Here is a 122,947-nt window from a genome sequence, read left to right as displayed (position 1 = left end):
TGAATTGTTCAACGCTATACTGTCATTGTAAACGACTGTACAACGATGAAATGAAAATGATTAAAACCTGTGGCGCGAGTTTCAAGTCTTGTGTTCTTGCTGCTACAAATATAATTTCATATCATCCATATATTTTATATATTCAGTTGATAAATAAACATTTTACGATGCATACATGTATGTATGATATGCTCAGTAATAAATCAATATATGTAATACTTCTTTCGTCAGGGTTCACACCGATTTCCAGTTGCCTAACTTCCCACTCATTCTTACTCAACGTTTAAATTCACTCTATTGCATTCTCCCATGATTGTAAGCGCAAAAAATATTCACAAAAGTTACATTGGAAATAAAGATTCATTTGATATTCTGTGTTAATTTACCTTTGCCATTTCCATAATACTAGAACAGTGTCAGAATTGACTTATTTGACTTCTAGATCTTTTGCTAAAATCGAAACTACTCCACAACGTATATCTGACTTTATTTTACTCTAACTAACTGAACTTGCGCATGAGCAAATGGTGTAATATCACTTATCGCCTCAGGGCGCAAGCTGCGCAACTGGTCAAGCGACGCAATTTTATTGGTAAACACATATAGGATGATCCACGACCTGACAAATGACCCCAATTTGCAAACTTGGGAACGCCCCACAGAACGATCCACTTGAAACAAGAGGGAGACAGGTTGTCTGATAAATATCGAGAAGTTCATTTTCCCGTGCGTTTCACGCATGAATTGTTACAGCACAGTGGATTTGGGAACAGGTACAATCATAAGGTATTGAATCAACACAATATACTGAGCAAATATGTTTAGGACCACCGATCCATTTCACGAAGCAAATGACATTTTCGTGGGTTTTTTTTTTTAACAAAATTGTTGAATATCTAAAATGCTTGTCAATGTCCCAATCATCTATTTGTCTTCGTCTTAACTAAAGGTTAGCGTGGAATATCAGTATCTTATGCCTGAAATTGCAGTCTTATCATTCGAAGGAATATGCGGTGTTGCTTTAATGAGTAAAGTTGACCTTTCGTCTGCTAAATATTAAATAGATAATAACTACATATAGTTAATTGTGTTTCATTTAACTTTTTAATATGTTAAAAGTTTTCTGTTACTGAATGGTGATGGCTAAATCAGAGTAGCAAGGGGGAAATATTTTTATCCCATGATTTTGTTGCTATTTCTCTGTACGGGCTGATTTTCGTCCATAATTCCGCTGGTGATCGACCGGGAATACATGTCTTGGAAATTTATATAACCGGTTCTAGAGAAATGGTTAGTATTCAAACAATATTTCCAAATTTCTGTCATATTTTTATTATGGTCACCAACATTGTGTACAGAAAAGTGAAAATACCTTTTGACATTGATAAGTCAGTGAGAAATATCTTTGTACACAAATTTGTCGGTTTGGGGTTTACTCAGTACCAGACTCAGTAGATTTATCAGTGACTAAAAAAAATATGAAATACAGACAACTCACCAAGGATTACTCATGTCCTAAGTCAATCACTAGTCTGTCACTTTCCCTTTCTACTGCGATTTCGCGTTGCCAGTAACCATCTTCAATTGTTTTAACATGTTTACAACATTCCGACCATTCTTTTTCACCGATTGCAGACATCCTTTCATTTATGGCAACTCTTAAGGAACTTTTTGTGAACTGCAAGTTTTGTGAAGCGACATAATTTTTCACATTTGCCCAAATTAACTCAATCGGGTTTAGTTCTGCGTGGTATGGAGGGAGACGTAGTACATCATGACCATGTTGCTTCAATATCGTGTCTACTCTGTAGACAGGGCCCGATTTGTTGGATTTTGCAAGAAACAATAGTTCGGCTTTAAGCATTTTCTCATCAAATGAGATATTGTGCCTTTGTAGCCACGCTTTTATGTCATCTTTTCTGTTGGCGGTTGTCGGACATTTGCCCACTTGCTTGCAATGATATGGTGCATTATCCATAACGATGACAGAGTGCAGTGAAAGGTTTGGGATCAACTTTTCCTGGAGCCATTTGGAAAAATTATCAAAGTTCATCTCATCATGATAGTCTGATGATTTGAGTTTGGAATCAAAAACAGGCAAAGCATTTGGAACAAACCGTTCGTTTTAACCCTCTGCATGAACCACAATAAGCCGAGGTCCGGTGCCTGACGGAGGTTGAACCCCATTTATTACTTCACCCTCAAGTTGCCAACACTTTGGGACAATGTGGTGTACATGCAACCATGTTTCATCGATAAAGATGAGTGTTCGATTTTCTTCTCTGTATTTCTTTATTGCACGCAAGTATTGCAAACGCTTGGAAACAATGTCTTTACGTTCCATTAAAAGTTTACGGTTTGACTGCGTTTTTCGCCACCTAAACCATGTCTTTGAAATTTTTTCGAAAACTTTCCTTAGAACCCTTGTAGTTCAACTGGCACTTTGCCATATCATACACCGTATCCAGAGTGGGTAGTTGATTTTTTACGCCATATAAACTTTGTACAAATTGACGGACTGCACACCGGTCGAAATCATCAAGTTTGTAACTGCAAGTTTTGGGTTTGCGCAACTTGGTGGAACTGTTAAATGTAGGTCCATTCGCACTCCTACCACCTTCTGCCCTAATGCGCTTTAAAGCTGCCGTTGAGAGTCCAGTAGCAAGGCTACTTTGTAAAAGAGAATCTGCTTTGGTTGCACAATTTTTGTCCATATACATGATAACATGTATTGCACGTGCATAATCGTCAAGCTACCTTGACAAATGCGTTTAGTGCGCATGATCTTCTAATATGTGTCTAGCAGTAATAATCTTAATGGTGCGTGCGTGCGTGCGTGCGTGCGTGCGTGTTCTGAAGAGTCCGGCAAATGATGTTCTCGGACACCATTGTTTCATAGCACAAACACAATCGGTCCGCACTAACTTTTGATGCTGCACGAGATTCTGTGTAATGTTCGATGTATAGTTGACTGGGATTAGATATTGAGTTGTGAGCGATGGGTACAGGTAAATAGGTAGCTCTCTCGAACTAGAATAGCATAGACAAAATAGACAAAAAGAAAGTAATCGCTTTATTGAAGACATTGACCATTTGTTGTAATAACTTGTGAAACTAAAATATGATAGGAAGATATGTAATGCATATACAGTATAAATAGGGGTGTATTTTAACGTTACGACGTAACAGACCTGATACATAACCTGAGCACATCTGTATTATCACCTGGTAGAGAGCATGCAGCCGATAGTCTGGCTCAAAGGCGGACCGATGAATTGCAATCTAACTCGAAAACCAAGGAGCATAAAATGGTCAATGAAACGCTGATTATAATCCAAACATCATACCAACACTGTAAGATTTGTGCAGAATTTTTGTCCCTGAAAATGAAACAAAAAGTTGTTTAACTAAGCATCATTAAAATCTTGACGCAATTCACTTAGGGCAAAAGGATGGAGACAGGACAGCACACAATCAGTAGCACTGACGGCACTTGTGCACATGCTTCTCGAAAGCCTGCCTGTCCCTTTCTCTGCACTCCTTCGTCGTTACAAACAGTGAATTGTGTCAATATTTTAATAATAGATTGTTTTGGCCATTGGGCGTGATATTGCTGCAATTTGGCTATAAGCTGTGTAAAACCATTCTTACTCACTCACTCCCCAATTGTATTTGGGTTTGTTTTGGTATAATTAGGGAATTTGGGAGCATTCCAGGAGAACTGTTATTTTGGAAATCAGATGCATTGAATTTTCTCGTGCTGCAGGGTGCAGGCTTCTGCTACGGAAATAAGATGTATTGAATGTTATCGTGGTGCAGGAGTCCAGTCTTGGGTTTTGCACAAAATATATCTGCAAGAGGACTTACGATATTCAACGGGTACCCAAGCACAATACGACCAATATTAACAAACCAGCACGAGTAGATATTATCTCTGGCATTAAGCGACCTAGCCCACGAAGAAAATGGGACGATCCAGCGTTCGTGTAAGAGGAGAAGTACAAAATACTCATTAGCTTTGATATTCTGAATTTTCTATATGGTATTGAGTGTAGAAGCGTGTAGTGTATCTCATCCGAGACAGACTATCTAGTCATGGGACACTCCCACTGATTCACGCTGAACTGAGTTCCCCTTGGTGCCTGGAACAACTCACCTGTATATGAACCTAATTAAAGTGTGCTTCTCACTATATATTTGGTCATCTCTTGTTTTCCGGAAGTAACCGCATTTGAGGTTTCTGTTTTGGAGGGACAGGTTTTACCTTTCGCCAGAGAGACCTCTTCCCAGGTTTCACTTTTCGTTAGTAAGAACGCTTCCCAGTTTTTACTTTTCAGAACTTTAAATGAACATCAACATTCAAATGATACATGAGCGTTTGAAATCATTTGACAATTTTCGTTCAAGATTAAACTCTCAATCTCCCAGGCGGGATTGGAACCGCACAGCTCAAGTCAGGTCAGAAGTCACACGCTCTACCGCACGGCCACTGGGCTGTAGAAGAGGCTGAGGTTAAATTATCTACTTATAGTTACTTTCATTAAATTGATTTTACGCACGCTTCAAACATTGTTATGTAGCTTCGTTAAATGGTCATCTACATTCTAATTACCCATCACCGACGGTATATATGTTAGGGAAAACACTTCTCCGAGGTTTTAATAGACAATGTAAAACCATCGGGGTCGGGGACTCCCCCTCCATTTTTACATTGTCTAACAAAACCTCGGAGGCGTGTTTTCTCCAATACATAACATACAGTCAACTCTCATTTATCCGACACTCATAATCCGACAATAACATTAATCCGAACAAAAATTAGGGAACCATCTAAAACAGTGACAATTAGTCTCGTTAATTCGACATTCTCGCACTCCGACTCCGACATACCAGTTAGGCAAGTGATTATTGTAAATAATTGAAAAAAAAATCGGTAACGCGGCAATCAGTACAGCCTGTTGGATAATCTGACCGTAATCAATCACGTGGGTGGTATTAACGTGTGCCTTACTGGCTGCTTGACACCGACGTCGGTGAACATCACACTGGATAAATAGAAATACGAAACAATTAATTGAGACGATTTAATCTAGAAATAACGTGAGGAAGGCTTGACTGAAGATGAGATCATCGAGATTGTCCGATCTATTGCAGATTAAGAAATACGCACTGAAGGAGACCGGACAACTTAGCTAGTTATTCCTGAGCTATTTCAGGCCCAAACATCGTTGAACAGAGTGCAGACATTTTTGACTGAGTCAAAAAAGAAACTTCAGACATGTAATTTTTGAAAATATTAAATAAATTTCCCCTGATGATACATCTCTGTATCCGAAATGGGATCCCTATCTTTCGACTCTAGAAAGACGTTAACAAAACCCACTCAAACCTATCATCCATTCGTTAGTGCCAAATCAGGTCTTGCACGTGCAGTCGATCGCGTCATCTTCGAATCGAAGTTTTCTTCATTTTCTTCACTTTTAAACCACAGTTCTAACTATATTTTAACTACCACGATTGTTAAATGTGCAACGTGAACGTGCCGTTCGCATGTTGCAAGCGGGAAGATCAGTTGTTGACGTCGCAAGAGCAATATGGGATGCAGCTGTCGTACTGTGTATGACTTGCGAGGTAGTCTTCAACAAACTGACACCACTTTTGATCGCTCAAGGTCGGGTCGTCCACGTGTGACGTCACGAGAATCGTCCCACGTCACCTGTTTGACAGATTTGTGTCGGCTACACGAACCAGGGCCTAGATGTTTAGAGGTCGGCTCTCCTCGCAGACCATTCGAAATCGGTTGCGGGCTGCCAGCCTCCATTCTCGACGTCCACATCGTGGGCCAGTATTGACGCCGTTTCCTCAACGTCTGCTGTGGGCCCAACGTCGATCACCTCCGATGGACCCAGAGAGACTGGAATCGAATCGTCTTTAGCAATGAATCCAGGCTTACCCTCAGATTCGAGGACGGCAGGCACAGAGTCTGGAGACGACGTCGTGAACGGTATGCCAAATGTTGTGTACAGGAAGTCGACAGATTCGGGGGCGGAAGTTGCATGTTGTGGGGTGCTTTCAGTGGGAACAACCATGGCGACTCGAATTTTTATTCTTGTGACTTGACATTCTGTATGCCCATGTTTTGGAACGGCGGTGTAGCCTAATGAAACTGATTGTGGTACTGTCAGTGCATCGAGTACATCACACAGATCTCAGCAATGAAATGATAACAATTTAACCATCTTACCATCTCCTGTTCTTTTATGTGCCCTGAAGAAATAATGTTAAGTTTCTTTTTTTGACTCAGTATATGTTTAATGTTATGACTCTAACTTCATTGCACACTCTTCACGTTCAGTAGTTCATTTCGGTATATTTTGACAGTAATCGCAATGAAGATAGAAATCGGCATTCAGTCAATCATTATGTTTGAATTCACGTGGTTGTCGTATTGTGCACGCAAACGCATCCCAACATGTATCCCAACTTTCATTTTATTAGGGATGGGTATTGCCGACAATTTTAACATTGCGATATATTGCGATGCGTAAGTATCTATCGCGGTATGTAGTGCAATAGTTTCTAATAAGCTTCTTTACAACAACAACAACAAAACTACGTATTCTGAATGTACATTTTGATTCAAACAGAAAAACTGCATCTACGAGGATACGCAGATTTCATTAGTTACTTGGTGGTCCGACTCGGTGTGGCTTTTTTTGGCCGTCCCGTGTATATCCAACTGAAACACGACAAAGGGTTCGGAAACAGTCTTACATATATTCGATATTTGCAAATGTCACTGGTGGTTTTGGCGTTATATTGAAGTTAACCTATGGCTGTATAGATGATGATGATGATGATGATGATGATGATGATGATTATGATGATGATTGTACTGGAGAAGCGTGTACAATGTGGATGATTAACATTCATGTACAAAGTAAGTGATTATCACTATCCGTCGCATGCCATATACAAGCCAGAGACTCTCTCCCTCCCACCCCCACCCAGCCCTCATTCCCCAATAAATAGCAAGCAGAAGACCTGCTGACCCCTCTTTGCACATGGCATTGTGTAGAAAAGTGATGACCCCTTGCCTCCCGAGGACGATCTGGGTGATACATGTATATTATGAACGGCACTATGTATTATGATCTAATCTTACGATCTTATCTTTCTCTGTTTCTTTCAATATTTTACTTCACAGTGGGTGCTGGGAGAAAATCAGTTCTGATAAAAGCAGTTTATCACTGGAGGTTCCAAACCATCGATGCCACTTTTTTTTGTTGCTTCCACGTTGTTTTGTGGATTTATTGTTTTTGCCTAGTTCATATTCTATTGATTCTGGCAGCTAATACGTATAGGCTGTAATAGTTGTCTCCTCGATAACAAATATATGAGTTGTCTCCCTTTGAACGGAGTTCTTGGGATTTGTAATAAGTCGTGATTAGTCATTGAATGTCACAATATTGGGATTAGTCGTCTCCATTCGCGGTCTCTTTATGTCAGTGTGCCATGACAAATTGTCGCTTGCTCGGAGGAAAATCTTTCTCAACTTTGCCAACAACGTATCAGCAGGTTTACTGATATTATGTAGTGTTGAATGCCGTGGCCGATCTTAGTGTGTACGAGTTGTCTCCCTTTGACCGTGGCTTTTTCTGTCTTGCGATAATTGTACATGGCTCTGCGACATGTTGCCATGTAGTGTTTCATTAAATCGCCTATACTACAGGATACAGACCGAGGCACTGAAGGAAATTATTTTCTTAAATGACGTTTTACCATCCAGCTTTGTTGTGTGCTTGAAATGTTTTTGTGCATGTATTGTACTGGCCATGAATTAGTGCATTCTTTAACGAAAAGACTATTTTGTTACGTAAAAATCTTTGGGCTTAAACTATTATTTACAGATGTACTTCAAAGTGTACTCCATCTTAAATATGTCAAACGTTTGCTTGTCGTTTAAAACCAGCAATTTTCCATCTACATGTATATATGACAACTGTATGTAAATAATCTTTTCTGGACCACTCAGGCAATCCACCGCTCAGTGAGTGAGTGAGTTTAGTTTTACGCTGCACTCAGCAATATTCCAACTGTATTTCGGCGGACTGTAAATAATCGAGTCTGGACCAGACAATCCAGTGATCAACAATATGAGCATCTATCTGTGCAGTTGGGAACTGATGACATGTGTCAACCAAGTCAGCGAGTGTGTGACCTGTTCGTCACCTCTTACGACAAGCATAGTCGCCTTTTATGGCAAGCATGGGTTGCTGAAGGTGTATTCTACCCCGGGACCTCCAGTGCTTAACAGCATGAACATCAATACATGATGACATGCCAACAAAGTCAGTGAGTCTGACCATCCAGTGCTGGTCACCTCATACAACAAGCATGGGTTACTGAAGATCAATTTTAACCCGAATCTTCATGGGTGTAGTCTATCTGAGGACCAGTTTCACTGTCTGTTTGTGTACAGAAACAAAAGCACAGTAATGGATAAATATTTCTTTTATTGAAAATATCTTTGATTTGATTACCATTCATTCATCACATTGTATGAATTATCAACATGAATATATATTATGTCATGACTTCCACACAAAATTATTTTATATCAAACATGAGATATTTTTAGAACCGGAAGAAAATCTCCCAAAATGACATCAATATGGACTGAAGGCCAACATTATCCTTCATGAATCGATGGCATTCCTTGAACTGACTAAGTGATGGTTTAAACCTCTTTTACTGTCCAAAGACTCATTCTCCCTGTTGTTCCTTTTGTTTCATGGAGTCAGTGGCTATGGCTCTATTCCCAATATCATAGCAACACCTAGCAGGGGGACTACAAGATGAGGCTTCACGCACTGTACCCATGTACAACATCAAAGGGGCGGGTTTAGCATAGAAATCAAGAATTCACTTTGAAAACACTTTTGATATTACCTACCACTTTATAAAGAAACAAAAGAATACATTGGTACATTTCACAAATATTTTCATACTTTCCTTCTCAAAAAACCTGAATGAGAAGCTGCATTTTTCACATGAAAATATCTGTAAAAACAATTTCAACTATCTTTAGATATATCCATGAGAGCAGATCCATAAATGAAAGTTTGGACCCTTTTGGTGACTACATGAGCGGAATTCTAAGATACCTGTAAAACTAAAGATAAACAAAAATGTCACATATGTACTTGAGGATAATAATCTGCACTTTTTACCAGCAGGCTAAGTCCTTTAGCAAATCATTTACATCAACTCTGTAATAAAACCTTTCAAGATTGTACTGGAAGCAAAATTTTAAGATGACTTCTATTCCAAAGTTTTATGGTACAGATGATACTGGTACTTACACAGCTTTTCATCAATTTTACAGTGTGGCACACAATAAATGGGTTCAAACTCGGGTCATTACTGTGACCAACAGTGCTATAACCACTAGACTACCCAAAAGCCCCTTACACATGAACTCACAAGGCCGTAAAACTAAAAAAAGGCTGTACATTTCACAGAAATGTCTTAAAACCTAACTGATGCAAAACATGAAAACTTTACCTTATGGACAAAAATATTTTGTTTCATAAAATCAGTATCTGTTAACTCAATGGGTCATTTCAAAGTAAAATTAACGACTAACAGAAACTGTTACATCAAATGTTGAACATGAAAGACTATATTATGAACACAAGTTTATGCAAACATATTCATGACTTCATAGTGACTTGCATTAATGTTTGTGCCTGATTCTGAAATAGACAGGTAGGAGTGTCACTACTGCTTCATGCTGCACTGGAATTTTCATACATTCTCCACACAGTGAGAATCACACATACCCCTTATCCACTAGTCTACCCCACCACCCTCCAAACATAAACCTAACATAATTCTGCAGGAAAAATGCTGTATCTGAATGAGTCTAAATTTCCTCTTTTGATCAAACCTACTTCTTTTTATTATTCAGTTTGTAAGTCTCTATTTATTTGTAGTATGTATACATGTACATAAACACAACCAAATCTGAATAATGCACTTAATTTTGTAACTGATTCCAAATAGTGAGACTTGATACAGACTATAGCATTTTAGGCATATAGAATTAATTAATGATGGCTGGAAGCACTATTCACACTCTTCAGCAGCCTGCACATTAAATCAAATGTGAACCAGACAATCCAGTGATTGCTATCATGAGCATTTACACAGTTCAGTTTGGGCTATAACAGACTGTCATGTAATTACATTTTGGAATGGGTGAAAATGGTTTTATACACCTTTTTACAATATTTTAAGCAATCTTACGGCAGGGACACAAGAAATGGACTTCTCACATCGTACTCCTGGTTTGTGACAAGCAGACATTTTAACCTCTTGGCTACCCAAAACCTGTTTTAAACACTTTCTCCAGAAGGGATACAAGAAAAATGGTACCCATATGATGGACTAAATCAGACTACTAACTTGAACCTTAACGTTTTCAGTTAATGCTTTTCCAGATAATAATAAAGTTTCCATCTCTTAGAACTAGGCAATATTATGGCCTGCACAATATATCAAGGCTGTATGTATGGTAAACACATTGATACATCTACACTACAAATGTTAATGTTTTGAAGAAAGTTAGCCCATGTATCCCTTCCCAAGCTTCATAGAAAGTCACCAAGATCAATGAGTTCACATGTATACATGGAGTTTTATAACTGTCATTGTATTTTCATGGTTCATTACAAATGAAAGTAAGACAAACCACACCAAGATTTATGTTGAAGCAAATGAATGATTATATTGAGGATTATTATGACAGGTTTACCTTGACTAAGCTCACATATTCTCTGGTTACAGGTAATTTATTATATGTCTTATTATGTTTATTATATGTTTTGGTCTCAATTCAATCAAGTGTCATTTTGAAAGTACTCATTCAAATCCTCCTCACCTGTTACTACGGAATGTCTAGAGTTCTCTCCCTTATATAGTTGGAGTTACCTCTCATGGCAAGTTTCATCCCAGCAAGCAGGTGGCCTCACCTTCCATTACTGCTGCTACCAGTGTGAATGGCCACTGTAAGAACCCTGAAAAATTTCCTTCAGTCCCAAATATATTTTATGGATGTCTTTGGAAACAGTCTAAGTAAACTTAGTCTCAGTGTATTTCGTTACACTCCACCACTGAGTCTAACAAAACCTAGTAGAAGGTTGAGTCAGGTAACCTTTGAGCGACCAATGACTGTCCAAAGAAACACGAGATAGTTAAATAGATTTAACCAACCAGACAACGGAGCAGTATTACTTAGGGATTGGAGGGACTTTCAAAATATTCAGGTCACTGAAACAGATCTCTCCACAAACAAAAATCCGCATATAACACAGTTATTTGACCTGCAGTATATACGCTTTGGCGTTTCTGTTGACATGGTTACCATTAGCTAATATTTCCGCAAGATAACATCCTTGAATATTGCCAAAAACACTATTTTAAGCAACTGTTTACTCACCGTTGTCATAGTTATATGTACGCTGTGTGCAATACCCGAAAACAAGCGTACGCTTAATAGCATTCAGAATCGTTTGGGTACAAACCTTTTCGAGATAAAAAGCTCAAAAGGTATGTGCGAATATGCACTTTCGCAATTTGGTAAGTTGTGCTCTGATTGGTCAATCTCAAAGGTTACCTGACGTGACCTCCCATAAGTTTTTTTTAGACTCAGTAGTGGAGTGTAATGAAAAGTACTGAGGATAAGTTTACTTGGACTGTCTTTGGAAATGACATCACAGAACAGGGAAACATTACAGGTCTTCTTTTCTCTTCCCCTGAGGTATGTTTACAAATATATTTGTTTAGGTGGATTGATTTAAGATTGAAACTAACAGAATTATTTCAGATAGTCTGATTGAAAAAAATAATTGATATTTCAATAAAAATATAAATTCAAGTGGACAAAAAATACAATTCAGCTGCTTGGATCATATTCTGGCATTGATATCGGCATATTCATCTGAAAACTACAGTCAGTAACTTGTGAATGAAACTCCACATATGGTTGCTGGCCACATCACAGTGTGAGGAGTCCTCAGTAACCATAGTTTATGAATATTCAGTACAGCTAAACTGTATCATATTTCATTACGTAAGTACCAACTATTTCATTTTCATTGTTTCATCAAGGGGTGGTGATAAGAGAGGGATCTGATTTGAGATCAGCATATTTCCTTTTGAATGTCATGCTTTATAATTTCTCAAACTAAAATAGTTGCTTGATTAATATTTATAAATAAAGGAAACTGCATCCTTTGGAATCTTGCCTATAAAACTTGAACAGTTGTTCCCTTTCAACAGATTCATACAATGCTAATACAACCTTGCATTAATACGTATATATATATACATGTATATACAAACTTGCAATATACACTTTTAAGTATACAAAAGCAGTTGGTGAATGTGTGCTATTTGAGATACTACATAAATATCATTATTGGTCTTTGTTATAAACAAAACAGGTTAATGCTAGGGCATAAACTGTATGAGTTGTATGCGTTTGTGAGTGAGTTTAGTTTTATGCCACTTTTAGCAATATTCCTGCAATATCACAGCAGGGGACACAAGAAATGGGTTTCACATATTGTACCCATCTTTGGAATCGAAAATGGGTCATGGGCGTGACAAGCAAATGGATTAACCACAGGCTACCCCACCACCTCTGACATGTATTAACATACAATAGATACAGAGTGACGCAGGTCTCACACCCTTACCACTTGGGTGAAACTGCGGGGTGGTCTTAACCAAGAAAAGTAATACAGTCAAGTCTCGTTAATCTAACATCACCTGTTGCAAAGCGAACTGTCGGATTAACATGCATGTCTGATTATCGAATGAGACTAAATTACCTTATTCAATTTGTTACCAACAAAAGTGTCGGATAAAGCCGACGGTTGCATAGGTGTACGTTGGATTAATGACGCTTGACTGTACTCTCAAACTGGTATTTATACCTATGGTCACACAGATGTAACTTTCTGTAGTGTGAGCTTTTTGCAATATTCCCGTAACATCACGGTGAGGGACACCAGAAATGGGCTTTGTACCCATGTGGGGAATTGAACCCAGGTCTTCAGCGCAACAAACAGACGCTTTAACCACTAGGCTACATACAAAACTGCCCAGAAGTTTCTGTAAGTTAATCCCAAAGACAGAATGATACATGTGACCATTTTCTAAATGGCATATTGTATTAACATACAGATGAATTTTAGTAATTTCAAGGGATGTAAGGGTCAATTGTGTAAACGTGTCAATATATGGGTTATGTCATATTCTTTTGTTGTAGTTTGGAAGAAACCCATGAAAGACAAGTCACATGTTCGTTGGTGTTTTACAAAACGCCGCCACAATTGAGTTTACAGATTATTCATTCATTAACATATATATTGCAAATATTAAAATATATGACATCATTACTTTGAAGACTTTCGTGAAGCACCTCATGTTAACAGAACATCTGAATGTTAATGTCCAATAAAGTAGTGTGTGTGTGTGTGTGTGTGTGTGTGTGTGTGTGAAAGTTTCACTATTTTGTTGTTTTTTTTAAAAAAGACAAAACCCTGACGCTCTAATATCAAAGTCAAATTTGATTATGCAAATACAATGTTTGCAAATGCTCCAGTTCTAACATTGCTTGAATATGGTTTCATATCCTCTTTCTCACACACTAGTACTAGAGTACCATTTAAGAAAATAATAGTGTTCTAGCTAAGACAATTATTAAAATTAAATCTCTATAAAATATATGAAACTGAAGCTAACAACACACCAACTAGGTGTACTCTTCCGAAAAGGTCTGAACATCACCACAACATAATGTTGCCCAAACAGAAAGTTTGCTGGGAGGCACTAGGAATGTCATGACACTTTGATACATCAATGCATCAGTACCTTTCCCAAGATGGTACAATTATCGATACATTCACAACTGTATCAATATTTAGTTTTGAAAGTATTGGTTAAAATATGTTTATGTATAATTTACATTCTGCAATTGTATTGTGGTTTTTTGATGTTATGAGGGTTATAAATGATTTTTCATACACAATGATGGGAAATAAGAACTTTTCAATCTCAGAGAATCAGAAATGTTGATCTTTCCATGGACAATTATAAAATATGAAATATTAATGTTCAAAATATAACTAGATTTACGCAATAATGTCGCTAAAGGAGGTATGATGATATGTATCAAATCATGACAAGGGTATCCTGATACGTATTGATTAACAAAAACTTATGTATCGTGACATCCCTAGAAGATCCACACTTAATATACCTATTTACATCAGTACAACTTATCCAACTCTTGCAGCTTTCTTGTATTCAGTTTTGATACAAGCTTTAGATTTCAACACAAAGATGCATATGGTTGGGGCTTTTCTGACAAAATATACAAAATTTAAAGTTTCAGAATACTCTACATGGTATTTTAAGTTTTAATGACAATGTTCATTAATGTCCACAACAACTGCTCTCTTCCAACCAAAGAAAAAATATCCAGCTCCTGCTCCCAGAACGACAGCAAGTCCCAGCCAAACATTGTACGTCATGAAGACCAGCATGAGACAGTAGCTTACAAACACTTGCACCATATGGAGAATCGTCTGGAGGAAGTGACTACCACTCAGCATCTTCCCACTGAAATAAAGAGGAGATATTACTCATTCTTATAGGCGTAGGGTCTTTAATGTTTGTTTGTTTTGTTTCTTTGTTGCCTAAGAGATCCTCTGAGCCAAATTCCTTCCCCATGATGTAAGTCTGGACCAAACAATCCAGTGTTTGATACTGTGTCATCCACACAGTCAGTGAGTTTGACCAACCAATTCATTTGGTTGCACCTCCACCAGGAGAGGTTGCTCAGAATCTGATGACATGTGACCCACAGTCAGTGAGCTTGACCAACCAATTCATTTGGTTGCATTTCGACCACCAGAGTTTGCTGGGGATAGCTCCCAAACATCAACTATTTCACCTGATGGGAAAGAATGTGTGGGAAAGAATAAGGAAACTTACATCCATAAATTATCTTGGCCATCACCATTGCTATTTACTGTTATCACATTACCTTTGCATAGTTACAGATACCACTGTCACCATGACTGTTACCATGGCAACAAGAATGGAAACAGGATATTACTGCTCCCATACATCAGAATTTACTGTTGGTACTTCATGTTTATATCAATACACACAAGACTGTTATTGTTGTTACTTACTGGACCGTTTCCTTTGCTTCCATGACCATGTTTTCTTTTGATGATCCCGCTGGGAGAGTTGTGTTGTAGTACTTGGTCCCGACATGGTTCTTCTGGATAAGGTACTCTCGCAGACACTTCAGCCCCTCGTACAGCATTGCCAGGAAAAATATCACAACACAGGCGCCACCCATCTCTGAAAGAAAGGAATGGTGAGAGTAAATACAATGTATATCAGCAGTGTATGAAATAGCGCTTACCCGACGGCCCACTGCTTGCTAGTTTCATGGCGGGATTACAACTTTGTTTTATGGCTGTCCCTGTGTGCCAATACATTTTCCAAGGGTATATATTTGACCATGTCATTGACTATGGGAAAATTTCTAAAATAATTTACAATAGTGGTAGATAGATGATATCTGTATAGTTCATCATTAATCAAACCATAACTTCCACAGATCTGCCTATTCATTTTGTCTAACACTAAATCAGATTGGTCAAGAGAATGCTTTCAGCAAATCAACAATGTCGTTCTTTCCATTTTTTTACAGTGACACTAGATGAATTAACAGTGACCATCAAGTTATGCTTTTATTAAATTTGCATTTTCACATGTTCAAGTTTACCTCACTACAAGTAATGCATTAATTACATTATATTAACACCTAATCTCAGTTTCCTATTTTTGATTCAGGGCTTAACAGAGCTGGCAACATATTTCAGCTATCAGCCCCGTGGGGTTACTGTTTTTCTGATATCAATGTTGTCCGTTAACAGTGTATACCAACTCCCATAAGTGGACACCCTGTGCCATGTTAAAGCCTTTTGTATTGCTATGCCATGGTGCCACAGTCAGACGAGGCGAACAGAAAGACACAACCGAAGGTCAATATTTTGCTGTGATGAATGTGGATGGGGACCCTAAAGTTTACTTCCCATCAACCTGATGTGATTGTGGATCGGACCAATCTTCTATCCTGGTTGTAAAATATTCTAATTTCAGAAATGTTATTTGAAGCATTTATTATATACATTCATTGATTTTATTGAAAACCCAATGAAATCAGCTGATAACATGCATTGGTTGCTGGAGGAGAAACAACTTGTTCTTATTCAACCTGACAAAGTGTGGCAAGGTGGGGCCAGGTGTAACCCACCCGACAGGTAGAATGATACCTTTAGTTGGTTGGTTGGTCTGTGGTTTAACGTCGGACTCAGCAATATTCCAGCTATATGGCAGTGTAACGTAAATAATTGCAAATGGACCAGACAATCAAGTCATTAGCAACATAAGCTTTGATCTACGTAGGTGTGATACAAAGACCTGCCAACGAACTCTGCAAGTCTGACCACACAATCCCACTAATCACCTCTTAGAGTAAGGATGAGTTACTGATGACCAATTCTAATTCCTGACAAGTGTCAAGGGACATAACTCTGCACAGCACACTGTGGTGATTCATGCAACTCGGCCATTTCCTTTTCTTTCCCTGTTTGCTAAAACCTCTTGGTTATACTTACGTGCAGCATTGCTTATAACAATCTTCTCAAACAAGACATATTCACATGTTCCTGTGTGGAAATACATCTGAAACAAAGGGAAAGAAAAATATATACATTTGTTTTACCAGGCTTTTCACAAAGTCCACCTAGACATTTTGTACCAGCTGTATGTCTTACAAGATGGGTACAAAGTGTCTGACTGGGAATATTGTTTATACTCGAGCATTGTCAAAAGCTTTTCAGACATACACATTAACAATCTGACAATGAATTCTCTGAAGCTCACAGTAGCCTTTTTTAGAATACTTCAGTCTGAAGGACACCAAGGACCCATGTTTGCTTCCCCATGTGGGTAAAATTCTGCATCCCATTTCTGGTGTCCCCTATCATGATACTGCTCAAACACAAAAGACCAAGGTTTGTTTCCCACATAAGTACATTCTGCAAAGTTAATTTCTAGGCCACTCCCATATTGCTTGAACATGTGGCTTAAAAGTGGTTTAATAGAAGCTTATAAGTGACTTAATGATATGGTCATTTATAATCATGGTAATGCACTGAATTCCGCACCATGGAGGGGCATGCTCAAAGCATCGACTGTGAAGCACTAGAAAGTTAACAGTCACATGACTTATCCCACCAGGTACCCATTTTCTGCTGGGTGAACAGAGGCAAGTTTGAACAAACTCACTTGCCTGAGATGAGACCATATGTATGAGATGTGCTTCATTGTTGGGTAGGATTGAAGACCTAGAAACTCTCAGTATTCAAGCTGCCAAACATTGTCACCCATCCAAGAACTCTCTATGCCCACTGTTGCTTTACTTCAACTGACTTGTGATCTAACGCTACGCACTCGACCACATGCCATCACGAGGTTACCAAAACCGGATCCACTATACTGTATTCCTGATAAAACAATTATGTATCTGGAATTACAGCAATGGCATTGCAGCAACCGGCGTTGAACAGCTGACAATTAAGTTGCTGTCCTCAGATCAAGTGTAGACCAACAAAACAAATATTTAAACGGCTTAAACGTTATGCTCTTATAGAAAACTTTAAAAAAGGTTGATACAGTTACATTTATATTTTTGGTCGCATTACAGTATATGGAACCACAGGTAAAACACTGCAGTTATACCAGTATACCGTTTCTGTGCGATTACAGAATATCTTCACCGCTTACTTATGCAGCTATTTTACTGCCATGTTTCATTTTTTCCACCAAATTTTTTTTCCTCTGATAATCAAGGTTTAGGGTTGGGGTTGGGGGTTGGGGTTGGGGGTTGGGGTTAGGATTAGGTTAGGGTGGTGAATGTATCCTATAGTGGCTCCGCTGCTTCTCCTCTAATACTTACCTCAAGGTGAACCATGGTCAGGCTGCAGTGTATATTACCTCAAGCGCATGGTTAGCCTGTAGTATCCTGCACCTCATCCTGAATACCTGCTTCACAAGCAAACCAGGCACTGTCTAACTTTAATGACAAGCACCTGACTCAGTTCTGTTGGCCATGGCCATCAACCAAGCTATTTTCGGATTTGTGTTGACAGCACAATGTGTGCAAACAACATAAAACATTTTAAACTCACTGAACAAGTGAAACAAAACTGAGGTTTTAAAGTTTTGCTCCAGAAAAGAGCACCACCAATTTCAGTCGAAGTCAAACTTCACAGTTGCCATGGAAACAAAAAAAATGTTTTATTCAGAAATCCAAAACTACCAATCGGCACCATCAGATGAGTCCATGTGCCAAGTTCAGTGAAGGAATATTTAGTGTTGGGATTTGGTTGAAACCTCACAATTGATGACTGCTTCATTACCAACGAACAATCATCAAACAAATTGGTTAGCATTACTTTTCAGACTTTCCTGTTGAGGTTGTGACTGCAGATAATTATGTATAACATGAAGTAGTGAATAATATATCATGAACAAATACTTCTTGGAGTCTTCCAGAAATATTCAGTCATGACTTTTCCGTTAATGCAATGATTTTTCTAAATAAACACATTTTCAGGTTTGGTTGGCAAACACTGAACGGTTTTACAGCTCTGCTCCAAACATAACACTACCACCAACTTCAGTCAAAATCAAACTTCTTGAAAATGCAAAAGAAATATTTTATACATAAATCCAAAACTACCAAAAGGTGCCAGTACACCACCAGATCTATCTATATGCAAAGTTTGGTGATGAAATAAGACAATGGTTTTGAAATTCTGCTCCAGAAATGATGAATGTTGCAAGCACACACTAAGATCTCATATTTATACCACAAAAACATGTAGTGGGGGATAACAACTAAAAATGAATTCTGCATATTTTCTGTACATATGCTGAGTATGTCTATGCTGAAAAAGTTTATGAATTCACTTCCTCCGGCAAAAAGCATTCCCTGTCAAACTTCTTGACCACTCTGGGTTCTTTTAAGCATCCCTCACAACTGTACAAAGGCCAAGGCTTTACATGACCACAATTATCTCACCACACTGATCTGGTGTAATTTTACAGAAAGAGTAAAGTAACTGGGGTAAATAATTGCCTTGAGACTATAATCAGTTTCCATTGATATTTTACCCTGTACCCTAGTACTAGGAGCTTGATTTCTGAAAATATGTGTAGCCCTTTGATGGTCAGAAGCACCCTTTTGTCAATTTTTAAAGCACTAATGACAGTAGCAGTAGCTAGTACAGTAGCAACAAATTCATATTTTTCATAATTTGGTTAGTTTGTTGTTAAACACTGCATTCAGAAATATTCCAGCTATATGGTGGCAGTCTGTAAATAATTGAGTCTGGACCAGACATTCCAGTGATCAACAGCAGGAGCATCAATCTTCACAATTGGGATATGATAACGTGTCAAACAAGTCAGTGAGTTGGAATATTACTGAATGAAGGTTAACCAACAAATAAGCTGACCTTGTTAGATGTTGTTTGCAAGCTGCATGAGTCCCACACCTGTGGAAGGTTACAGGTTGTTTGCAATAGTGGGGAGCGTCAAGATGTTGCTGTTGAAGATTTCAGTGTTTCAGTGTGCCATCATAGAGTGAGTGAGTGAGTTTAGTTTAGCAGTATTCCAGCAATATCTTGGAAGGGGACAGCAGAAAGGGGCTTCACACATTGTACCCTTGTGGGGAATCGAACCCAGGCCCTGCTGAAACAGCTGAAAGCGTGTCGTGAAACAGTTGTGTTGATGATGCTGATGGTGTCAGTCACAAGACTGACGTCATAACAGACTGACGTCATAACAGACTGACGTCATAACAGACTGACGTCATAAAGTTGGAATCTGGCTAAATACTACAGTCTGTTTGAGTCAGAAATGGATCGATGAATTGCAAATTTTATCATTGTTTTAAATTGCCACATAAACATGAATAGTACAAGTTTATCATTTATTACTATGTTCTTATTTTTTCCAGACTCCACCAAAATGGTGAAGTCATCATTGAAAACACAAAAGTTGTTATCTGTCACAGCTGGGTGAAACCACAGAAACGGAACAGCCACTATCTTGTCATGCACGGGATACACATGCCTGATGAAAATGAAGTTGAAAGCTGATGTGAAACAGTTGATGATTAAAGTGTACAATCTTTTCCGTGCTGAAGCCGAAAGGAGCAAACTATTTTATGCCATTAATAAATTACATAAACAGGCATCAGAAGCTTTAGGAATACCAGCAATGACATTCACACATGTTCTGGAACACAGACATTGTGAGGGTGATGCGAAGCAGGTAGGGGTCATGTCAAAATCACACAAATTAATACATTTGGACAACTTTCAATAGAACCTTGTAAGGCAGTCTACCAACAAGCTCTATTCTGAAAACAAGTACATGTCACTGAAAATTTCTAAAAAGCATTTGAATCAAGAACACAACCCCTGAGTATCAAAGTACACACTCTGGCGACTCTTACACTCTTTCGGGTATCGTTATAAGAAATTTTCGGGGGAGAATAGGTCAGTACCCTGTGCACGCCCTGATATTGTTCGCTTGTGAAATAATTTTCTCAGGGTAATACAGAAGAAGCGCAAGGAAGGGTTCGAGCTTGTGTACTTGGATGAGACCTGGGTCAATGCCTTGCACACTGCCAGCAGTCAGTGGGTACCCGATGGGGGTGATAAGGGGTCACGTAGAAAGCTGCCTCTAGGGAAAGGAGAGAGACTAATCATTCTCCATGCTGGTTTCTCCCAGTCTGCAACTTGGTATTCAGGGCAATGTCCACAGATAACATAGACTACCGTTCCGAGATGAATGGTGCGGTTTCCTCAATTGGGTTAAAAACAAGTAGTTACCAGCTCTACCAGAGCAGTTTTTCATCGTAATGGACAATGCCCCGTACCACAGCATGTAGGACCCCGACAGTAAAGCCCTGACATCGGACAGTTGAAAAGGTGATATGATATAATGGATCAACAAATTTCAGATCACACAGCCTTCAAAGACAACAAAGCCTCAGCTATTTGAGATCATAAAAACCCACAAAGGTGAACCTTTCTACAAATATGACTGTTACATAGAAAGTAAGGGTCACAATATTCTGTGACTTCCATCCTATCACTGTGACCTTAACCCTGTTGAAATGATATGGGGTATTGTCAAAGGAGATGTTGCCACATCAAACGCAACTTTTAGATTTAGAGGTTTTGGTTAAGGAATCCCTTAACAAAATTACGACTGGAACTTAGCAAAACTGTGCCAACAAGGTAGCTAACGTCAATGAACAAGGTTACTGATCTCGGGATGGCTTACAACAGGCAACTGTGGCACCACTTGTCATCCCTTTAAGTCATGACTATGACACTACGACAGATGAGGAACCGACAGGTCTCCTGGAATAGATTTTGAGATGTCCCCTGGCATGACTGGCTGTTACGTTTCTGCGGTTTCACCCCGCTGCAACAGATAACAACTTTTGTGTTTTCAACGATGAAAGTTTCTTAAACAACTTTTTGGGTGGAGTCCAGATAATGTTCGAATATAAGAAAGCTGTTGGGTATTAGTAATGACGATAAACATGTGTACTATTTATAATTTATGTGGCAGTTTTGTACAATGATAAATTTTGTAATTCATCAGTCCGTTTCTAACTCAAACGGACTTTAAATGTCTGTGATGTCCATCATGACTTACCATCATCCCTGGCATGGAGCAGCCGGTGTCGTTCATGTCCATCATGACTTACCATCATCCCTGGCATGGAGCAGCCGGTGTCGTTCATGTCCATCATGACTTACCATCATCCCTGGCATGGAGCAGCCGGTGTCGTTCATGTCCATCATGACTTACCATCATCCCTGGCATGGAGCAGCCGGTGTCGTTCATGTCCATCATGACTTACCATCATCCCTGGCATGGAGCAGCCGGTGTCGTTCATGTCCATCATGACTTACCATCATCCCTGGCATGGAGCAGCCGGTGTCGTTCATGTCCATCATGACTTACCATCATCCCTGGCATGGAGCAGCCGGTGTCGTTCATGTCCATCATGACTTACCATCATCCCTGGCATGGAGCAGCCGGTGTCGTTCATGTCCATCATGACTTACCATCATCCCTGGCATGGAGCAGCCGGTGTCGTTCATGTCCATCATGACTTACCATCATCCCTGGCATGGAGCAGCCGGTGTCGTTCATGTCCATCATGACTTACCATCATCCCTGGCATGGAGCAGCCGGTGTCGTTCATGTTCATCATGTCGCCCATCATACCTGGTTTCATGGTGGTCATCATATGGTGGTGGTGGTTGTGATTCTGGGAAACAGGAACAGAAAACATCACTAATCAAGTTTCCATGGTTACTAAGGCGCAACTTCCATTGACAAATGCACAGAGCAAAATACTGTAGTACCAGAATCATTTTGTCTTAGAATTATCTGCCCCTGTTACCTCTTTAGGAAACATGGTGGTTATTGGAATTTGAGATTGAAATTGTGAACAACTACGCTAGAAAATCCATTGTGTGGAGACAATTTATGTTTTTGAAGCTCAAAGAAACTGGGAATGTGGATAATAAACACTTTCTTGTAGAAATAACTTCAAATCTGACAATTCAAGGAGAAATATGTATAGTATTTTGAAACAGACTATTGCAAGCACGTACACACATATATTTGACCACTTTCTAAACAGCTTGGCCATGGGAGCTGTGACAATTTACCATGTTTACACTCGACTACCAGTTGTCAGACTTCCATTTTCTGGAAACAGTAGATGCTGAGTGGGATGGATTGTTTTGTGCTGGCTACTGGATGCCAGACTCTTGAGAGTGTGGGTCCGAATACCTGATGGGACTCAATCCCTTCAAGTCCTAGAATCTGCACTCGGAGGAAATGTAATTCCCTACATAACATACGTTACATCTGACCATTTTCTCAGTATGAACCATATGTTCCTCACAAGATGCGTAGTGCAGGCAGCACAGGACACAGCTAACACATGCGGAGCAGTGCCATGCACTGAGTGTACAAGGCAAGGTATTGGTTGCTACTTGCAACCCTGTTAATTTCAACAGTAAATACCAAATGTTACAATTACATCAAAACTCTGTCTTCGGTCGGTTATTTAGTTGGATCAAAACTTCCTCGGTTTTGGCCTATCAGCTTCCCCAATTTCAGTTTCAATCCTTGACATATAACCTTATCAGTGTTAATGAAGGAAAAACACCTTCGGAAATATTAGCCAGGAAAGGCAGGTCGGTCCACAACCAACAAACTACTTTCTTCTTTGAGACTCAGAGACTGACCTCCACCTGGCCACACAGGTATCTGATAACACCTGATCCTCTACAACAGCTTCTTTTCAAGTCGTATCGCAAGTATTCTCCTGACACAGTTTCTCAATAACCCTAAAGAATTTCAAGCATGAGGGTTTCAAAGGTTTATGAAGTGTTGAAGCATTGCTGCAATTTGTTGTTAGAGATCATATGGATACATTCAACAATCTGGGCTCAGATTTCACATAAAAACATATAACCAAATATATTCATGATGATAGATCTATACGAACAAAATAAGTTAGGGATCATGAATGCTATGGGACACTTTTGATAATATGTGCTCGGATTTCACAACAAAAAATATCACCATATATATTTATGATGTTACATCTATACTGAACTAAATAAGTTGGGGATCATGAATCTTATACAAATATGATCACGTATATTCATGGTCATACGAGGAGGATATCTATGGGAATGAAACATAAATTTCTTTCTTTATAAACACATTTAAACGCATCAAAATCAATATGGGGCAACACCAGACATGGCTTCACACATTTTACCCATGAGGGGAATAGAACCCAGGTCTTCAGCATGACAAGTGAACACTTCAATGACAAGGCTACCCACAGTCCCATGTGAGCAATTAAACGCTACTTAACACGCTGTGAGGATGCAGGAGATTCATCACATATACAAGTTACAAACTCTGTTGTTGCTCAGCTGGGAGCTTAAACTACACATGTCAGGCCCCTGGTGTCTGTGGTGTCATGCAGTTAGAAGTCAAATTCCAGCTGTGTCACGTCATCAGTTGTGAATGAGCTTAGTTTTTCATCGCTTTTAGCAATATTCCAGAAATATTACAAAAAGGGACAACAGAAACCAGGTCTCTGTACCCATGTGGGGAATCAAATCCAGACCTTATGAGCAGTTACCCCACCACCTCCCAGATGTATGAACATACAACAGATGCAGAGTGCTGCAGGTCTCAGGTCTTTACCAATTGGAAGAAACCAGTGGGTGGTATTAATGGGCTTCACACTTTGTGTTCATGTGGGGACTTGAACCCAGGTCTTCGGCATGATGAGTGAATGCTTTAGCAACTGGGCTACTATACTGCCAATCTTATCAAATAACAGCTATTTAGTTGCTGAAAATGTTATCAGTAAAAATATCACAAAAATTTGCATACACTTTTTAAATTTAGGCATCAAGAATGTTTAGCATAGTTGAAATGAATATTATCATTTATCCCGCAACCCCTCAAACTTGTCAGCCCTGACCAAAACTTAACTGCCCGCACATAAATTAGGTTTGACAAGCGACATGCTTGTCATCTGATTAACATTCATCATTTATTTTTGTGAGATTTATAAAGATTTATTATCCTGAAATATGATGAATATCTTCATTTACATGTCTAACTTTCACCCGACCATCAGGCAGGTGAAACTGATAATCTGGCAGTCAATGTTAAGAACAACCTGTTGCCCAGGTCGGGCAGGCAGCTATTATGAACACTGTTAATTCATTAAAGGTGAATACTAACGTAAAACTATTTTTTGATATATGGAAAAAACGCATCCTAAGATCACTCTACGTATCAAAATTTCTCAAAAAGTTTGTAAAATCGCAATAAAAACATGAAAAACAAACTCGGATTTCTGCTTATTACGGAAACATATTTGACAGGTTACATAACTCTGTCGCCAGAGCCCTACAGTGACGTCATAGAAGGAACGATTTCCAATTAAATGTATAGAAAATGAGTAGGAAGCTCGTCATTTTGCTGATTTCTCGATGTCATCAAAGACATGCTGAATTGTTGTGTTGCCGTCAATTGTTCTTGGGGTCGGGTGATGGTGTCACTGTGCAAAGATTTCCACCAGACTCTGTAGTTTGTGCAAAAATTGGTTGTTAGTGTGTGCGAAGATAGCTTTGTGGAAGCCTGTGGTATATACTAAATCGGATGATTCGCCCCTACCACGCTTCCAGAATAGAAAATAGAGTTCAAGTTTCATTGAGTTTATAAAATCAAGACTGCTTACTACACATTGCTGACCAAAAGGATTTTGCATGGATATAACGCTTTCTTCCTCGGAAACGAGGTTGTGGTCGAAGTGACAATATTATCTTAAGTAATATTATATTGACCCCACCTCGCTTATTGACCGATTCCAAGAGAGAAATTGTTATGTTATAAGCAATGTCATGTAAATTCCTAATGTCCATCAATAAAATACATATTTTACTATCAGTAGAAAGTAATTTTGATTTTATAAGTCGGTGAAAACAAACTTAAAGAGCATTCATCCTTGGATAGGGCGCCGCCATTTTTTAAAATTTTGAAGTCACGGGCTAAAGTCCGTTAGAATTATTTAGATTATGATTTGTTCTCATCAAGTTAGAAAATCAAAACTACTTTTAACTGGTAGGTAGATATGCATTTGAATCATGGCCAAGAGGATTTTGCATGACACAACTTTTAACATAAGGACTTCTTCCAAGGAAGCAAGGTAGGGGTCGAAGTGACGTTTATATTGCAAGCAATGTTATATTGACCTCCACCTCACTTCCAAGAGTGAAATTGTTATGTTATAAGCAATGTCATGCAAAATCCTATTGTTCATCAATAAAATACATATTTTACTACCAGTAGAAATAATTGTCCTTTTGTAAGTCGGTGAAAACAAACTTAAATAGCATTCATCCCAAGATAGGGCGCCGCCATTTTTGAAAATTGTGAAGTCAAATCCATTTGAATTAACGAGATTATCTATGGTTTGTTCTCATCAAGTTAGAAAATCAAAACTACATAAATATGTATTTGAATCATTACCAAAAGGATTTTGCATGACACAACCTGTAACATAACCTAAGCGAGGTCAGGGTTGAAGTGAAAATTAACTGCGTGATAAATTTCTTCACTTGCTAAATTTACTTGGTTTGTAACGTTCACTCACCAGTATGTAGCCACCTGTCAATATACGTCTTTATACTTGGTCTCATAATCCTAATTACTTTATAACCATACTTGAATGCATTTTGAAACTTAATAAAAAGAAGCGATCTGCGAATGTATAACAGGAATGTAATATGTAGACATTTCATAGTTTTCCTATATGAATCATAATTCGCACGCACTTAACGACAAAAACAATGATTCTGTTGAAAGCTACGACAACTTATTAAACACAAAAAATCAAATATTAAAATTAAAGTTATAGGAGCAATGTCTGGCTATTACCTTCTTCCAGGAATGTATCCATAAATATTCACAAAAACAAGTGATATATAATTCATCTGCAGATTTCCCAAGTGATGTGTCTTTTAACAGTCTAATATACGAAAATGTGATGCATCGTTTCAGGTTTTTCACATTGCTGTATAGTTTCATTGGTTACCGAAGATAGTACACCTGGCAACTAATTGCATAATGTGCGTCATTCTTATTAAAAAGTTATTTAGTTAGCCAATAATGAGCAATCAATCAATGTATTGGCGGTTAATCCTTTGAAAGAAGGGTGTTGTTTTACATAGACACGACAGAGTGTATTCAGTATAGATTAGTAAATGTACATACATAAACACTACCTTTTGACAAAAGCCCCATTTAAATCCCCATAAAACTAACTAATCAATCAGCGTGTTATTGGTTAATCCTTTGATCGATCCAGACAAAAGAAATGCCAAATAGGGGCCTTTGTTGGGTTATCTAAGTGGCGTTACCACTAATTATACCTGTTATAAATTCATTAACTGAACATCAAATGAATGATGACAAATAACGTGTAGGTTTATACCACCTAACACAGATTACAACCTAGCGACACCAAGTGATTTTGACAGAATCGTCTATGAAAACAAGGGTTGTAACTCGAAAACTAGGCAAAGCAGGAGACAAAACTAAATGATAGTAGATTGTGAGAACATATAGCTTTCATTTTTCTCAACAGCTTTCGCGATTTCAGGTTTGTACAAACCTGTAAACGAAATAGTCTAACCCCTGAAATGTAGATGAATATTGCACAGACCCTCATTTCTGTACCCACTATTACATCACGGAGACGCTCTACTCTGATTGGTTGAAATTTCGTTTGCGGCTGAGAATTGTGCACTGTTGGCAAAAAGGTTGATTTAAGGTAATTAAAGATCAAAATAAGCAGTTTTAATGACGGGGTTTCATTTATAACATTGTCAGCAAGTGATTTTGCATTTGTATATATTGCATTTTGCATTTGGAATATATATCACAGATTCTTTGTGCAAAAGTGCTGTTAAACATCTGTATTTTTCCTGCACATTGCTCTATCCAAACATTATGAAAGACCTGTTGTGAAAAATAAGTGACGGACATCATGTTCATCAAGTTTTGTATAGGAATAGATAACACTGGTGAGGAAGGCGGTGTGATTCCATTCTTAATACTTTTAACCAAAACTTTATAACATGCCGCTGAGTAGAAATGTGCACGTATCTACCACACCCACCCAATATGGCAAATTGATGCACACTTGCAAACATTGCGAAATGATTTTAAGTTTGTAGTTTGTACCTTCTCTATACACCCATAATACCTAGCATCCCCTTTATTCATGAAGTACTAATTGCTGTCTAGCTTTTTACGCTGTTGGCATGTTTTCACATCTTACAATTCATGCAATAGGTACCATTTTATTCTTACGTTCAGCCTAATTCGTTTTGTTGTACCAAATCGTCTTGTAAAATACACGGCTTATGAGGTGTTTGTTTATGATAACATTCAAAGCAATGAGAGCGTTTTATGTTTGATGGGTAAAGTTGATTGATTCTCATTCTGATAAAAAGAGAAAATTGTTTATTACACTGTGTCAGACTCTGATAAAGAGTACGGCTTCTTTAGGCATAGGAGACACAATAACACAAGGATAAAAACCAGGATGACGTTAAAATGGCACACCAGTAGTCAACACACATAGTATAACAACCATTAGACAGTGGCTCAAACAACCATCAAGCACATGCAGTTACACATCTTAACATAATATATTGCATAACACTCCTCCATTCCTCCAACAGTGAAACTGCTTAAACAAATAAAATACATAAATACTCAACGCATGCACGCACGCAAGCACATTGACCCCATCCACACTCTGACCCTTGCCCGTCAATCTCACCCCATACAAAAACTGTGTTAACAGGTGAATTAAATACATGATGGTATTACAGTTCACACACACGTTTTCATTGTACTTTGATCTAGTCTTCGGTGTGACTGTGGTGAGTGCATTCCGATGTCAACTGGTCTTGAAAGTAAACGCTCCTGACTCGGAATGAACTTGCCTAAATCTGTCTTTATATTTCGAAAATGGGTGAAATGGTGGCTCTTTTCATTGTTCGATGATACCATGCAACCCCAGGTAACTGAATAAGTCATAGTACCACTTGCAAAAACGTCAGAAACAGCGGAATATGCATAACGGCCGAAGCTGAAATAACAGAAACTGTTTTCGCAATTTAGACGTAAATATACATAATTTGCATATGAAACTTTGGGTATATGTTTCTGATGGCTTTATCTTTCACACATGAAATTAATGAAATTCTCTCGTGTTCTCCTGTAACTTTCATCGTCAATTATGTCCTTTGCCTCAAGAAGCATGAATATGCCTGGCCTTGAAATATGTTACTGTAGCCAGATTGTATGATATAGTATGACACACTGCAGGCTGAACAAAGGATCTTGTTATGCTCACTGACTCAATCCACCACAACAAAACTTTTCGTTTCTTAACATGCTGAAAGCCAATGGCATTCTTACATATAGCAACAACTAATCAAAGCAACAGGTTGAACAGGTCTGAAAGAAATGCACTTGACATACTGTGCAATTTTGTTGCAAAATGTAATTACAAATGACATACCACAGCAATAACAGTCTGCTTCTGTCTCTTTGTATCCATTTGGCAAAATCAGGTGAACCAACAGATGGTAACAAACCTGAAGGTCTACCTTCACCATGTTCACATAGCATTCACAGCTTTTACAAGCTGTCATTACAGCATAGTTTTAATGATGTAGTACCATGATCCAGGTCTGTATAAAATGTAAAATTTTAGATAAAAATCTCTAGATTGGTGATATGAAAATTGTATTTCCTGTCCATTTGGAATTGTTATATGTGCAAGGATGAATTATAACCATGTATTTGATGAGGGGAAATAGTTCCATTGTACTCATCTTTTTGCTGAATCAGCTGTTGATTCATTCAGGTGAACAGAATTCAGGCAGAATCTTGATAGAACAGACAATATAATCATTATGACAAACCGAGTGTGTATTAATACTATTATAATGTCTACCTCTATACAAAGTCTCTCTCTCTCTCTCTCTCTCTCTCTCTGTCTCTCTCTCTGTAGATGTAAACTTTCATCACTTGATGAAGCACATAAACATCTAGTCCTGTAAAACGTTACTGGAATCACATCTTTTGATTTACATTGGAAATAAGTGTGAACTGCCAGAAGATATGAATGTCTTAGGCCAGACCAATTTTATTTATCCTCAGAAAATCTTTACTTTCAGCCCTTTATGAAGTTTACATGGAGCACAAAATAATGATTTTTTTGGTAAGTTTACTTTTTTAATTATAAAAATATTGGAATTTAATTTTCTAGTGGGATCGAATAAATTTCAAGTATTTTCTTTATTCTTGAAAAGATTATGGTGTGGGAATCCATGAAAGAAGAAATAAGATGGGTCTAATCTTAGTTTGATTATTTTCATTTTTATTCTCCCAATTATGTGACTGATCATCATGATGATTTCATACCATACGCTGCCAGTCTCTGTAGGACATGTGACTGACAAAGTGTTTTCTACATAGTTTAGTTAATATGTCTTCAATCATTCTAGTTCAATGAATATGATATCAGGTTTGTGAGTTATGCTGCCGACCACAATTGTGACATGAGTTGATATAAATGTTATCGAGAGGTCAATGTATTCAGACATAAATGAAGAACCCTTGTGCTAAAAGCCATGAAAAGCCTGATATTAACATTTTGACCAGTATAAATCAAGTATTCTTCTGCATCTCCAGTGTTATGGTAGAATGGTAATGTAATTAAAAACAATATTCACTGAAACAAGAAAAACACTATTCAAATAATTTGAAGCATGAAATTTGAAGAGCTCTGTGAAAGATAAAGAATCCTTTATTCAGATAAGTAACGATTCTTCAGACATGTTTACATGTGTAAGAAGAAGTATCATAATCACGTAGACCATTGTTCATGATTTTGATAACAAGATTGTCTGACTGGTCTATACTCATTTATTTACAGACTGCTGCCATAAGCTGCAACATGACCAAGTGTGGCATAAAATGTGTTACATAATGTGACACTGGATGACACCGTTGCATTTCTGAACCTGAGTCACCAGACTGTCTCACAACACATAAGCATGTGGAGATCATATTTCAGACATACCACTGTGCAGCTGAAGCTGCGATATTACACTCGGATGATCACATGGACTTGCAGAGTGTGATAAAAGAGGCTCCTGGTGAAGGGTGTTACTGCCGAAAGTCGCTACATTTGGTGCCTTCTTGAATTAAGTTAGTCTCAGTACTTTTTTAACTGGTCATTTCTGAACGGGCTTTCTGCATCATATTTAGTCACTAAGGCCACATTTTTTATTACTTGGTCAACAGATTCGCTGACTGTAAGTTTGCTAAAGTGACAAAGAAATGTAATTTCAATTTTGTCATTTTTAAAATGCCACCGAAATATAAAATCCAAATAAATATTTAAAAAACCTGTTCTACTGAAATTGACAATTACGAATTTAGCATAGGTGCAAAACAAAATTTCAAATATTGAAACTAATAAAATCGCTAAATCAACTTTAAATAGTGAAAATGCTGGGTTTTTTTTATAACTATGTATCATAGTAGGAAAAGAGAACATCTGAATGGCTAGGGCATATTCTGTTTAGTTTTAAAACAATCTATTTGTGATAAAAGCCAAATAGGGGAAAAATCTGTCAAAATCGCATACTCAAAAAGAATTTTACCCCCTACCAAAAGAAATATTGCTCTAAAAACTCTTTAAATCAAGTAAAAAAAACTGTTGCCTAATATCATTTAACACCCAAATGATTTTTTTTCCAAATGTACATTGCCATATTGGGATAGCTGATTCTGCATTTGTATCACACTCTTTACTCACTACTCACTGTAATGCAAGGTCTGCAAACACCAGACACTGACAGCTCACTTTTGTTGTTTTACTATAACTGACTGCTGAAACATTTTAGCTTGATTATGATGAACAGAAAAATTTTAACTTCTGCTAAGCACATCTTTATTAGAACCACCATATCAATCTCAAGTTTTTATGAATAACATCTGTCTCATCTTCCAGTGGAAAGGTTCACTGACTTGGTAAACAAATTGTGTAGACAGATGCTCATGCTGTTGATCACTGGATAGTCTGGTCTTTACTTGATTATTAACATTCATCATATAGCTTGAATATGTCTGAGTGTGGCATTCAGCAACAAACAATCAAACCATTTACAATAGCTATACATATATTTTCACTAGACAGTACACCCATCAGGACCCTCATTAAATTTATGACATCAACATGATACCTGTATCATTTAAAAAGTACAAATCCCATTTTCAGAGTAGGTGTAACTGAGATACACAGCAAGTTACAACATGACATCAAGCAGAGAAAACATAGGGAGATGCCAGGAAAGTCACGTTCAAGATTATTGTATCTACATGGTCAGATGTGCAGCATACTGGGCCTTGTTTCATCACTGAATGACAAGCCCAGCTTTATACAATCACCATGTTTTAGTGTTTCTAATGAGAGGCAGTCATAGTTTAAACAAATGACATCCTTGGACAAACAAAAATTATGTACCTCCAGAATAGGGTCATGACATTCAGACAAACAAGATATATTTTCTCAACCCATTTTCAGAATTTTTTTCAGTGTGTGCTAATGACTTAGCTCCATTGCTGTGTTAGTTACATTACCACCTGGCCTGGGACTCATCAAGTGCAGAGGTAACAAAAATAAAATTCTGACCAACACTACTTGACTGAGGAGATTTACCACATGATTTGTCAAACTGTCAGGAAATTTTTATTCCTAATTATTATTCCCATATGGGACAGGAACCTGGTTACACTCTGAAGCCTAATGAAGCGTGCTCGCATCAATCCCTAAGTCTCCTCAAACCACTAAATATAGCTTTATTTTATCTCATTTATGACAATCATCATTTACGCGTTGTTTCCCCTCTGTTCAAAGAAATCATGTCCTAATTCTGCAATACTGAGTACTTAGGAGTACAGAATCTCATGGCGCCGGGAGTCAAAAATATTTTCTTTCTTTTCTTGTGTGTGTTGGGAATTCAGGGTGGGCTTCAAACATTGTACCCATGTGGGGAATCAAACCCGGGTTTTCAGAATTACAAGTGAACCACTTGGCTACACCACTGATCGTGTTGAAGAGTACACAAACACAAACATTTAGTAACAGGTGATAAAAAAAAACCTTTTGTGACATGAATTCCTTCAAATCCCTGAAATATTGTTCAAGGCTGATGAATACATGTCTTTCAGCTTTGAAATTAAATAAATAGCCAGTGGCACTTGTAACAAACTACCTGTGAATAATTTGTTAAATATAGCAGGTAGTATTTGTTATCATGCATTGACAATGAACAGTCATTGGGTGAATGGACATGACATAATGAGTTGTCAGGCAAGGACAGTGAAAGAAGACAAGCTGTGGACAGTTGTACTAGTTACCTTAAACACAACCACACATTGCTATCAAAACATGGAGCAGCAGACAAGAGATAACATGTCTAAACCAATTAACATGTATATATATGTATATAGGAACAGATCTTGGAGGATTTAAGTGGACCTGCTTCTAGCAAATTTCAAGATGAACTTCAAGAATACTTTTTCATGGCTAGACAACTTCCTTACTGCAATAGTTTTGGTGTAGATTCTAACACTGTTTCATTGTAAGATACTGAAGTCATGTCCCAGATAACTCTTTTGATAACGCTGTTAGCATCTGCATCAAATATCATCTTTATTGCAATAAAGAAGTTGTCTATCCATTAAATATTGTTGCACTTCATCATACCAGCAACTGAACGCAACTCAAGAACTGATTTAACCTCTTGAAAAAAGTACTAGAATCTCTACTTTACTGAGAATGCGTAGACTCAATACAGCATGTTTCTCTCCCATTCTGTTTCCTTTGTTGTATATTGTCACCTTGTGTGAACAGTGTCATCAGCCGAGTTGATACATGTCTGACAAACATGTCTAGCTTACTACATGACTCGTGATGACATTGTGAAGTCCACACATATGCCAGTTAGTCTATACTGCCATAAAAACACCTTGCCTAAACACACCTTGTAAACTGCATCTAGAAGCGGCATACATGTTTAGCTTGAAGACAAAATTGTGTCCTACCAAACATGTTCAATAAACAACAATGCAAATATGAGATGCACACCTTTCGCGTCCTAATAAACACATGCAGAAGCTTCATCACTTCTGTTGAGCTGAGTGTTTGTGGAGAAGTGGCTAGACTTACTGGTAATCCCCTATATCACTATTACGAGAGAGAAATTCCACAAAAATGTTTTAAGTTCAAATGCCTCTAAACAATAAAAAAACCCTATACAATACAAAAACAAACTATGATATGCCCACCTTTGGAGTCTCTAGGAAAGACATAATAAGGTAAATGCATGAGGTTTGTGCAGTGGTTTTTGAAAAGTAGATAAAGTACTGTGACCCCTGTTGTACAGGAAGAACACATGAATAGAACTAAATTCAACTAAGTTCAAATATCTGTAAAAGTGACAAAATTAAGAAATAGAATGAACAAGACATAAGATGCACACCTCTAGAGTCCCAGTGAAATACACATAGAAGCTCAATCAATTCTGATGAGCAGCCTTTGTGAAGAAGTGGACAGACTTCATCCCCTCAGTATATTCAGAGAGAATTTGTACAAAACTTACTTAAGTTCAAACGGCATTAAAAATTGGAAAAACAAATAAAATACAAAATCTAATTATGAGATGCATGCCTTTAGAGTCCCTTCAAACCACATGTGTAATCTAAATGAACTGCATTTAGTGGATAACATACACCCCCAGCTGGGTGGAGCAAACAGGCTGAATAGGACAAAATTCAATTAAGTTCAAACATCTGTAAAAGTGACAAAATTAAGAAATTGCATAAAAAGTTATGAAATGCACACCTTTATAGAGTCCCTATGAGACTATGAGAAACATGTAGGTTACTCAGTTCGTTCAATTCTGTTGAGCAGTTTTTGTAGAAAAGTGGACAGAATTCATACCCTATTATCAAAGAGAAGTTCAGCAAAATGTACCAAAGTTCAAATGTCTCTAAATTTACAAAGAAAAAACAAAAAAAACCAATAAAATACAAAAAACAAACATAAGATGCACACCATTAGAGTCTCAAGAAAGCCCATGTATAAGTTCATTGATTTCCATAAAGTAGTGTTTGAGGAGTCGTGGATAACGCACACCCCCTCCATCACTTATTACACTATCATCATCAAGATCATACACATCACACAATATTACAATGCAATCTGTTTGTGAATGCACTGCCTAATGTTAAGAAACTCTGTATTATTGTGAGAGTTATGTGATGAGCATCAAGATTACGGACGTAATAGACACAATAAACTGGGTGAAAATGCTCACTGATTATCAAAATTATGATCAGAGTCTTGTGTGACCAGCGGACTAAATGTTTGTGAAAATAATTAGAAGGGAGCAGTTAATAATAATATTTGAAATGTAAATGAAACATATAACAATACATTTTATAACAAAAATGATTTATCCCATTTTTCCAATTCATGAATATTTCCTCTTCTCGATTAACTGAAAGGTGAAATTATGAAATTTGGAAAGAAGGAACCTAATACTAACAAAAGTGAAACTATTCACTATCAGCTTCCCATATATTGTCAAGATTGCAGCATATACGCATTAATAATTTCAGTTATGGCTGTGTCAAGTCATCAGTTGTGTAAATAATGAATCAAAATCAATTTCTTTATTTCAAATTGTAGCAGTCTGAAAGAAAAAGAGAACCCTTGATGTAAGCCTACCCAACCTCTCTACATGGAAAAAATTTAAGTAAGTGAGTTGGGTTTTACGTGGGTTTCAACTTAGCAATATTCCGGTTATATCACAGTGAAAGAAAACCAGAAATGGGCTTTACTGATGTACCCATTTGGAGAATATAACCCAGGCCTCCAGCTTGATGGAGATTTCCTTTTGAACAATTTAACTGCCCTAATGACCTTAAAGAAAGAATACATGGAATATACTAGAGTCGGAACACAACAAGTGTATTTAAATTGCAACAAAAGTGACATCGCTACACCCACAGCAATTATTATAATAACAGCTGTAAGGAAATATCAACACAGAGTTCTAATGTAGTTTGTCTCAGTCCGTGAACCTAAGCATTTTGCCATCTGCCTAAATGAACCCTTTCTGCAATGCTAAAGCCCTAAATGATGCAAGTCTAGATTTCCTTCTGTTCTGAATCTCAAACTCAGGCTCGATTCCAATTAAAAGGGAATTGTTTGTTTCTATCAAGTTATAAATAATATGAGATTAAGCACTTGTCTACAAAAGTGTAGATACAAAGCCACATTTTCCAGGTCGGGTAGCATGTTGGTCACCATGAAAAAAAACCCCGATGATCATTTTGCACATTTTACCTCTTCAACAATGCATGAATGTTTACACTCATGTTACAATCATACACCTGATGAACTTTCTTGCTTTAGATGAGAAGAGGTGGAGTCCAAACACTGAAAGCATATTACAGAATGGATGCAAACAGCTGGATCACGATTTAGGGTATAACTCTCAATGGTATCCTACCATGTCCTTCAGTAACACTTAGCTTCATTTGGGAGTCCTTCTCAATCTTTAATTGTTTACTGCTATGACAAGTACCCCCTGCTTTTCATGAATAATTCAAACACAGGGCACATGTGCCAAGACTCATTCATGCCATACATCAGGCATTTCTGCCGCCCCCTTAGTTACCTTTTATACATTGAGCTTGAGGCTATTCAGTGACTAAAATTTCAGTTTGAAGTACATAATAGCATTAGTCAACAGACCAGAAGGAACTTAGGCTAGACATTCAGGGTGGTCAGGTCAGGTATTCAGTGCAGTTTGAGAACAGATGGACTGCAGACCAATGTCAAGATCGAATTAGTCAAAATGGTGATGAGGGGAGATAACCCTAAATTTTACTTTTCACAGGCATGGATATCAAGAAAACAATAGAAACATGCTTTCCCAAAGAACACACCTCCAGGAATTACGGGTCTTTGTAAAAGAATGTAACACATTTCAACAAACAGTCACTAGGTTTGCTCTTTTCCTATTTTGATTTCATGTGTGGTGTCCGGTGTATATGGGGTATGATGGTTTGATGGGTTGGGGTGAGCTGGTGCATCAATTTTGTACATAAAAATATTATAATTAATTCATGCTTAAAAAAATGCGGAAAAGGCGGCTGCAATTGATTCTATACACGAGTTGCAGGGGGGTCACTTACTTTTCACATAAAATTTTGGGGTGGGTGGTCATTCATGATGTACATGCTTCTTGGTAAACATCATCATTATTTCCCCAGGCCACAAATTATAAATGGTCCCTTAAAATATCTTTCTAGGCAAGGCAAGGCAAGGATGCAAACTTGACTTACTCCAGTGTCACAGTGTCAATACAGACATAGACAAGGCGATGAGCTGAACACAATAACAGGTCAGTATGTCGTGGACTACATTAAACTAGGCTACATACATGTGTTGTCACGATCACCTATCACGTTTCAACATTTCACTGAAAAAAAGGACTGACAACACCACAGAAGAGAGTAATTTATTTTGTTGTTCATATAATGTGTATGGGGTTGGATATGAGAAGATAACAAACTGAATAATTCTTTTGTCATTTTGCTTGACATTTTGGATGCACTGAAATTAAAGGATATTACATCAATATGTTTGTCTCCTCCCTTTATAGTGAGTGAGTGAGTGAGTGAGTGAGTGAGTGAGTGAGTGAGTGACTGAGTGACTGAGTGTCAGTGAGTTGACAATGGATTAAAGCTGCTTTGAAAAGCATTCCATTCATCGTAATCTATGAACAAAAATGAACATCTGATTTAATTTATTATGATCATAGCTAGTTATGTGCATTTCAAGTAATATATACACTCAGCACACCACACCAGACAATCCAGTGATCAACATCATTAGCATGATCTGCATTATTGGGAACCTATGACATGTGTCAACCAAGTCTGGGAGCCTGATCAGTGATGAACAAATCCATATAACAAATGGCCTGAGGTTCAAAGATACAGTTTATGGTACTTTAGCATGTACGTTAGGGACCGTTCTTAATTTATGGCTAGGGTATAATGATGCCTTTTTTTTTTTTTTATATGGAGCAGCATGTACCATATGAATGTCACCCCCCAAAAAATATTAAGTACAAAGTATTAGGGACCCCCCTGCATATCCAGTACAAAATCAATGACCACCCTATTCTAGTAATAACACAGCAAAGGAAACCAGAAATGTATCTCCCAATGTCTACCTGAGTGAGTGAGTGAGTGAGTGAGTGAGTGAGTGAGTGAGTGAGTGAGCGATGTTACAAGCAAACGCTTTAACTACAAGGTTACCCCATTATGAACACAGGAACAGATCTTGGTGGATTTAAGTTGGACTCAAGATGTCTACTTTTAGTTTGGAAGACCAGCAATCTTTTTATGGGGACAATTTCTTTATTGCAATAACGCCTTAACCACTAGGCTACCCAATTACCACTCATATCTATGTGGGCAATACTGCCTTTATACGCACTGATTTCATTAATGAAATGTTCATGATGGAAACAATATATATATTGACAAAAGCAGTATCAGCTCCTCTTGCATGGATGAAGTCATTGTTGAACCTGTCAGATGCGGAAGAGAGAAAAGTAAAACAATTTTTACGAGAACCAAACTGTAAGCATTAAACCATTTCACATATAAATGCAAACGCTGCCATTCACTGACACAGCAAGGCAGGTAGTAAGCAGCGTAAGTGATTAACATAACAATGGTGAAGCGTCCTTGAAATTCCCAAATATCTCATTATCAAGATGAAAATCAGCTGCATTGGATATACAAAACCACATTAACCTTGGGGTCAGAGGATTATAAATGAAGAAAGTATAGCCTTGAAATTCTATGTTCTTACTGTCGACTGGTAAATCCCCAAAAGAATCTACAGCCCTCTATAATAGGAAATGTCACAATTTTTTACTCATGTCAAAACTAAAATACCCTGAAATTTGAATAAACAATGTCTTTAGATGGCAGTCATATGGTACATTTTATATGTGGGATTGCATTCTCTCAGTGAAGTACTGATGTTAAAATTTGAAATTTGTAAATCCAAGTAGGCGATAATCTAAGTTTGAACTTGTCCACAATCCCTTTCACTTCTTTTCAATAAATGTCAAATCATAAAACAATCATTTAGCTGTGCCATGCAGCTCTCTAGCAATGAAAAATCATACAGCAGCTTGAGAGATCCAGGCCCTAGAGAAACAATTATGCTAAACTGAATGGTCAAGCTCAGCAACAAATGGACAAAGTGATGTCCTTAACCTCCTCGATGGCCAAAACAAAGATGACAAAATGCTGGCCTGGCAACAGATGTCCAGCTGCTAAGGCCCTGTCTACATGGTTAACTTTCTCAAAGTGCCCTTGACTTTGGGATCAAGTTTACATTCTCTGTGCAAGGAAAGGTCATGCCAGTCACCCACTATCCTAATTACAAGACAAGATGATGATGACTTTTTATAATTGCAACATTTAAGAATCATATTAACCTCTCATGCAAATTGATAATAATTAAGTTAATAAAACACAACAATGTCAAGGTGAGTTAGCAAAACTATGCCACAACAAACAAGAGTCATCAGAAGATGACACATCAACTCGGCCCCCACATATTTGAAAAGACAAATCATCCGACAGTTACTTACTGTGTTTTTAGACCAAGTCTGAATTGTTTCCATGGAATTCATGAAAAATATAAATGCCATATATCTGTAATCAGAAAAAAATCACCATTTCAAGATCTGTCTCTTATATCTGCCAAGATCTTTTGAAAGATCACAGTGAAATGGTTTTTGAGTTGTGCTCTGGAAAGGAAGTCAGCAACGTGTTCATGGAACCGAGAAAATAATAAATCACAAAAACCTGTAAGTAGCTAAAAAGGCACCACTTTAGGTTCCGATTGATATATCTACCAAGTTTTGCAGAAAAATATTGAACGTTTTTTTAGTTCTGCTCCGGAAACGAAGCACATCCTTCAATTTTGAGACTAAGTTCGAACCGTTTCCATGGAAACTGAAAAAATAATAAATCACAAAAACCTGTAAATACCAAAAGGCACCACTTTGGGGTCTGCCACACATATCTACCAAGTTACTCTGACAGATATTAAGAAGTTTTTGAGTTCTGCTCTGGAAACCAAACACACCTCTCACTTTTGAGACAAAGTCTGAATCACTTCCATGGAAACCGAGAAACTAAGAAAACACAAAAACCTGTAACTAGCAAAAGGCGCCATTGAAGCTTCTGATTGGTATATCTACCAAGTTTTGCAGAAAAATATTGAACGGTTTTTGAGTTATGCTCCGGAAGCGAAGCACATCCCAAAAAACAAAAAAAAAATAAAAATGCTAAAACTCTTTAAATAGCAAAAGGCACAACTATAGGTTGAGATCATTATATCTATCAAGTTTGGTCTAAAAATATTGAACAGTTTCTGAGTTATGCTCCAGACACAAAATGATTACGGACGGACGGATGGACAGACGAAGCATTGACTATATCCCCCCATATTACATGCCGGGGGGATAAAAAATCTACCATTATCATTTCTGGTTATTCAAATTTACCTATGTCAAGAATTATGGTACTATACTGAAGGTAACAAATAAGGGAACACCACTTCAAAAACATGTTCCTTGTTATTTATTCCCAGATTGTCACCTCACTCCTATACAAAGGTTGCGAAGATTCCTGGAAAAGAATAACTGAACATTGGTACATTCATGTTTCCCTCAGTACAGAATTCCCCAAATTCAATCAGTACAGAATTCCCCAAATTCAAAGGTACCTTAGTCATCATTGGTTATTCAGATTTACCAGTGTCAAGGTGTGAGATAACATACCTACAGAAACAAATAATGCATTACAACTCTTCATCACTGTTCATAAATATTTATTTGAAGATTGTCACACACAGTGAAAAACAAAATTTGTGAAGAAACCTAGAAAAGAATAAATGGACAATCATCCTCTCTTATTCTTTCCTCATGTACTGACTGCCAAAGCCCCACAGGTGCCCCGAACACAGAATGAACAGAAAAAAATGCACGTTTCGAAAAAATGAAATCTCATAAACTCTCTTTAAAGCTTGACAAAAAAAAAAACAGAGTTGCATTTCATTTGCTGTTCAGTATATTTAGTTATTCAAATTAACCAATATCGCATCTAGTTATTCAACATAAAAGCCATTCTTGCCAATATGTTTCCATCAATCAATGCAACCAATATCCCCTATCTCTATGTTGCTGATGAACAGCAGTATGAAAGGAACAGGTGCCCGTGACAATAGTCCACACCTGGCAGGTACAAACTTCGTGTGTATCAGTATTCACAGTGGCATAACAGGTGCTTGTATCAATATGCTACAATTGAATTAATCAAGCTGATATTGACTCTCTCATGCTTGATTAAAGGTTATCAATTGATAGAGAAGACTTTACATAACATTGCTGTTTGGTCATACATAGTTATTAGAGATTTATGTATTCACATTAAACATGTATATTTTGAATGATCAATAAAAAGTAAGTGTGTTAAGGAAGATGCTTTTCAGCAATATTTCAGCAATATTACAGTGAGGGCACCAGAAAATGGTGTAAAGATTGAACAAAAATGCAGAATTAAACACGGGTTTGGGGGTGACAAATGACACTCTAACCACTAAGCTACCCTACACCATGCAAAGTAGAGATGAAGGGACAACAGCAGCAACGGAACATTAAAATCCATTGGCGACAGTCCTCAATAACAAAAGAATCAGACAGTTCAAATTTTAAAACTGTACTAATGGAATTAATTAAAACTGTGACAAACTGTTCAACATCTTTGTTGTTTTATTCAAGCAGGTATTATTATACACTTTGAGGTGAAGTTAAATAAGGATCCAAAACTAGTCAGTAAAAACCATTACTTAAGGGATGCAAACACACTTGTGGTGCTGACAACCTAGAATTGTAGTCTGTGATTAGAAACCACAACCAACATTTTGTTTGTTGTTTAATAACATATTCAGCAACATTCCAGCTATAGTACATTGGTCTGTAAATAACCAAGTCTAGACCAGACAATCCAATGATCAAAAGCATGAGCATTGATCTACGCAACACTGGGATGTCACAAAGTCACTAACTAGTCTGATGCCCAACCACATAAGTCTCTCCTTTAGACAAGCATGGGTTGCGCATTGCTCAAAAGACCAATTGAGACCCCGATCCTTGCAGGTTCCACAAGCACTGGATCCTGGTACAAGCATATGCTACATCAATACATGACCTCATGACATGACGTTCAAAAAGTCAGCGAGTCATCCTAACCTTAACAACTGTAACCCCAAACTAGTGGCCAATATAAACAACCTATGTTGCATCCTGGAATTATGAATACGGGAGTGAGTTTAGTTTTACAGAACAATTAGCAATATTCCAGCTATATAGCAGTGGTCTGTAAATACTTAAATCTGGATCAGACAATCTAGGGATCAACAACATGAACATCAACTAACTCAACTGGTATGTGATTATATACGTGTGGCAACCCAGTAAGCGAGTCTCAGATAACCCACTTACGACAAGCATGGGTGACTGTAAAGATCTTCATAGATATCTTTGGGTTATGACTCCTCCCAATTCTCTCACCAGTACAATTATTATCTAGCAATACACTCCGAGCCTATTCATCAAAAACTATCCAACTGTCAGATGACTTGACGAAAAATCACACGTGACAGTAAAGTAGGTCAGTAAACACAGCTGACTGGCCCCCTGTGTCTGCGCAACAGGATCTGGTTGGAGAAGGGTAACAAACTGCTTCTCAATCATCCCAGGGGCTGTCATGCTCTAAAGTTTAATAAGATAGATCTGAAGTGTTGAATCACAATGACAAAAGAATCGTCCTTCATCAATCAGGACTGTCAATGTCATATAACTTTCAACTTCTCACCCATTCAAGTCTAAATACCACCAACCAATGTCAGTCGTCATTATAATCATGATTTTGTTTCTTGGTTTCCAACCTAATGTGTTAAATCTACTTTGAGTAGAACTTTTAGGTTTTGAATAATTTTTCATTGCTTAGTACAGAATTTTATTTATCTGTCTTGGTTTCAGAGAAAAAGTATTTGAGTGATCCAACATTGATCAAACATCTATCAGTCATGTTTTTGATAAGTTCCCAGGCAAATGAAATTCTTTGACTGGCAGTCTGAAAGCTGATGAGTAATAACAAAGGTATGACAATTTATGGATGAGATTAATAAATAAGTTGTCATCCATAAAGTACAATACATTTCTTAACTACAAGGCAATCAAAATTTCTACAATGTTTTTAATACGAATATGGAATGTAAAGATTAAAAATTATAATGACTGCCATGTGTGTTTCATAAAGATTACACTGAAATTGGTCCTGAAGTTGATTAGAGTTGCTAAATGAAGGAGGGCTGTTAACACTATTTCAACATACTGAAGGTAACTGTACAAACCTTTGTGGTGTCTTTTAAAAGAGAGATCAGCTGCAATGAATTTGCATATGCATGTAGACAGACTGTCAAGCTCTAGAAATATGCACACCTGATTTCCCCATGATTAACAACACATGTGAACACCAATACAACAATACAAATTATACATGTTCACTGCCCAACTCATCTCCACTCAAAACATGGTAGATGTCAATACTTGATCAGGGCCACTGGCCCGGGGACATGATTACAACAGGTTTCTTTTAAACCGCAAATACTCCCAACAAGTGTGAAACTGCATATCATTTGTTTGTTTGTTGTTTAAAAGCTCGCTCACTATTGTCTTTCTTTGTTTGTTTATCACCATGATCAGTAATATTTTAGTTATAATGGAGTCTGGTCTGGGCAGTCTAGTGATCAACAGCACGAGCATCCATCTATACAACTGGGAGCTGATGATGGGTCAAATCAATCAGCGAGTCTGACCCCATTTAAAGTTGCCTCTTATGACAAGCCGACGACCAATTCTAACCCAAATTCAAAATAACTGATAACTTGCAAGTAATTTATTGTAAACATAATAAATACTAAGTATTATTAGTATTTTTATACAGTAATAACTGTCGTCTGTCGTCATACAAACATACTATCATCCAAAGTACACACGAGTTGAGGGCAGTCTTTCTGAATTACACCTGCTTGTAGTAAATACATCATAATACAATGTCGGGTGCTGTCATTCATTTAATTCAAGGATGGATCAAAGGATTGTTCTTGCAGACATCAAGCAGTAATCTTTACTCATAACTGTCCTGGAGACAGCTGACAGCAGCACTTAAACAATAGATTCTATTCCAGTGCAATACTTCAGTTATGTGCAATGTGTCAGCTTGGCGTAAAGGACGAAGAATGGGAGGGTCAGTGGATAGGTGGGTTTAGTTTTATGTTGCTTTTAGCAATATTCCAGCAATATCACAGCAGAAAACAGCAGAAATGAGCTTCATAGTTTGTACCACCTGGGGAATCAAACCCAGGTCTTTGGCATAATGAGTGAACACTCTAATGCTAAGGCTACCCCACTGCCCTTAATTTTATGATGAATAGAATCAAATAGAACTGTCAGAAGATGTAAACATCATAAAAACTTTTGTCTGTTCAAACAGGACAAGCTACAAACTCTGAGGAACAATGATATAAGATTTATTATCCCCCAAACCCCAAAACCCCAAAACACTAAAGCTGCCAATTCGTTGAACTTAACAATAACATGTTCACAATACACAGCAAACTTACATGTTTGAAGGAGAATAAACTCTGAGCTACAAACTCTGAGGAGCAATAATTTAGTATTATCCTGGATAAGTCAAGAATCAAACCTAAAAAAGCGAGGTTCCACTACAAGAAACCTGAACCAGATATACTGGCACAGAAATGCCCAAACATCTCATAACATAGAGTCGCACGAAGCTATGAATTACTTGGATTTAGGTGTCCATCCCTCACTACACCTATCCCCTTAACTTAACACACTAACATTAATCAACATAAACTACATGTTACATCCTGTGTGAAAGAGCATGACGACTACATCCTGGTGCTGTTGCTGCTCTGTCAGTCAAGTGTATGTACAAGAAAACACAAGCGACCAGTCACCATGTACACACTGATAATGAAGACCATGACAACAGCTGTTTAAAGGCCCAAACAGATGATTTACTACATCAGCAGGACTTTATGTGAAACAGAAATGCTGATCCAGGACCGACAAATAAATTGAATGGAGATAGAAAATATTATGTATGTCATGATGGTTGCATAATATTATAGTCATTGTGAACACTCCAAGAGGACATGTGAGGTTCCTGTGATAAATAACATTACTACACCTTACAGTCTTGTATACCACGCTAAACCACTACTTTACAAGTCACTTATATTTCTGAATAAGTCTTCTTGACACTCAGTTTTGTAGGACAAGGCAAAAACTTGGTGATGATAATGATGATGATGACTGTACTCATCACAACATGAAAAATATGCATCTCATGATGACGGAAGCAACAGCAGTGTTCATGTTAACGCAGAAACCTGCATTCTTCAAGCAAAACAAACACAAACAATATTTTGCGTGCATGTTCTGAACGTATAGATTCTGATCTGCTTAATTCTAAAAAGTACCTTAAAACAGCAACATATGAAAAAAACAATAACTTTTGAATTGATTTAGGATTGTACTGAAAATTTCATGCCCAAAAAATTTGAACTACAATTTATTATTTTATCTCTGCACACATTTGTAAACACTGAACAGACTACATGTATGATCGTGTACACATAGTAATTGTTGTGTACACATGAGGACTACTACAGGAAACTCAGTATGTGATACTCACAAACATCTGATAAATGAGCACCTTTTCACTGTTGAAACTAAAACAACAAAAGATCTTATCACAGCCTGTCCTGACAATAACAACCCAGAGGCTCCTTTCACCATACTATCAGTTGCATCACCTGATCACCCGTTTCCATGGTAATGGCAATAACCTATTGTTACACCAAATAACAACAAATACAATATTTCCAGTATACCAGTTCTCTAGAATTCTATCAGAAAAATAAACAACAACAAGCATTATGATGTACAAGGGGATAAAATCAGTTTCATAGTTTGGTTTTCAACCAATTTTAACATGAATGCCAGGAGTATGTATGTATGTGTGTGTGTGTGTGTATATATATATATATATATATATATATATACTGCATGAATATTCTCATTTTGACGGCCAAATTTTAGTTAAGTGATACAGAATAAAGTAAATGAAAAAATCACAACAGCTTGATTCTTGTAATTGAAATGGCAACACCACTGGCACCAGCTTCCTGTATATAATGTGTAACACAGTCATTGTGATTACAGCAAAGTGCTACAAAATGGTGGATGAAGTTTAATAGTAGTCAAAGGTGCATGGATGAAGTCCAACGTTTATGAAACCATTTCAATTCAGGTTTAAAACAGAGTACACACACAACATACATAGAGTTTCAAAATTTAGTTTCAGAACCCAAGATGACTAAACTGTGATAAAGGTGAAGTAAAAATCTAATGATGAATTCATGGATTGTCATCTTTAATAAGCCATAAATCTCAAACAGTCCACGGTGCTTCAAATTTGCTAAAGTCTTTTGACGGCATTGATGCACATAACAGATAAAAATTTATTGATGGCAAATTCTTTCTTTTACCTGACGAAAAAACTTATTTATTCCTTATAATAAATATGTTTACATATTTACATTTTGCTAAGGATTATTGCTGCGGGCGAAGTTTCAGAACAAAAGATGTATGTTTCTTGTGATTCCAAGCATCTTGGGTCTGAAGTAATTAAAATACATGGTCCCATTCTTGTAGATTTCAAGAAAGTGTAGCATTAGAAATACTAATTTCATTGCTAAACATTTCTCAGTTTGAAAACTGAAATGTTTTAATATTGGTCTCTGGATGCACAGAAAAATATGTTGATTGCAACAAGCAGTCTCTGTCACAGACAAAACTCAGTGTCCGTTTATTGAAACATACATGTTTGCCTGCCTGTCTGCTAATCAAAATATGCAATACACAACTTCAATCACGGACCACAACCAATTTAAACTTAACATATATGAGGCTATACACCATAAACAAAATACACTGACTTATGGCTCATGCACCCAGCTTCTGTCTCTGTCACATTATGTTACTACACAGACAGGTAGGTATGATACTTGTATGCATGACATGTTATTATGTCTATGGGTTACAAACAACCTGCATTCGTTTTTCCCAGATGACTGGATCAGACAGAAACTACTGCAAACTCAGATGTCAGTTTCAAGTTCTGCTTTGTACTTGGACGAATGACAGTTGTCACCCACGCAGTAGTTGACCATTGTAGTATTTGTTGATTTGATGCAATGCAATTGCAGACAGCATGTATTTACAAAACCCAACATCTCCACATACATTCTTAATTGATTACTTTTCCTATTGTATATGATGAAACGTTTTGGTATGGATGCTTATACCATGTATACCGCGGTCACTCTTGCTTGACAAAAGCATTTGAATCCATACCTAAATGTTGCATCATATACACATAAAAGAAGTTGATATCCATAAAAAAAATTTACTTTCTTAATTTCTCACCATAATTCTAAGATGTCAATTAAACAAATGGTCTCTATGTACACACATTAAGCTGGCTATGGTGGCAATGATTTGGTTGAATTTACTTATAAAAATCAGACAGCTGCGTTTCAATTTTGGAAAGCCAATATTTTGATTTGATATTTGAACACCTATTTAAATTATTTCAATACAGTAACACCATAATTTTGACTCCCAAGTTGAGAGTTTCATGTGCTGAAATAAGGCAAAACGTGATTGGTTAATTATCCAATAAGGACTGTTGTGTTAGAAGACATGTGACCAGCAGGTTGATGAAGGATTTCAGATTAAGAAGCCAACACTGAGAGTTGAATGAAACCTGATGTTTTTACTTGTATGAAAAATCAAAACGAAAATCATCAAATCAAGGGCCCTGTATCAAAAACCGAATCAAATCAAGGTCTGGATTGATGATGACTACTGCTGGCATTCTATAAGTTGGCAAGACCATAATGAACCATATGAATTGATGGATGAAGACGCTGTCATTCAAAAGTTGTATGTTTCATTATTGCGTATTTGAAAGTACCGGTCAGACCACAAAATCAGAAAGGATCATGAGAGACAATCAGTTAATCAATCACTTAACAGCAGGGACATACAATTAATACTTTTGATAAAAATAAATGTGGTCTGTTTGACATCGTATGGCAGCACTGTGTGATGTAAACTACTTTCTGCAAAACATTAAAAAGTAGGTTTTATCTTTCTCATATAAATTGACAAGTCTCTTAGTTCTGTCATTATATTTTCAACAGCATAATCACAAGGTACTGTGCTCAAACACTGTACTCAAATAAGAAAACATACTGATAGTGATATCTGCTTGGACAATAATGTATATGGCCATCTGAAAGATTGACTTTTACTTACCATGTTTACTGGTGAGAGTCGTGGATTTCAACTTGAGAAGAGAAAATGTGATACAAATCAGATTCCTCCGTCAAAGCTTAAGGGTCTATAGTATCCCACGTCCAACCAGACTAAGAGGACCTTCTTACATGGACTCAGCTGTCGATCAACGAACAGGTTTTCTCGTGGTGACCTGACACGGGAGATCTGCATCTACGTCACGTGAATGTCAGCTAATCACATCCGCCAAAGATCTGTTATAAGACGTGACCCCGAAATGCTACGGCTAAAACGTCACATTTCGTTTTCAACTAAACAAGATATAAAATAACAGAGTAGTTGACAATTTGGCACTTTTATCGGCACAGTGTTCAAATATTGATTAAAACAGGACTGGTAAAACAGCGTCGTAAAATAAGCCACACCCACTTCGAAGGAGACCTTGGCAGGTGTCTGTAACAATTTAATGGTACCAAAGAATTAATACAGTTTGGAGGATCGGACGATAATTTATGAGAGTATTATAAATTTTGTAAATACTAAAACTCTACTCAGACACAGGAAAAACGTTTTGTTTCAGTGTTTTCATTCACATTCGCAGAACGGAAATTAATAGCCGGAAATGGAATTACGTTCGCTACGTATTCTAAAGATTTCTCATCAAAACCGGAGAATGGGCAATTTCCTTTATAAGACTTATTATCTTATTTTGTAAATATTTCTTTAATAAGATTTCACTTTTTAACCTTATTGTAACTATTAAATCAAATGATTCGAAACTATATTTGTACACCTTTATGTGTGTCAAGAAGGAAGTCTCATGATCAGAGAAACTCGAATTTTCAACTTTGGATAAATAACTATTTATGAAGTAGTGTCCGCCATGTTTTTCAATGCAGACGATGAGGATCAAGATTTTATGTCTGGTGGAGGAGGAGGGTATGTGTTGACAATCAAAATGAACGCTTCATGGTTCCGACAAATCTCCCTACACGAGGGGGTGTGACAGATTTTGTTCACTAGTATTAAGTATCATTATGTTATAGGTTTTCCGACGATAAGGACATTCCTTCTACTACTTCTCCCGTCGCACAAACAACTGAAAAACTTGTCAATCACTTGCAAAAAAACCCAAATGTTTCTTAAACACAAGCCATCATCCGATTATTTTTGTCATGCAGCCAAGAAACTCATGAAAACGTGTGACGTACTGATCAGCTCTATTTCCTATGTTTGGTTTGATATTTAAATAATGTATAAAACCAATATTAGGTGGACAAATATTGCTCAGAAAGTATTTTTATCTTTTATTTTACAAAAAGGAAACTAGATGCCAACAGGGATAATCAACAGCAGGGATAGGTCACTTGCTTTCTTAACCCTTTGTACATGTTGTACCAATGTGTCTCCTCATGCTCCAATGCAAACAGTTACTTAGCTCATTCCCAGTGCAACTTCAGCCGTGTTTAACAGAACTTCAGCCAGTTTATTGTATTAGTCAGAATTGTACAATGAGTTAATGAATTATATTAAAAATTAAGAGCAAGAATGATGTGCAAATGAATGAAAGAAATAAAGGAAAGGAATAAAAGAAAGAAGTACATATGTGAATGAATGACAGAATAAATGATACACCACTGCCATTCCTCCCAAAACATGTCAAAGAGTGCAAAAGTAATGCTAGAGCACATGTGTTAACATCAGCTGTCCTTTTTAAATTTAAGAATTTCTACTTTGAGACAGTTTTGTTTACATTCATAATTAATTCAGATAGTTTAATGCATGTGGGGAATAGTATGGACATCAACAAAATGTTAACTTACACTGTCACTCACTCCTCTAAAACAGAAAGTTTAAAACTATCACAAAGCATTGTAAACACTTTTCCATTTCCAGTTTGGTCAAATAGCAAGATCAACAAGAAAGAGAGAAGTTATGGAACTATAACCCTCAAGCATCACAAGCATCAATGAATCTGATCAGATTGGCGACATGTCATATTTTTCACACACATCACATACACCCTAATGATTTTTCTAAAATTATAACTATCTCTATTACTTGGAAACACCCATGGTATGTTCCCCTCATAAGAATTAAAGGTGTATGTGAAAGATGTTTTTGAAGCAATAACTTGAAACTCTTAAACAATGCCCAGTATATTTCAGTAGCAGATCAGAACAGATCAGTGATATGTGAAATCTTTCACACACCTCAAATACACCGTAACCATTTTTATTTCAAGTCATAAAACTATCACTATCACTTGCAAATACCTTTCAACTGAAGGTATGTTTCCCTTCTAAAAATTAAACGAATGTGTGAAAGAAGTTTTTATCAACATTATTTAGTCTATCTTCACAGTGAATCAAGAATGGAAGCCAGTGAGCTCTAACATAGTTATGTAACAACCCGCGGCATACGTTCAGGTGCTTTTTGAGGAGTTTCCCCTCCCTCTTTATGTAGTTTCCCCGATGCCAATCATTATTGTTAAACATTGTTGAATGAGGGTCTCTGTCATATTAGCTTCATGCCAGAAATTCCATGAAAGTTGAAATTATGTCTACCAGTACCAGGAAGGCTTTTGCTAAAGGCTGAAACAACTGCATACACTGTAAAAGACAATCAACACAGTTACTACAATTAGTGACATTAACAGAAAGTATCTTAAGGATCAGCAGTTCTTAAGGACTATGCCAATATGGTAACAAGAAATCAGTGAAACCTTTAACATTTTCTCAGTACACCAATACACATCCATTGGGTGTTCCTGTGTTATTTTTGTATTTTTGTGGCCACTTTGACATTTTGCCTGTGGCTGTTATCATGGTATTGTATTTTTACATCTTTTGAAAATGGTTTTATAATCGTCCTTTTTAGGTTTTTGTTTCTCTGATGTTTTGGTTTTGAGGCCATTGAATCATACACTGCTGTGTGTATGTGTAACAGGACAAGTGCTAAAAGTGTTTGTTTTTTTGTGATACGGAAGAGCAAGTATTATACCATTCATGGGTGGTGGGATAGTCTAGTAGTTAAAGGTTTTTCTTGTTACTCTGAGAACCTGGCTGGATTTCAAACATGGTTGCAATATGTGAATCCCATTTATCTGATATTGTTGGAATATTGCTAAAAGTGGCTTTAAGCCATATGCACTTACACACTATGCAGGCTACTTCACTACAAGATGTATATACGTTCTTTAGACAATTCCAGGGTAGCATTTGTCTGCATGCAATAACCAATGCTTATTAAAGAAGACAAGTCTAAGTTTAATTATCCCCTATCCGTCAGTGCACGTTTATCTTTACCTCAGCAGACCTCTAAAACCCTTCAATATTTCTTCACCAAACTTGACACATTGATTGGTCTTGTGGTGTACTGGTGCCTTTTAATAGTTTTGGAATTCTGAATAAAATATTTTTGGAGTTTACATGGTAACAAGTGTGACAAACTGTAATTGGAGGTAATACATGGGATATTGATGACAGTGTCCTCTTGTTTCAGAATTAAACTTAAGTACAGTCAAATAAAGAACTTTGTCAGACTCAATAAAGTGCAAGTGATTCCATACTATTGGTTCAAGTTATTTGTATTTTTATCGTAATGAGTTGAAGTCACCAGGATTTGTTGTGACATTTCTAAATGGCGTATTTTTAACACATGGCATTAACACAGAATGTACATTAGTTTTGGGTTGTAAGAACATGTTTAAAACTGTATTGATATTGAAGGCTTTCTTCTTATATTTATTGTTATTTCTTTCGCAAAGCAACAAAACTGTCTCAACCATCTTGGCTACAATAAGTCGTCTTCATTACACTGTTCACAGGTCCAAACTTGCGAACTTGTTTGGTATGGATAAGGCAAGCAACAAGGGAGGTAATGAGTCTCTGACTTACACAGCACCCAAACAACCAAAGAAAAAAGGTATGCAAGGTTTCTGCATTCTACAAATAATGATTGTTATGAATGATCATTTAATGATTAATTATCAATTACCATGTATTGCTACATGATTGCATCTGAAATTTGCACTAAATGCACATTTGTTTGTTTTGTTTTTTTGTCTGTTGTTATAATATGACATTTCTTACTTTTTTATAACCCTTTCACCTGCTGACTTGACCTTGTACAAACCGTTACAATATTGCAAGAAGATCACTGAACCATAGAAAACAGGCACATGTTCACTTTGTGTTGATGTTGGATATGTTAAGTTTGAAAATGCATTGAGCCCTTGTGTTACTCATAAAAGTTAAAGAGCCATACTTCTGAAATGAACATACCCATGATCCGGGTTAGCATTTATCTTCAGTAACTCGCTTTTGGTAAATGGCAACAAACGGCATCGGGTGGTCAGCCTTTCTGAATTGGTGGACTCATGTCATCATGTCCCAGTTGCATAGACTGATGCTCATGCTGTTGATCACTGGCTTGTCTGCTGATTCAGACTGAATTATTTAAACACCATCACAATATAACTGGAATATTGTTGAATACAGCATTAAACAAACATACAAAGCACCAAACTTTGCTTGAACATATTCAGTAACTGACTTCTCCTGATATTCTGGAAAGTCGACAGCCACTCACTCATAGCACATATGTACTGACAAAACAGATTTGTGGACATAATTTAGTTTCTTGAATAAAGACATATCTTTATATATTGTTTGAATAAATTAAAACTAAATTTAGCTATTGAAATAGCTAAAAGACAATGTTAATTTGTTATTCAATGACACATTGACGCAGTTTCACGTCGTAATCATTAAATATTTTCTAGGTGACATTATTTCTGATTACCAGTTTGTTTAGTCTGTAAGTTAAAGCTGTCATTTTATTTTCTTGATTATCAGTTTCATCTTCTCAAAATGGATTGTGTTTTGTCTTCAGAAGCCAGCCCAGAAGGAGGTGCTGCCCCAGCCATCCTCAGTGCTACAGTAGTTCATGCTTATAAGTAGTCAGTATCATTTACATTTACCTCTGTCATTTATTAATCGGTTCTTAACCTGATATTTTTCGCGGGGCGAAGGCTTAGCAATAGCATAGTCTTCAAAGTGTTCACTGATCATGCTGAAGACCCAGGTTCAATTCCTTTCATTTGTACAATGTGTGAAGCTCATTTCTGGTGTCCTCCATTGTGATAATGCTGGAATATTGCTAAAAGTGGCAACAAGAATTCATTTTTCATCTTGATTAATTTTATGATTTTATTTGACATTCTTCTGTCTTAGTGTGTTCAGCACAGCTGACAAATCTAGTATTACCCACTGCATGTCCTTTTTATTTACGAGAACAAACAGACAGTAATCTGTTTGCAGCAAAATCATACCAGTGAAAATCAGTGTATATTGGAAAACAACATATACCAAATCGTCACTACATGGTACAAATTACAATATACGAAGCGTCACAGCAGTAAATTGCAGTGCAAAATCCTACATCTTGTAGAAACTGTATTTAATGGTATTCCTATTATGTGGAACCTGTTTTCTTGTTACAGTGTGGAGAACCAGTATTCCAGTCAGGGGAAACTAGGCGTGGCTGTCATCGGCAACCATGCAACAAAAGATGTACGTCTTGATTTATACTCAAAATTAGGGGAAACTTTGTATGATGCTATAGACAACTGCAATCAATAATAATTACGAGTTTGAGGACTCAGTTGATAGTGTGTGACTGGGTACATGTGCAGAAACTGACTAGATTCACCCAGTCAGCTTTATGCTGTCGAATACATGCTGGCATCCTAAACAGTGTGTGACTTTCAGTCTACTCTTGAAGATCTGGGCTAGAATGGACTGTCAGCATGTCAACCCATGCCAAACCAGGTGACCAGTGGAACTGGTTGGTCAGCCTTGCTGTTTTGGCATACCTACATCTATTGTATCCCAGTTGCATTGACTAATGATGTCATGAATTAAGTCACTAGATTGTCTGGTCCATATTTTATTATTCACAGACTGCCTGTCATATAGCTGTGATATGTCACTGTCAGAGTGCAGTGTTAAAGTTAAACTGCTGTATGTTTCTGATATTTTAACAGAGGAACATCAGTTAATGAACAGACATATTGAAAACAGACGGAAAGTGTCAGTAAAATAGTAGCGAGAGATTTTGATGTATTGCATGTTGTTATCTTATTACACTAGTTTCAAAGAAATATGACTGGATTGTTTTTGATGAAAGTCTGTATCATGTACAGTAAAATCTTGAACTCTTTGAAATCACTGTGATTAACAAGTTTCCAGACTACTAAAGCATGGAAGAAGTTTCCAGTAGATATAGGTTGAGTAACAAGGAACCAGAACAGTTTTTATTTTGGTTATTAGACATTTTCCAACTGAGGTACCTACACCAAATAGACTTAGAAAGTGACTTGTGTCTCTCACACTGCTAACTCATTTCTTTTGACTCTCTTCACATTTTCAGTATCGCATCCTGCTGTATGTAAGCAAGCAACAACAAGTCACCAATGCCAAGATCAGCCCAGCGTTTACTTTCAGAGTAAGTACATTGTCACATAGATCAATCCTACCGGTTATGGGTGGCTACCAAATGTGTTCTGTTGACTCTACAGGGTGGAGCATTGGGGTGGCTCACTCTCACTCGCTAGTTGCTCACTCACTCACTCACTCATGTACTCACGCACACACACACACGCACTGTCACTCACTCACTCACATTTCTTATGGGAGCGTGTTGTGAATCTAAAATTCACCCTGATAAAAATATGCTACAATAATATGTGCTCAAAGATTTGCAAAACAAATTGGTTAGACTCAGTCCAGAGTTTTCATTCACTCTCTCACAACATTTGTTGAATCTAACACTCCCTGTAAAACTCACTGTAAATCTCCCTCTAACTCTGCTGTTGTTTACAGGTACAAACCAACAATTATGCAAGTTTTTATGATGAAGTACGCCAGAGTTGGTCTCTGATGTTTGACAAAGAAGAAACCATCATCAAGTTTGCAAAGGATGTAAGTTCGACGTGATAATCTACGCTTGATATCATATCATTAATTTGTCAGTTGATGAGTGTGATTGGTATACATGAATATGTGTTATGACATGAGACTAACTAGCCCGCCTTCAGGAAGGACACAAAGGCTGAGTTTGTCCCAATGACTGACGACAGGTTTGTGCGATCCAGACTTAATCTACCTTTTTACAGTTTTTATCAGTGGCCAGAGGCTATATGCACCATGTGTGAGATCAGTTAGCTATTGAAACGTTTTCACTTGAACTAGTGTCCAAAACAAACTCTTTACATTGTCATTGGACTCACAGAGTATAACCTGCTGCGATATAGCGGAGTGCAGTGTAAATCTAAACATACTCACTTAAAGTAGTTTCCCTTGTATTTATTTCATTTTTTTTCAGACACGTTTACCCTCTCTTTCACAGGTGACTGTAGTGGGCAAAGACAATATATACCATGTGTTAGATCAATTAAAATGTTAGCAATGATTTCATATTCTTCATACCTGTATTTCTCCTGCAGGTGGCACTGTGCAAAGCTAACAGCACCAGTGGGGCCCTAGACAGTGTTGTGATCCAGGACCTAACTCTGGGGGATGGTGGAGCTCTAGAACCTGATGACTCAGCAGAAATCAAATACACTGGCTGGCTTATGACAAACAATACATATGGACAGGTTAGTCATCTATGACATCATGTAGTGATCTCACTTGTATCATACTTAAGCTTTGGGACCAAAAGATAGTGGTTCAATCACCAGCTGTATCATAGCAACAGACATTAAGGGATGGCACTTCTTGTTACCTTTTCTTTTGCTTGACATTAAGGCAGTCTATTGGATCTATAAACTGCAGCACAGATCTGAGTGTACCCATTAAGATCCAAGGATTAGAAATTATCTACAGTAACCATGCTTGTCAAAAGAGGCGACTAATGGGATTGAGTCGTCAGACTCGCTGACTAGGTTAAACATGTCATTGTATCCCAGTTGTGTAGATCGATGCTCATGATGTTGATCACTGGACTGTCTGGTCTCAGACTTGATTAGTAACAGACTACTGCTATACAGCTGGAATACTTCTGAATGCGGTGTTAAATAACAACCAGCCGAGAGTACCTCAGTGGGCGAACACTGTAGAACTGGTGTTACTATTGACTTGTATGTCTTGATGAGTGCAGTAACTTTGAACAATTCTTTTCTGCCAAACCATGGTAAGAATTGCATGTATTTCAACTAACCTGTTCTGAACATGATGCTGACCCAAGTGGAAACTATATGTTGCTGGTGAGGAGAGGCTGCTGAATGGATCATGCAGTCCAACGCTCTGTCTGATCATCATATCATTTAAGATTCACCAACTGTTTTCATATCAGATGAATATTGATGCAGAGGCAACGAGGATGCCAATAACAGAGACACATACAAATGTGTAAGTGAACTGAACTGTTTTGGGCTCAGCCTTGACAGGGTGTAGCACTACTAACAGGAGGACATTTTCCTACATGAAATCCAAGAGCAGGTAACTCTAGACTATTACTTTTTACCTCTCTTTCCATGCTGTTGTTCTATTGACCAAACGTGTGTCCTTCAACAAGTATTGAGCTGAATTCCCCTCATGATTAATGCTTCAGAAATGGCTACTGTATATATGGTTCTCATTTTTTCCCTGCATGGGCGATTCAGAAATTGTTTCTGAATATTTTCATTCATCTTTTGTTGTAACTTTGCTCCCGTCCCCATCACCTTGCCATGTGTTTGTGCGAACGAGTTTTCGCTATGCTCACTTTACTACATTGCCTTCCATTAGGGTTCTCAATGTTGAGTGTGGTTATAGTGTATTTGTATGTACGTTTGTATGTTAATGCACTTATGTTTAGCTGGTTAGGGTGTTTTTCAGGTGCTGGCTTTTTATATATATATGCTGATAGACATATTTTATAGTCTTGTTACAGTGGTTGTAGCCTGTTTTTATCAGCTGCTTTTTATCTGGGTGCTTACCTTATCTTTCGTGTGTGTGTTAGTTATATAATGTTTAGGCTTTGTTTCTTGTTTTGCCCATGCATGTGTTTGTGTATTGTTATATATGCGCAAGCCTTAAGGCCTGTTTTCACTTTTTACAGTTTAAAAGCTGCGTTACATGTCAGTCATCCATCCCTGTGAAGGATACACATGATGTATGTTTGAGGTGTTTAATGGGGATATGCTGTTTTACAGTAGTCTCATTCAGTCGGGAGGTGAAATCTGGGTAGGATCCCCATCCATACGTCCACAATCACATAAAAAGAAGATACCTGGCTGCTCAGGGTGTTAGGCCATCAATTGACCATATCGTCAAAGTCCAGAGAACTGCCCTTCTTAACATGCTCTACTGCTCAGTCTCGGGCCTTTGGTCAGAGCAGGAAGTCTGCCTGCATGTCAATGTGCTGAAATTGAGAGCAGTCCGTCAGGTGTTTGAGAACTATGTGGAGTTTGTTCATGGCCGTGTGGTGCATCTAGAGATGGACAACCAGATGACTATGACTTACAGACTGAAGTAAGGCAGCACAGTGTCTCTGTCACTCCTGCAGGAGGCATGGTAGTTTCTGATGTGGTGTGACCAGTTCAACATTTGGGTGTTGCCAGTTTATCTCCCTGGGTAGACAATTTTCATGCAGATGTTCTCTTCCAGTGTATACAAGCCCCATATGAGTAGATGCTTGATTGAGGGATATTTGGGATTATCTCCTGGTTGTTCATGTTATTCCAGGTGGATCTGTTTGCCTCTAAGGAGATACAACAGATACCAGTGTTTTGTTCTCGGATTCTGGATTCGAGGGCAGTAGCAAACAATGCCTTTCAGCTCGACTGGACAGGCAGGTACTGTGGGCTTTCCCACCGAGACCACTGATTTCCAAAGTCCTGATGGAGCTAGCTGAACTACCTGTACTCCTTGCACTGCCTTGGTTGGCTCAAAGCTGGTTCCAGTAATCCTCAGATTTCTTGCTCAGCCTCCTGTACTATTACCTTTTCAACCAGACCTGCTATCCCAGATTGGAGCGCCCCACCTGAATCCCAGGATTCAGCGAGTGGCTTGGCCACTGTCCAGAATCATCTCAAAGCGATTGGAATTCCTCCACCAGTTGCAGAATTCTGGCCTTTCTGAGAGATTTTACAAGCGTTCAATACGAGGATAGCTGGGCTTGTTATGTGCCTTGGTATGTCAGCAGGGGTATTTTCGATCCATTTTCTACAGAAATAGTCTCTATTTTAGAATTCCACCATTCTCGGTTGGTAGCTGGTCTAGCGGCATTCCACAGTTCTGTTGACGGTGCACTCTTGGGACAGTGTCCTGTGGTTCAGCGCTTTTTTCCATTTCTCTAGTCCTTTGAGCTTTTGAGAATTTATGACAAGAATCAATTATCTACTGTTTTAATTGGTGTTGGGTTATTTAAGTTATGTTATTCTACCTTCTCCCTTGGTGTCATGTGTTATGGTGGTGTTTTTTATCTGATTGCGTTCAACATGGAAAGTGAGATACTATGTTATAGTCTAGAGTTACCAGCTCTTACCTGTAGGGGTGATCTCACAAGACAAAACAAAGTTCTTTGTTTTGTAAATATATTATTCAAATTTTGCTACAACTGTCATAGGGATTTTGAATGTATGTACCTCACCGAGGACTATATTCAAAGAATCTGGAACCAAAACAGGTTTGTTCAAATTTTGTTTTATCTACCTCATATGTTTAAAGTAATTGTTAACTCATTTGCAGGTTTTTGACAGCAATGCTACTTCAGAAAAACTGTTAACTCATTTGCAGGTTTTTGACAGCAATGCTACTTCAGAAAAACTGTTCAGGTTCAAACTTGGGAAAGGAAAAGTTATCAAGGTAAGGACTTGACTTTAACAACCCTACATACAGCTGTGGGAGTCATCTGAATTCATTTTGTCACAGATCCTCCATTGCTCATTTCATGAAAAAATGGGAAGAGAAAAAAAGTTACGTCTTTTTCAGCCATCAGCACAAAAAAAATGTTGAAAAAATTAACCAAGCTAAACATCAGTTTCATGTAACTGATCAATCACAGATGATTTCTCCTAGCTCCATACCATTGGTAACTTTGGTATCATCCTTGTCATGTGATCTTATACAGTGAAACCCGTCGAAATCCAACAAATTGAAATAATGTCATGACATGATATGCATTTTTTGGTGGGTATTACACTGCGCTCCATCCATGCATGCATGAGTGAGTAAACATTCATGTTTTGTGGGCGAGAACTTCAAACCCATTCACTATTTCTAGATAGATCAGGTGGTGTACAAGTGCCTTTTGGTATTTTTGGAATTAAGAGGCATGTTCAGAATCGTGAGCACCCACAAACCCCTGCAACGCTCAATCCTGAACACCTGTGAACGGATGAGCACCTGCAAACCATCATAACAGCTGCATCGCCAAGCGAACAAAGATGGCGACCATGTTTAATAGAAACCAACCCATTCAAATCATTATCATTAGTTAGCATCCACCTGACAAATGGGCAAGGAATAGCCAAGAAACGTTGTGTAAAGAATAAAGAAGAAGTTGACATGCATAACATTTTGTGTTATTCATGGTTGATGTCATTCATCACCACTCGCCCCTTTCCGTAACCTCCAACAAGAAGACAAAAAGCTATTCGACTTTTCACGGAATAACACAAGATGGTCACAAATGGTATATGTAACCAAGCGCTCGCATCCATTCAGGACTCATGCAAGCAATCAATTCAATCGCACGGGTGCTCGCAGTTCTTAACACACCTCTAAATAAAATTTTTTTGTCTTTCCATGGCAACAAGTTTGAATTTGACTGTATATGATGAGTGTGTCTTTTCTGGAGCAGAACTTCAAACCGTTCACTATTTCTTCACCAAACTTGGCATACAGATAGGTCTGGTACCTGTTGGTAGTTTGGATTTTTGAATAAAATGTCTTTTTGCACCTCCATGCCAGCTAGTTTGGCTTTCACTGAATTTGGTAGTAGTGCCCTTGTCTGGAACAGAACGTAAAAACTTTTCAATACTCTCTTTCAACTTTGCCATATGTAGACACCAAAACATTTGACATCATCAACTAGAAGACATATTCAGGAAGAGTATTTAGCCATTGCAGGGGATATTGATGACTTTGTTGTCTTGCTGTTAAATGGCTGAGTTGAAGGAGAATATGAGGATGACAGCTAATTCTGATGTATGTGCTTGCTATTGTTCTAGGGGTGGGAGACAGGCATCCTCGGGATGAAGAAAGGAGGACGAAGGTTGTTGGTTGTACCTCCCAGCTTTGGCTACGGGAGTCAAGGGATGCCAAACAGGATACCTGCTAATGCAACACTTATCTTTGATGTGGAAGTCATTCGGGTGAGTTAAGATTTCTGCTTTTGTGTTTCAAACAATTATCTCCCTTGATTCAGGCAATAGATGAAATAACAGTTGTTTGCAAGATCTTGGAGTTAAACAGCAGGTTAATAGGTTATCTGGGTTAAGTGTGGAGTCCAGTAGGCAACTGGGCACAATGTAGAAGATGAGTTTGTGCTTTGAATTCTAGCTTCGAAGACTCCAAGCAGAGTTGAAACTTTTGATGGAAGCTATACTTGTTTGACATTAATTCAGATTAAATTTTTGCACTTAAACACAAAAAGGAACTTTTGCACTGTACTTATTTCAGTTTTTGTTTTAATTTTGTGATAGAAAATCCTAGATGCCAACCATTTAGAATTTAGTAATAATTAACTATAGATTTATAGTTTAGTTTGTTCATCAGCGAGTTACATTTTCCATAATTTGTCCATTCCATTAAATTGTCCATTCAGCATTCTCTGGGTTTTTCATCTACCGGTACTGGATATACGTCAGTGTGTGTGTGTGTGTGTTTGCATGTGCGTGTGCGTGTGTGTGTGTGTGTTCATCCTTTACAATCATGGCTTTGAAGACAGTTGCCCGTCAACCTTCAACAGTCCCAGAGTTAATTCAGGTTTGCAGCTGTCATCGTTACTGACGATACGTGTTAACCTTCAGAGTGTCTATAATACCATGGCTTATGGCATCATCATGCTCTACGTGTCATAATCTGAGGCACGAGAAGATTAGTAGTCACATGAAATAACCCACCAGCTCAATACAGGTAATCATACCTATGCACTGTTTCTCTACCAATTGGTTACTGGTTAAAAAAATACCTATGCAGTGCCTCTCCACCAGCTGCCATACAGGAAATCATACCTGTGTGCTGACTCTCCACCAGCTGCCATACAGGAAATCATACCTGTGTGCTGACTCTCCACCAGCTTCCATACAGGAAATCATACCTAATGTGATGACTCTCCACCAGCTGCCATACAGGAAATCATACCTGTGTGCTGACTCTCCACCAGCTGCCATACAGGAAATCATACCTGTGTGCTGACTCTCCACCAGCTGCCATACAGATGATCATACCTAATGTGCTGACTCTCCACCAGCTGCCATACAGGAAATCATACCTGTGTGCTGACTCTCCACCAGCTGCCATACAGGAAATCATACCTGTGTGCTGACTCTCCACCAGCTGCCATACAGGAAATCATACCTATGTGCTGACTCTCCACCAGCTGCCATACAGATGATCATACCTAATGTGATGACTCTCCACCAGCTGCCATACAGGAAATCATACCTGTGTGCTGACTCTCCACCAGCTGCCATACAGGAAATCATACCTATGTGCTGACTCTCCACCAGCTGCCATACAGATAATCATACCTAATGTGATGACTCTCCACCCGCTGCCATACAGATAATCATACCTAATGTGATGACTCTCCACCAGCTGCCATACCTAATGTGATGACTCTCCACCAGCTGCCATACCGATAATCATACCTAATGTGATGACTCTCCACCAGCTGCCATACAGATAATCATACCTAATGTGATGACTCTCCACCAGCTGCCATACAGATAATCATACCTAATGTGATGACTCTCCACCAGCTGCCATACCGATAATCGTACCTAATGTGATGACTCTCCACCCGCTGCCATACAGATAATCATACCTAATGTGATGACTCTCCACCAGCTGCCATACAGATAATCATACCTAATGTGATGACTCTCCACCAGCTGCCATACCGATAATCGTACCTAATGTGATGACTCTCCACCCGCTGCCATACAGATAATCATACCTAATGTGATGACTCTCCACCAGCTGCCATACAGATAATCATACCTAATGTGATGGCTCTCCACCAGCTGCCATACAGATAATCATACCTAATGTGATGACTCTCCACCAGCTGCCATACAGATGATCATACCTAATGTGATGACTCTCCATCAGCTGCCATACAGATGATCATACCTAATGTGATGACTCTCCATCAGCTGCCATACAGATAATCATGCCTAATGTGCTGACTCTCCACCAGCTGCCATACAGATAATCATACCTAATGTGTTGACTCTCCACCAGCTGCCATACAGATAATCATACCTAATGTTCTGACTCTCCACCAGCTGCCATACAGATAATCATACCTAATGTGATGACTCTCCACCAGCTGCCATACAGATAATCATTCCTAATGTGATGGCTCTCCACCAGCTTCCATACAGATAATCATACCTAATGTGCTGACTCTCCACCAGCTGCCATACAGATAATCATTCCTAATGTGATGGCTCTCCACCAGCTTCCATACAGATAATCATACCTAATGTGCTGACTCTCCACCAGCTGCCATACAGATAATAATTCCTAATGTGATGGCTCTCCACCAGCTGCCATACAGATAATAATACCTAATGTGCTGACTCTCCACCCGCTGCCATAGCAGTGCCATTCCTCCACCTGAGGTCAGCTGGAGTATTCAGCCATTCCTCATATGAATTGGCTATGCCCTCAAGACAGCTTTCAACTTGTCCAGGCTTAACAACCAGGCACCAGCACAGCACTTTAACTGGCTATTTTGTCATATGTATGTGCCAAATATTAAACATGTGCTTGTATCATATCTCCAGCTGTTGTTGCACAAATAATGAGTTCAAATGTCAAGTGATATTTCTAATTGCATCAGTTTAATGGAAATATTCCTGTGTGACCATGTTCTATGTTTTTGTCTTGTGTTTGCACGTAGGTCAAGCTACAGAAGGGTGACTCCCCTAGCCAGTCCCCTGCCCCGACCCCTGTGATGGAGCAGAGGCCTGTGGAGGAGGATGGCGAGACAGTGAAGGGGAGAAGCAAGTCAATCTCTGAACAGATGGCAAATGTAAGCTGCATAATGTTCTGTCATATTTGTTTGTTTCTCTAGTGGAGTGTGCTTCTGGTTTATTCATAGACAGAAATCAACAAGGAAAGGGAAATTACTGACTGTCTGCCCTTATTTTGTGGATAACAGATATTAGTAGTTAGAAGGATCCATGATGATCAGGCTGTAATTGGCTTTCAGTAACCCATGCTTGTCGCATGTAGCAACTAACTGGACACGCCGACTTGGTTGATGTTATCATTGTTTCTCAACCTTGTACATCAGTGTTCATGATGTTGGACTCTGGATTTTCTGGTCCATTCTCTATTATTGTAAAATACATTGCTGCTATATGACTAGCATATTGCTGAGTATGACTTGAAACAACAGACAAACAAAATAGTCATAAAATGGTTAAGTATTGTCCCAATAATAATCCTTGCATATCATCCTGATCATATGGTAGTGTTTAGTTACTGCAAAATATGTTTTATATAGATCGTGACAAATATTGATAATAATTAATAAATGAGAATTGATGAATTTAATTTTTTTTGTGGCAGTCCCCTAAGTCTGACAAGGCCAAGCTTATATCACGGATGGCCAAGATGGGAAAGCCGATGTTGCCACTAGCTGGTGCTGTCACCGCCCAGGCCGATGAGGAGGAAGAGGAAGAAGTGCGAGTAAGTTCTTCCTCAGCATTTGTTTTCCTCCTCTACAGCAACACAAGTGAGTGTAGTATCACTGCTGTGGGGTTGCACTACAATATTAGTGTACGTCAATTTCTAGACTTGTCCTATCTCACAGGGGAGATCTGGTGTACCACTTGTTGAGGTGTTTGTCACACTAGTGACCCGGGTTCCATTCCCGCATGAAGACATGTGTTAAGCCAATTTCTGGTGACTCACTCACTCAAACACTCAGCCTCTCACCTCTCACTCAAACACTCAGCCACTCACCAGTCACTCAGCCACTCACCACTCAACCACTCACCACTCACCACTCACTCAGTCATTTATAGACTTGTCCTGTCTCACAGGGGAGATCTGATGTACCAGTAGTTGAGGTGTTTGCTTGTCACACCAGTGACCCAGGTTCCATTCCCGCATGGGGATGTGTTAAGCCAATTTCTGGTGATATTGCTGGAATATTGCTGAAAGTGCCGTAAAAGTATACTCACTCCCTCAATTAAACACTCAAACACTCACCTCTCACTCAAACACTCAGCCACTCACCACTCACTCAGCCACTCACCACTCAACCACTCACCACTCACCACTCACTCAGTCATTTATAGACTTGTCCTGTCTCACAGGGGAGATCTGATGTACCAGTAGTTGAGGTGTTTGTTTGTCACACCAGTGACCCAGGTTCCATTCCCGCATGGGGATGTGTTAAGCCAATTTCTGGTGATATTGCTGGAATATTGCTGAAAGTGCCGTAAAAGTATACTCACTCCCTCAATTAAACACTCAAACACTCACCTCTCACTCAAACACTCAGCCACTCACCACTCACTCAGCCACTCATCACTCACCACTCACCCAACCTTTTACCACTCACTCACTCAGCCGCTCACCACTCACTCAACCACTCACTTAACTTGTCAACCACTCACCTCTCACTCAACCACTCACTTACTCAGCTGCTCACCTCTCACACAATCACTCACTTAACTTGTCAACCACTCACCTCTCACTCAACCGCTCACCACTCACTCAAACACTCAGCCAGTCACCACTCACACAACCACTCACTTAACTTGTCAACCACTCACCACTCACTCAACCACTCAACTGTCACTGAGCTACTCACCACCCACTCAACCACTCAGGCACTCACTCAAACACTCAAAACGTCAACCTCTCAACCATTGACTGAACTACTCAACCACTCACTCAACCACTCAGTCACTCACCACTCACTCAACCACTCACTCCACCACTAAACTACTCTCCACTCAACTACTCACCCAACCACTTACTCAACCTCTCAACCACTCACCACCAAACACTCATACACTCACTCAGCCACTCACCACTTGCTCAACCACTTACCCAACCACAAAGTTACTTCTCAAATATTCATCATTAATTGTGACTAAAATTAGAAAGGGAATTGCCTGAAAACAATTCCCACAACCTCAACCAATCAGATGTCTCAGTTTGAACTCGTATATCATTATACAAAGGAACAATCTGAGACACCTTCTTTATACATGAAGTTGATATTGGTGTTTTTTGGTGCCCATACAAATGCATGATATTAAGCGTGTACTTGTAAATTGTATACTGTCATCCACACCTCTGACCTAGGTTTATCTTGAGATTAACTTATCTTGTTTCAATTCAATAGATATGGTTACAGTTGTGGTGACACAGCACTTCTAGAGTCACTAGATCTGATAACAGCAGACATGAGTGGTGTGCATTATAAGATGAAATATTTATTGAGCTATACTTTCGGTTGACTTTCTTACATTCCATCTTCAGTAAAAGTCTGTAAAGCATGGAATAAAAATATATCTGTCCTGCACATTATGCATCTGGGATATTTTTGTTTCTAATTACTTTTTAGAATTCTCTGGTTAAGAATGGACAGTTTGAAAAAAGAACGTTTGAAATGTTTGAGTATATGACAAAAATGATGAAGCAAACATAATTCTGATTCAGTTTACAAAAAAAATCATCACTTTGTTTTTGAACTTTCATGAATCAGTTTCTTATAAATGTGATGCAATATAGCATGAGAATAAAGTCGAAAGTCAGGAAAATCATTAATCCAATTTGAAAAAAAAAATTTTCGGTGAAAGTATCAATAAAAAAAATGAAAGTCACTTAAAGTTAAGGTGCAAGCATATTAAGAAATAAGGAAGATATTTTCACCTGAAATGTATGTTGAACATGTTGTGTTTTTTTTAATAGTGAGGAGAAAGGGTCCATTGTGGTTTTAGGTGATGTACTTTTAAGAAAGAAGAGACCTATTTTGATACTTTTTGTCCATATATTTATATGTACACTCGACTTGTAGCTAATAGAGATAAGAAAAAAAACCAAAGTTGTTATTTTAGTTGATGCATCATGAGAAAATATGAGTGAATGAGTTGGGTTCTATGCCTTTCACCAATATTCCAGCAATATCATGGTGGGTTATACCAGAAATAGGCTTCATACATTGTCCCTGTGTTGGGAATCTAACACAGCCATTCAGCATTATGAGCGAATGCTTTAACCACTGGGCTGCCCCACCACCATGAAAATATACAAGGTTAAGAACAGAATAACAATAATAATAATAATAATAATAATCTATGATAGTGGGAAATATGAATGACACTGACTACTTGCACTGAGGATGGCCAGAACAGCACCTCCTTCAGGAGACAAAACATAATCCATGTATGGTTGTAACTGATTTAATCACTAGTCTGCCCCAAACCCCTAATGAAAAAGGAGAGATGTACTTTTAGAATGAATCACATGTATGGAACATACTGTGTCCAAGGTATCGTGTTGCAGTTAAAGGCTATAGGGAGTGTGTGATACTACTGTAGGCATGTGACATGATTACAGTGATGCATGTGATCAGGGAAGCTACGTGGGTTTGTCGCATGGAAAGAAGGTAATTTTGTTTTAACCCAGGGGTTAATATTGAACATACATGTTGTGTATGCTAGCTTTATTTGAGGGGTATTCCAAGGCACTGGTAACTGTGATCTTGTGAACTTCTAGATAACTTTGTATGATTTATTATGATGATGATATGAATGGTGTAGACAGGTTGATAAGTTGTGTGACTTTGTAACTAAATATGTATATGGAAGACCTGGGCAGCTTACTCTCTGTAAATACATGCTGAACCGAAAAAGAAACTTGGGTCTTGAAATAATTTCATTTTCTTTTTGCATTCCATGATGTAACTGAAATATTGCTAGAAGAATCATGTAACCCAGGTCACATCTTTAATACTGTTTTTAATAGGGAATTAAAAAGCTACACATTTAGCAGAAATTGTTGTTTATATGTTTTGAAAATTAAGCCTGTTAAAATACAACTATGAATTTAAAACAGTTGTTAAAAAGAATATGATCACAATTTATGCCTGTGAGTATATACCCCAGTATGTGAAATATGTTCTATATTGACTGTAAATATAATTTTCCCTGTACAGGTGTGTAGTAGATAGCAGGACAGAATGTGTCAGTCACTTGGTTTATGTCTGTGATACTGATAAAGCCAGGAGACAAATCAATCTTTTGTAGGTGATATACCGCTGATAATCACAGTATATCTTTACAATGTAGGCATTGATGGACTTTGATGCATTCTTCTGTTGGTATTGTTTTATATAAGATATGAACACTAACCTCCTAGCCCGTGACTAGTAACATTTGGAATACCAATAGCTTTGTGGCCTATCTACACAGTGTCAGTGTAGTCCTTTGATTGTGAAAATTAATTCTTGTCTCCTAGCCTGTGACATGTAGAATATTCAAATGGCTAGTTGAATGTGGAAATGTTTTTGGACAAATAATTTTGCATCTCTGAGATGAAGTTATTGATGAATCACACATGAATATTTATTACAACACATGATCAAAAACATATTTACCAGTGCAACCAGATATAAAAAATAAAGAAAACCTCTATGTGTTCTTTTATACTTCTGTGATAGTTTTATGGGTATCGCTCTTCACTTCTTCTCTGCATACATAGATTCTTCCTGTATATTTATGGGTCATGTATACTAGAAAAGCAAGGATGTTGTTTTGCCATGATTACTAAGGCTCCTCTGTTTATTTCATAATATATTTTATCGAGTAGACGTGACTATTGAGGGAGAAATAACTGTTGCGATAGAGATAGTTTATTGCAACATACTATTGTGACAGTGATAGTCTTTTGCAACCAACTATTGCAATACCATCCCAATAGTTTTTTTCTCATTTGAACTAATTTCCCATATGAATGAATAGTTTATATGAAATAAAAAACAGTTAAAGTAGTTTCAGTTTCTTTTCATGACTGACAAGTAAACAGTTAAAACATTAACTTATTGTTTTTCACAATTTCAACCTCAGAGTTACACGCCATGTTTGCCAGCATGTTTCCTTTAGAAGGTAACAGGGGCGGATAGCTCTAAATCGAAGTGAAGGAATCTGGTACTGCCTGTATTTTGTGCTCTGTATTTATCAACAGACGTCAATTACTATTCTATCAACAGTCATACATACTATTGATTCATTGATAGGTTTTCATTTCAACCATCAGTTGCTGTTGGAGACTCAATAATATTAATCCATCGATAGTTTGATGCATCATTTCAGTACTTGTAACAAGTCAACTTAAACAGACCATGTGGTCCATAGCAGTGGCCATGTTGATTGCATCAAAACATTCAACTGGGACAGTGGTCATAAGATCACAGGTTTGTCTGGTCCTGTCAAGAATAATTACCAGCAGCATAGATTGAATAGTGCTGACTGCCTATTTAATAATTAAACATGAAAATACAAACATTCATTAGGTTTTATGCACACTTTCATTTCTTCCAGGAATCTCCCCAGCCAGTCCATGAAGAAAGTCCCAAGCCCATAGCTCAACCAAGACCAGTATTGCCTTCAAAGCCTGCAGCTCACCCTGTGCCCCAGGCCGCACCCACCATGGCCACTCCCATAGTCCAGCCTCAAGCCATGATGGGACAGCAGGTCCCTGGACAACCAGCATTTGTACAAAGTAAGCACCTTGCTAGAAATTACGTGTGACTGGTCACTGTTTGGATGTCTTGGTAGAGTGAGTGACTGAGTTTTACGCCATATTCAGCAATATTCCACCTATGTGGCAGTTGTCTGTAAATACTTGAGCCTGGACTAGACAATCCAGTGATCAGCAACTTCAGCACTGATCTACACAATTCGGATACCATGACATGTGTCTGACTGATCACTAGCAACCTGTATGTAACATCATTATTGGTTGGTTGTGTAACAGGGCACTAAGCAATATTCCAGCTACAGTTGGGCCGCTTTATTCCAGACACTTCTGTTTTTCATCAAAAACGTTCAGATAGTGAAACGTATGGACTACTGAAACGAACTTTTATGAACACAACTACAGTAGAGTTGTCACTTAACAATTACCACTGAATGGGGCGCACGGTGTGAAGGGATTATCTGAACCTTTTTGATGTATCGCCGGAGTAATGAAGCAAAACTATGTGTAATTAGCTAATCTGTTACCGCCAATTAACATCCGGATACAGAGAGTGAAGCACCGGATTATTGAATCAACAGGTAATGAGTTTACATAGTAAACAAGACTGGTTACAGCTAGTTATTGTTCGGATATCGCAGGAATCGGATTGTCGGGGTACAGACTAACACAGTCAGTAAATAATCAAGTTTGGACCAGTCAATCCAGTGATCCAGACTAAGAAACACCAAATCCAAAGACCTTTTCAAATCTCTCCCTAAAACTCACCCCTTCAACACATCTTTTAAGTATGCTTTCGGAATTGTATGCATGAGTTTGATTTGGTTCTAACTTTATCAAAGCGAAAATGAGCACCTGTCAGTGGATTGTAGGTGCTTAAGAAATCAGTTATTATGATTTGTATTGAATAATTATCATGTTCAAACTCGTGTTACAGATCTACCGGGGGCCCAGCAACTTGCAGTCTTCCAGCCCAACAACATTCTACAGCAACAGCAACAACAAGCAGCATTGCTGGCCATGCAGCAACAGCAACAAGCAGCAAACATGTCTGTGAGTCAACTTTCAAGAATATATTGACATGCACATTTGTATAAAGTATGTTTCAAAAGAGCTCAGTCAGGGTACATACACTTTCTGTAATTGCTCCACAGTATACAGACTGTCATCCATTCTTTTGCCACAGAAGTTACTCAAGTCATGTCTTCACATGTACCTCCGTTCTAATATGACCGTATTTCCCAGTTCTTGTAAAACTGCAATTTTCCCCCTTCTTCCTATCAAGTCAGAGTATGTGTTTCATCGACTTTGATCCAATATGGCTACCGCTAAGGAGTTAGTTGATCATCACATGCAGGACAGATTTGCTTTTTCATGTTCCGTGTCCAAATCAGAGAGTTCTGGAATCAATCGACAAGATGTTTTTGTGGATGTGACACACAAGACATTTAATGGCTAACTTGCCTGTGGTCAATGAGGGCAATGGAGACGCCATTGATTCACCACTTCGTTCTGTCTAGAAGCAATGTTTTCACATCGCATATGCGAGGAAGTTCTAATTTTCCAGAAGCATATGTAAAGTACTGATCACTTTTGAAAGAACTTTGCTTATTGCACTACTAAATCTGATTGCAACTAATCCTGAAACAAGAATTAGAACAGAGGTACGTAGGAAGATATGACTTGAGTAACCTCTTTGGGAGGAGAATGACTGTCTTCTAGGTTGTGTAAAGTTTTGGGCTAAGTTGGAACATCTTTAAAAATGACTCTTTAGATTGGCTGAGAAACTAGTCGGGGTATGCTTATTCCAACAGGGCATATGCATGGTACCTTGAACATTGCTGAGGCATGAAACCTCACCTCACCTCACCTCACCTCACCTCACCTCACCTCACCTCACCTCACCTCACCTCACCTCACCTCACCTCACCTCACCTCACCTCACCTCACCTCACCTCACCTCACCTCACCTCACCTCACCTCACTCTGTTCCAGGGGCAGTCGGGTAGCCTAGTGGTTAAGGTGTTCGCTCGTCATGAGTTTGAGTTTGATTTCCTCAATGGACCTGATGTGTAAAGCTCATTTATGATGTTCCCTGCTGTAATATTGCTGCAATAATGCTAAAAGATGCATAAAACTAAATTCACTCACTTATTCTGTTCAGGCGTTCCAGCCTCCAGCATACCAGGCAGGAGTTCAACAGCCATACTCAGGTACAACTGTCTCCACATGTTCAGCATGATGTACATCATCTGCATGGCTAGGCACCAGGATAGCTGACTTTCTTTATTTCACTACTCCTTTCTATGTATTTCCAATGTTTCCATATCTTTCTAGTCCTCGGCCAAATGTTAGAAAAGTCCCTATCTTTAAGTAGCTCTTGGCAGCAATAAAAGTGTTATCCAGTACTTAGTGTGAGTATTAATCACATGATCTAATGGACAGTGACAAACACTTGTGTCCAACATGGTCAAGATATGCAGTATGGGTGATAGGGCTGGTGGATCATATTACCTGATTTTGATGCGATCTCTACATTTGGCCTAGGAGTATTTCTGTGTATGTCCCCAGCACTATGTGACCTCTTCTACTGATGTTACACTTCTCACTTGCTTGACTAAAACTAACCTCTAGGTTGTTAGAAAGTTAACATTCTCATTCTACTGCAAACTTATCATTATATTAATCTGAGTCAAGAATAAATAATTTGTTCACTTTTTATAGTTTAAGAGCACAAAACACTGTGGAACACAAATTGAATATTTGACTCTATGTTAAGTACATGTTCTTATTGTCTGTGCATTGCATGCTATAATCACAGATGTCTGAATTTTTCATGTATATTGAAATGAAAGTGGTAGCTAATAATCAATAAATATGCCTGAATTTCCAACAACTGTAAGAAAATGTTTTGTTGCACATGGTCGCATATTACTCTTGTATTTTTTTTTCAATTGTCCGCTCATAGGCTAACCCTACATTAGTAAGGTAGCCTAGTGGTTAAGGTGTTCGCCTGACATGCAAATTCCTGGGTTTGATTGTTTAATCACGGTTGAAATTAGTAAATCCCTGCCATAATATCACTTTAATATTGTTGAAAGTGGTCAGGATTTTATTTTCCCCATGGTTTAAAGTATCAAGCTCATGCAGATATCCAGATGATGCTGGAATGTCACAAAAATCGGTAGAAAACCATACTCACTCACCCCTTGATCTCTCCTTTAGACCACATTTGAAGTCGCTAAACAAATGTCAGTATGTTTCAAACGTGATTATCCTAAATTATATACGCATACATGGCTTATTCCTACACAATGCATTGGACTGACCTAATATCACTCTGAACCTTCCTTCCCTCCAGCGACAACCATCCATCCACCTTACTGCCTTGCACTGACTAATTCTTTCTCCTTCAACATAGGGTTGTTGTTTACAGGAGTTCCCCCAGCCCAGTCAGCCCCGACAAGCTCCTCTGGTGCCATGGACAGTCTGGCTCCTGTTCTGCTCACAGAGACCCGGCAACAAAACACAGAGATACGACTGTCAGTCAGCAAGATCTCCGACAAAGTAGACCGAATCCTGGACAAGGTGAGACTATTCTCATTCTGTTAAAAAATAATTTCTGAAGTAGAACTGATTTTCAAACATGGGTGGTGTCAGTGTTTTTAAAGAGATGGATCAATGCCCATCACATCAATGATTACAGTGAGAGAGTATGGTTTTATCGCTGCCTTTGTCAATATTACAGCAATATCACTGCAGGGTAATGGGCTTCACACATTGTACCTTTGTCAGGAACCGAACCCAAGTCTTCAGCGTGATGAGCAAAAGTTTTATCCACTAGCTAACCCCACCACCCCAATCATCAGATTGTCTGAACATGAGTATTTTCAAGCTGCCTTCATACAGCTGAAATACTGCTGAGAGTAACATTAACCAAAACTTTAAGGAAAAAATTCTAAAGCATTCTATTACCAGTGTTTATCACCAGTAATACAGTGGAAGCTGTCTTACTCGGACCCTAAGTAACTCGGTTTTCTATCTAATTCGGACCGAATTGTTGGTCCCGGCAGAAGCTAACTAAGTTATCATTACGTATAGGCTAACTAATTCAGACTTCATGGAACTTGGATTTCGGACTGAAATCTCTGCCCTTCAAGGTAATTTACTATGAAAACATCGCTAATTAACTCGGACTAGTGGGACTGCCTGAGGCAGAAGTGCTTTGTAGTTAGCCGATTACCGACTTCAAACGGATTATCAGGTGTGATGATAACCAATTAACAAAAGTCTTTAACAAAGAAGTTCAGCAAGCTCACACGATTCACTTGTGTTATTTTGATTTTAGCGATTTTGTTATAAAAAGACGATACTCCAGTAATTTCTCATCAGTGACAAAATGCCTGAACCAATGATATGTTGTCATTGTTGATTTATGTGGAGAAGATTGAATCACATGCGCTTCCATACAAGGGCGTTACCCCGTGAAATAGCGAGTAACACGAAAACATGGTACGTCACCCCTAGCGCTCGTGTGTTGCATTGGAAACCATCAGACGACAGAGCATTGTAACAATAAATTATTTATAAAAGATGAGGTGATATTTTTTGACGGAATTACAGTTTTGATAATCTACTGATATGCAATAATGTCCATGATCATCTTTTGCGATATTATCCCGAAAACATCTTACACCATGGTTAAAGTGCATGTGTATCTCCTGGTCAAGGGAGCTAACTCTTGACTCTCACCATTCCAGTTCGGACTCCTCGTAATTCGGACACAAAAGTCAGTCCCAGTCGAGTTCAAATTAGACAGCTTCCACTGTATTAACAAGTGCACTTGTTTTTTCAATTTTGTGGCAATGCATTGAAATGTGGTCATTCTGCTGGGAACAAATAAACTGCTGAATGACCACAGGATGGGTCTGAAGTATTTGATTGTGTTTTCAGGTGAATGTTCTAGGACCAGGGGCTGGTATGCCATCAGCTCTACAGTCCATGCATGCACCCACCATGGAGACTGGCGTCCTTCTACAGAATATCACAAGGATAGTACAAGTAAGTTCTTACACAATATACAGCTGGACAGGCATCTTGCATCTAATTGTTTTTCATGACAAACTTATCTTTGTAGTTTTAGTGTTTTGTGGGGCCTTACTGGTTGTGTCCTTGGGGAAGCCAAAATCTGTCCTCAACATGACAGTCGAAAAGTTGAAGCACTGGTCAGCGTGAGAAATATTAAGAAGTGGACTGGTTGGTCAGGTCCCGTGACTTGGAGGATGTTGTTCAGTACATTAGTCACTGGTTTGTCCAGTTCTGGATTGGTTATTCACAGATTGCTGACTCTACACATGACCGTCATTCATAAGTTCCTCTAATATAGACAAAGTGATGTCGATACCACTACAATCAAATGTTGGAATGTGAACTAGATTATCTGGTTGATTTTTCTTTTCAATGTCCATGGCTTTGAGCTATGTAATAAGGCATCTTTGATGATATCCAATGCTGGATGTCAGTAAACTAATGTTTTTTTTCGGTATATCATGCTCTCTTTTTTTCAGGAAAATGAAACTTTAAAGAAAGATGTTTATGAAAAAAGTGGCAAAATTGAAGCTCAAAATGAAAAGATTGCAGAACTTCTGCAGAAAAATCAGAGGTAAGTTCACACATGTTAGTATAATGCAAAATTTCAATAATATTATAATGCATGAAAATATATGATAATAGATTTCTGGAATGAATGCTGAACATGTATTTTGTATGAGAAACAAAAATATGATATTCATAGTGATTAGATGCATTGAATATTTTGATGCTGGCTAAAGTGAAGCTCAGCTTCATGAGTACAGGAACAGTGTCTGTTTTTGTTAGGTTTGTTGAGCAGAGCAACACCCTCCTAGAGGAGCGGAACGAGGGCTACAAGTATTCCGCCAACCAATCACAGGCCAGGGTGCTGGCACTCGAACAGGAGAAGGTAAGCTCAACTAGCCTCATACAATGAGATCTTTGTTATTCACAGTAAAAACTTGGAGATTAATAGGTGAGGTAAGGATTCAAGCTTATTTTGATGTTTTATGCGAGTCTGTGATTGCGATTTCACATATTGCAGTGTTCAGTAGTATCATTGGAGGCAGATTAGCTCTGTCTGAATTCACAAGAATATTCTGTCAAGAAATTGATTTATTGATGATGATCAGGTCATTTGAGTTTTCATCCATGGGTCAAAGTCAAGGTTCAAATTAAGCATTTCCCACAAGTCTAAAAATATTTAGGGCGATATTATGGATTCATGAAGAAACCCATGAATACAGTGTTTGGTTATTCCCCGATGTCATGTGACCTTACTCATGAATCAATTACTGGTTTGTCTGGTCCAGAACCCATTAGTAAATCATTGTTCAGGACTATTGATCAATATGGCTTAACATTATTCCTTCTACACCACTTGTTCTGATCTTGTGATGTCTGGTCCTTCAGGTGAATCTGTCCACTGAGTTGAGTACGCTATCCACTCAGCTGAGCAACCTACAGCTCGAGCTTGCCAACGCCAGAAAATCTGAGGCTGAAATAAAGCAGAAATTCCAATCCTCGGCAGAATCACGATCACAAACACAGGATGAGATTGATCGCCTCAAGCTGCAGAAAGCAGGTATGTGCAGCTGTAATTTGTTTCATAGACACAAATTTAATTTAGGTGTTGCACTGAATGATTACCTGTGATTACACAATGCTATTTAGAAAGTGGTCAAATGCAATGTATGTCATATTTGGGATTTCATTTTCTTAGTGAAGTTCAAATTCTAGCACTATTTTGGTTGAGTTCCATCTGGGATTCGAACCCGCACCCTGACTGTGCCTGATTCTGGGGTGAGGGTTCGAATCCCCGATGGAACTCAACCAAAAAGTGCTAGAATTTGTACTTTACTAAGAAAGTGAAATCCCAAACATGACATATGTTGAATGATTATGTGCTGAAGTCAGGTCCTGACAGTCATTTTATCGTGTAGTGTATCATGACCTAATTATAAAGGTACTTATAATAGTCTGCAAAATCTGTTAAATAAATTTACAGCCTTCACCTTCATATTAAATTCTTTCTTGACAGTGTTGCAATGCAGGATACAAGAATCTTTATCAAAACATCACATTAACAAAATGAAAGAAATTGTTATATATGCAGCTTGTCAATGCGCTACTTCCCAACAAAATTCCACTCATAAAAGAAGCCCTTGTTGAATGTTTCATTCACGGGACAGGTTACCAGCTGAACAAAATTTACTCATGTTGATGAATAAAATTCAACTATGAAGATGAAGAGAAAATGTCAATGCATCAGTGTTTCTGACTTATAAAAAGTGTGTGCACGTGTGCTCAGGCATTGGTCAAGAATTATTTGATTGAAAGTCCTGTGTCATTTACCTTACCAAAGGTGACAACTAATATACTCGCTTTACATACATGTTGCAGAAATTGAAGATAAACAGTCTCTCAAGATGTTGACACACATATAATGGTTTAATAAAACAACGTTGCTCTTGGGTACTTGGCCTGGGTCATGTTTGAAACGCAATGACGTCCATTTCTTATTGGAATCAGAGCCTAGTGTACACCTCTCTTTTTCAAAATCCTGGATTCACCATTCTGCATTGTATCCTATTCATGGCTTCACTGTCTTTTTTACCAAACAGAGGATGAGAAGCACATCGAGGACATGTCTACAGCGCTACGAGAGGAGAAGAAGTACAGGAAGACTCTAGAGAGCCAGCTTAACAACATGCAGGAAGAACACACTGACCTCAAGTCTGCCTACAACACAATGGAGAAGGTATCCACTTCACTATTTTAGTTCAGGCATCAGTGCCAAGTAGTCAGAGTATCCATGAAGATCTGTACATTGTCAAGCCCACTAGCAGACTAGTAATGCACTTGGATTATTTATAGTGCATCAAACAACATACCATGACTCGCTTGTCTTTTTGATGATTGTTACATATGGAATGTTGTTTTATAGAATCTGAATGACAGAAAGAGGAAGGCAAATGACGAGAGGCGAAAACTAGAAGAAGAAATGGAAGATATGAAGATCAGTTTAGAGGTAATTATAACATTCATATTTCTGACTTGGAAGTAGTTGGGATAATTATCCTGCATTAACTAGAGATTATTACACTCATGTTTGCAAGAAATATCATGTACTAGGAAAAATGAATATGGATTTTGATTATTCTTGCCATTTTTTCAAACAATATAACATATTTTTCCTTATCTTACCTAACACATGAATGTCGTTTTCTGATTGGCTAAGCGCTATTCTATTATTTTCAATGTACACCGTTGGGAATTCCGAACTCTTCTGGTCCTTCATGGTAGTACTTCTTTGCCTTGTATAACATTGCATCACGCATCAAGCTCGGAAATTACTGATGTTTTGCGACTGAAAATCAATATGAGGGAGATATCTCTAAATCTGATTACCTTGTGTCATCTGCAAAATGGTGATTTACCTTGCATTCAACAGAAGTGCTTCAAACAGTTCAAAATTAAAATTCAGGTGTTCGTTAGATAAATATATTGTTCTCTGGTCCCTTGGTATATTATCCTGACTTATGCTTATTATGTTTATCTCCTCCCTCTATGCGAAGAGAGTGGAACACTTGAAATCCCTTGAAGTTCCCTTCTAACTGAAGCAGACATACAATACATTCACCAACCGGAATCCAGCCAATACAGTCACATGACCAGCCATGCTTTCTCCTTCATTGGCAGCCATACTCTCTCCTTCATCGCCCTCTGAGGACAGTTGGTGGCACTATAGGTCCAGATACGGCAATAAGTTTTTGCCTATATTTCGGTCTTATAAATTGTGTCGTATTCTGTATATGGAGTGTAGTTATATTGTAAAATTATTGTTGAAACTTATAAATTTTCATTTGTTTTGGACATGTTTTCAGCAACCTAGACTTAGTCTTAGTTGATGAAATTGAAATTGACTGCATCTAGTAACCGTACATTGTTAACAGCTGACATTCATAATTTTAGTGATCAGCCTGATGGGGCATGGTCGAGCTGCCAGTGGGACTCACGGAATTGTCAGAATCGGGATCATCTCAGCCTAAGAAGTTGAAGTCATCATCATCTAAGACTAAGTCTTCAACTACTAGGTCTGTGTTGAAACTACACTTCACGGCTCCTGCAAAGTCCTTCAGCGATGACATGGTCCCTCCCGATTAACATCATATGTACGACAAACTTCCACTACTTCCTGACATACAGGTTGTCAGCTCTCATGATCAATGATCAACATCTACATTCTACATGTCAGATGCTCCTGCGAATCATCTGCCACTGCTTGCAACGCACTCACTGGACACTGGCCTCTTCGTGTAGCAGTACACCACTGATATGATGAACCTGATGGATCGCTGGTTTGAAGTGAATGGAAATGCCAGTCAGCAGCTACAACTACAGTTGCCCTTCATGATGGCTCACCAACTGAATTAGGTCTGCCAGATGCACGCTCCGTTCACGGAAACCATCGCCATCGACTGGATGTCAGTGCAGCTGCAATCTTTCTGTATCCCCCATTTGTCGAAGACGTCATCATTGTTCATTGTCTTCATCGGATACAGATTCCTGCAGGTGTAAGCGTAGGCATTCATGGAATGGAAGTCGTTCCTAGGATACACAAGTCAGGAGAACTATGATGACACTCAGTGCATGGACATCAGCACCCACCCGCGAATGCACTCACAGAAGGACCAAGATAGATGTCATCGATCTCCATCACCGGAGGAATCCCTCTTTTTAGACTCAGAGATTACGTTGTGGATCATAAATGGATTGGACTTAGCCTCCCTGTTGAAGGATTCCAACAAAGCTTACACCTAAAGATGAGTAACGAGGACATCGACGCTTTGACGTTTTTGCCAACTGCACCGATATCTGCCATGCCGGAAATATTATCTAGAGCCTTTCAGATGGTGACTAAGTATCAGCAACAACACATTCCAGCCTTCATTGCTCGTCGATTCCCATTACATCTGAAGGATGTTTTTATGAAACTGACTGGTGTAGACGAGTCATATAAGCTCATCCATGAAACTTGCAACAAATCCTATAAAGTGGAGGATAAGTGACTGACTCAACTGAATACAACCACTCGGCATACCTTTTTCAGACTCGCCCATTCCAGGGTTATCAACGAGGTTCTCTTCTCCAAGTTCAACAAACCACAGTATGAATAAGAAAGGATAATCCTCTCACCACTCAGAAGAAGGATCAACAATTTAGCCTCTACATCTGTGGGATTGAATCTGCTATGCCGTCAAGGTTTATTATCAGCATCATCTTGGGGCGACAGCTTTACTAAACCTTTATATCAAGCTCCCTGGACAGCATCTACGATATTCAAGGGCAGAATCAAGGACGTCGCTAAATCAGTCATTCAGGACTCAAGGAAAGTAATGATGATTTCTTTGCTCTCTGTCCACAAGAAGACTTCTCAGCGTTGCTCCAGCAAGTCGAAGTTCTCTGGGGTCCAAAGAGCAAGAGACAAGAAGTACACTGCTCATGGCGGCAAGGTTCTCCTTTCGTCACTATACCAGAGGAAACAGGAGCTCCAAACAACTGGAGTCTTCCAGCACCAGGCATTCCCTGATTACATCATGAGCATCCCATGAGACGGCTACAAAATCACTCTGCAGGCAATACCACTACTCACAAGAGACCCAGTACTCTTCGTGTACACAAGGGATCAACAAGACAAGTTAACCAACACCATGTCATCTCTATTAGAGAAAAGCGTAGTCGAAATATTACATCTAGATCAACTAACACCAGGATTCTACTCCCCAATCTTTCTGGTACCCAAGAGAAACTCCAAGGAAATGTTTCGACTTATATACAACATGAAGGAGTTCAAGAAGGATTATCTACTGAAATCAGAATGATTAAGAATGATCCATCTCATCCATGCAGCGGATTATCTGGCCAGCATTGATCTACAAGATGCCTACCTGCACTTTCCAATTCATCCAGAATGCAGGAAATATTTGTGCTTTCTATTCAACGGTCAGCACTATCAATGGACAGTCCTACCATTTGGAATATTTTCTGTCCCATGTCTATTTACTATGGTCAGCAAGCCCATCATCACTTACCTACATCAGCAGGGACTTCAAAGAAGAACTAGTTCAACTGGATGTGATCCCCTCATCTCATAGATGAATATTGGAAGAACAGAACAGAACTATCGCCATTATAATTCCCTGACCCACCGCCATAGTCATGAAAAGGAAAAATATGTAATTTAATTTTTTGAATAAAATTGATATTATATCTTTATCCTGACACATGATGTCAAGCCTTCCTCACTGCCAATCTCAGGCACTCTGAATTCACAGTAATTCTTGTGTTGGGCTTATGAGATTCGGAGAGAGTTGCAAGCATGGCTGGTCATGTGACTGTATTGGCCTGAAAGGAAGGCTGCTGAGAGTATTGTACATCTACTTCATTTGGAAGGGAACTTCAAGAGATTTCAAGTGTTCAGCTATCTTCACATAGAGGGAGGAGATAAGCATCATAAGTATGAGTCAGGATAAGTATTAAATATCTATTTTATTCAGAAAATTATGCATTTCATAATAAAGTGTCATTAAGCCAAGGTAAGCCAGTAAACATATGTTTAATATATGTGTTATGATGACAACAGCTCTGTTCAAACAACTTTACCTTTTCACATACAGGGATAGGATAGTAGGGTATTTATATATCGTTAATGTCAGCGTAGCTTGTACATGCTCAAGGAACTTTGAGTGTCCCCTTGATCAAGGGATGTCCATTTTTTCTGGCATTCTTGTAACCAGCTCAGCTCCCTATGTAGTATGGAACTGATGTAGCCTGTCAGGAACAGGCAGTTTCACATTGCCTCATCCTTACAAGATACCAACTTGCATCTAGGTGAACTGGGAGACGTAGTCACGGTATTTTGTAAAATAATTTCAATGAAACATTCAAGTGAGCTACTGTGCCTTGTATCATTGAATCTAGAAGAATCTTATATAACTGTTCATTGTCTGTACTGGTTAACATTGTTTGTATTTTCAGGGTGATATCCAATCTTTACGAGACAGGCTACGTAAACAGAAGACAAATGTAGACGTAGAGGCTGCTGATAAGGTAGGCCACAGAGTGTTCTCTCTGCTCTTCTGACCCCATACTGATCTGCGACTTAGGCGGGTTATTATTTGTTGCACTGCTATACTGCGTTAAACAAATCCTAGTGGAAGGTCGTGTCAGCTAACCATTTGATTCGACCAGTCCACACAGTTTACCAAACTGGGAAAGTTAACATTTGCACAAACTGTTTGAACTCTTACCTCGAAAACATTTGTACTCAAACTATTCAGAATGCTACTTTCCGCATGACCACTTCTGAGTGACACATCTGAAGGATACCATCAATTCACAATAGTGATTAAACAGTGGCTGAAAATAGAGTTTTTGTCAATATTCCACGATGTCATCATGCGGACATATAAACTAATAGTAACCATGTCATTAGGATCACTTCCAACAAAGCCGTCGTAGCACTAAATTAACCTTAACAAAGATGCTTGTCATAAGAGGTGACAGTTGGGATCGGGTTGTCAGGCTCACTGACTTGGTTGACACATCTTCATGTCCCATTTGCTTCGATGCTGTTAATCACTAATGTGTCTGGTCTAGACTCTATTATTAAAAGACTGCTGCCATATATCTGAAATAATTGTGAGTGCAGTGTCAAACAACAGATAAAACAACTTTAGCAAAAAACCTTGGGCTTTTGTTGCTCTGTGATTGGTTTGAGGAATGGGAACCAACCATTCACTGTATTGATGTACTCTCTCACAGGCAGCCAGGCTGGAGGAGGACATTGCTGCCGAGTGGCAGAAGAAATGTGACAAGCTGCTGAAGGCGGCATCAGACAAACACAACCGAGCCTTGCAGGAAGTTCAGGAAGAGAAGCGGGAACTGCAGCAGAAGATACAGGAAATTGAGAGCAAGGTAGGGCAACTTGTTAAGGCTTGTGCTGAGATAAGTAGGACAACTTGGGAGCAAACATAGGGAGGGAATCATGAGGATCACAGTCTTCAGCAACCCATACATGTTGTGATCAGTGACTAATAGGATCGTGTGATCAGACTTGCTGACTTGCCTGACATATGTAATTGTATCCTATTTGCCTGCGATCACGTTTATGGTGTTGGTCATGCCACCATATACCTGGAATATTGCTGAGAGTTACGTAAAACTAAACCCACACCCTCATACTGTTGATCACTGGATTGTGCTGTCCAGGCTCAATTATTTTGGCCGCCTCAGCCTAGCTGGAACATTGCTGAGTGGGTGTTAAACAACATACAAACAAACAAAAAGAGGAGATTTGGAGGTGCACATGGGTTTGTTCAGACATGGCAAATGTTGAAATCTCTGTTGAATATGATCATACCCAAATCAGCAATTGCAGCCATGATGAAAGTATCTAGATTGTCCAAAGAAAGTTTTCCGTCTGTAACTATGGTAACTTGTGTTCTGCAGCTGCAGACGGCGAAGAGCATGAGTGGTTCAAGTGAGCAACGTGTGTCCCAGCTTGAGGAGCAAGTGGAGGATCTCTCCATGTGGAAGGACAAGGTGAGGTGCTCCAGCATGTCTGTATTGTTGACTGTGAAGTCTGATTTGACAAAAAACCTGAGCAGTTACATAATTTTCTTAACATCACTCAGCTTATAGAAACTGCTCTCAAGGGTTTCAGAAACATTAGAAGTAGGATGTACATTTCCTTTTTTAGAGGGGAAGGCTGAGTCAACATTTGCCCTGGTTTCGTAAGTCTGCAGATATTTTTGTGTGACAGTTGATTGAAATGTAATTTACTCTCCTCTGTATGACGTGATTCCATGGTTTGCAGAATAATTTGAAAAACTGTATCAGTCATCCCGAAAATAACTTTTCATGCTGAACTACTGCAGAATTTGAGTTTGTGTTGTCACAACTGATCTGCAGATTCACTTCAATAAGTTATTTAATGTGAAGTTTAAAATGGCTTCAGAAAGGCCACCAGTTGCAAAACTATGAAATTTATGAAAACTGACCTTAAAAGTGTCCAGAATTGTGTGGAGAATTATCTACATATTGTTGCAAAAATTATAAACATTTGGATCAGTATTTGTTTAACAGCAAAGAAAAAATTAAACTGTATGTATTTGACAGCAAGACAACTTACTTGTGCGTGTGTATTCACAGTATGACAACTTACGGAGTCAGGCTGCAGCGATGAAAGAACGGTACGAGGACCGCATCAGTGAGCTGGAGGAGGAGAGAGACGGGGCGGAGGAGAGGATTCAGGGCCTCGTGGCACAGGTCCAGAAACTGAAGCAGCTTGCAGCGCCCTCTGGTGGAGCTCAGGCACCCGTGTCGGGTGATGTTGTGGGAGAGGTAAGAGGAAACTGTCTGAGTGTCTCTGCTGCAGTGAAGAGTTCTCGGGAGAGTTGATGTGAAGTGGGTGGTAAAGTAGTGTTCTGGTAGTAGCACATGATAGCTTGTGGATTTTCTTAGCAGATTGATGCTCATGGTGTTGATAACTGGATTTTCTCGACTAACAAACAAACGAAAGCAGTTATAGGTGAGGTCATTTGAAATTAGGTGTAATGTTGCATTCAAGAATACTGCACACTGTAGTGCAGGCAATCATGTCGTAAATAGTTGAAGTTGGATGCAGTAATTAAGTTAAGTAATGTTGCAGGTAAAGAAGATCATGAACAGCGTTTATCGTGGACTGAGAGAGGAGTTTGATGCGGAGGAGTCGTACACAGGAGCAGAAGTCCTCAGTGCCATCCTCAACGCCATCAAGGTAATGATTACAGAAAACTCATCCAAGACATGGGCAGTTGTACCCACAGTCAAAGCTGTTTGATGTAGAGTTACCTCCCGTTGTTGAATTATTGTCAATCAAAGTCAAACATGTGATTATATAACTGAAATACTGTTCAGAATGTCATAATGATATACCTTGCTCGCTCACTCACTCACACAAACACTCTTCCAGACCACAACACTACAGCTGGTCCAGCGACAACAGTCTGAAGGAGGTAAGACAGAGACGGAAGAAGAAGAGGAGGAAGAAGAAGAGGAAGAAGAAGAAGAGGAGGATGTAGAAGAAGAAGAGACACATAAACCTGTTCCAGGTATCTTATCTTCTTTACTAAGATGCTTTGCTGAAAGATCAGAGTCATGACAGTACTTTTTCAGGTGATGAAGTGCACTTTTATGTTTCGTTACACTGTATTGACATCACTGCACCAGTGTAATTTACCCCTTGAAAATTAGTCACCCCTTTGGTAACCGACATCATAGTACCTGTCTCCTACAGCTAACTCCATGCACACATTTATTGGTTTGAGTTTCCTCAGTCAACTTACATCACTGGTGGAAACATTATGTTTAACTGTTCCATGGGGAAAAAATGTCTCAGCTTGACACACAGTTAAACAGCGTCAGGGCAATGTTTGCTAACCATGCATGCATCTTCATGCTTTAACTAGGGCAGTGGAGTAGCTTAGTGTTTAAAACGTTCACTCGTCACGCTGAAGACCCAGGTTTGATTCCTTGCTTGGGTACAGTGTGTGAAGGCCATTTCTGGTCTTCCCATTGTGATATTACTGGAATATTGATGAAGTGGCATAAAACTAAACTCACTCACTCACTCACTCACTCACTCACTCACTCACTCGTGCTTTAAATATAATAGTTCAGGACAACACTGCACTTTATTACACAACATACATGGAGGTAGAAAAACATGTCTCTCTGTCTCAGTCAGAATGACACTGAAATCATCACTGCTGGTGAGATGCGACCAAATGGTCAAGTGATCAGACAGTCACTTAATGGATTACATGTCATGGTGATAACCAGATGGTATAGACTGATGCTCACTACATCAATCACTTGGTTGTCTAATGGTCATTTCACTGTTTACAGACCTCCATCATATGGGTGGAATATTGCTGAGTGTTGCATGAAACAACTAATAGAAGAACATGACACCAAAAACAACATTACAACTTTTAGGTTAACAAAACTTGAATCAACATTATTATGCAGAGTTACTCAAGAAAAGATGTTCACAAATGTATGATAATTAAACTGATGTTCAGTCCCTAACTTTCAAACACCTGGACAGTGGGTTAGGCTCCTGGTTGAGGCGTTCACTCAGGTTCAGTTCCCCACATGGGTACAAAATGTGAAGCTGGCCTCACATTCATGGGTTGAAAAATCCCATTGCCTGACGACTGGGACAGGTCAGTTGTCATTTCAAGCAAGAAAATAATAGTATCTTACTTGTCCGTTGGCTACTAGGAAATTTCTTCTGATGGTTTCAAACTACAAATAAACTTGAATTTCTTTTCATATCTGCTCTAAAGGTAGCCATTACATTTTGCAATGATAATAGAGCAGAGTTGTCTTTTGATTTGTTCACCATTGTATGGTTGGCCTGAATATCTATATCAAACACTGAGTTCCAGTAGTCAAATTGCTCATAAAATTTGTGTGTCTTTTCTTTACCTTTAACCTATTGATAAGTGAGCAATGTCTTCATCATTTGGAATTCTACTCATAAAAACATAGGTGATCTCGTTGACTTGCTTTACAAATGGATGGGTTCAGTTTTTAGTCCCTTGAGAACAACTGGGCAGTTTTCCAGTGAGCATTCTAGGGCAGAATAGACCAATTTTTTTGTGTTGCAAACAGTGTGGGATAGGCTTTTCTCCTGCAGAATCTGTATAATTTGATAAATATTCATCATTTGCTATCCAGCAGTTATGACTTGTACAACCTTTTATCTACACAGTTTATATAGACTCGTATATGTATCTGACTTAACCAGACATCTCACTCAACATGTGTATAGGTGTTTAACATTTTGTTGGAAAAATCAATTTTTACCTAGGAATTTGACCCAGCTATATTGAAAATCAATTTATGAATGTAGGGCATGTTTGGTAGTCACGACTCCAATATGTTGTTGAGCCATTAACACTTTATGTTGTCAAATGTCTTCCTTAACCAATGAACCTGGATGAAGCAATATATTGCCCCCTTTGGAAATAGCATTCTAATAGAGAAAAAAAACCACAAGCATTTAATAATCTGAAAGGGTCACAGGAATGTGTTTGGTAATGTAATCTGACACTATAAAAGCTTACTGAAAGTATTAGATTGTTAGGTTTTACAAATGAGGAACACTGATCACTGGATTTACAGAATGTTGTGGAAGATAATGTGATATTTTGCTCTCCATGGCAGAGAATTTGTTTCACTTTTTATCCCCCCGGCACGTAATGCTGGGGGATATAGTTGACCCCTTGGCTGTCCGTCCATCCGTAATCATTTTGTTTCCGGAGCATAACTCAGAAACCGTTCAATATTTTTAGACCAAACTTGATAGATGTAATGATCTCAGCCTATATTTGTGCCTTTTGCTGTTTACAGTGTTTTGGCATTTTTATTTTTTATTTTTTTTCCATGGAACATTTTGGTGTTAGTCGAATGGTGGGGTGGGCTTCGTTTCCGGAGCATAACTCAAAAACTCTTCAATATTTTTCTGCAGAACTTGGTAGATAGGTGTGGCAGACCCCAAAGTGGTGCCTTTTGATATTTACAGGTTTTTGTGATTTATTATTTTCTGGGTTTCCATGAAAACGTTTCGGACTTAGTCTCAAAATGGAGGGATGTGCTTCGTTTCCAGAGCAGAACTCAAAAACTGTTCAATATTTTTCTGCAAAACTTAGTAGATATGTGTGGCAGGCCCGAAAGTTGTGCCTTTTGATATTTCCAGGTTTTTGTGATTTATTATTTTCTGGGTTTCCATGGAAACGTTTCGGACTTAGTGTCAAAATGAAGGGATGTGCTTCATTTCCGGAGTGTAACTCAAAAAACATTCAATATTTTTCTGCAAAACTTGGTAGAAATACCAATCAGAAGCTGCAATGGTGCCTTTTGCTAGTTACAGGTTTTTGTGATTTCTTTGTTTCTCGGTTTCCGTGGAAACGATTTGGACTTTGTCTCAAAGGTGAGAGGTGTGTATAGTTTCCGGAGCATAACTCAAAAACTTCTTAATATCTGTCAGTATAACTTGCCAGATATGTGTGGCAGACCCCAAAGTGGTGCCTTTTGGTATTTACAGGTTTTTGTGATTTATTATTTTCTCAGTTTCCATGGAAACATTTCAGACTTAGTGTCAAAATTAAGGGATGTGCTTCGTTTCCGGAGCACAAACTCTAAAACTGTTGAATATTTTTCTGCAAAACTTGGTAGATATGTGTGGCAGGCCCGAAAAAGGTGCCTTTTGATATTTCCAGGTTTTTGTGATTTATTATTTTCTGGGTTTCCATGGAAACGTTTCGGACTTAGTGTCAAAATGAAGACATGTGCTTCGTTTCCGGAGCAGAACCTTAAAACCATTCAGTATTTTTCTGCAAAACTTGGTAGATATATCAGTCAGAACCTAAAGTGGTGCCTTTTGCTACTTACAGGTATTTGTGATTTGTTGTTTTCGTGGTCTCCATGGAAACGTTTTGGACTTAGTCTCAAAAGTGAGAGGTGTGTTTCATTTCCGGAGCAGAACTCAAAAACTTCTTAATATCTGTCAGTGTTACTTGGTAGATATGTGTGGCAGACCCCAGAGTGGTGCTTTTTGCTATTTAAAGGTTTTTGTGATTTATCATTTTCTTGGTTTCCATGGAAACATTTCGGACTTAGTGTCAAAATGAAGGGATGTGCTTCGTTTCTGGAGCAGAACTCAAAAATCGTTCAATATTTTTCTGCAAAACTTAGTAGATATATGCGTCTGAACCTGTAGTGGTGCCTTCTTAATATCTGTCAGTGTTACTTGGTAGATATGTGTGTTTTTATGATGTATTATAATTATTCCATGAACATGTTGCTGACTTCGTTTCTGGAGCACTACTCGAAAACCATTTCATATCTTTCGAAAGACCTTGGCAGATACACGAGACAGATCTTAAAGTGGTGACTTTTTCTGATTACAGATATATGGCATTTATATTTTTCATGAATTCCGTGGAAACAATTCAGATTTGGTCTAAAAACACAATAAGTAATTGTCGGATGATTTGTCCTTTCAAATATGTGGGGGCCGGGGGATATGTCATCTTCTGATGACTCTTGTTAATAAGTGCTAACTGCAGACCTTATTTCAAAAATCACAAATCAAACCATTCCCTTAGCCGATGTCTGCCTTGACTACAAAGTTTAGCATTCAGCCTACCTTGTTGTTAGGATGTTTTGTTTGATCAACTCAGTATAATTACACAGTGCCATTTAGAAATCGGTCAAATGTAACATATCTTAGTACAGAACAGATTCTGACTCAGGGTATGGGTTAGGATCTCAGATGGGACTCAACCCGACAAACGTACAAGAATCTGTACTGTACCAATAGAGTGGAATCCAAATGAAACATGTAACTCAGTATGTTGTGAAGTTTTTCATGGGTCCAGTGAATCTGGATTAGAGCACCCTACAGAAAGCACACTTCTGAACAGTATTTAATGCTGCTGGATATCCTGTAAAATTGTGTGGTACTAGGTTCTTCATTGCAGAGAATTTGTTTCACTTTAGAAAAAGTGCAGACAGCAAATTTATTTTGTCTCAAACACAAATCCCTGGCAATCCTTTAGCTGACGTCTGCTCTGACTACAAAGGTTAGCATTCAGGCCATCTTGCTGTACAGATACACTTATTTCACAAGGCAACTATGTCTAGATCTTAATTTGGTTTACAAGTGCTTAGTTCATATTTGTGGCCTTTCGGAAAGAAATGGTTACGGTAAACAACCAAATTTTCACGACCGTTTAATTTTCACAAACTTCACATCAGACTTCATGACGCGAGAATAAAAACATGCGATAATATAGATATATCATACACTCTATTCTGGTAAGTCAACAACATAAAAACAATACAGGTGTCATTGCTCAATCACGTGTCACCGCTGGGTTAATCTGAATTAACACGGCTCAGTCACGTTCTATTGTCATTGCCCTAACACCTAATTAAAAAAGATTAATTCTGAAATCAATTACTTTTAAGTTGTTGTTAGATCACTTCACAAATCTGCGTGTCGCATAAAAACATTCAGCAACGCCCTGTAACAAGATCACCTCGTGAAAATATGAAAAGGTTTGGTGACCATCACTCATGAAAATTTAAATCCACGGAAATAAGGCAGTTTACAGTATTTAATCAAATATGACAGTTTACAATTCCCAGGGCTCTCGTTGGCATCTTTTGTGAGTGGCAATATTACTGAGGATAATATTTCAATTATTTATGGTTAATATTCCATCATATTTGGTCTTTTTGTCATTTTGGTGAAATTGTGATTTTCTGTTTATTTTGCGTTCCACATTATTTACATATTTTGTACATCTAAATGATGTTTTTTGTTGATATCAGTTTGTCAGAATTTCAATAGGTAGGATTTGCATTGCATGGAGAATGCTATTCTATGCAGTATGCATTTCAAAACATTTTCTGACAGTGATATTTCTCTGTCATTTAATTTAAGTTCTTGAAGTCAGTTCACCAGATAGGAGGAATTTGCATCCCTTTGCCTTGACAGGATATTGTGCCCAAGAGATGAGAAGCCAGATATGCTTGAAGATGTAGAATAGAGCTAATACCTATCTAACTATCAGCTGTGCTCACACATCAAACTGATACAAGCAACAATAGCCTCACTCACTCACCCTCTCTTTCATTCTTTTACTCACCCAGCCACCTTACATCTCTCTCTATCTCTCTCTCTGTCTCTCGCTTTCTCTTTCTCTCTCTTTCTTTCTTTCTCTCTTTCTTTCTTACATACTTACAGCATTATACCAACCCCACATTGACCCCAAGCCGAAGAATTTCTACATTACACCAAACTTTAACACCTGATTACCTTGGTCTAAATGTATCCCAACACAGCTCAAAATGTTTTCATTGCAACTTGGATGAAAACAACATGTAAACAATCCTCAACAGCTAACACTGAAACAGGAGAACAAGATCATGAATATTCATGAGATCAGACATTCAAAACCAGTCAAGCCTGTCACTACCACATTCCCAGTCACGTCATCCATGGAGGTTAAGTATGTGACATGTGACATGCACCACTGCACAGTGACAGTCAGGTGTGAAGTCAAGTGTACATCCCCTCATACATCCCACCTGGTAGATATTCCTTGATATGACCTGTTGAGGTGTTTGCAGAAATTCAAGGTAATATTACTGCATTGAGAGCGAGCTGCAGACTGACAAGTGGGTGGCTGGAACAATCCCAGGTTAGGCCAGTTTTATTTTAGACAGCTGCAGTGTAGAGTTAAACATGCCAGACAGACAGTCAGCGAACAAGGAATGTATTTGTATTGGAGTTAAGTGTGAACGTGCTGTGCATATGCATGCTCATTGTATGTAGCATCTGTATTGTATCAGTTCGGTAAGTAATAGCACAATGGAGTATTTCTTTTTTTCTGAAACCGTTCTTTGATATAAAAGTTAAAAATCTAACTAGATAGCTATGTTTAAGGTGTGGGGATAAAACTGTCAGCGTTTTTATTTGACAAATAGTGTTAATGGGTCTGACCCAGTTTTGTACAGGATACTGTCGTGATGGTGGATTGTTTATGTTTGATTGACCCACGAGGCGAAGATATGTGTTAGTGGGGAGTTGTTGCAATGTTACATGACTAGATATCTGTTGGTTTGGGAGTAAATCTCTGTAGGTTTTGGACTAGGTCTGTTCATTTCTTGAGTGAATCTGTTTTTATATTTCAGTGTTGAACTCTTCAGTAGATTTAAGTCATTGCTGGAATATTTGTGTTGGTTTTTGAGGACATTTGGTCCTCTCTTCAGAATATTTGGCTTGGTTTTTGGGTAGGTTCGTGTTGGTTTTGAGTAGATACGTGTTCGCTCTTGAGTAGATTTGTGTTTGTTTTGGATACATTTGTTTTGCTCTTCAGTAGATTTGTGGTTCTTTTGAGTAGTTTGTGTCAGTATTTCAAAGGAGTATTTAGTGCTATTCAGTTTCATCATGTTGGATTCTGAGTGGGCTTGTGTCAGTTGTGTTTTCAACAGGTTTGTTTGAGAAAATTTGTCTTCCATTTTCTAACAAATTGAGTTTGTGAATGGGGAATAATTGATAATAAGATTAATGATAGTCAGTATTATGGGTGAGCAATCATACCTGTTGATTCAAGAGGTAGAAACAACTAGCCCCAAAGGACTTACACATCATTTTATGGCTGATAGTTATCTAGCATGTTTCATGACAACATATAGCTGCTCCTGCTGTGTCCACTCAAAACACATTTCTGTGAGTTTCAGTTTCAGTTTCAGTGGCAGATGTCATCATAAAGGTTGGAATAAGATCACAATTATTTTGTTGAAGAGTGCTTCTTATATAAGTTAACTTTTGTGGATATGTGTTTGGAAGAATGTGGGAGTTAGTTTTGCAATAAGGTATGTGGTGTTGTTTTTAAAATGTTCATGATGTTCAGCAATTACACTGCTCACTGAGACATGCAGGCCAGAAAAACTGCTAGCATCTTCCTCCATGGAAAAACCAATGGGATGTGATCATCTTGCCATTTAAAACTTCTTTGACACAGCCAGGTCAATAGTAGTTAGATGCCCTGGTTTGGCTGTTTCAATACATCAATTTAAACATCCTAGACCATCAAGGTTGTAGTTTGATCAAGTGCAATTTCACTGGAGGACTTCTCAGATCATGACTGAAGAGATTGTTATCTTAGCTGTGTTTTGATCAGATGCATTGCCACCAGACTTGTTTTGATCATGTCCGTTGTCACAAGTCTTGATCAGGGTCATTACCATTTTGTAAATCAAGAGATTTATATGTTTTGTTCCTATTGTCTGCATAAGCCTAGTTTTAATATACACAAGCTGACAGTATATTTGACTGTGAGGTTTCCCGTGTTCTGTTTCAGTGAAGGTAGCAGAAACTGTGAGACAGACCAGCACTTCTACAACAGAGCCTACTCCAGAACTACCACCAGAAAAACCACACCCAGCAGGTCAACTTGCTCTTCTGCATTAGCTCATGATCTGTGCCCAGTTAGATTCTGGGTCAGAACTGTTCCCAGCAACCTGTGCTGTTTGTAAGAAGCATGAACTGTGTTTTAGTTTTGTTTGATGTTGTTTCACACTGCACTCAGAAATATTCTAACTATATGGCAGCAGTATTTAAATAATCGGGTCTGGACCTGATGATCCAGTGAAAACAGCATCAATCTATGACAGGTGTCAACCAAGTCAGCTAGCCTACCTGAGCTTGTGACTGTACTCGGCAGTATCCCAGCTGTATGTTCTATCCGAGTCAGGACCAGACAATCCTGTGATCAACAACATAATTATTGATCTTGTTAGTATTCTGTTACAACAAGCATGGGTTGCTGAAGACAAATTCTAACTCGGATATTTACACATCTCATAGGTCATGTTGTAACTGTGGCATTCAAGCGCCAATGTCAAGTGTCAAGTGATGTGAGACCTGTTAATAAATGTACCATCAATTCTCAGTGGTGTTGACTTTTCCCCCTAATTTGGTTGCCGTGGTTAAGTTCAAGAGGTCGAAGGAAGCACAGTTGTATGGGGTGCTGTTATTCTCCGTGCGGTGAATATCATGAATGTCATGACAGCAAACTTCTTGTGCTGTTGTTCCTGTTGATATAGTAAAATCAAAGTTGAGTTTTCCTAGTTTTGTAGACAGTGCCATTCCACTGGGATGTAACTCATTGTAGTATTGTACTTTGGTGCAGGGGCAACAGGTTGGTGCTTCTCTTACTGCATTATGAATGTTATGATGGAAAAATCACTTGAATCTGTTGATTCTGCTTTCAGAACCTCTATCAGAACCAGTAGCCAAACCAAAGACTGAACCAGTGACTGAACCAGTGTCAGAACCTGTGACTGACCCAGTGTCAGAACCTGTGACTGACACAGTGTCAGAACTGGTGACAGATTCTGTGATAAAATTTGTGACAGAATCAGAGTCTGTGATACAGCCAATCACAGAACCAGCCACAGAGACAGTCACAGAACCAGTTGCAGAACCAGCGGCAGAACCAGCGGCAGAACCACCTACAGAATCATCACAGAAGACTGAGACTGAACAGTCGGATGCAGCCCCTCTTCCCAGTGAACCAGCAGACCAAGGTGAGTCAGTCAGCCTTTGCTCCATGTCTCCATATCTTAGACAAGTACCTTGTCCTGGTTGATCTGCAAATAGTACACTACTCAACTCCTCCCGGTATAAACATTAGCTTTCATGATATCACTGTAGAAAATGGCAGATGGAGCCTGTTGGTTGCCCAAAGCAAAAAGATCAACTTGTGTTGCATTCAAGTCTTATGCAATATGTTACACCATTTGCTGTCAGTCTTCTCTGCTAAAATATTGGTGACAACTTTCAAAATCTAAAAGTAACAAGCTTAACATGCCAATTACATCAGCTTGTAAAATGATGATGACCTGTTCGTGTAGTATAAATTACACCAGGACATAGTACAAGTCTGCCTCCTGTTTGTGTTGCCCAGACCTTGCTTGATGTACTGTCCCTAGCAAAGATGCCTCTCCTACAGAAGCCTAAAAACCTCACAAGACTGTATCATTCCCACAGCTTCAGACAAATCAGCAGTGTCAGAGCCGCTCCCAAATACAGAACCAGTTGTTTTATTTTTCAGGACTTGGTGACCTCATCTTCAGAATATCTGTATTAGGTTAGGTTAATGAGTTGTGTGTCGACAGTTTTGTTCCCCTAATACCAACAGTATGATCAAAATCATTCCAGAAGGCCATGGACTAGTAAGGTATTTAGCATGAACATAAACATAATGAATTTGGATTCCTAAATGCATCTCAAGTATAAGAAGGGATAACTACTTATATTTTGCATGGCCCAGAGAATTTTGTTACATAGTAATTCTATAAAACGTTATTGAGATAACCAAATCTTAGAAGGGTATGAGAGCTTTGATTGATTTTATTATTTTTAGCAGTATATTCCCAATTGGATCTGGATCAGAATGTTTATATAGTCCAAACATATTTATTATAAGCTTTTGGGGTTTTCTTAGAAACGGAGTGTGAACATCAGATTCTCATGCTATGTTCTATTTTGAAGTATTATTGGTATAGTTTATACACGATATGTTTTTTATCTTTTGCTTGTTGTCTCACTCAGTGGAATCAATAATGAAGAAGTCTACGGGAAAGGCTTTGAAAGCCCAACCCAAGATGTCTAAATCCACAAACAAGCCAACAGGTGACAAGGGAAATCCTTACCATAAAAAACTTTTGGACAAAGCTTCAGCCATGGAACCAATGATGGCTAGTTCAACCAACACAGCATTAAACTCTGCTGCTCCCTCTCAGAAGACAGATGTCATTGAACCTGTAATGTCCTGTTCTATTAGCCAAGCTCTTGGAGACAAAGGAAACCCTTACTACAAGAAAGACTTGGATAAGTCAGAAGAACCTAAGATATCCAAATCCACAAGTAGCACAACAAATCAGGCTCCTCCAAAAGGAAAGACTGACATTATTGAACCTGTGATGTCCTGTTCTGTTAGCCAGGCTCTTGGAGACAAAGGAAACCCTTACTACAAGAAAGACTTGGATAAGTCAGAAGAACCTAAGATATCCAAATCCACAAGTAGCACAACAAATCAGGCTCCTCCAAAAGGAAAGACTGACATTATTGAACCTGTAATGTCCAGTTCTGTTAGCCAGGCTCTTGGAGACAAGGGAAACCCTTACTACAAGAAAGACTTGGATAAGTCAGAAGAACCTAAGATATCCAAATCCACAAGTAGCACAACAAATCAGGCTCCTCCAAAAGGAAAGACTGACATTATTGAACCTGTAATGTCCAGTTCTGTTAGCCAGGCTCTTGGAGACAAAGGAAACCCTTACTACAAGAAAGACTTGGATAAGTCAGAAGAACCTAAGATATCCAAATCTACAAGTAGCACAACAAATCAGGCTCCTCCAAAAGGAAAGACTGACATTGTTGAACCTGTGATGTCCTGTTCTGTTAGCCAGGCTCTTAGAGACAAAGGAAACCCATACCACAAGAAAGACTTGGATAAGTCAGAAGAACCTAAGATGTCCAAATCCACAAGTAGCACAACAAATCAGGCTCCTCCAAAAGGAAAGACTGACATTATTGAACCTGTGATGTCCTGTTCTGTTAGCCAGGCTCTTGGAGACAAAGGAAACCCTTACTACAAGAAAGACTTGGATAAGTCAGAAGAACCTAAGATATCCAAATCTACAAGTAGCACAACAAATCAGGCTCCTCCAAAAGGAAAGACTGACATTATTGAACCTGTGATGTCCTGTTCTGTTAGCCAGGCTCTTGGAGACAAAGGAAACCCTTACTACAAGAAAGACTTGGATAAGTCAGAAGAACCTAAGATATCCAAATCTACAAGTAGCACAACAAATCAGGCTCCTCCAAAAGGAAAGACTGACATTATTGAACCTGTGATGTCCTGTTCTGTTAGCCAGGCTCTTGGAGACAAAGGAAACCCTTACTACAAGAAAGACTTGGATAAGTCAGAAGAACCTAAGATATCCAAATCTACAAGTAGCACAACAAATCAGGCTCCTCCAAAAGGAAAGACTGACATTATTGAACCTGTGATGTCCTGTTCTGTTAGCCAGGCTCTTGGAGACAAAGGAAACCCTTACTACAAGAAAGACTTGGATCAGTCAGAAGAACCTAAGATATCCAAATCTATAAGTAGCACAACAAATCAGGCTCCTCCAAAAGGAAAGACTGACATTATTGAACCTGTAATGTCCTGTTCTGTTAGCCAGGCTATTGGAGACAAAGGAAACCCTTACTACAAGAAAGACTTGGATAAGTCAGAAGAACCTAAGATATCCAAATCCACAAGTAGCACAACAAATCAGGCTCCTCCAAAAGGAAAGACTGACATTATTGAACCTGTGATGTCCTGTTCTGTTAGCCAGGCTCTTGGAGACAAAGGAAACCCTTACTACAAGAAAGACTTGGATAAGTCAGAAGAACCTAAGATGTCCAAATCTACAAGTAGCACAACAAATCAGGCTCCTCCAAAAGGAAAGACTGACATTATTGAACCTGTGATGTCCAGTTCTGTTAGCCAGGCTCTTGGAGACAAAGGAAACCCTTACTACAAGAAAGACTTGGATAAGTCAGAAGAACCTAAGATATCCAAATCTACGAGTAGCACAACAAATCAGGCTCCTCCAAAAGGAAAGACTGACATTATTGAACCTGTAATGTCCTGTTCTGTTAGCCAGGCTCTTGGAGACAAAGGCAACCCTCATTACAAAGCAAAACTTGATAAATCTAGTGGCAAGAAATCCAAAGGTAAAAAATCCAAGAATCAAAAGACCGCCACCTTAACTCCAGCGACACAGGACCCATTAATGGCTCAGTCTGATACCATTGAACCAGTGATTGCAAGCTCAACAAGACAAGCCCTTGGTGACAGAGGCAATCCATACTATAAGAAAAATCTGGACAAACAGTCAAGGAAGGGTGAGAAAGTAGTGGTACCTCTTCTCTGCTGTTCTAATTACAGGCCCGGTATAGCCTTAGGGGCTCGGATTTCTCTTATCTTCTGGCATTGCTTGGTTCGGGTTCATTCATGCTATTCTTTTTACACTGCATCTACAATGATGGAGGATTTTCAGGCTTTGGAAGTTATTCCTTATATAGCTTCTGTCTCATCATATACCCTATTTATCCTACTGAGCACCTTCTTTCAGTAGCCACCTCATTCTTACAGCATTCCTTGTGGTATTAACATATAACGTAACACCAAGGTGTAGTTTGTCAATTGTTTACTCAGAGCCTTGATCTACAAGCCTTCAGTTTTGTTGGAAGGTCTCCAAAGGGCAGTCATTCACTTTCTTTGTCCTTTGACAACAGGTTTACTTCACTCCAGATGGAACCCTGTTCAAATTCTCTCCTTTCATATTCCCTCATCAAGTTCAAGAGTGATTCCAGGATGCATTGGGGCGTCAATACTTCTAGCAGTCCTCTATCTTATCATAGCCTCTGTTGGTTTTGCTTGGCAATGAATGTTTTAAAAGTTCGTCCATGCTTATTAGATTAAATTTAAGATTGTGATCTAATAGCTGGAATGATCATTTCATGAAGTCAGCAATGAATGTTTGTCAGAATTACTCATTGAAAACCAAAGTTCTGACCATACCCAAATGAACTAAAATGTCTTCCAAATCATTCTGTAGAGTGTTGCATGTCTTTACAAAGCAACAATGATATTTTCAGTCATTAAAATGTATGAGAAAAGGGTTGAGAAACCACTGATTTTCAAGCACATGCATAAAGAGTCTTTTAGTCTCTGAATCATGTCAGTTTGGACATCCCGTATTAGGAACATTAACAATTTAGAATGTCATATATTCAGAGGGAAAAACTCCAAAACCCAAATCTGGATGATTATTTCAAGGAGAAAAGTTCAAAGGTTCCATTATACAAGGTCGTAATTGTGTGCAGTCCCTAGCAACCTTTCTTCATTCCTGCAGCCACCCCTGGGACCCAATGGGTACAGCATCTCCACCTCTCTTCATCCCTGCTATATTGCTTTTTGTAATCAGCCTATTCTTTGCTTTGCCTGTTTCATGTGATGGTGTTCTCAATTATTATTCATCTTTGTAGATTTGCAATTAGCTAAAATATATCCGTATAGCTGATTATATCATTATAGAATTTATATCACTGCTTCATATTAGAAAAACACATTTACTCCAGTATGTGCTGTGTGTGGAAGCTTGCCTGAATCCTGTGTTTGAATCTTAGATTTACACTGGTTATCAAATTAAGATTTTACTGACTTGTTATGTTTTAAGAAAGGCAGGATATTTCATAGAGACTACTTAAGTATTTTATGAAGGGACATTCTGCCATCTCACAATGAACTGAATTCGACTTTCTGGTGATTTCGACGATAGCGTTGCTCAAACTATTTAGGGGGAGTATGTGCGCGATTGGAGTGCACAGTCACTGTCTTCAGCATGGCGGATCGTCACTATCATGAGAAGTCTTATTGAAAATGAAAATCCAAAAGTTAAGGTATATAAAAAGCAAATAAACATCAATAGTATTTACCTGAGATTGTTAATATCACTTCAGATACAAAGTCAGCTGACTTTATAACAAAAAATAGCAAGCAAAAATTCAGTACGATCAGTCTGCGGGTGACAGGCAGTATATAAACAGGAAAGCCATGTGATCACAGCACTCGCTTGCAGTGCGGGGTGAAAGTGTAACTCACTGTCGAAAACCCATACAGGATCTCCAGATATGGCAAGCAGCAAACGTTTCACTGATACAATGTCATCAACACTATGTTTGTAGGAAACACTTCACATTTTTGTGTGAAATAGATGAATATACCCTTGATCACTCAAGGTTAGTCAGATGAAAACTTTAGATCATATTACAGAATACAGTTTACAATTACATCATCAAAAACCCCTGACTCCAGGATATAGATTCTTATACTTCTTTGACAAAAATGTCTTGTAAGGAAACTTCACATCATAATATGATGAAGATGTCATACATGAAGTATGCTGCCTTTCATATTACTCAACTTCTAAAATGTTATTCAAACAGATCGTTAATGTTTAATGAATACTACAAAAGTCAAGGAGACCCTATTTGAATTTGTACTTCTTGGGGTTGAATGTCAAGTGAAGATCTGAATGTATTTGAGTGAAATTAAATCTGCTCTGAACACTGTTCCAAGTCAAAATGATGCCAGTCTTAAGATAATGGATGGTTCGAGCAACCAGGAAATAAAATCTAAATTGACCAGAATTCAAACCATTATCATAGGCTTAATGTAGGTGAAAGCGCAAAATTATGCAAGTCTCATGATAATGGGTGGTTTGGACAACCTGGAATCAAAATCTAGATGATCCGGACTTCAAACCCGTGATCAGATATTTCTGTGGCTTGTCTAAGGGAAGGGAAGAAACTCTATGCTGCCATTAGGAGCATTCAGGATCTGATGTGCTTTATGAGATTATCTGTATCTATCTGAAATTGAAATGAACCAGAAATGTATTTGCATTTTTTCACCATTATTTCAGAGTAAGAAATGTATTTTTTTTAAAATCTTAAATGATGCAAATGTGTCTGTATTTCGGATAGCTTGGTATAATTTCTTGGTCCCAACAAGCTTAGTATTTGCAGGAAACAAAATCATATTCACCTAGCTTTCATGAGCAAGTATCGCTCCAAACTGAGGTTGTTTCCACACATTTACACTGTTATTGCATGCAGTTTAAGTTGTTTCAGATTTCAGATGTTTATGTTAACGGTAATGTTCCAGTGTTAGCAATATGTTACTGTGTTAAAATAATGAAAAGGGTTACTTAAACAGCCTTTGTAAATGATATGTATGTATTACATTTTGTGTCAGGTGATGAATATTTATTGGCTTTTTTCACAATGTATTTAATCTTATTTTAAAACCTAAGACCATTTGACAATTTACCGATATAGCTTGTAACCATTTTAACAGCAATAGAAATAACCCATTTCTAATATTTCAACCAAGATACACTTTGCACTATGAAATACTACATGCATTCACATTACCACGTTCATATGATCAGTTTATTACATAATCTATGGAAAAACATGGCAGTTTAGGTCTCACAGAGACTGTTAGGAATTTGTCAGGTTTGAATGTGTCATAGAGATCAGTAATCATTCACTAATAATGGAATAATTATTGATAGATATTGAAGTAAGTCTGAACCATAATATATATTAATAATCAAAATTTGATGTCAGTGGTGACTGGTGACACATGTAATGATGGATTTTAAACAAAAACTGTATTGTAAGCTTAATTTAGAATTGGCCCATGGATAAAGATATGATGTGTATGAGTGGAGTGTGTAAACTGGATCTGATTTCTCTCAACAGTTTTAGTGTAAGATATATCAATGACACAGTTTCATATCTCTAATAGTTGATAATTCTTACCAACAGCAATATTTGTGATCATCAGTTTTTGTAGTGTTAGTTTTTGTTGTTTGAAGTTGTTCTATGTTGAATGATGATTCACATGTTTTTCGGTTTCATATGAGTTTGCCTCTCTTTCAGACACAGCGGAGGATGGAGTCAAGTCAGCACCTGCACTGGCAGACAAAGGTGGGCACACAGGGGCACATGGTGGTATGTAGAGGGCACATAGGTTATGAGCATGGGGTAAATCTAGCTGCAATATGGTGGGTACATGGTGGTACTTTGTAGGCACATGAGCATGGGGAAATCAAGATGGCATGTAGTGGGGACGTTGTGGTACATTGAGGACACGTGGGAGATGAACATGGGAAAATGTAGCTGCAATATGGAGGGTACATTGAGGTACTTTGTAGGCACATGAGATGGGAGCATGGGGAAAATCAAGATGGTACATGGTGGGCACATGGTGACAGCTGGTGTGCACATCAGACAGGATCGTGGGTCAGTATGAATTGTTTATGTTCATGCTTAGTGGTTCACACATGGGGTTTTTGGAGAGATATACAGCTTGCGTATGGTGGACACAGGGAGTGGAACATGGGTAAATGTAGCTAGTGTACCGTTGGCACATTGGGGCTCCAATTTGGGATGTGATGGACTAGTGATAAACACGTTGAGGGAAAATATGTCTTGGCATATGAAAGGCATATAACTGGAAACACTGAGAACAGATTAGGAATTCTGAATGAATGAGTGAAGGTTTTTTTACATCAGCCAATATATATCAGCTATATTTTCCTGAGCTGCTTCATTCTGAACCTCTCCTGCTTGCTGGCTGAACCTTTTTGTCCGACCATGATGGCCCATGATATTCCAGTTTAGATATTTCCCTAGCAAATTAATTACATAAAATTACACTTCATTTTACAAACTGGTCAAATGCAACAGAAAGTGTGCAAAATACTTGCCTGCTCAATCCCCCGGGATGGATTATTTTCATCACTGACTGCCAGACTCTCTAATTCAGCTGCCAGACAGTTGGGGTTGTAATTGAAATCATCATTATTTTAAAAATTTTAATTGAAATAAACGAAGTAAGTTACTATTTTCAGGGACGGGTAAGTTTTGGTCAAGGTCTGGCTGAAACTTTTTCAGTTTTAAAACTTGATATTTTGCCATATTTTGAAGGTGCTAAAGGGGAGGAAGAAAAGGATGAAAAATTGGAAACTGCTCAATCAGCATTCAGCCAGCCAGAAGCAAGCAAGGAATCATCAGGTGCACCTAGCAGCCAATCAGAAGACAGTAAAGCAACATGTGACATTTCATCCACCAGTCAGTCAGATGATAGTCATAAAGTATCAAGCAGTCAGTCTGCTGACAGTTTGAAAGGAGATTCCATCTCACCGGACAAGCCTCTTCCTGACATCTTGTCTAACTCAAAACCTGACACAGAGGATGTAAATAAGAACCAACAAGATACCAACCAATCAAATGTTGGGAATTCAAATAAGGACCAATTAGGTTCAAGTAAACCACGAACTGTGTCTGGATCGTCGGCGGGGAAACAGTCTCGTTCAGGATCCACCATATCCCAGACAGAAGGTCTTCCTACTCTGGCCTTAAGAGAACCACCTCCATTGTTCGATGATGATGATGATTTGGATAGGTGAGACAGACTTGATTGTAACGGGGTTGGTAGTGTAGCTTACTTGTTAAAGTGTTCACTCATCATGCCAAAGACATGGGTTCAGTTTCCTCATTGGGTACAATGTGTCACCTTTCTTCCTAGTCAACGAATAGGACAGGTGCTATTTCCCAGACAAAACGTCATGACATTACTGACTTCTTGTCAAATTAGCCCCTCAAATACCTTAGCTGTCAGTAGCAGCCAAGCAACACATGCATGACCTAAATGGCTTGGATCAGTGGTCATAATATTCATCACTTCGTCATCTGGTCCAGACTCTATTATTTACATACTGACATCATGTGTCACCAGTCGAGCACTATTCAACAAATGCACATGTTCACTGCAGCATCACTGATGTCATCTTGAATATTGTTGCAGCCCTCTTTTTGGGAACGACAACACTGTAAATGACACGTTCGGGTCAGGATTGAACCCTCCTGCCAAGGAGAAGCCAAAGGATGCAAAGAAACCCACCAAACTGCCAACTAAAGATGAGCTTGCCAGAGATGAGGTGAGTGTCCAATAATTATCGTCAGCTGGCAAAAAGAAACGTAGAAGTGTGCTATCTGAACATGAACTTGCTAGTTCATTCTGTTTGCCCGAGTAATAAACAAATATGGAAATGGCTCAGAACGCTAATTTATAAGGGAAGATAATCCATTATTGAACCAAGAATGATTGTGTGTAAAACTTTCTGATATTTGAATGCATGCCTCTCATTGATGATTGGTCAGTTGATACTTTATGATTTGTCAGTGTGTTGTTGTGGAGAAAACTACAATATGTCATTTACTGTTTGTGACGTCAGTCAGTTAAAAAGCTGTTTGGGAATGATATATGTGTATATGGTTATATGTAACTATACCAATCACTTGATTGTGTGGACCACACTCAATGTTTGCCTGCCGTCACCTTGTTAGAAGTCTGATAAGTGCATAATTAAAATTTGAAAATTGAATACATAACATAAATATGACTATATTTTAAATACATTGTTTCTCTCACAGGACCTGAAGGCGGCCCGACCACCACCTTTGTTTGGGGATGAAGATGATGACAATGACCTTGACTGGCTCAGCGGCTGAACAACACACAGTGTCATGAAGCACTGTTATATACTGTCATGACAACATACACTGATGTCATATATCGTCATGACAATGCACACTTTTATACATCATCATACCAACACACTTTGATATTATGTATCATTATGACACCACACACTGATATTTCATATCGTTATAACGACAGACATGGTTGTGTATAATCATGACAGCACACAAATATGTATATTGTCATAACAATACGCCAATGTCATAGACCGTCATAACAGTTTACACTGATGTCATGTATTGTCATGATGGCCTGCACAGGACAAGTGAGACTGATATTATGTATTGTCATGACAACTAACATTGATGTCATATATTGTGATGACAACTGACACTGATATCATTGTCATGGCAACTGATAATGACGTCATGACAACTGACAACTGTGCGTTAAGAGGAATCAGCGGGGAATACTGCAGATTAATACTCCAGTGTGTTTTAAACATCATTTCAACTGAGTATGTGTTTTATATGTCATACTTGCCTCTAAAATCAGTTACATAAAAACCTCTGTTGGTACATCCTATGATTGAATTTTTGAAAAACAAGCATTATTTTGATGAAAACAAAGATTTCTTTGGTTTTTAAACAGTTTTCGAATCTGTTATTTAATCCACAAAAATTACATCTGACCATGTTTTATTATCATTGTGTAACTGAATTTTTATTCAAAATCCATACTGTTTATCAGAGATGTTTACATTTTGCTGGAGCGCATATAACATTATCAGGTAACATCTTTGCTGAGTGCTTGGCTTTGCCTAGAGGGTTGGGTCAAGAGGCAGTGGGGTACTCAAGTGGTTAAAATGTTCACTCGCTGAAGTCCTGGGTTCGTTTCCATTCATGGGTACAATATGTCAAGCCCATATCTGGTGTTGCTGCTGTGATATTGCTGGAATATTGCTGACGGTGCCGAAAACCATATTCACCCACTTACTTACTCCTGGGTCATGCCTTGTCCTCCATGATAAGATAGCAACTGCTTAAGTGAGACCACCACCCCCTACCCCCACCCTCTGTTGTCATGTGGGAGACAATTCCTTTCTGTAATTTGTATGTCTAACCTCATGGGATAGTGAAATATTGTAGTAATTAATTTGAACAGAAGAAAAATATTTCTTCTCTTACACATATTCTGGAACAATATCTTGAGAAGAATGGTACAAAATCCTTTTTAGAGTTATTAGTGTGGTGTTGAGATTGTGAGAATAAATGTGAGATTTCAATAATATTTTGTAAACTTTGAAGATGTTTCAGCTGTACAGCAGGAAAGTGGAGGTCCATGTATGTGTGTTTAATAATGGCCAATGTCTTTCACTTGTGGCATTGTTTGGGAAGGAAGTCTTAGCTCTGAGAGTGGTGCGAATTGTATGAACTTGTGTGTTTGACTGTCTTCAAATCAAAATGCCTTATTATAGATGTGTAGCATTTTATTAAACAGTGTTCAACATAGATAGGTATGATTCACAGCATGGCCTTATTATTGGTGACTGATTGGATGATGATGATGATGATGATGATGATGATGATGATGATGATGATATACAATGAGTATATTAGAGAACTTTCGAGAGTATTTGAGAATGTTGCTTTTTTATTTATTTTAGATTGTTATAGGAACTCAAAGGTTATTTACACCAAGTTTTCATGCTATGAACTGACTTACTTAACCATTACTTAACCATTAGAGTTTACAACAAAGCAATCCGACCTGGCTAAGAAATCTTTTGAAAACATATTACAAAGATTTGGAAAAAAAAATATTCCAGGATATTGATAAATTTTATAGCTATATTTTGGTTTTGAATAAAGCTCTTTGTTGTGTGAAGAGGTATCTAAGATTGTCTCTGTCACTATGAAGGTTTACATACGCTACCTCTATAACTTGCACCCTGATAATGATATGGGTATAGTTCTATGATGAAATCCACAGGGATTCACTCAGAACTTCTCTCAGAACCTCTATACAAATTTTGATCATGGGGTAGCCTAATGGTTAAAGTGTTTGAGTTCAGTGACCCCTGAGTACCATGTGTGAGGTCCACTTCTGGAGTCCCCAGCTAGGATAGTGCAGGAATATTGATAAAAACAGCATAAAAGTGAACTCACTCCCTTGATTGTATTTAATTAAAATATTGTTGAAAGCCTATAGTATTTGTTGCTGAATTTAATTATATGTACGCGGATTGATAGTTTGCACATTGGTTTTTAGTTTCATACCTCAGTGCAACGAAAGAAATACAGAGTCAATCCTTAACCAACTTCAAGATTGATGTGATGCTAGTACTTGCAGAATTTTAAGGTTTTGCTCTTGATTTCCATGTATTAGTGGTTTTGTATTATGTTTATGTTTATCAAATCCAGGTAAGCTGATATGTATGTTCCGCTTCATCATGTAGCATTTGAGAAGCATGGTACAAATATCAATATAATGAACCAACAATAATGATCTCAGTTTGAGTCTCAAAGATGTTAGAAGGAATTTGGTGCTAATACATTTGTGTGACAAGTCCATGTGTGATTGTCAAGGGATATGTTTATTAATTCGTTAGCTGGATATTTGAACCTTTTCATAACAGTTAAAAATATATCAGTTTACTTAATTTCAAATTTAATTTTCTTTAAATTGTCTCATTGTGAACAGAAGGAAAATAATATCAGGAAGCATTGAACTGATTGTCATATATTTAGCAATATGTAACAGATATGAAATATTTTACAGATTTATGAATGATTTACTCATAATTGGAACAATAATGAATGATTTACACATAATTGGAACAATACATTAATAAAGCTACAACAAAACAAAAATGCAAATGATGGTGCCAGTTTTAATTACACACCTATATGATTATTGAATTGCTTGTGTATAAGGGATTTTAAAGTTTGGCAAACAACTGGCACTGTCTCATGTCAATATTTGTGTGACCTGAGGACTTTTGTTGGCACTTGAGATGCTATTGGGTGAACACTCTATTCCATTATTTATTGTATGTACATAATCTATTGTTAGCCACTGCTTTTTGCAGAAGAATATGCCAAAATAAATTATATTTTGGAGATCATTGCATCGTTTTTTTGTTCTTTTGTGTGTAGTGATATTTTTCATTTGTTTGAACTTTAAAAATGTACATATTACCTTGGTTGAAACATGACTGAGACATAGTATTGAGAATCAGGAACCAAATCAGCTGAGGACCTGTGGTGAACAATTATTGATTATAATCAACATGTATAGATTTTTAATGTAATCACCAATTTTAGGGGTTTTCGCAAGATTTTTTTCTTATTAGTGTTAATGTCATTATTCTGTTTATTTGTATAACAATTTTTTCCAGTATATCTCGTCACATTCACAAACGATGTAAAGTTTATCCACAGACAGGTTACAGTAATATTACAATAGTGAAGAATACAAAACTGATATTATAGTATGAATACAATGCATAAAGCTTTATGCTATTGAGCACATGTGAATAGCTCTCAGATTTAGTGGTTCGTTTACTTCATTCAAGTGTGCTATGCCAAAACAACATAATTCTGATTTATTGAAAATACATTTTTACAAGCAGTTATTTTATTTAATCCTATTGATCGCTTTTTTATCATTATCGATCATCAAAACACCACTGTTTAAGTGTTCAAAGCACACACGAACATCTGAAAAAACACACATCAAAAGTGACTACATGAATGACTACTAGAAGATGGTCGTAAATATGAGTTTAGAGAAAGTTGTTTGTATCGGCTGAAAGGGTGTTTTGGGGTTATACTTGAACACTTGAGGAGATTGAGCTGCACATAGTTTGAGAAGAAGTGAGTTTCATAGTGCAGTTGCAACAGACGCAAACGAGCGAGCACCAAATGCCTTGAGGTTGAAGGATGGAGGGTGTTGGTTATTGGCTGGATCTGAGGAAACGAGCAGGATTGTATGGTGTGAGAAGATCATAAGGTGCCGTAGAGCTAGCACATTGGTAAGCGAGAAGAAGTATCTTGAAATCAATTCTTTCATGGATCTGTAACCAGTGCAAGGAATCCAGAATAAGATGTATGTCACAGGAGGGCTTAGAACAAGACGGGCAGCTTTATTTTGGTAAGAGAGAGGAAGTATCTTGAAATCAATTCTTTCATGGATCTGTAACCAGTGCAACAGTATAAGATATATGTCACAGGAGGGCTTACAACAAGACGGGCAGCTTTATTTTGGAGAGATTGCAGGCACTTTATCTGGGTTGTGGATGCACGTGTAAGCAGACTGTTGCAATAGTCCAGCCTTGACAGAATGAAGGAGAAAACAAGCAGAGCAGCGGTGTCTTGGGTGAGTTGGCGGCGAATGCTGGATATATTACGGAGATGATAGTGAATAATTTTGCATAGCTGATTTATTTGAATTTCCATTGAGAGACCGCTGTCCAAGTAGACTCACAGATTTTTCACAACAGTGGAGAAGGGGATGGAAGTTTCCCCAATCTGAAGATGTTCAAAGTAACACTTCGTCAACCAAGCAGGTGGACCCAACAGTATAGCCTCTGTTTTACTGTCATTAATTTTCAGCATATTTGCTGTCGTCCAAGACTTGACGTCACTGAGGCACAACTCCATGTTGTGTATGGCGGAGGCTTGCAATTGGTTAGTCCCTGAGATCCATTTTGTCAACCAGTTGTGATTCATAGAAGTGGCTAATGACCTGGTTGGTACTGTGCAATAAGGTGACCTAAGGATTCGGTATACATTGTGAAGAGGACTGGCCCCAACACGGAACCCTGGAGTACGCCGCATTTGAGCACTGAGGGGGGTGACTGGAGATACCAACTTGTACATACTGAGCCCTGTCAGACAAGTATGAGAGACACCATTTTAGAACAGTTCCGGGGATACCAAAACCAGTATGTAGTCGATCCATGGTCAGTTGTATCAAAAGCAGGTCAAAAGGTCCTGTATAACAAGCATGACAATGCTGTTGTAGTCGACAGCACTAATGACCTTGCCCAACACACAATTCAAAGCTGTTTCTGTGCAGTGCTTATCCAAAACTGAAATTTGTTAAGTGGTGTTTCACAACTTTCTCCAGCACTTTAGACAAAAATGATAAGTTTGAAACTGTTCGGTAGTTTGAATTTTGTTCAGAATCTAATGAAGGCTTCTTTATAAGAGGCTTTATCACAGCGAATTTGAAGCAGGATGAAAAAATGCCGATTCCCAAACTTTTGTTGACAATACTGGTGATTGTGGTTAGAAGAGTGTCAAGAATTGTCATGAGGTACAGTTTTACTGGAGCATGTTTCTACAGAAAAGTTGTGATCGTGGCGTTGAACAGATCTAAAAGCTCCTCTGTAGGAGGATCAGGAACAAGAGGGGGCTCTACAAGGTCCTTCTTAACTCTCTCAAGGTTTATACTCTTCATGTTCCTGATTTGTACGTTACGTTGTTTCGAACAGGTTCGCCTGAGGTTTAACGTGTTGTCACCATGGAATGATCTGAGAACACATGTTCTGTGACTTCCAGGTCTTGGATCATGTGTAATTACTCAATCAATAGTACACCCTGACCGATGTGAGGAAGCCATTTGAAACTACAATCGTTTGTCTAAATGTCTTCCCCTTTCATTGCCATTACTGAAAAAACTCTTGTTTTGGAGACACTACTCACCACCTTTCAGATGATGTAATCAAGGACATAACTTATTCTAATATTTTCAATTATCCACACACAATTAACGGTTCAAACTAAATACTGAATGTCGCATAAGTATCAGATCTCAATATATTGTAAACAGGGCCAGCTTGAATATTATTCCTCTGCATTTGTAATTGCCCGCCGCGAGAAGCGGGGGTATATTATTATGCTCCGTCCGTCCATCCGTACGTACGTACATATATACTAATTGGAATATCTGAAGAACCGTTGAAGATACTCTTTTCCTATTTGATACCTAGGCTCATGATGGTATTAGAAAGATCCCAGTAAGGGTTGGTGACCTTGACCTTCATTCCAAGGTCTCAAGATTTAATTTTTTATCTTTGTCAGCGAGATATCTCAAGAGCCGTTCTCTGGATTTTCTTCATATTCATCACCAAGCTTTTTGTAGGGATGTCACAGGGCCCAATTGATTTTGGTGATCTTACGATACGACACGATGCGACTAGATATTTGTATAGCGCCGATATCCAGTTAGTTCAACTACTCAAGGGCGCTTTGTTTTTCCCTCGATCATTGGATGTCCATCACAACGGCACATAGTATTTTCAGTCTCAACTTCCTGGGGATCATACAACTCTTGCAGCCTACCAGGCGCACCGAGTTAATCTTCACACAATTTACAAAGTCACAACGAAACTGCATGGTTAGATTGTCAGTAAGATATCTCAAGAATGGTTCACTCGATTTTTTTCATAGATTTTCAAGACCTCCCTTCAATGTGTTTCAAATAGCAACTTCTTTATTACTATTTTTGCATATTTCATACACTATGCCATTCAAATTGAGTCTTTAAAATATTAGTATGTTTGAACAAATACACAGCAGGATATCAAGACTGGTTGACTGGTCATGTTTTTGTTGACATTTAACTTATCTTGAACTTGCCTTCACTTTCATTATTTTTAAGTTTGATTTGATAATTTGCGGCGGGGATTATGTCAACAATGCACGTTTAGAAATATTATACCCCAGTGTGTTGTGATGACTATTGTCTCGTTAACCACGTTACCAACCTAAGTGAACGTTTTGATGTGACGTTTCTAATGATTCCCGCAAACTAAAATGAAAGCTTTTCCAGCACTGGACACCGAGAATATAGTGAGGCCGACAACATTGTGACCCACCCATTGGCTCAACTTGGAGACAGTGACAAATGGAAGCCAGGGTACTGAGATCCTGAGACCAAGACAGATGGCAACTGAGATCGATCTGTAGATTTATGTTCATATACATGTTCGCTGGAACCAGGTTTACGAATGTACAACATACTCTAGTTCTACTTCATGCCGTTGTTACTGTTACTGGCGGGAGCAGTAGATAGTCTCCGGAGACAGAAAGGCTGCCGTTGTACGTGCTTGTAGCAACTCACAGTTGCAACAGTGTTGATGGTAGTAGGGTGCCTTTGTCTCCTGTGGCGGAAAGGCCGTGTTTGTAAGTGCTGGTCACTGTTTCTGACAAAGCCGTGCTGGTCGTAAGCAGTAATTCCTGGAATAGGTCACTTGCGATCGTACACGGCATGAATGAGTTAGTATATACTTCGAAACGCTGTGTGCATTTATTATACTAATACTTGTATAGCGCCTATATCCATCTCATCTGCTCAAAGGCGCTTTGTTTTTCCTCCGAAAACTGGGTGTCAATCTCAAAGGAGCGTCGTATTATCAATGTCAGCCCCATAGGGATCATGCAACGTTTGCGGCCACTAGGGGCACTAAGTTTATGTGCCTTTCTCAACCTTACAAGATACCCATGCACAGCTGGGTGGACTGGGACACGCAGTCAGAGTACTACACGCTGTGCCCGCAACAAGGTGTTTGTATTCATTTGGCCACCATGTACTGGTCACCTACCCAAGGAATCGTCGCTGCTTTTAAGAGCACAGTGTTCCGTAATGTACACGAGGGGGTGTGACAACACTGATAGAGTCTGCACACAAAGTTGACTCCAAGGTTTTCACAACCCTGTCACAGGTGGGCTCGGTCCCGTCACCTCAAGCTCACTGGATCACTAACCTGGTGTCGTAGACAGTTCGCCGACCACACCCCCAAATAGGGGTAGATGTCCATATATTCTCCTGCTTGTGTGCCTAACTACTAAATGTCAAAGACCTAATTACTGAAGATCGGTGAAGACGATGTTAATCCCCATTAAACCGGTATGACGCTTTCCCCGCCTACCAGGATGAAAAAGCAGGTTGAAGCATATTTTTTATCCCTCATAAAGAAGATTAATATTGTTTAAATATGTACATGTCTCGGATAAGCCTTTCATCAGACGTAATTCCATGCGCAAGTAATAGCGTCAATCAAGTAACGCAATGGCCTTTTCCCCTATCCACAAAATGTACACAGCACAATCCGTAAGCCTGTCATAAAATGTAGAGTTACAGTAGACCCAAAGGTACAGATAAGCTCCGTATATGCATAAATAACATATTGTGAAAGCTCAAAGTCCATGGCGTACACGTACGCTTGAATTTTTGTAAATGCTCAATAAATTTGATCTTATAAGCGTACACAGAATAAAGTCAAATGTTACCTTGCGTACTTGTGGATAGATAAAATAACCGCGAGGTACTAGTATATTGTGAGGTTCTGTTTCAATTAATGGAAAATGTCAAAAACAAACCCAAATGGGTTCGAGGGAGTTGGGTGCAATATATTTGGTTACTCGGTTAAAATAAGGATACTCAGGACAAGCGTGTACATAACTCAATGACCAAAAAAATTATCTGCATCTCTGTAGGTCGTTACGTTAAGAACGTTACGTAATACTAAAAGACGTTACAAGACGATTGCTTGTTACCGGGTTATGCGCTTAATAATGAGGAGAGTTCAGGGCGCAGAGTTTCGAAGCTGTCTTAGCGATAAGATAGTCGTACGTGCTATACATTAACATTAACTTACGACTATCTTAGCGCTGAGAGAGCTTCGAAAATCTAGGCACTGCAAGGAAACTCCGTGGCTTTGATGCATTGCCAGGTCCACCTGTCATCCAGCTGCCTGTCCATCCTTGGTGATGGATGAGGCGATATCAGAATACATGAACTATTCGTTTGATTTATTTGCAATAAATGACTGTATGAGTGCATAACATCCGAATCAATTTCCTTCTGGACACTGGGATGGATAAAGATGCTGATGAGTACACATATTGGACAGGTTCGCGATATATCACAAAGATGAACGAGTGTGGTGTTTTAACCATTGTTCTGTCATGGCGGCAGGCTCGTAAATGAACACGCTTTATATTGGATGACGCCATTTGTGACGGCATTTCTGACACATGCGAAGATGCGGGTTAAAATTGGTGTTCAGTAGTCCATGCTTCTCGTAAGAGGCGGCTAACGGGATCGGGGGATCAGGCTCGCTGACTTGGTTGACACGTCATAGTATCCCAGTTGGGTACATCGATGCTCCTTCTGTTGACCACAGCGATTGGAGCACTTGATAGTCTGGTCCAAACTCGTTTATTTTAAAGACAGGTGCAATACAGCTGGATCGTGGCTGAGTGATGCGTCGAACGACAAACCATTTTTGACATGGGCGCGAGTTGTTCCCCTTACATGTAAAAGGCAACGCATATATGCGGAATCACCAAAGGCCTGCACCCAAAAGTAAGCTCAATATTGTAATCTGTTAAGGGATAAATGGTAAATACAGACAATAGCGATCAAGACCCGAGAAGCTACGGGACAGAACTGGCCCTGTCATACTAAGAAAGCATACAATGGATAAATAACTCTCGACATAAAGATCAGAGATCCTTAGGGCGGTGGGTTAGCCCTGTGGTAAAAGTGTTCGTTCGTCACATGGGTTCGATTCCCCACATGAGTACAACGCGTGAAGCCAATTTCTCATGATCATAAGATGGAGAGCCAGAGTGTTCTGGCTAGTCCTTTAACCTTAGCAGGGCGTCAGTCGATATTAAACGGAAACTGATCTTAGGCAATTTGACAGGCTTAGGCAGCCATTCAATCCCGAGCTGATTATCAGAAACCAGAAATCAATTCATCAGTTGATCTCTCGATCCTGACTGACTTTATCCCAACAGTCTCAAATACAATACTCGTCACTGATTATCTGTTTGTTTTGTTGGTTGTTGTTTAAAGCCGCGCTAAGCAGTGTCCTAGCTATATATCGGCGGTCTGTAAATAATCCAGTGATCAGCAGCATGAACATCGGTCTATGGAAGTGGGATACGATGCGTGAACCTATAAAGCAACAATTTGCTAAAACCTCACAAACTGTATTAAACGCCGAACGCGATAGAATACACCTGATGATAAATGAAACGTTACTAGGCTGAAAACACGAAAGCCGAAACACTGTACCAAGCTGGGCTTAGATTTCTTATCGCTAAGGTAGTCGTAAGTGCCATACATTAACATTAACTTACGACCCTCTTAACGCCTAGAGAGCTTCGAAAATCTAGGCTCAGAGCTTTAAACATCTGTGACACCCGTATGAAATACATTACCATGGCTTGGTCTTTTCTCATGTTCAGCTAATATGAGATGTCAATGCATACTTTCTTCTGCTCCACGGGATTGTTATAACACGTTATAACTTGTACCGACTCATTCAGATCAAATAAGATTCATTGAAACTACTGGATGTAAAATCAGTGAAACAGAAGCTGAAGTATAAACATACGAAGGTCTTCGCAGCCTTTCGATCGGCTTACTGTAACATTTAGCCTAAATTCATTCCTTTCTGCAGTTCTATTAACGGCAACTAAATGTCAATGTGTCATCGTTGACATGCGCTGCCTGTTGTGGGTGATGTGTGTGACGATTATTATTTTCCTCATGACAATAATGGGTAGTTACCCTCCCGCCTACACTCGCGCCCCCGCCATTTGGCCACGTTAGCGGAAGTGCATCAGTTAGATTAATACTCATTATTGCAGGGACCGTATAAAAGCATGACTTGCTCTTTGTCCAATTTTCGTATGTAAAGACGCTAATGAGGAACTACCCCCATGGGGATTTCGTGTTAGGAGTGGCTCCTGTTATAGCAGTCGAGAAAATGGATTGTTTAGGTTCTGTAAACATTAAATGTGGTCTTATTTCGAACGTTTACCGATACAATATGTCTGAAGTCAGTCACCTTTTTACTGTGGTCACCTATTTGAGGCATCTGATGCTCATTGTTGGCCCAGATTCAGTGGTGACAGGCATGATAACTGTATCGGTGTGAGTGACTGAGGTTTACGCCGCTTTTAGATTTAATCCAGTGATCAACAGCATGAGCATCGATCTACGCATCCGATCCCGATTATTTGCCTTTAGTCATCCCGATTAGTTGCCTCTTACGACCTTCATGGCTTGCTGAAGAAGAAAGTCAGAGAGGAAGTCTTTTTAAATCATACGGCATTTATGATGCGTGTATCTCGTCAAAGACAGCTTTTATTTGTGTTGTCTATTGCTGACGGGGACGTAAGCGATAATTACTGAACAATGTTATCTGTACCATTATAAACTAGGGGGTATTGGATTTACAAGACTGATAAACTTTAATGCAAATGATGAAGTCAAGTAGGAAATAGATGATGAAGAGAAATTAAGGGGAAAATGGGACTGTTTAGTTCATACACACACACACACACACACACACACACACACACACACACACACACACACACACACACACACACACACACACACACATATATATATATATATATATATATATATATGGTGAAAAATTGTTAGATAAAGTCCCTTTCGAAGTAATCCAAAATTATCAAAATAGGTGCACCATGTATTGTGCTTGGAACTCGGAAAAAGACAACTTTTACTGTTACTGCTTCTGATATGGTATTGGCTAGTGAAATGCTTAAATGGAATATTCCCTACTTCTTTTGAATGGTATATATCAGAACTAAATTGTGGGCGTTGTGTTTATGATATGATAATCCTTGCTGTAATATTTCAAATCTCCGGGAGGTCAAATGATTGATGCGTGACTTGGGTTTGTGACCAACGATGTGTCATTGTATCCTTTTCGATATTTACATATATCCCTAACTCTTGTCCAGTATAGCTCTCAGCGGCGTTGAACAACAGTCACTCGTCGTTGCAGGTGCTGGCGTAATCAATAAATGTTACTAAATGTCGACTGTCTGCCTGTAGACATGCCCTCAGTGTGGTTCTCATTAAATGGTATATACAGCTAGTCAACTGCTGAAAATTAGGTGTCAGATCGGCCTCCCAGGTGCAGGCTATCAAGTCCCCAAGTCCCCAGATTAGCCTTTTTCATTTTCAGCGACCTTGACGACTTCAGACAAATGCTTGAATCGACCTTTTGCCCCATCCGAGTGTATTTCACGATACCGTTTCGTCGTAGGGTTGCTGCCGTTGGTGTTCCTATTCAGCAAAAGTCGTCTTGTAGCCAAGTAGGTAAAACGTTAGAGTGTCACGTCAAAGGCACGGTTCGATTACTGATGTGGTTTCGACGAAGACCGTTAGTGGTGTCACCCACTGTGAAACAGTTACGAGAATGGCTTTTGTTTTAACGCTGGTCTATCGGAATGCGACCCGTGAGTGTACAGCGGATACCGACCCTAACATTAAATTATATATCTATTCCGTAAGGTATGTTCAAATAAAGGTGCAAGTGTGTAATACTGTTTCACTCACTCACTCAACTTGCCTCCCGTGAAGGTCCATCTTAGAACTGATCTTCAGTACCCCATGCGTGTCGTAAGAGGCGCCTAACGGAATCGGGTGTTCGGACTCGCTGACTTGGTTGACACGTATCATCGTATCCCACATGCGTAGATCGATGTTCGTGCTGTTGGTCACTGGAATGTCTGGTCCAGACATTACCTTTAGACTTCGTGAGAGGCTACTGAGGGGATTGGATGGTCAAGCTCTCTGACGTGACTAACACATATCATCGTATCCAAATTTTGGATCGATGCTCATGATGTTGTTCACCTGATTGTCCATACAATATTTACAGACCGACGTCACATTTGGCTGGAATATGGCTCAGTACGGCGTTAAACAACAAACCAAAAACCATGTAAGTCTAGCATATCAGCTAGTCCTCTTTACTACCGTTTGAGCCCGAAAACACTGTAATAGGTGTAAGCATCTAAGATGATGTCACGCAAACACCAAGGTCGCCGATCAGAGCTGACTATCCTGGAACAAGTTGGCTTGTCCCTGATAGACGTGTCCCACAAAGGATCACAGACGGCCGTCGTCTGTGTTGACGTATGAGATCCATGACTCTAAGAACAGGGAAGCGCTGTAAGTCTTTCTTCAGACTCCCTCGTAGAATAGGCTATTCTTTAATCAAGACACTTCCCCAACATTCAACCTGTACCCTGTGTGAGTGTTAAAATCGAAACAGGTATAAGCAGGTTTTCTGGTGATAAAAAAGGTATCTGTAGATCTAATGACAGAAATTCACAGAGTAGAGCTCACGCAAGGTGACATTTCATTAGCTCTGTCATTGGATAAATGTGCCTGTTAAACGCTGGCATGTTAATAGTCATCATTCTATGTCTACCGGGTACCCATTTACTGCTAAGTAAACATGTACATGTATAGTTCTCTTCCTCGCCATCTCTCCTCTCTTCATTCCTCACTCCGTCCTCTCTCCTCTCCTTTCTCTGTCACTCATTGTTCCTTCCCTCTCTCATTTCTCCCTCCCTCTCCCATGACCCACTAACCGCTGTCACTTCTCTTTTTATCTCACTCTCCCCCACACACATGTCCTCTCTCCATTCCTCCCTTAAAATCCTCGCCATCTCCTCCTTTCTCCACACACAGACACACAGACAGACACACAGACAGACACACAGACACACATAGACACACCCACAGACACAGACACACACACACACACACACACACACACACACACACACACACACACACACACACACACACACACACTCACCTCCCATCCCCGTACTCTCTCTTCCCCTTCACCAAGAACAATTTGCTTAAAGTTAGATTCCCTGCTTGAAAGTTTTGACACGCTCCCTGACAGACCTTACATCGAGTCATGGAGGCCTGGGGCGAGCTAACTTTGATCAAAACAAGAATAACAAGACAGTTTGTTTTTGAAGTTTGAGACAGGTAATGAGCGCCAGGAATGATGCTTTGTCAAAGAGAGTCTGAGTGTATATTGTATACATGCATTGACGCTCAAAAACAGACAACACATGTAATATTTAAAGAGCTCAAAGACGAATACGTCTTTGGTAGTACGCAAAAGTATTTCTTAAATATTTTTTTCGTCACGTGCAACACTACTCATTTCACTTTAAAGGCCAATATTGGAATAATATGAACGGAAATGAGACTGGATATTTTGGCAAATACCTGCCTATTGTTTCTTTTGAGAATGAAAACTGCGTTTGCCCAAAAATGTCAAACGTTATCAGAACGTTTTAGGTTGAAAACAGTGCATGAAACACTGCATATATAAGGTGAAATAGTAGCAATGATACCTGCATCAAAACATCACCATCAAATTCATTTTATTATTCTTGATATTTCTAGATTCTTCGTAACAATCACACGTTGGTGTGCATTTCTTTCACCTCGTTTTCGTTGGCCATAAAGATAAAAATATGTTGTTGTCAAAAACAGTTTTTTTATTTAAGGCCTCCGGTCAGCATGGAAATACAATGTACAGATAATATGCCATACACATAATGGAGAGAACAAAATGATTTGCATTCGTAAAATTTCGTTTTAGCGTTTTAAATTGTTAAACTGTTCATTTCTTGGTCTCATACTATGTTTGATAGATAGTGACAGATTAAGAATATCATTATCACTTTGAGAAGACATTAAGAATGTAAAAGCTGGAGCAGGTGGTTTTGACCAAAACGGGCTTGGAACATATTTGCTTCTGAGAATGGAGTAAGATGATCAAACTAGCATAAAGTGCATTCATTCTCAACTGGTGATTTACATGACTGTTCATATCTGTGGGCATTTTCCTGCCTTCGTTTATCATTGAATTTAACAAACCAAGTCTACAATTCTTAATTCTATAATATAAAATAGACAGATGTATTTCAAACTGAAGTAAACTTTTTAAATGTCCTTTAGCAATCATACCTTGAGCTGTCGTGAAGGGTAGAATGACAATCCCGATAGAACATATCAATAGCTTGGTATTTAAAGTTATACAAAAAGAGATTGATATTTCCAATGACTTGGTTCATCCAAATAAAAAACCATTTTGCTTCTTACATGAGATGTCCATGCAATTTTATCTATGTCGTCAACGAGTAGAAAATATGTTTTTCTCTAACAGCTTTATTTGATTTCTCCCATAAAAATCTTATTCATTTCAACATGCATTAAAGCCATCATTACAGTTTCTAACAATATCGGTCAAATCTGAAAATTATGTAGAAAAATGGCTAAAAAGAGTATCCGTCAGGCCATGTCTTCCAGTTTGGTAATGAAATCTTGACCATTTTTATCGGTCACAGGCAGAATTACTTTCAGCGATTTAACGCATTGTCACAAGCAGTAGCATATGGTTTCTGTTTTTTTCCAATTGTCCACACTTTGCATGAGTTTGTGACGAGGCCATCGGTGGGACAGGATGCTACCACCTTTTCGCGAGCACCTGGTATGATCAATATGTGATTGCGGTAAATGGTTATGTACTTTATGATTTCAAAGCTGAAATTGATGAAGTGAAAACTTCCCTTCGTCATACTGAAGATCCAGGTTCGATTCCTTACATGGATACATTGTGAAACCTATTTCTGTTGTCCCCCGCCGTAATATTGCATTAATGTTTCTAAAACGGCGTAAAGGCATACTCACTCACTGTAGATGGCTATCTTGTAGGCTGCTCAAATTTGTTGTAATGACCACCTCACTTTCAAGGACTATTGCAGAAATAATCTCACACTCTTGAGACAAAACGGGCATCGGCTCTCATCGGAATTGAAGACAATAACACGCCTCTAATGAGCATCTGGTAACCATGGCAACCTGCTGCATGTTGGATTATTCAGAATATTTGAATATTTTGATGTTAAGTTCTCAGATAAAAGCTGACTGGGGAGGATAAAATGTGACTTTCCAGTAATCTCCAAACGTCTTGGAATTAATTGTCTCACCTTTACCATTTGAAGTGACACCCCTGTACTACTCCAGCCCATTAAAGGTCATTGCAGGATCATTTGATACATAGTAGAGTTTGTCCGTCTCGTGTCTGTCATGACCGTCATGTCTCGTGGAAGTTAAGCGTCATATTCTTTAGTAGCGCCCTCGACCATGAGGATTAGCCTACATAGGCTACCTTGCATAAGGGGAAAAATAGTGATACAGATTTTATTATTGATGTGCTTCGCGAATCGCGAATGGTATGTTTTCAAATTATTTATTTTTTCATATAAAGCACGCAACTTCAACATCGGCAACATCATTTTATCTAGTAGTTACAAAACATACAACTTCAACATGAGAAACGTCACTTCATTTAGCAACTAGAAATGACCTTCAGTAACCACTGCATGTCTTAAGAGGTGACTAATGGGATCGGGAAGTCAGACTAGCTGATTTGGTTAACACATATCATTGTATCACGACCGCGTATACGGATCGATGTTCATGCTGTTGGCCACTGGATTGTCCCGTCCAGATCTCCGCTTTATAGCTCGGGTATTTCGGAGTGCGAGGTTAAAGTACAAACAAAAACTGACGCGGCTGCAAATACTAAGGTCTGATTTTATATTTGATTCCTGCATAACATCTTTGTTTATAGGATGGGCAGATATGATACACAGTGAACGACAGATACAGAAACAGCTCATCATTTTCGTATTACAAACGACACACTGCTGATAACAGCTGAAACTCCCTCAAGGCGTAATGGTGCATGGAGTAGCCTAGTGGTTAAACGGTTCGTTCGTATTGGCCTGGGTTTGGGTCCCCACACAATATGATAAGCCCATTTCCCGTGATTTTGCGACAGCATGAACACAATTCACTTTCTCAATCTGGACACACACCTCAGGGATCTGGTTCAATAGTGGCTATTCAAGTCTACAAAATAGGAAGAACCCGTAGGTGTATTTTGGTATAGGCGTTATTGGTCACAGTTCTTGAAGCATGAGACAGTCATGAACACATCGGCTCGAGGACATCACTGAGAATGTCACAACGCCATCCACTACTTCCTGTACATCGACCCCATGTCGAGCTTTGCCGGAAATAGACGAATGCGGCCGAGACATTATAACTGCACCAGAAGGCCAGTTCTTGCTGCAGGCGAGACGTTGTGACGCCAATAGATCGCCAGTACCGAGCCCACGTAAAGGTGGTATGACCCAAGAATCTTAATATTTATTCAATTATCTTTCGTTACAGCCAGTCTTCCGTTTATAATTTGCATGATGCAATACAACCTGACAATCACATCATTTAAACTACATTCACACCCATTATGTTTCCCTCTGCCATTCCTGCGCCCAGTGAGCTCGACCAAACTTTTCTCTGTGTGAAAAATATAGTGTTAATGGAGAAACACATTGACCATGCCTTGGGTCATAGCACTGCATTCTGGATGACCGTTACTGTACGCTGATCGACGGTACCTGCTGGTAGACACAGCATTTTGTTAGACACTGTGATGGTAGATACTGCGTGCTGGTAGACACTGTGATTGTAGATAAATTGTCTTGGTAGACATTGTGATAGTAGATGCTGCGTGTTGGTAGACACTGTGATGGTAGAAAAATCGTGTCAAGAGACACTGTGATAGTAGTTACTGCCTGCTGGTAGACATTGTGTGATGGTAGATGAATCGTATTGGTAGACACTGTGTAATGGTGGATGAATCGTGTTGGTAAATACTTACGAAAACCAGGATCCAATTTGATTATAGGTTTGAATATACTATTATCAAAACGAACATTGGTCTGCCAGTTTTACAAGAGTGACTTGTAGCCACATGTAAATCGTTCGAAGATATATTTTCCAAAAATATCAATCCCAAAGGCACTTTTAAGCTGTGTGTCAACATGTGTTCAATCAAGTGGCCCTCTTTTGAAAAGTGTATATAAACTAGAATACCAGCGTGAATATCCATGAATATATTCTAGTCGCGAGAGTGAAATCAGGCACATAGTTACATCGTGACTGTCGATTTGTATTATATCTTTTGTTATTATAATAAGAAGCTTACTTAAAGTGACATACGTTTTGAATTATAAATTTTCTCGGAGTAGTTATGTTTGAAAATTCAGAATTCGCTTGCCTTGGAAATAGTCCTAGACTCTTGTCATCTCCGTGCCCTCTGCACTTAGACAGGCCTAGCCGTGAACATGACCACAAGTAGGGTGTGGGTCGCAATCTGGCTTGCCGGAATAACACGAGTAGCTACCAGTGGTCTTTCTAAATACTAACCAGCCTTTACAATTCGCTTAATCCGATTCCACTTTGCGTAAAAGAAACAACTGCATCGCAACATTATATAAACAATGTATCTAGATCACGAGAAATGACACCAGGTGTTCGCGAAGTGCAAGCCGGCCATGCCCTACCGACATCTTCCGGTGTCAACAGTGCCCACCAACCAATATGAAAGGATATATTCTACTTTTGATAGTTTCAAGCCTACCTTTCTCGGCGATGTGCCCTGTAGAAAACGAGTTGTGTCCTTTGTGTTGAAAAGGACATCCGGTCCGATCACTGTTCTTTTCTCAATGGTTTCAGGAAGAGGTGTACCGCAGCTGATGTTGTATGGATGCTTCATGATGTTGTTGATGATGGCAGATATTCACAAAGAGAACTACCTCAGCTGGTGTCGTACTCTTCCAAAATAATGAAACAATTTGAGATGTCAGTCGTTTTATTCAAATAAAGTTACAGATTACAGCAGTCAGGATACGCAGTGCTGGCGCAATTCACCCTAACAAGATTAGAGATTACACAGAGCATAGGTTGTCTAAAATACCACTCCATCTTAGTATTTCAGTCTTTCTACTAAGTCAGAGGTTTCCAATAAAAATGGATATTTGTAAACCTGTTTCCACGCACCTGTGTATGTTCACAAAAAGCCCAAGCTGCCTGTAATGGTAGATGGCTTACAGTCATAACTGCATTCACTGCAGGGTGAACAGAGGCAAATCTTGGACAAAATCTCCAGCCTGAGGTGAGATCATATGTGTCACGTGTGTTTGGTTGTGGGGCACTACACTGCTAGGTGACTGAGAATTTTGAACCTCTATGAAAATATTTGTTAAGAAGTTTGGACTACGTCCTAGGCAAACATGAGAGGCGATGTTCTGGCCATAGCAGGACCTCGTATCATAGAACATCGAGGGTGGAGCAGAGTCAGGAAGGATTAAAGTAACTTCTTTGAGTGACATTTTTTAGAAGTTAGAGAGTCGGATTAGGACAAACTTTGAATTCATTCACAAAGCTTGTCCGTATCAGGGTTGAAGCAGACGTGTAGAAGGAAAGGATGTGTCAGCTGTCGGCTCTACTTCAACCAAAATGAAGCCTATATATAATGACTTACCTCAGTCAATTTATAAAACAGAAGACGACAGCCAGCTTCCTTGAGAAAAGAAGGTGGTGGTGTTCTGGAGGCCCCCACTGCAATATATTGAAAACGGAAACCAGTGGAGGCCTCCCGAGCACCACCACCTTCTGTTCTCAAGGAAGCTGGCTGTCGTCTTCTGTTTTATGAAATGACTGAGGAAAGTGTGATAATAATATGGAGGGATTGGATGATTTCGTGATGTTTTGCTGATATCTCTAACATGTCGTTCCCTCGTGCAAAACAATGACATAACAGTTCATAACGAGATCGTTCGAGATCAAGTTCTTCCGT

At 38.7% G+C, this 122,947-nt stretch overlaps 2 protein-coding genes across 3 annotated transcripts; one reads left to right on the top strand and one right to left on the bottom strand.

Annotated features, from left to right (window-relative positions):
• Positions 1 to 8,496: 8,496 nt before the first annotated feature.
• LOC137273651 (high affinity copper uptake protein 1-like) lies at positions 8,497 to 49,139 on the bottom strand. Its single transcript, XM_067806439.1, has 5 exons — positions 48,543 to 49,139; positions 22,421 to 22,522; positions 16,773 to 16,839; positions 15,273 to 15,447; positions 8,497 to 14,694 (listed from the first exon to the last, which is right to left on the bottom strand). The coding sequence occupies exons 1-5, from the start codon at positions 48,543 to 48,545 to the stop codon at positions 14,493 to 14,495; spliced, it is 549 nt and encodes a 182-aa protein (XP_067662540.1). The 5' UTR covers positions 48,546 to 49,139; the 3' UTR covers positions 8,497 to 14,492.
• Positions 49,140 to 49,302: 163 nt separating this feature from the next.
• On the top strand, positions 49,303 to 106,479 carry LOC137273650 (FK506-binding protein 15-like). Of its 2 annotated transcripts, none has more exons than XM_067806438.1 (34): positions 49,303 to 49,460; positions 52,351 to 52,448; positions 53,418 to 53,484; positions 54,028 to 54,097; positions 54,957 to 55,031; positions 55,409 to 55,507; positions 56,032 to 56,184; positions 59,309 to 59,377; positions 60,745 to 60,888; positions 63,648 to 63,779; positions 64,322 to 64,441; positions 69,313 to 69,493; positions 70,407 to 70,522; positions 71,634 to 71,682; positions 72,906 to 73,057; positions 74,423 to 74,530; positions 75,037 to 75,131; positions 75,347 to 75,449; positions 75,953 to 76,124; positions 77,164 to 77,300; positions 77,487 to 77,570; positions 81,581 to 81,652; positions 82,367 to 82,519; positions 83,054 to 83,146; positions 83,756 to 83,947; positions 84,255 to 84,362; positions 84,558 to 84,696; positions 92,530 to 92,616; positions 93,443 to 93,757; positions 94,785 to 97,133; positions 100,743 to 100,790; positions 101,793 to 102,270; positions 102,673 to 102,805; positions 103,302 to 106,479. In XM_067806438.1, the coding sequence occupies exons 1-34, from the start codon at positions 49,405 to 49,407 to the stop codon at positions 103,377 to 103,379; spliced, it is 6,525 nt and encodes a 2,174-aa protein (XP_067662539.1). In that variant the 5' UTR covers positions 49,303 to 49,404; the 3' UTR covers positions 103,380 to 106,479. The 2 variants fall into 2 exon arrangements, with proteins under 2 accessions (XP_067662539.1, XP_067662538.1); XM_067806437.1 differs by having other exon boundaries at positions 49,311 to 49,460; positions 72,891 to 73,057.
• The last annotated feature ends 16,468 nt before the right edge of the window (positions 106,480 to 122,947 follow it).

This window comes from Haliotis asinina, chromosome 2 (assembly GCF_037392515.1).
Source record: "Haliotis asinina isolate JCU_RB_2024 chromosome 2, JCU_Hal_asi_v2, whole genome shotgun sequence".
Lineage (NCBI taxonomy): Eukaryota > Metazoa > Mollusca > Gastropoda > Lepetellida > Haliotidae > Haliotis > Haliotis asinina.
The sequence above is the reverse complement of the archived record's forward strand: the minus strand, read 5'-3'. Positions and strand labels throughout refer to the sequence as shown.

What these genes read in the sequence shown, in the direction of transcription:
- LOC137273651 (XM_067806439.1), bottom strand. An exon ending in TGTTATAAGCAATGCTGCAC is followed by an intron (nt 15,448 to 16,772) that starts GTAAGTATAACC and finishes CCTTTCTTTCAG; the next exon opens with AGATGGGTGGCGCCTGTGTT. An exon ending in GAAGCAAAGGAAACGGTCCA is followed by an intron (nt 14,695 to 15,272) that starts GTAAGTAACAAC and finishes TCTTTATTTCAG; the next exon opens with TGGGAAGATGCTGAGTGGTA.
- LOC137273650 (XM_067806437.1), top strand. Translation starts at nt 49,405, where the DNA reads ATGTTTTTCAATGCAGACGATGAGGATCAAGATTTTATGTCTGGTGGA. An exon ending in TTGATGTGGAAGTCATTCGG is followed by an intron (nt 60,889 to 63,647) that starts GTGAGTTAAGAT and finishes GTTTGCACGTAG; the next exon opens with GTCAAGCTACAGAAGGGTGA. An exon ending in AGAAAAACCACACCCAGCAG is followed by an intron (nt 92,617 to 93,442) that starts GTCAACTTGCTC and finishes TTCTGCTTTCAG; the next exon opens with AACCTCTATCAGAACCAGTA.